At 39.0% G+C, this 131,196-nt stretch overlaps 13 protein-coding genes and 1 long non-coding RNA gene across 16 annotated transcripts; 6 read left to right on the top strand and 8 right to left on the bottom strand.

Moving 5' to 3' along the window:
* Window positions 1-6,332: 6,332 nt before the first annotated feature.
* On the top strand, window positions 6,333-8,417 carry LOC116245773 (WUSCHEL-related homeobox 8-like). The gene is made up of 4 exons (XM_031617326.1): window positions 6,333-6,564; window positions 7,038-7,739; window positions 7,831-8,033; window positions 8,227-8,417. The coding sequence occupies exons 1-4, from the start codon at window positions 6,447-6,449 to the stop codon at window positions 8,230-8,232; spliced, it is 1,029 nt and encodes a 342-aa protein (XP_031473186.1). The 5' UTR covers window positions 6,333-6,446; the 3' UTR covers window positions 8,233-8,417.
* Window positions 8,418-11,893: 3,476 nt separating this feature from the next.
* Window positions 11,894-15,549, top strand: LOC116245623 (glucosidase 2 subunit beta). Its single transcript, XM_031617082.2, has 5 exons — window positions 11,894-12,405; window positions 12,477-12,590; window positions 13,615-13,710; window positions 13,857-14,039; window positions 14,119-15,549. Exons 1-5 carry the CDS (start codon window positions 12,297-12,299, stop codon window positions 14,217-14,219), a joined length of 603 nt encoding a protein of 200 aa, XP_031472942.1. The 5' UTR covers window positions 11,894-12,296; the 3' UTR covers window positions 14,220-15,549.
* Window positions 15,550-17,310: 1,761 nt separating this feature from the next.
* LOC116254239 (GDSL esterase/lipase At5g45950) lies at window positions 17,311-22,563 on the bottom strand. The gene is made up of 5 exons (XM_031629477.2): window positions 22,213-22,563; window positions 18,951-19,081; window positions 18,252-18,485; window positions 17,841-18,093; window positions 17,311-17,665 (listed from the first exon to the last, which is right to left on the bottom strand). The coding sequence occupies exons 1-5, from the start codon at window positions 22,499-22,501 to the stop codon at window positions 17,478-17,480; spliced, it is 1,095 nt and encodes a 364-aa protein (XP_031485337.1). The 5' UTR covers window positions 22,502-22,563; the 3' UTR covers window positions 17,311-17,477.
* A 17,519-nt stretch (window positions 22,564-40,082) lies between these two features.
* On the bottom strand, window positions 40,083-45,516 carry LOC116254225 (GDSL esterase/lipase At5g45960-like). Its single transcript, XM_031629454.2, has 5 exons — window positions 45,080-45,516; window positions 44,868-44,998; window positions 41,927-42,160; window positions 41,190-41,454; window positions 40,083-40,615 (listed from the first exon to the last, which is right to left on the bottom strand). The coding sequence occupies exons 1-5, from the start codon at window positions 45,399-45,401 to the stop codon at window positions 40,425-40,427; spliced, it is 1,143 nt and encodes a 380-aa protein (XP_031485314.1). The 5' UTR covers window positions 45,402-45,516; the 3' UTR covers window positions 40,083-40,424.
* Window positions 45,517-46,951: 1,435 nt separating this feature from the next.
* Window positions 46,952-50,560, bottom strand: LOC116254233 (GDSL esterase/lipase At5g45960-like). The gene is made up of 5 exons (XM_031629465.2): window positions 50,083-50,560; window positions 49,817-49,947; window positions 48,352-48,585; window positions 47,803-48,067; window positions 46,952-47,504 (listed from the first exon to the last, which is right to left on the bottom strand). Exons 1-5 carry the CDS (start codon window positions 50,363-50,365, stop codon window positions 47,311-47,313), a joined length of 1,107 nt encoding a protein of 368 aa, XP_031485325.1. The 5' UTR covers window positions 50,366-50,560; the 3' UTR covers window positions 46,952-47,310.
* Window positions 50,561-55,899: 5,339 nt separating this feature from the next.
* On the bottom strand, window positions 55,900-64,476 carry LOC116246825 (uncharacterized). Its single transcript, XM_050075726.1, has 10 exons — window positions 64,149-64,476; window positions 63,910-64,040; window positions 62,317-62,550; window positions 61,058-61,322; window positions 60,339-60,525; window positions 59,030-59,307; window positions 58,803-58,933; window positions 57,380-57,613; window positions 56,937-57,201; window positions 55,900-56,103 (listed from the first exon to the last, which is right to left on the bottom strand). The coding sequence occupies exons 1-10, from the start codon at window positions 64,441-64,443 to the stop codon at window positions 55,910-55,912; spliced, it is 2,214 nt and encodes a 737-aa protein (XP_049931683.1). The 5' UTR covers window positions 64,444-64,476; the 3' UTR covers window positions 55,900-55,909.
* A 2,562-nt stretch (window positions 64,477-67,038) lies between these two features.
* LOC116246293 (uncharacterized) lies at window positions 67,039-72,317 on the bottom strand. Its single transcript, XM_031618095.2, has 9 exons — window positions 72,182-72,317; window positions 70,765-70,924; window positions 70,541-70,632; window positions 69,171-69,237; window positions 68,774-68,804; window positions 68,540-68,680; window positions 67,697-67,722; window positions 67,476-67,534; window positions 67,039-67,396 (listed from the first exon to the last, which is right to left on the bottom strand). The coding sequence occupies exons 2-9, from the start codon at window positions 70,804-70,806 to the stop codon at window positions 67,390-67,392; spliced, it is 465 nt and encodes a 154-aa protein (XP_031473955.1). The 5' UTR covers window positions 70,807-70,924; window positions 72,182-72,317; the 3' UTR covers window positions 67,039-67,389.
* LOC116246292 (peroxidase 19-like) lies at window positions 72,302-74,193 on the top strand. Its single transcript, XM_031618094.2, has 3 exons — window positions 72,302-72,564; window positions 72,680-72,865; window positions 73,458-74,193. The coding sequence occupies exons 1-3, from the start codon at window positions 72,340-72,342 to the stop codon at window positions 74,031-74,033; spliced, it is 987 nt and encodes a 328-aa protein (XP_031473954.1). The 5' UTR covers window positions 72,302-72,339; the 3' UTR covers window positions 74,034-74,193.
* A 1,147-nt stretch (window positions 74,194-75,340) lies between these two features.
* Window positions 75,341-76,975, bottom strand: LOC116265883 (ervatamin-B). Its single transcript, XM_031646860.2, has 2 exons — window positions 76,518-76,975; window positions 75,341-76,144 (listed from the first exon to the last, which is right to left on the bottom strand). Exons 1-2 carry the CDS (start codon window positions 76,966-76,968, stop codon window positions 75,546-75,548), a joined length of 1,050 nt encoding a protein of 349 aa, XP_031502720.1. The 5' UTR covers window positions 76,969-76,975; the 3' UTR covers window positions 75,341-75,545.
* Window positions 76,976-84,381: 7,406 nt separating this feature from the next.
* LOC116261983 (apoptosis inhibitor 5-like protein API5) lies at window positions 84,382-97,693 on the top strand. 2 transcript variants are annotated; one of them, XM_031640965.2, is made up of 17 exons: window positions 84,383-84,550; window positions 84,647-84,736; window positions 84,847-85,008; window positions 86,175-86,274; window positions 86,368-86,433; window positions 88,238-88,320; window positions 88,400-88,474; window positions 89,033-89,182; window positions 89,441-89,506; window positions 89,608-89,673; window positions 92,112-92,222; window positions 92,379-92,468; window positions 92,573-92,679; window positions 96,562-96,676; window positions 96,775-96,840; window positions 96,922-97,040; window positions 97,149-97,693. In XM_031640965.2, the coding sequence occupies exons 2-17, from the start codon at window positions 84,653-84,655 to the stop codon at window positions 97,327-97,329; spliced, it is 1,641 nt and encodes a 546-aa protein (XP_031496825.1). In that variant the 5' UTR covers window positions 84,383-84,550; window positions 84,647-84,652; the 3' UTR covers window positions 97,330-97,693. The 2 variants fall into 2 exon arrangements, with proteins under 2 accessions (XP_031496834.1, XP_031496825.1); XM_031640974.2 differs by having other exon boundaries at window positions 84,382-84,736; window positions 92,382-92,468.
* A 1,196-nt stretch (window positions 97,694-98,889) lies between these two features.
* LOC116246219 (uncharacterized) lies at window positions 98,890-101,391 on the top strand. The gene has a single exon (XM_031617977.2). The coding sequence runs from the start codon at window positions 98,955-98,957 to the stop codon at window positions 100,953-100,955; it is 2,001 nt and encodes a 666-aa protein (XP_031473837.1). The 5' UTR covers window positions 98,890-98,954; the 3' UTR covers window positions 100,956-101,391.
* A 4,732-nt stretch (window positions 101,392-106,123) lies between these two features.
* LOC116246143 (uncharacterized) lies at window positions 106,124-107,106 on the top strand. The gene is made up of 3 exons (XR_004170658.2): window positions 106,124-106,179; window positions 106,333-106,385; window positions 106,664-107,106. It is a non-coding gene; the product is annotated as an uncharacterized LOC116246143 (long non-coding RNA).
* A 5,920-nt stretch (window positions 107,107-113,026) lies between these two features.
* On the bottom strand, window positions 113,027-116,025 carry LOC116247960 (basic leucine zipper 61-like). Its single transcript, XM_031620453.2, has 4 exons — window positions 115,161-116,025; window positions 114,999-115,089; window positions 114,223-114,349; window positions 113,027-113,717 (listed from the first exon to the last, which is right to left on the bottom strand). Exons 1-4 carry the CDS (start codon window positions 115,619-115,621, stop codon window positions 113,596-113,598), a joined length of 801 nt encoding a protein of 266 aa, XP_031476313.1. The 5' UTR covers window positions 115,622-116,025; the 3' UTR covers window positions 113,027-113,595.
* A 9,414-nt stretch (window positions 116,026-125,439) lies between these two features.
* Window positions 125,440-128,363, bottom strand: LOC116248191 (uncharacterized). Of its 2 annotated transcripts, none has more exons than XM_031620879.2 (6): window positions 128,039-128,363; window positions 127,016-127,942; window positions 126,796-126,900; window positions 126,495-126,595; window positions 126,192-126,405; window positions 125,440-126,101 (listed from the first exon to the last, which is right to left on the bottom strand). In XM_031620879.2, exons 2-6 carry the CDS (start codon window positions 127,502-127,504, stop codon window positions 125,820-125,822), a joined length of 1,191 nt encoding a protein of 396 aa, XP_031476739.1. In that variant the 5' UTR covers window positions 127,505-127,942; window positions 128,039-128,363; the 3' UTR covers window positions 125,440-125,819. The 2 variants fall into 2 exon arrangements, with proteins under 2 accessions (XP_031476739.1, XP_031476821.1); XM_031620961.2 differs by having other exon boundaries at window positions 127,016-127,569.
* Between the last annotated feature and the right edge of the window lie 2,833 nt (window positions 128,364-131,196).

The following is a 131,196-nucleotide window of genomic DNA, read 5'->3' as shown; positions in this document are numbered from 1 at the left end:
AGGTTGGTCAATTTTTTTTTTTTTTTTTTTTGCCGTCCCCGATTAGGGACAGGTAACTAAAACTGAAGACATATACGCACGTTACGTACTCATCCTTATCTACCTCCCCATTCCCTATCAATGGCAGAAATCGGTCCATAACACGTATCGAGAAATTCAACGCGTATCGGCGTTGTCAATGTTGTAAATACGTACGTGCCAATACGTATCGACCGACACAACGCATCGTCCCTTGTTCTCGATACGAGATGAAAACCGATATTTACAACGAGACCAACTGGTTATCTTCGTATCCTCACGATTCACTGCAGTACCATAGAGGACTGGAGACCATTAATGTTCAAGGGGTCCGATCGATCGGCTTCTCTGGTGAAAGCGAAGAAGAAACTCCTTAACACGCAAACCGGCGCTCTCTGCATTGAGGAAGACGAGCGTGCCCCTGCATCATGTACATCCATGGCGGACAGGGAAGGGAGGGACGGAGGAAAGGAAACAGAGGGCCGTATAAAATAGAAAAACGGGGAAGCATGGATACATATTGCACCAGAAAGGCAAAAAAAGCTGGAAGCTCCTTTTTAACTCATCTGCTGCCACCGCCTGCACTGCACATCTCCTCCTCTTCTCGTGCCATGAATTCCGCACTTTTGCGACTCAGTTTGCAACCGGCAAAACAGCCGCCAAGTACAGGAATGGCCATTCTCTGCATTAAATAGTTCCAATTTGTATAAGATCGAATTTCAAACGCTTGTCATGTGTGTGGAATATTCTTCATGCTTCTTGGTCTTGGGGTTGAAGCAAACGATTTTTATGTTGAAGTAAAGCTTGTTGGTGTAAATTGCATTGCTCCCAACATAAGGACGGAATTTTGAAGCGCCATTTAGACTGAAAAAAAAAAAGAAATCTTTCAATCAAGGTCCCAAACTTACACACTATATTTTGAGGAGTACTATTTTATTTTTATTCAACCACCTAAGAAAAAGTTAAAGTCTCCATGCCTTTTCCTCCCACCTACTTTCGGTGCCTCACAAAAAATGACAATTAGTTTATCCAGGACCTGGGATGATTTTAGATGCAAATAAAATTAAAGCAGAGATGGTTTTAGAAATTAAACTATAAAAAGAGTTACTTATGTGTGTTTTTTCTTTTGTAAAGCCCAACTTCATAATTGTGACTCTATGTTGGAAAACTTAACGATCAATTTTGTTTCCTCAGTGCACATATAAATTTTGATCGTGATGAACGGTTCCACAAGTTTTTCATTTCATAAATCTTAACTGCACATGAAGAAAAAAGATTTCAATGTCATTTCTTGGATTTTTTAGTATGAAAATCGCTTCTATTTCGAAAATGCCTTTAAATACTAAAAAGTTACCTTTTACGCATTAGAGTGTGCCCAAAGGTAAATTAGTTTCTTTCTTGCTCCCCTAGCGAGCTGAGGAAATCAATCACGAACAACTATTCAAAAACAAGTGCATGCATTTGAAAAGCTGAAAACGGAAAGGACAAACTTAAAAAAATACTTAATAACATGGGAACTATATATTAAGGGAAAATTTTCATTAAAAAATGGCTTCCTTAGTCTGGGATCTCTAAATAGAAAGAAGGTCGCCTTGGAATTTGGATGCAGTAGTGACAACACCATCGTGTCAAATCGGATCCATTTGCAACCCAGTACGAGTAGTAGATATAATTGAATGCAGGTGATTTTTTTTTTTTTTTTTTTTGAGTTCAAATCTTAAATCTGCTAAAGTCAGCTTTATAAGCCATAAACTTGCTGAATCGATATATATGTATGATATGGTTAGCTATTTATGCTACATGTATATAAAGGAATTAATAGCAGAAAATGCCAAAAGCGTTTGCATGTATCAGCATTCACATCATATAAATGAGCATATCTCACGATTTAGAACTCCGTTTCAGAAACAATACATCTAATTAATGATTTTCTTATCCAATTTAAAGCGATAGATGTGTTTTAAGTATTAATTATTTTTAAAAAATAATCAAATATATAGTTTTGTAGCACCAAGTACGTACTCTGAGTTGTGAATCAGAAACACGCACAGAATATGACAATTAATCTAATGAACGTGTATGCTGCTGTGCTGTGAAATTTTTTCATTCTTCTCTGTATTCTTTTCTTCAGTAAGCAGAAGGGGAATCAATCCGATGACCGTGTAGTCATTAAATCGAACACAATAAGCAATTTTATCAGAATGACTGAAGCAAAAAAACACGTATTGATAAATTTGTAGTGACATTAATGATGGGGTCTCGGAGAGAATTTCCAAAACAGCTCATATTTACAACGGTTGTGAATCGTGTTCAATATGATGTGATAAATTACAGTTACCTACATCGAAAGAGACAACGTTTCTCATGGGTATACGCATTTCATTTTTTAGGTTCTGCAGTAGGGAGAGAGAGAGAGAGAGAGAGAGAGATTTGAAAGTGAAAGTAAAACCAATTCTATGAGTTTCTATGTACCAAGTTACAATATTTCGCAGCTACGGCAATTGGGTAGGGAATGGTGGAACTTGTGGTTCGGCAGTAACCGATTCTGAAATGAAAGTAAGCCACCGGCAGAGGTGGCCATGCCGGAATAAGCAATATTATCCTCATAACACTCTTCTGCACTTTCAACCCACTATTTCATTGCTTCTTGATACTAAAGCATATCTATGCATGTGAAAAAGGACTATCCTAAAAAATGAGAGAGAGAGAGAGAGAGAGAGAGAGAGAGACTATTTACATGGAAATCGATGTAGCCACAAACTAACTGACATGCCCCCAGTAATTTAGCGGCACATTTGCCGGTTACTAGGCCGCTAGATCGTCGCTCATTAAGAGAGAGGGGGAGAGAGAGATAAGCCAGTATCCTTATCCTCTCCCTCTTCTTCTCTCTCCCTCTTTTGTATATAAATATATGTATATATATATAAAAGAGCAAGAGAGGGAGAGGGATTGGAAAGGAAGAAGTGGAAGGCAGGTAAGTAGTCGCGTTCGTGGATCAAGCAACATAACCAATGCTTGTCAGAGTCAAAGGATAAAAAAATGTGTTCATGTAAGGCATTCTTTACTAAGCTCCGCATGATTACCATGCGACGTAACTCCCTTTTAGTTTCACAGTGTCATGTGAGCTTATTTAATTGTAGATGCTCGCCAAGATCTACTGGGCCATTTCGGCCTTCCACTTTTTTTAAATATATATACTCCTGCCTTTAATTACATTGGTGCTGTAACCTAAAGTTTTCAGCTTTGGAAATTTAAATGAGTTCTTGGATGGTACACTGGGAGCATTCATGAAGAGAAAGCACGAGGACCCATGTGGCAGGAGAGAGATCACTGAGAGAGAGGGAGAGAGAGAGAAGGGGAGCATTTCTGTCATGGGAGTCAAGGGGAAGGAATGCCATTAGTAACTTATGTCTCCAATTAAGGATTCCTTTACTTTCTTTGCACCCTGCTTTTGAGGTAGCTTCTTTGCTGCGTCTTTCAGAAGAATGCTTGCTTTCACAAGTTTTTATGTCTCCACTCTTAATTGCTAGCGTTTACTTAGCCCACACAGGCCCGTTGTATATGCTTGCATGGTTTTGCCTTTGAAAGCGTACAAGTTGCATGGCGTCAAGAGTTCAATGCTGCAGAATTCATTTGCAATGAGACGAGTTTCACCAGATCTGTAGTGATTGAGAAGTTATTTATAAACTTAGGGCATCCAGGATAATTTCTCCAGATCACCAAGGGCTCACTTAGGGTTACTGCTGAGAACTACAACACATTATGGTACATCAACATGATCCTGAGCATCATTTGGCATTACTATCGGTTTACTCGACCCAAGTGGTTGAACTGATCAATCCAAGTGACGCACAGTAGTATACATATGGTGATCGGCCATTGCGCTTATAAATTAGTCTTTCACCATTGTGAGAGACTGTTCTTTAATTGAAGTGCTTGCATGGGATGGATCACAGGATGCAGTCAATCTTCCAGTTACTCCTTGCCGATTATAGATGCTCACAAGATATTATTCTCTAATTGGTGCCCCGGAAGGTAGTCACATGAATCAAATGGCTCCTCTTTTGTTCTTTGTCTGATCACTGTATTGATCATCGTCGAGGGTATCTACCAATTTCATCGCTTATCATTTGTAGAAAAGTAGAAGCAACAAAATTTATGACAAATCAAATGTTCATCCCTGCCCTGAAGCCCAGGGGAAATCGAAATTTGAAGATCTAATTGATGGAATTAACAGGAAAAGAGGAAGCTGTAGCGCACTTCATATTGCAGTTCTTGAACCGGCCATGGAGAGAGATCTAGTGTCTCCCAGAAGTCACAGGTGAACCAGGCCATGTCTATCCAATAAGAAGTCGAATACATGCGCAGTAATTGAGGACAGAGAGAGATTGGAATGGTACGAGAGGATGCATGCATGCATGGCGTGTCGGGATCGCACCGACACAACTTAGACGCCCCAACCACCATCCATCAAGCTCTTCCTTTTTTTTAAAAAACTTGGCATGGGGAATTGCACCTCTTTCTTTATCTTCGATCTCTCTGAACGAGCTGCAGGCACTTGCTTGCAATGTTGCAAAGGCTAACCAGCATCAACACCAAACTACGTGCTCTCTCTCTCTCTCTCTCTCGAATGAGAAAAGCAGGGCCATACCCTCGTTGGTTTTAGACGTCCAAAGAGCAAATCTAAGTGAAACCAATGAATTCATAACTGGTAGCTGGTGGGGAATTAGTTTCCTGAAATTGGAAGACTTAATAATCTATGTTTTTCCCCTCTACCGATTCAAAACAAAAGATAGATGAACGAACTACCATGAACATGTGCATGTGTGCGTGTGCATACGTTAAGATCCAGATATAGACAGCAAACATGTATATGTGTATAAAACCTAGCAACCTGGCCCGACGGATGCCGTATAGTTACCTCAGCCATCACCACCCGTTCATGCTCGTACAAGTGGAGCAACCTTTGTCTCTCTGGATTCCTAAAGTGATGGCTGCAAATCTAACCTACGCATTTTTTCTTCCTTCCTCCGCAATCTGGGGTCTGGCACCAGGACTGGTTTGCCAATCTTCTTGACCTGGAAAGTTAGTAGGAGAAATCGGGTCAGAGAGAAAAAGATTATCACAGTACCAAAATGACGGAAAAAAATCTAATATGAAACGTACACTTTCCAAGGTAATATCGTTTAGATGTTAAAAAACTGAACGATAATATTTAATTTGCTTATTTTCAGTAAAAAATCTTCTTTTCATATGAGATTGAATTTCCTCTGATCGGGCGAATTCCCTGTAAATCTCATTCTAAAGACAACGGTCATGAAAACCTTAATGCATAAGCATGCATATTGCACAACAGATTTTAGCAGGGCAGCAATGGTAGCTGTGTTGTGTTACTGATGGCCGTAGCAACTGGTCGCTGCTACAATCAAAATATTGTTTGTCTCCCAAATCAAACGATGCTGAGCCTCTATATATCATCATAAACCATGATCTAGCAGTCATAAGTTAGTTTGTGGATCAGAGTCTTTGATTTATTTGTATATCTGTTAGAATGCGTCTTAGACGTGGGTTATTTGCAATTGGGATAGAATTTTCACCGGGTTTATGATGTTGTAACGAAATTGGGAAGAACTGAGGGACACGATTACCTTTTTCTTTTGACGCTCAAGTCGGTCCCTTCGATTGCCCAAGATAGTCCAAGATCGCAATTACTGCCTCTCCAATCAAATGCCACCTCCGTTCACCTTTCTTGACTTTCAAACACCCTATATTTACTCCTGCAACAACTTCATCCATTAGAATAATCCTAGCAGTTATAGCTCCTCTTTCACTATTCATTAATGACACCCCTCCAACTTCAGTCCATAAAAAGCAAAACGAGAGAGAGAGAGAGAGAGATTCTTTACTTTCTGCCATGTTCAGAGTACAATATAAAAGAGAGAAGTCCTCATCTTCCCCCTGTTCATCAAAAAGAAAATTCAAAACCTGTTCTATATAAGCACAATCATGTCGGGTTTTCACCAGAAACTCTGCTGATAGCACAAGGGAAAATTATTGTACTTTGAGTTGAGAGAAGTAAAGTTTGGGATTTAATGCACAGTAGAGTAAGGAGGGAAGAAAGGATGGGAGGCCTCAAAGGGGATAGTCTGTTCTCATATCCTTTTTTTCTAATTCTGTTTGATTTTTATTACTGAGCATTCGCCTTTGTCACATTTAAATTAATGGATGTTCTTTGAAAGATGAGAAAGGGCATGACTTATTTATTAGAATGGAATTGGTTCTCTGTTCACAGGGTAGGTGAGAGCTATAAGAGGAGGTTTTATGGTGGTTGCCGCTGGAGTGCACAAGAAGCAGAAGCTAAAAGAAAACTGTGATTTCTGGGAGGATTCAGCCTCTCTTTCAGCTTCCTCTCACAGTTGGTCATCATCATGGCTTCTTCGAACAGGCACTGGCCCAGCATGTTCAAGTCTAAGCCCTGCAACTCGCATCATCACCAGTGGCAGCATGACATAATTTCGGCTTGCCAGAAGCAACCCTATTCATCAGGTACTCATCATTTCTTTCTTCTGTCTCTCCTGCTATTCTCTCCTTTCTTACCTTTTGGGTCATCAGATATGTCCACAATCATTCATGAATCCTCAGACCCACTGATTGATGTAGAGAGAGAGAGAGAGAGAGTGATATAGAGAGAGACAGATGGGGGGGTTCTTGAAATGACCTTTGAGAATGAATATAAAGGTTGTCTAATCTTGGTGCATATGGTTACAAATTTTTGAGAAATTCATGCCCTCGCTCTCTCTCTGCTCTCTCTTCCTCTCGCTCTCTGGCAAGATGAAGACGGTGGCGAAATGCCTAGATTCGTTCCCGTAAAATGAAAGTGTAATCGTAAAAATATTGCATGAAACCCATACTTCTGTCACAGTGGACATTTCATCAGTACCATTTCCATCCTAGTGTTATGGAACATTGACATGACAAAAGAACAAGTAATCTTACATGTCTTGAAATATTTCACTCAGTGGGAGGTGAAGAAAGAAGCCCAGAGCCAAAACCCAGATGGAACCCGAAGCCAGAGCAGATAAGGATACTGGAGGCCATCTTCAACTCTGGAATGGTAAATCCACCAAGGGATGAGATAAGGAAGATCAGAGCTCAGCTGCAAGAGTATGGTCAAGTAGGTGACGCCAATGTTTTCTACTGGTTCCAAAATCGCAAGTCCAGAAGCAAACACAAACAGCGCCATCTTTCAGGAAAAACTCATCTCTCAACCCCCACCAGCACTTCTATGGCTGCAACACCACCACCTCAAATGAACACCATCACTGCAACTGCTACTGCAGCCGCTACAGCGGCCACCACTACCAACACCGCCACCGTCACCACCACCACCACCACCACCACCAATTCATCCTCTTCCTCTGAAAGGACGTCATCAAGTGCATACCTTAACGCCATGGAGTCTGTTAATTCTCCATCCACTCCTACTGCTTCCGTTAATCAAGCCGGATTTTACCAACCAGCACTGCACCAATTCCCTCTTCACGACCCACGATCCTTCTTTTTTCAGAACAGTGCTCCATTTCCCTCCCTCTCTGCGCCCTCTTCTCTTTCTGAATTATCAAGCATGGTGCAACTCCATGAGCAGCTGAAACAGGACGAAAGGCTGAATGTTGTTGTAGGAAGCCCTCACCAGAATTACGCCATTGCTCCATTACTGCAAGGTAAAAGAGAGACAGAGCTGAGAAAAATAAGCAACTTGATTTCATGGTTTTCAGGATTGATGCATGCCTTTGATGTTTGTGGGTATTCCAGATTTGGGCGGTTCTGCCTCCAGCTCTGCAAGACTGACGGTGTTTATTAATGATCTTGCATTCGAAGTGGCGCCGATGCCTGTAAATGTAAGGGAAGCTTTTGGGGAGGAAGCTGTGCTGCTTCATTCCTCCGGACAGCCGGTGATGACTGATGAATTTGGTGTCACATTGCAGCCGTTGCAAAATGGCGCTTTCTACTACCTGGTATGTATTTCTCTTAATCTTACAGAGGGCACAGAGAGAGAGTGATAGAGAGACAGACAGTTCTGGTTCTTGAAGAAGATAACTCGTGTTTAGATCCATTTTTTTCTCTTCAGAAAAAAAAGAAGAAGTTTCAATCATTATGATTTCTTTCGCCGTTCCTTTCCTAGTTATTGACTTCCCCTCATTAATGCAGGTATAAGTATATATAGATGCTGACTTAACGTGAACTGTGGAGCTCATCAGTTAGTGGTAGTGCAGCGCTTTGATCTCCTTTCTGTTTCTCATTTTGCTTCTATTTCCTCATTTGGTGTCACTTTTGTAAGGTGAAATTTTAGATCCCCTTTCGTGTGTTGGGCAGTCCTGGCACTTGAATTACATCGTTGGATTGCATGAATACTAGTTTTTATCTTAATGGTTCTCTTTCTTGATCATATGATGATTCCTCAAATATGCAATTTCTGGTAAACACCATGCAGGAAATTGCAAATTTCGTTAGTTAGCTAGTTACGTATCCCTGAAATTAAGCGTTCGAAAAACTCTCAAATTGGATGCAGTTGTTTGGTTGAGTGCACAGAGAGAGAGAGAGAGAGAGAGAGAGAGAGAGAGAGAGAGAGAGAAAGAAAGAGATCTCGTTGTTCGGACTCCTGTGAAATAGAAGAGGCCATGAACTTGGTTGAAATATTTGGTTTCTCCTTAGACAGTAGACGCGGCTGAGAGAGAGAATTTTTTTATGCACACAGAGACTTGACATGCAGGTATTCAAATAGCTAGCTGCACTCGTCTTGTCCTGAAATTTGAACTTATGAATTGTCTCCCGTTGTGCTACAGTGGTATAAACTTCCATTGACCTGGGCATGGAGATGGACTTCAGACCTTAAAAATTGATCAAGAATGTAATCTGTCTTTGTTGCCATAAGAATATCAAATGTTTTTGCTCCAAGCTTAGACTGATTTGTTGCAAATTTGCAACAAGAATATCTAATGTTTTTGCTCCAAGACATGTATTACCAAATTACGCAAATTTTATCATAATAACATTGCTCAGAATAACTGGTAACGAGTACTTATAATTTTCAAATTATTGCGTAGTTCCGTAATACCAAATTTATCTTCGCTTTTGTTCTCCCAGTACTTTTTTTTTTTTGGCGGAACTCCTCTGTTACGTTAGTTCTATTTACCTGATGACCGTTGTGCATTGTTTATATTGTTATATAAGTAAAATCTTGACTCCTTTAAAAGAATATCAGGAGGTTTAATTTTCCTGGCAAATAGTTTATCCCACCTACAAACAAGTGTTCCATACATTTTACCATGAAATGTATACATTTAAAAATTAATTTATTCAAACTATAAATTATATTCTCAACGACTAATTACATTTATTCATATTGCAAAGCTAAAAACGATTGTTAAACGGGCTCATCTTTTACTGATCTGCTAAGAGTGCCCATGCAGCGTACGTTTACAGTTATATATAAATGGCAGATGGGTAGCTGTATCCATATCTTCATCCGTGTGTAAATATTTATGAAACACAGCTTTCAAGAACATGAACCATATCCCTAAGATAGGGTTTCAGGCAAGGATTTTACCTTGAAACTAAATTCATTCTTGGAAGAAAATTGAGTCTTAAACTGGCATGGATATATTTATATATATATATACACCTCATGAAATCCGATTCTATGACTCAACTGGCGTGGAGCTTCCCCCAGTTTTAAGTTGTGGATGGGTGTCCCAAATCAAATGCGTTGGAACTGCTTATTTTCTATATAACACAAGTCAATCAAGCAAAATACTAGCAACTGCGTCACAATCAAATGGTCTGGGGTGGCTGCAGTATGATTTATGAAGATGAGAATGTCAAAGGTTCCAAACTAGCTGGGGATTCAGTTTATGGTTATTCTATTATGTCGCTTGATCTCCACTATCCTCCAAAAATAGGAACATATGTAATTATAAGTTTGATCACATTTCAAAGAGATCTTATACCCTAAAACTGAGTTGTGTTGCAGTGTGGTAGTTCTTTTTATGCATGCTCCCTAATTTCCTAAGGAGTTGTTTGATCACCTCAGGTTTGAGATCCATGAATCTGATTCAGTATGCTTTTGTCAATGGCGCCAAAGATTCATATTAAATTTATGTTTGAATAAATTGTAGGTCTTAGGTCAGACTTAAATCCACACCTGAGTTCCTCATTTCACTTTGTTGCATTGGCAAAATAACTGATGAAAGATTAGAGGGGCGGTGTCTGGTGCATACTAACTTCACGGATCTCAAATTCTGAATAGCTAATTAGAACAAAGTAGATCAAAGACAATCAAGTGTCATTATGATATAAGGTGGAAAAGAGAGAGAGAGAGAGAGAGAGTATGTAACACCCCAGAAGTTTAGTTCTGTATCTAATATTTTAAGGGATCTTCAAAGACTTATAAAGGGAGGTCATTAATGTGATGATTATCTTGGTTCTTATCCTTTTGGGGTTGGAATGAAAACTGGTAGGGTGCAGGATGAGTTGTTACAGTAGTATTCAGAGTTAGAGCCGGTTCAATACTCGGAAAGATTGTGAGGGATCATCAATGACTTATAAAGGGAGGCTATTAACCAAAGAACTTCAAATAAAAAAAAAAATACAAGTTGAACTTTGCTTGAAGTTTAGGACCCTATAAGTCATTTACAATTGCGGTAACCTGAGGTGTAGTGCCAAATTTTTTTACAATCAATCTTACGCAAATTGGAATTTATGTATGGTCTCTGTTTGGGTTGGGTTGTAATTTTGGCTCGTTATAGATTCGGGCTGCTTCGTTTGGTTGACACCGTCTTTTTGATGTCTATCTTATGTACGAAGCTGTTGAAGGATTGGAATTATTGAATGTATCAAAAAATGAGGTGTGGTAAAGTTCGACAACAAAACTTAAAATTGTATGTATTTTAATTGATTTACAAAAATGAAAAAGAAAAAAGAAAATATTATACTCGCATCGGCTATGCATCGTATTGGCGAGGAGTAAGGCTCGATAATTATCAACGCTGCTCTCCTTGCTTCATATAATTTACATAAAAATGCAATATAACCATGCTTTTTACTGAAAGTTGGTTGAAGTACATGTCTGTTTCTCCTTAACTCAAACCGCACGTGAATCACCCATCTGTTCCTTTCTATCTCAGATAATTCGTTTATGCCTTTCTACCTCATTATTACGCCAAACATTAGGTTTTCTATATGCAAAACGATGTTAATACGAATATATATATATATATTCGTATTTTGATGGTGGAATGCCACGATGACAAATGGTTATAGCATATAACAAACAATATGAATTTGTATCATATATTTACTTATAAGAATTAAATAAAAGTCTTATAAAAAGTCTCATCTTTTTGGCCCGGGTTCGGCAAACGTCATGTCTTGCCATTTTCAAAGTCATATTTTTTGAAGAGGGTAAGATAAAAACAGCTAATACATAAAAAAAAGCATGTTCAAAATGATCACGCTCTATGTTTTCAACCATATATCTTGCTGAAACGTTTTCTACCACACTTTGTATGGTTAAAGTAGCTCCCAGATACTATTTGGCAATAATGATAATTTGTTACTGCTTCATAAATTTGTTTTAAATATCAGACTAAATTTATTTCATATTAGGTAGTATTTATGATTTTTTTTAAACTGTTCTTATTACCAAACAGACTCTTGATGATTTACTAAGCAAAAAGGTGACATTGACAAACCGTAGCCAATGATTCTGTTGGTTGAAATGAAACTTTAAGGCTTTCTACGATACCATGAAAAATTAGACATGTATTTTGCGAAGTTTCCGTTAAATATCATTAATAAAGCGGTTGAGAGTCGGCATTGTAGAGCTGCTGAAGATTGTCCTTCGAATAATCATGGTGTCTCGCTCCTCCCTCTTTGCAGGTTATAGGTACATAACTCGATGTGTATAAGGTGCGTCGGTTTCAGGGTTTAACTTTTCCCGTCAGTCTGATCTCAATTTGGAACTGTGAGTTGTTATCACGGTTGGGGAACTCTTGATGACAAGAATCCTGAAATCGTCCAAGGGATTCCGGGTTGGGCACTTGAGTCATGCTACAGAAGTGACGGAACCAGGCTACCAGCAACCGAGAAGCTCTCTCGGTCAATTTGACTTGTCATCGCTCAAGTCCTCCAATTTTCTCAGGAAAACTTGATCCCTTATCTGCTGTTTGTTAGGCTTTCACCGTTACAGAAAGGGAGGGCCGCCTCCCCTGAATCCCGGAATGAAGTCCTCGATCCAGAACTCACTGAGCTTAGTTTGTCTTCTATTCCTTCTCAAATCCGCATTCTCTCGGAGATCTACCTCCCCATTTCTTGGAATCTCTCCCGAAGGTGTTCCGATCTCTCTCTCTCCCTCTCTCTCTGACACATGAGTCTTTTTGACGTCTTTGCGTGTCTTTCAGATGAAGTGTATTTTTCATCTCCGGAGATCCGTTGCAGAGATGGGTCAAAGTTCTTCCCAAGGGAGAGACTGAATGATGGCTTCTGCGACTGTTCAGATGGCACAGATGAACCTGGTTCTATTTCTTAGTCCACAATATCTTGCTTTAGTCTTTCTTTTCATCATTTTGTTGGCTGGCAAGTGACTAACGAGCTTAGTTGATAAAATCTGGAGAATGGTTCTTCAAAATTTTCTAATTTATGGCACTCCCTGTAGTCACTAGTCAGTACTAGAAAAAACTCTGCCCGTTTGCCTTCTGCGGGATCATGTGTTCCTGCAATCATTTTTTTCCTTAATAATACTATTCATCTATGTAGTCTGGCCTTTCATCATAAGTAGATTGCTTACGTCAATACCATGCTAGGCCGGACCAAGAAACCTGATTTCATATCTTTATACATGAACAACCCGGATCAAGTCTCACCCGGTAAAAGATGCCGCTAAACTTTTGATATATGGTTTAATCCCTGACGAGTAGCAAGGAAGTCGATTGATCCTGCTTTGAGACATAACAAGGTTATAGGAGAAGAACAAAGAATCAACAGCAACAGGTTTCGAGACTTTTACTTGTTATACAATAATTCGCCTACTGCACTTCGAATTACAAGTTCCTCGTTCTTCCCAACTATCTCGATATGTCTTATCTATCCAAGAAGGGCATAGCATACAGCCCCCTGGGTACAGGACAGACAAATTAATGGAACAAAGTAACTGGATTGCTTCTGCTATTTGGATGCTAACAGACAAATATTCCGAAGGAAAAAGTAAAGTCAGTATTTGTCACCATAGCTATGTCTCTTGAAGCGTAGCATCCTTCTTGTATCTGGGGCTATAAATTATAAACTTAAGCGGTGTATCGTGTTTGAGCAAGTTTTGTTCGGTAATATTTCCATGGTAGATGAATGCATCTAGCTGGGACTTGAAAAATAGCACTAATGAGTGATCTTCAGTTCAAATGGCTTTGATGCTAAGCCTTACAGCGCCTGATAACAAATGATATATATACATGTGTTCACCATCCGATCATCTGGAAAACACCTCAAATCTCCCTATTGGAGATTCAGACGATTGCTTTATGACCTTGGTGCATTTCTTTGCAGGAACATCATCCTGCCCAGAGAGCAAATTTTATTGTAGAAACGTGGGAAGCACACCTATTCTGCTGTTCTCTTCCCGAGTGAATGATCATATCTGCGGTTGGTCAACAAAATCTTTTGCTTGGAAAGATTACTTATGTTAATATTAGCTTGTCCATCAACATGATCTGTGAGTTCTAGATTCTGTAAAATTTTTATGATAGGTAAAATTTCAGTTGTTATTAAAAGAAGTGAGGAATGAACAGATTGCTGTGATGGAACTGACGAGAATGATGGAAAAGTTATTTGTCCATACACATGCATAAACAATGGGGCCATTCAGATTGAAATATCACAAGACAAAGTACAACAAACGGAGTTGGTGAATTTGGATATTTTAGATGACAGACAGCAAGTGAACAAAGATGACATTGTTCACAAATTTGAAGGTGCTGCTCTTTGATAATACTCTTCCTTATTTGACATGGTGAATTGTTTACAATGCTCAAATCATTTTCATTGTTACAGGGCTGAAAGTGATGGTTTTACTGGAAGTGATGCTTCTAGGGTGTATCATATTTTTCCGAATTTGCTATCGACAAATCAGATATAGAAGAAGTCACCAATAAACAAGGATGTATTTCCGAGCTTACATTGTCATGATTTTTCATTTTGGTGTCTTGGCCAATTCCATTGGTGCTCAGCTTTATTAGATTGAAATGTTTATACTGGTATATAGATACTTTTGGTCAGGTCCTTTTTCAACTTCTGCAATTTTCTTGATATAAAGGATGTATCCTTTGTTTGATAAGCATTAGCATCTATCAACAGCTGTTGGTGACATAAACCAGATCAATTGGCCTCCTTTATGAAACCGTCCATTTTGTGGGTAACTTTGGTTTGTAGTGCATATCGGACATTTGGGATCCCTTTCAGCAAGAACCATTTAGTTTCTCCAAATAAAGCTGATGACTGGACCTACCTTTCCTGCTGTATTCTGAATTATTTTGAGTTGCAGTGATTCCTAGGGCAGTTATTGTAGCAAGTTGGCTAGTTGATCTTTGATTACCAAAATGCTCCTTTTAGATAAATGGCAGACACTAACTGATTCTAGTTTTTTCCTCATTTTTCTTTTTTGAGAATTTTTTGTCATTTAAAATTAGTCACTGAACTCAATTATGCAATCTATTTCTTTCCTTTTTTCATGCAACTGGGTTTTTGGACATCAAAAATTGGGCTCTTTCCACCTTTCACATTGTTACTGTGTGGGAGTCATCTGTCTTTTTAGATGCATGATGCAGGGATGAGTTTACAATTTCATTTTTATACAGTCCATTGACCTTTAATACTAATGCTGCAGGTCATTCACTTTATATGTTCTTAGAAGAGCTAGCAATATTTTGGGATCAGTAGTTGATAGGGATGACCTCATGTTTGTGAACTACCTAGGAAAAAGTTTATGGTTATGGTTGTTTGCGACACTCTGGTGGTGAGAAAGAGAGTGAAGTAAGTTAATCCACTGAAAGGGTGGTGCATTGAGGACTTGACTGTGGCAAAGCGGTTCCAACTGAAATATCTACCTTCATATGTTTGAGAAGCCTAATTAAGGTGAAAGAGGTTGCCATGGAAATGCTACCTGTTTCCTGGAAAGTATGGTTTGTGTGGCAGGAAGTTGATGGAGATGCCTCCAAATTTTTTGTTTTCTACTGTGGAACATCAGTTCGGGTGTTATTTTTTACCGTGTGCAAGCCCATTATTTTGAAAATCCTCAGAACTAGCAGTCTGGATGTCTGTGTTCTATATAGTTGATCTCTAGTTCAATGGAATTGTGTTACTATTCATGAGGTTAATCATCTAACTTCTGTTTGTCTGCAGCCAGACATTATTGCTCCTATTCCAGCATAGGCATAATCAGAGATGATTTAATGGGATTATGGAACTTTGAATTCTTTTGCCTTATATTTCTCTTTTATTGGCTGAGAACTTGCTAAGTCTTGAACTATGTGTTTTTATCTGTAAATGATATGTGACGAAGATTAAAAAAAAAAAGGTTATGATGATATACTACCACGGGCAAATGTATGTTACTCGGTGCAAGTCAAGTTGTGGAATGTTGTTGGTTCTTAAGCAGTATTTTCTTGTTTTGATGATGCCATAACATGTTCTGGCTCATCCTTCAAGAGCTACATTTGGAATAATGAAACAGAGAAAGCATAGCTTTTCAGTTTTTATTACTCAGATAACCTATTAATGTGTAGTCATCATTATCAAATATTTATCTCCCTGTTTTCACAAGTACAATATAGTTACGGACATAAATATAAAGATTATGAATGAAGAAAATATCTAATTCCTACCGTATAGGAACTTGGGCTAGTTAATTATGTAATCCCTATCCATTTTTTCTGTTGCATGGTCATTGCTAGAGAATGTAACCCAGCACTACTATAGCAAACAGGAAAGGCTCTTCACATCTTTGGGGTATTCACAAGGTGCACATGTCTCATCCATGATTAATTTGTAATGGTGATGGCCAGAAAGTGTTGAAAGTCTACCTGCTCATGTGCAATCACAAGAAAGTTTTTTTTACTACTTTCAAATAGCATGGGGCTTGATGGAGAAACTGAAGGCTTCTTGGATGTTATCATTTCGTTTGATGAACTGAAATGAGAGGGACCAATATTTATAACTCTGTTTCTCTCCGGAATGTTTATAAGATTGTGAAGTTTTACACAGCAATGATACAATTGCTCAGGTCAATTTAACGCTTGTAATCTACTTTGATGTCTGAAGACATGTTTTCTCATTTAGTAAAGGAAACCATTTGTATGAAGAGAAACTGACAGATCCCTAAGACAATATGGGATAGGCTAAATGCTGCTGTCTCTTTGAGTTTCAGATTTGAAATGTTATACCTCAGTTTTTATGATTGTACCTACTTGATCATACACTTTTGTTAATGGCATTCTGATTTTCAGTTTATTTTTGGAAAATTTTCTGCCTGATAACTATCTTCATAGGCTTCCTAAGAGCTTTTCTTACCATGGCTTCCAACTAGAAGCAACAATATGTGCAATGTTCACATATGTTTCTTCACTTATATGAATTAGCATTTCTTTTTGAAGGGTTCAGTTCTATTTCCGAGAGTGGACAAAAGAGGGTGAGATTTAGTAGTCTTAATATGGGAAAGCATGGGTTGGCATGGGACTTCACTTTTCCAAATCCCTTCTTTTTGCTTCTTCTGTCTTTCTCTGATAATTATACCTTCTCCATTTACATTTCACCAAAATGTGCCACATGCTGCTCCAAGGTCCATATCAGGAGGTCAGTACTGCTTAAACGCAGCCATAGTTGCTTCAGTAACTCCTTGGATGATGATGCGAAGTTCATTTCCATCTGCCTTGTTCATTAATGATGGTAATCTTTTTCTTGTAATCGCAGTTTTACTGATGAACTTTCATCTAACATGTGCATAATTTTCCATTAGGATGATTTTCTGATTCAATGTTTGGAGGCTATTTTGCAGTTTGAACAGCACAAGATCGATTCATGTGCACTAACTTTCAATCGTGCCTGTCCCGCTCTCATGGTTATAGTCTGCTTCAGTTATTTTTCCCCTTAAACATACATCAACTCAATAATCTGACTTGAATCATCCAACGTTTCCGTTGAAAATCACAAATAGAAAGATAATACCTCCATGGAAAAGAAAATCCCACCATTTCCTTAGTATTCATGTGATTCTTGTTACCGATCTTGACTTGACCTCCAGACAAGCAATGTTACAAATTGGCAAAACCGCATTGCCATTTGCCAATATTATTGCATATTTCAGTGGAAACTTGTGAATCAAACCAGAACAATAACATATATGCAGGTAAAAATTTCTAGATCATTTGTTTGTTGACCTGTTTTATGGCCTCTATTGCTATAATTTGATACATTCTCTCACTTGGATGCACGGCATCCCAGAAAACGTACTTCGAAGGATCACTGCATGTACTCTGTCCCTTGCATGTGTCACCAAACTCTATCACACCTGATCCACAGCAACCCTTTGTTGACACTGAGAAACCTGCAAGAGGCAACGCCTCATTTAGTAAATCTGCTAATCGCTCATAAAGAATAGCCAAGTATGCTTTGAAAAATAAAAACGATTTCAATCTAACGTCATGGATATCGATGGAGACTGTAAAGAATGATCACTGGATTTTGCGCCATTAATAGTTGAAAGTGTGAAATTCGCTCACCATATTTGGCAGGCTGTGCAATAGCGTTTAGAAGGACGGAATAGGCGTCAACATATGTAGTTGTGGCCTGCGCACCCAACCATAGATTCGCCGTGTCCAATTTTTGCCTGATCTTGTTGTTGAATTTCACAACCACCTGATTGATTTCCGCAACGCATTCATTCTTTCCATGCAACGCCTGAACCAGGGGCATGCAACCCAGCGGCGGCACCCCGACGACCACAAACCTTGTTGCTCCCAAGGCATGCATCTCCTGTTACATGATGTATGGACGAATTCATATGTAAGAATTACTCAAGCATGCAGCCAAACAGATATCTTCTATGAGCACTATTGTTGGCAGGTGTAATGGAGATTTGGCCGATGAATCTTTCTAAGGCAAAGGGGAAGAGGTGAGGGAATGGAAACTACCTGGATATCCCTCGCCAAGCACTTGATCAAGAAGTCGATGTACTGGTCGATTGTGAATTCTTTGGAGCGTCCTGGAGTAATGAAGTAGTTTTGAATGAAATCGTTAGTCCCTGCACTTATCACGATTATGGCATTCTTTATCGTCTCCCTCTCCTTTTGCTCTCCTACAAATTGTCTCAGTTGAACCATGTAATGCATTAGGTATTGAATCTGCTTCCTTATCGGCAGGACATTCTGCATACCACCATGAACATGTTACTAAACCACTAAATGCATGTCATGCTTAAGTTTAGGTCTGTGTTTGTGAATTAAGTAAACATGAGGATTAAGTAAACTAATCATAAGCCATTCTATTAACTTTGATTGATAGTTCACAATATAATATATGTAAACTTACTTTCCCCGAAAAGATGAACAGTAACTTGTTATTAATTTTGAAAGAGCGATGGTGCACAAGCACCTTGTGCACCATCGGTTACCTTGATGGAAAAACAGTTTTCATACACTCAGTTTATATATATATATATATATATATATAAACTGAGTGTAGCACCTTGTGCACCATCGGTTACCTTGATGGAAAAACAGTTTTCATACACTCAGTTTTTATATATATATATATATATATATAAACAGTTTTCGTACACTCAGTTTATATATATATATATATATATAAGAGAGAGAGAGAGAGGTGCATACGGTAAGGTTCGCGGTGAGGTCGTCGTATCCAGACGCAGCAGATGCAAAACTGACGCCATGTATAAGTTCTTCCCTGCGAAGTCCAGGTTTTAGAAAAGGTGGTATTGCATACTTGATGCCGAGGGCCTCAGCTGCAAATGAAACAAACTCGGTTACTTGGTATGAAGCTCAAGAGTTAATTATGGAGAGCATGTTCTATCCACACACTGATATCGCAAACATGCCTAGCACGCAGGTCTGTTTAACTTCATAAAAACTTCACAACACTTTGACATAGATGCAACTTCTTTGCCACGATGAAGAAGCTCCTTATGCTGGCATTTTGAATTTGCAGTTAACTCCCGGTACAGGGACTGGGAACTCAAAAACAAAGAAAAACAGCAAACAAGGAACACGCGGACAGCCATGTCGTTCCAATTATGCATTTCGAATTCACTAGATCCACTGAACAGTGATGGAGAAATAATACTCAGGGAGACAGCCCCTGCATCCTGGCCGTAGGGTCGCCATGGCTGACAAGGGCGAACATCCGCAGTAGTGAGCCACGTGAAAACTGTCATGTTCTTATCGTGACTCGTACTGCGCAAGCAAGGTGCCATTTGTGGAGCTGATCACTACGCTCCTTCCATTTGACACGGGGCTTGTACCATTTATGAGCACTTCACCATTTTTTTAATAGATGCACACAAACACTACTACTAACATGACAAGTAAAAAGGAATGCATCTTCGCCGTTCGTTGTGGCGGCCATTAATGCGAGATGCGTGCTAAAAAGAAAAACCTTTGACCAGTTAACGGCCAGGGCCCAAACGAGTGGTTAGTGTGCCATTCAAGCCAGAAGACTTTATCGCTCGCCTGGTGTGTAAAAACATCAAAGTTATCGTGGGAATGTAACACTGATTTTAACTAATGTAAATCATAAATTTGATGCGATCCCTCAAAAGTTATCTGCCTGTCATGAGAAACGATAAGTCACAACTCTGTCAGAGTCTGCTCCCCACTTGAAGCTGACTAACCGTAACAGCCACACAAACAACAGAATAAGCACTACAATCTACAATCTGAAACAGAAGGATTAGTTCACACACACAGAGAGACACAGGCAGTGCATTTGCTTAAAAGGGAGACGAACACTTGGATGGCAGGCCATGTCAGAGCCACGCGGGCCTACATAATTCCGGCACAACATCCCAAATCTGCCTTTCGCTTACTTACAGCAGCTGCAGTAAATGGGATCATCCTTTTTAAACTAAACACGGCATCTTTCAAATCCACCAGACTTCATAAATATGATGAGTAATATGTCTCGCCAGAACCCACAGGGGTTTACAGTCGTAGAAATTAAGGGCAAAGACCAATCTATTCGGGCAAACAAGTGTTGAGTCTTCGTCTCCTACTGGCATGACATATATCTCCTGCTGAGGGGCGGGATTAAGTATCGACCTGATCGAAGGCCCTTGATTCACAACAAATATGCACTAAAAGGGAGATGGGAGCGTTTTTAACATTTTGTATAATAAAACTGGGCATTTTAGATTTTTTTTTTACTTTTTTACAATTTTTATCCTTTTAAGATGTTTTTTACTAGTTTAATAAAAGTATTTTAGACATTACTACACACATGTGCACCAAATTTTGGTGCACAGTAATCAATTTCGATAGAGGAATCCTTCAAACAAACAACATCAATCACTTGCAACCCAACTAGTTGAGTTGGGTGCACAGCTCTGGTCTCTGACCAACCTCATGACCTATTGAATGGTAACTCCAAGGCTTTTATATTCGTGTGTTCATCACCTGCAATAAAGAGGGCCTTTCTCGGACTCACATAGGGCTTGTGATTGTCGCGTTGAAAGTGAAAGTTGCCCCTGACGGTGACGGGTCATTAATTATCTGAGTCTTCCCTTCTTTCTTTTTTGCAATTTATCTGGCTTCATGGAGGGTTGAAATTTGAAGAACTTTCATTAAGAGCTAATTAAATGTGCTTCAAGACGTGATCTTAGTTGTTCCTCCTCCTCGGGAACAGTGTGGAACATCACGGTCTATGTCGACTGTTTGGCCAAAACGGGGTCATTTTGTCGCGTGATATTTAAATACCCGATGCAAGCACGATATTTTAGAAAAAACAATTGTGTGGAAGTAGAATCAGTTTTTTAGGTTTTCTTATATTGTTTATGGGGTGTTTGGAAGACAACTTAAAACTAAGACAAAACCTGGTTTTACCTTAAAACACAATTTCAAAAATGTTTAATTGACATTTAAAATTGGGTTTTGTTAAGACTTAGTTTTGGCAAAACACAGTTTTCGTAAAAGATCTGAAAAACCTACTTTACCTCACGTATGAAACTAATTTTTGCTTCAAAACCAAGCTTTTCCCTTGTCATCCAAACATCCAAATCAAGTTTACAAAACTGGCCTTTCACGTGAAAACCAAATTTTTACATGTCATCCAAACAGTCCCTCCCTTTATGTTTTTTTTTTTGTATTTTTTAATTATCTTATGAGTTCTTTTCCTTTTCTTTTCTGAGAAAAACTCAACTTTGAAAAATTTTCCCTTGGTACGAGATTGTGAGTATGCAGTGACGACTTTGGACCACTGGGCATGGTATCACATGAAACGTGCTTCCAACCGCTTTTGTTGTGAAAGAAATTAAATAACTTTGACAGAGTTCTAATGCAAAGATTGAAGCAGGAAAACAAACTTAAACTAACCTTGAGTTGCTAACATCTAAATTTAAAGAGATGTAGTAACCAAATCAAGACATACTTAAGGATCTGCTGAGACTGAAGAAAGTACTGGAACAACTTAAATTACAGATACCAAGTTCAGTACTTAGAAACACAAGGGGCTGGACAGGACCAATTACTCAGTCCTGGATAAAAGTGATGGTGATAACGATGGTGGTGATGGCGATGGCGGACGCCACGCAATCAAGATGAGCATGCATCATAAACCTGCAGAAATACCTACCATCTTCATCCTTAAGGCTCTTCAGGCCCAGGATTCGTATGATGTCAACAAATTCACCCAAAGGAAGAAAGAAAAGGAAACTGAAAAGCAGCCCGAAAGAAGCACGATTCAAAGACTTCCACGAGTTTAAGAAGCTAAAACATATCAAAGATCCAGTTATATGTTCTCGTAAACGAATCATTTTCTCAGAAAAGAAAGTGACAATAAAGAGAGCAAGAAGATGAGCCAAGTGGGGAGTAAGTAATGGAAAGAACAAAGGGACCATTTTGCCGGAGAAGAGACAGTACGTACCTATGAAGTCGGTGGTGAGTCTGCCATTGCAGAACCTTCCGGTGGGCTGGTGGTGGAGGAAGTCGATGCCGTAGGGCAAGAAGTTGCCCTTGAAGGTGGTGTTGAGGACATTGTTGTTTCCTGGGTCTACGCTGGAGTCCCCAAAGACGAGGAGGCAGCTGATATTGTTTCGCCTTGCCCTCTCCCTGAGCTTGGGGTCATGCAGTATCTCAGCGTCTTGCACCCCCACCACACACTCGATCGTCACCAGCAGAAGCACCACCACCACCATGGCAGACTGTCTCCCCATTTTCTCTCTGTGATTCTTTTCTCTCGTGGTCTCCCCAACAGTGGAGGTCCACAGTGCTCGTTTGCTGCAAACTGTAACTAGAGGATAGGTGTACTTATAGACAGAGACAGCGAGGGAGAGAGTGTGTGACAATAATGTACAGGCAAGCGTGAAACATACAATAATTTTTTTTGTTCTCTTAGATGTTAAACACTGAGAGGAAAATGCCTCGATGTAGCTGGACAGTTAGGTAGACGTATAAAAGACTTATTTAATTCTTATGGGTATGACTATCTTATACAGTGAAAAGTAGAAGCTGACACTTAAGAGGAATGAGTTAAGAGAAAAGTTAGATGGGATCTTATAAGAATATAAAAAATCAAATTACCTTGCTTTTTAACTTGTACAACATAAATTATATATAAAATATTAGGAGTTTGTTTAGTCTGATATTGTGGGCATTGGTAACAGTTAACTTACTCATAAGTACTTGAAACTACTGGATCCCACGTAAGGTGGTTTTTTATGTGCTCTCATTACTTCTTAAATTCATGTAATACAAAATAAGGAAAATTTGAATATGCATGAAAAAAATTAACTTAGGATACAAAGTCAAAGTAAAATCGAGAAATTACTTGATGCCATGCAGTGCAATTTCAACTCCAAGATCCAACTTTCTGTTGCGTTTGAATTTTTTAGTTAGCCACATGGATGTGTGATCTCGTTGGCATAAAGATTTAGAGATCTAATATTAGGTCAACTTCTTCATATGCACAAGTAATATTTTATAAATATTAATTAATGAGAAAGGACCACTAGAATTTATTTAAACCGCGTGCTACTAAGAATTGAACAAAAATGATGTTGGAATGATGAACAAATATTATCGTGATTCGTTTGCATCAGTTACCTTTTTGAAAAAGTTAATATACACGTAACAAACTGCAAGTAATTACATGTTTCAATCTTATTGAGCTGAACAACTCACTGTAGTGATCTTTAGGAGGTTTTCATATTTTTGATAAATCTGACTTGGTAACTGCTTTTTTTCACGTCAAAAAAATGCAACAATCAAATCATGAATTTTGATATGTACAGTGCACACTTCAAAAAACATTAGAAATTTTATGTATACAATTAAAATCGCGTATCCATCTTTTGATTCTTATATGTGTTTTGGAACATACAAAATCTAATTTTACATTCGGATTTGTAAAGAACAGCCTTGATAGTGGTGACATGCTGGACGTAATTTTTTTAGTGGAGCATGACGCGCCCGCAAATGTAATTTTTTTTTTCTCTTGTTGACTGCAAGTTTCTTATTGTTCAAAATCACTTTCCACATGTCGAAGGACATCTATTGGCCAATAAATTACCGATGGCGACCTTAGGCATTGAGTTTATTTATCAATCCCATCTAATTATTTGATAATTACACAAATCTACACATACCTCATAAAACTTTGCTCCCCAATGTCTACTAATATATATATATATATATATATATATATATATATATATATATATATATATATATATATATATATATATATATATATTCCAGGCCCAGCTACCTATAATCCAAGAAAGAAACCATATTATTTTGTAGTTTTTGAACCACATTTTCATCAAAACTGTCAAACAGCACCTTAAGGAAATGATATTTTTTTCAGAAGAGTTTGGAGTAAACATAGTTATATATGTTTCAATATTTTCACAAAAGAAGGACTAACGTCGCGCAATATACACAAATCAAGAAAGGCAAAATGTATGGTTGGTTGGTCGATCTCAGCCTTGAAATAATAAGATGGGATGCATATAATTAGGGTTGTTGGCATATATGAGAACATAAAGTTCCAAGCCACCTGCATAACTGCATTTAATTACTATGTTTGCTCCAAAGTAGTTTCACTGCATTAGCGTTTACTTACATTCTCGTCCCTCTTTCAAGCTTTTCCATTTTCATCTTTCCATTTTTCCTCAAGCAATCAGTCCATCACTGAGGTTTGTATTCTGTTAAATTTAGTTTACAGATATGTAATTTGACCTTCATTTCTAAGAGGTTTGACAGCCTTACAGTAGACAAGTTCTCTAGAAAGATGTTACTATATCCTTTGCAAGTCGCAACAAGTTGCCATGTTATATATGTTTAAGCTCAGAGAGAGAGAGAGAGAGAGAGAGAGAGGTGCATGGGTTAAAAAAAGAAGAAGAAGAAGAATCTGAGAAAGAGAATTGGGTGGTTGTTCCAATGACTATTCTTCCATTCAAACGTGAGGGAAGTGGGAACAATGGGAAATGGGATCTGAGATCAGTTGATTACCTTATTTTAAATATCAAAAGAAAAAAAATTTTTACTGATGGTGACTTTAGAGTAGCATTAATTTTTCATTGGGATACTTATTTTATGTGCTACTTAGATTACATTAAACACATGTGTACATTGAGCGAATGAAACTAAGAGAGATGATAAAAAGTATGCGCTGCCACGTACTAGCCAATAATTCAAATCTGTAAGAAGAGTCCGGATTTAATAGTTGTCGGGTCAGCCCCTTGTGATTTTTCTTTCCTTCATTGGCGCTTCGGATTCTGCTCAAATCACATTCTAGCATGGAGGAATGCAAATCCAGTTCTGACCCAACTTTGGGCGCGTTTCATTACTTCACATTTCAGATCTTAAATCCAAGGATCTTAGATTCATCATGATTTCTAACGAGGATTTGAAATCCTACCGATGAATTGATATCAAATCCATAGTATGGTAGAACCATGGATTCAATGTTGAATCAGACCCTTCAATCAATGTAGCTACTGTGCTTCGAATCTTATCTGTTCCGATCCCTTTTCAGCACCAACCAGATCCTGATATAGAAACGTAGCTGCCCATAATTAAAGGGGGTATATATAATAGCCACTCATTATTGTGCATTATGATTCAGAAAATAAACTAAAATCGAATCCAAATCTTTCGAATTTCTTCCATAGATTAAAAAACAGGTAGCTGTGACGAAATTGAGTTCTTATTCTATCAATTTTCCCACCAATCTGCACTAAAATATTTCTCATTATGGTTGGGAGTTGGTTGGTGTTGGAAGGAACCGTTCACTCATTAATGCAGAAGGATCACAGATCTGATGTGATGCAATTTCACCATCAAGATCCATCACTAAGTGGGGTTTTTTTTCTATTCAAAGTTCCAAATGGCGCAGAAGCAATCTGCATAGTTTGAGAATTGAGATTTTGTGCTTCTATTCCTGGATGGGTTTATTTCAATGTATAATTAGGATTCTAAAAGATTGGAAAGTTTGACTGTGTCTAAAATTATTTTAATTTCTAAGCATTAAACTTATCTTATTTAAGAGTGGGTTCAGAAATATTTTGACAGTGATCGACGTTGGTATAGCGGTATTCAGCCAGACTGGCTAGAGCTTTTGAATAAAAAAGAGACCGTGGGGTTGAGTAGTCGGCAGTAGCAGTATTCTATTTTTTTTTTAATTCTTAATCAAGGTTTTTACCCTTTAAATAATGAGTTTGTCTGAGATCGGTTCAGGAGAAGATACATAAGAAAAAAAAGTACCAATTTTTAATAGAAGCACCATTAAATGCTATACAGTTTCTTAATTATAAGGCCATGATTGTATACTTTCTATTGCAAACCATTCTACTTTTTTAGCATGTACATTACTTTTGACAATGAGCAAGCAAATAAAGACCCAGTCGTCGTTCATACAATTATTGTTATTGTCCTTTTTATGAAAATTAATTTTCAATAGGCAGACAACCAGTTGGTTATAGTTGCAAATATATACAGATCTCATTTTTCTCATTTTCCTTGTTGGATGGGTTTCGGGGGCATGTTATGGCGTAGGTTAATCAGAGACCATGTGTTGTAGGTTGAAAATAATCAAAATGCCTATATTAGTTAAATAGATAATCCTTTCCCTTGTAAGGGCTCAGTTAAATATATCAAATTAAGACTGGGCATCAAGCCCAGGTAGTGGACGGGTACTCGGTACTTGGCCTGATCGAGCCCAGGCTTTCGCCCCAGCAAGCCCGATGGGGCTCAATTTAATTTTTATATTATTTTTGTTTTATATTTATTGGGCCAAGTCTGGCCAAGCTCAAGTTCGGGTTTTTTATATTGCCAAGAGCTTGAGTCAGTTTTTTGGGGCCGAGCCTAGACCCGATCGAACCAAGTACTGGGTACCCAAGATGGCCACGTCTAACCTTCATTGCCTAATTAGACATATTTAGTTTTGGTTGAAGGGCACTGACACATTTTATATATAAACATGTAAAAGTTTAAGGTCAACCAATAAGTAAATAAATGAATGTTATTGAACAGTGTAAGTAATTGCCCACACAGGCCCACATGCGCCCCCCACTTCCGAGCTTGACAGTTGAAATATATCTATAACTAGAGAGATCAGAAGATCAAAGTCATCACTTTCACATGAAAGGAATTGGACAGCTGGTGAACGTGGAAGAACTTTCATCACATTTATTACAACCGGTGCAAAATTTAGATTTCTCTGTCTAACTTCGGTCAACCGCCTTTTTTTTAGTTTTTCCCTCAAAGCCAGCAAATTTATCACAAGGAAATGTAAAAATGTATATAATTCACTGAATGCAGACAGTTGGGTTTATGAAAGATCGGATTATGATATTGTTTCGACGACCGGATTAGTTTATGGAACCCACTCGCTTGCCTCAAGTGGCGTAGTTGCACAAGGGATTGAACAGTTTGATGGGCAACTTGTTTCTTACTGTTCCCTCCAAAATGGCCATTTCATTTCATCAGAAGAGGACAGATCATGTGAGGGGGAAACATATTTAAAGGTGCAAAGCCTACCGACCGATCGATCATTGAGTGACAACCGGCGTTTCACTGGTCTAAAGGTGGTGCGTTAGTGCTTGCGTGAGAATGTATAATATTATTGCAACAGAGTGATGAGCAGGAATGCATTGATTAGAGGCGTAGCACGATAATAATTGAAAAATAATGAGTGAAGGCCGAGCTATTTTCTCTCTGTTGCCCGCTCTCTCCGATGTAGATGTAGGTGATAGATGTAGGATTGTAGGTGAGTGAGTTCCATCACCTTTCGATCGAAAGGTGTAAACCTCATTAATTAAGAAGTCCTGTTGCCTTGCCTGTAGATATCTATAGAGGGACGGATGGAGGGGGGCGCCCCTTAGGCCATGGCTTCACTTCAATCGAATGAAAAAAATATATAATGTAAAATTTGAAATTTTTTTTTTGTCTTCATGTATTTTTTGAATGTGAGTTCAGTTTGGCCCAATTCAAATTCAACCTACAAAACTCGGCTCCCATTTGACTCGTTCCTGAAAAAAATTCTAGCTCTTGATAGGCTACACCTTATGCCCTCAACTATGAGGGGCATTGCTTAGTTAATCTAGTTGCCCGGCTAATCAAAACCTGGTCACCATATCAATTTTTATGGGTGTTATTCAACTTAACTGTAAATTGTAGACCCAAGGGACAGAAAAAAGATGGAGGAAGGCAGGCAGGGGCTGCTTCGATGGTGTCTCCATCTCATATGCATGTATTTTAAAGTCGGTCGGAAATTTGGATTTTGACTTTAAAAGTAGGATTTAGATATGACATAGATTTTTTTTTAAAAAAAACAAGTCCAAATTCAATCCAAATATTTGAACATCTCATAAATTGGATATGGTAAAGGCTACATCCTCGATTCAAACAAATCCATTAACATTCCTTTGTGAATGTACTAATTTTGAGATTTTTATGCCAGTTAGGGTATGTACAACTGATTTGAAATTCCTTTTATGTCAGATCCACATAGTAAACGAACACAAATTTCATCATTGCGTTAAAAAGAGAGCGAGAGAGAATTTGAGATCCGCAATATATGCCCAAAACCTCATATTTGAGGTCCGATATATGAAGGGGTCTGACTTCAAATCCTCACATCTGAGATCTCCAGTAATCCGAGAACTAAGGTAAACGAATGCCCATGTCATAGTACTCAAAAACCTTTTAAAATATTTGATCTACCTTGCCAAAAGCTTCTTGAATGCTTCTCATTTTATGGTTATACAAAATTAACATGTTAATTTTGAGCTACACGTATATTCAAAATTTAGGTTAAAAAAAAATCTTGTTCATTCAAATTTAAATTCGTGGATTCTAATCAATTTTCAAAATTTCATAATGAATGTCGATGTAAAGACATGTGCCATCTGTATACAGTTTAGAACTATCCTCTGTATCTTAGACAACCATATCTGGCCTGTTTTGGAATCCAGCTGCCCATGCAGCGGACTAAGCTGTCAAGGGACTGCTTTCGTCAGTTGCTGCGTTACAAAATGTATAACGCGACTTTGAGCAACCACATCAACTTGCGAACCTGGGGAAATTCTCTGATATCTCCTTGAACATGTCATGTGTAAAGAAAATATTAGTCAATTGGGGCCCTACGTTTAGTCGTTGTGCTGATCTAGACATGATTTAAGTAGTTACATGAATTATTTTTATACAAATTACCCCTTTCTGTTCCATCATCTTGTTTAGGTGGAGGCGGATCCAACTAAAATATCTTCAGAAAAAGACAATGTTCTTACATTACCTTTGTAGTAAAATTTTATTTCTGGGTGAGCTAGATGAATATTCATCTTAATTAAGAGACCAAGTTCTCATCCAACTCCTTATCCCCCTATGGTATATGACTTGCTTTAATGTCTCGAGGTTGCGCCCCCCTTACCACTTCAACTTGCATGCGAATGGCTTCCTTTTATAGCAACTCGGACAGTAACGCCAACCCACTTGAGGACCATAGATTCTTAATTTGTTGAAAAGGAAAAAAAAATAAAATCATTATCAAGTAAGAGATCGTATCACACTTTTCACAGTATAGAATTTGATATGTAAGTCCCCTTGCAAGCACTTAGGCAAGAACGGAGGCTTTGCACCTGATCTCAAGTTCCCTGACTAATATCTAGCGAATAGCTAGATTTCATTAAAAAGAAAAAGGAAAACTATGAAAGTGAATGACAAGTTAGGTTTAATATGTAAATTTTTAGTTGAGAAGGGATGCTTATTATATTTTTCCATACATGGAGTTTCTTTACTTTTTATTAGAGGGGGCTAGTGCCCTCCTCTCATATATCGATCTTCAAATGGACATATGAGTGTGCATGCACACACACACAACTAGGAATGCTCCAGCCATCCAGATGTTTCAAATATGTAGCCTAATGCATTGGGTGCGCTGTGTGTGTGAGACATCCGGATGGCTGGATGACCAAAAGATTCCAACAACCCTCTATTCTAATATATTGTGTGGGCAAACTTCATTGTTACTTGCATGCATTCTTTGAAAAACTGAATTTTACTATTACATTTCGTAGCGATGGAAGACCCATTTGGAAAGTGACACATTTTTTGTGTTCGCCTAAGTTGTGAAAGCATAAGATGTTATTAATCACGGAATGGGTGACCTTGAAATCAACAAGCTAACTGTTGACTTGACACTGGAGACTCGAGAATACCTAGAGGGAACTGGTAGTTTGTTTGGCGTCACAACCATGCTTGCTCAAGATCCCAAGGTCTAATTTGAAGAATTCCTTGAAGCTTTTGAATGGCAATAATATCACCATCACCATTCAGCTGTAACTGAGGACTTTTATTCAATTGCAGTTGGGAAGAACATACATGCATATTTCTTTCACCATTCAGCACTTTTCCATGAACTTCTCTCTCATTGGGAAAGCATAACTACAATTGAGGTTAGATGATTCAATACTCATGAGAATATGGCCTCTCAAGTCCCATTGTCGAACACGAGTGTGGCGAAAGCTGAAGGATTCTGACTTCTCTTTCACATTTTGTATGTCAATGGCATCAAACTGGCATACTGTACAACTAAGGGCAGAGCCAAAAAATTTTCATGAGGAGAGCTGAGTTGGAGCTTCTAAATTTTGACAAGGGCCAAAATATCATTTTTTAAAATTTTTATATATAGGACAAGTAAACATGTAATTTTTTTTTTTAAATTGAGGGGGATAAAGCCCCCTGCACGCCCCCCCCCCCCCCCCCTTTGGTTCCACCCTTGTGTACAACTGTAACTTGTCCCGACATGCCTATGGAACTTTTTTTCTTTAATATTTACTTGACAAAAGCCACCTTCTGCATAAAACCCTTAATGACGTATTCTTGTACATCTAAAGTTCTAACTTGCTTCAAAGCTTGGGTAAACCTACGGTACATTCTTCAACCAAACTGTTTGGTCATCGTTTGTAACTCAAAAAAATAGTGCACCAAAGCGTAACAACGACCAAGGGCGAAGCCAAGATTTTTTTCAGGGGGGACAAATGGAGGGTGAGTTTTGTGGGTTGGATTTGGGTAGGGCCAAACTGAATTCATATTAAAAAAATACATGAAGGCAAAAAAAAATCAATTTTTACACTATGTATATATATATATATATTCATTTGGTTGGATGGGGCCATGGCCAGCGACCACATTATTCAAACCTTAAACCCCTTGACTGTGAGTCACCTTATGCCCCGCTGCTCTAAGTCCCTTGAGGCTAGACATGCCTTTGAAACTTGGATAAGTAATCACTAAACGGTAAATTCGATCTCTTCCTTATGATTGTCTATTTCTTGTCGTCCACGTTTTATTGCTTATTTTATGAGTCTTGAGGAGAGCCGTAAGTAGAGAGAAAAATGAACCTTTCTTTGGGTTCCACAGAACTGAGTAGTAGAGAGAAAAATGAACCTTTCCACAGAACCGAGTAATTACCATGACACAAGAAGGTGGGAATTAGCATTTCATGCCTCATATGAAGGATCATCGGTATTGGCTCGGTTTTTTTATTATTATTATTATTATTATTAATGTAATGGGTTTTGATTTTCCTAAGATATATTTGGACCATGCCACATAGTTGGTTGAATCCGTTTAAAACAACATTCGTAGTCTAAGATATATTTGGACCGAGTAATTACAATGACATAATGATGTGGTTATTAGCTTGCTATTCCTGGTATGAAGGATCATCAGTACTGGCCTTGGATTTCCTTTCCCATTAACATAGTCGCCTGGCTATGAAGGATCGTCAATATTGGGCTTGGATTATTTTCCATTTTTCCTTTTGTATAGCAGCAGCCTGGTGTGGTCTATGCTTAAGAGATGACGATGCAATTTTATCAAGTGACAAGTCTTAAAGAAAAAAAATTTTTGGTCCTTTTGTGCATTTCATCTGCAATAGTGTCCTCAATGCCTGTCAGGAGGAGAACAGTCAGAGTTTGCCTTTGATATTATTATGATATGTCGAAACCTGCCAGCATTATTGGCAATAATGGTAAGAAATACTAATATACTTGTGAAATAATGGCCTAGGGAGAGAGAGAGAAAAGGCGTGAAGACTAATTCTTAGCCCACATAGGCATTATTACTATGCACATTTTCAGGTCAATCATTTAAGCAACGATAACGATCGGCTTCATTGGCTGCCAACAACTCACATCCCCACAAGAATGCCTATCATCCCAACATTTGCAATGCTTCGGCTGCAAGGCCCATAAGGAATCGGGTTTGAGCTGGTTTGATACCCGAAATTCAAGTCCCGGGCCTAGACCAACACCCGGCTGATAAAATACTATAATATATATATATAAATCAATAGGATATGTATTAAAAAAATGTTACCCAATAAGTTATCGAGACAGTCGGATGCCTTGGTCTGAGCCTTGGGCCCGAGTCGAGCCCAATATCCGGTACCCATTTATCGGACGAGATGCCCAGCCTTAATGGCCCGATCAAGAAAAATTATTTAAGAGAAAACAAGAAAAGTTATTTACTACTAGCCGACAATAGAAGAGAGAAAACAAGAAAAATTATTTACTACTAGACGATAATCGGAGAGAGAGATCATGGCCGGCCCATTGGTTCGACCAGTGAGATGCTGCAAAATGAGCCAATTACCTCCTGGCTATGCAAAATGAGGGGCATAAACTTCATTGACAGAAAACGCAATGGAGACATTTGAGAAATAATTTTGGTTACTTCACATGACCCATAGAAATTGCGAGCTCCTACATATGTTTTTCATTCTCTGACTAAAGACATGTTTGTGTTTTACTTTTCTTTTTCTTTTTCTGTTTTTTTTTTTTACAATTAAAATCCTTAAACCTGAAACGCTCCTCTCTCTCTCTCTCTCTCTCTCTCGTATTCTCAGAAAGTTGGTTGGCATCAGGAGGCCACAAAGATCAATCTTTCTCTCTCTTGCAAAGGAGCTCGTGCGTTGTTCAGTAATCATAATCAAGAACTGAGAGGTTTTGTATGCTACTGAGTTCGCAAAAACTTTCTTGGTGGCATTCTTCGTTTCATGTGCTTGGTTTTTGAGTAAGTATATTAGTATTCGTGCTTTTGGGTTGGTTCTAGCTTAGTTTGACTGGCGAAATAATGGGTACCAGTCAGATGTTTTACGCATTCCAACTGTTTGCTTATCTGCTTAAGCTCCTTGACTAACTTGAAATGCAAAGCAAAGCCAAACATGGCGATTGCAAGGAACAATGTTGGATCAGCTGTTCCAGCAGCTGAAAAAGTTTCTAAAGCAGGGTCTGCAAACTCAAAGTCTTTGATATATGACCATTATGCATTGTCCAAGGTTAGCATACATTTGTAATTCTAGTTCATCAATCACCATTCATATGACAACCTTTCATGTACTTAAAAAAAAAATCATGGAAATAAGTAGTCTTGGTTTTGCTTTATTGTCTCAAGCTTCTGTTCACATTTAACGGGGGGAGACAAGCCATTTGATGTAATAAGGGTGTGGTGGCTCCAAATTGCAACGAGAAAACAGTGTATAGGAAAAGATGGTCCCCGAGATACAGGTGGTGGGAAGCACTTCTTATTATTCCCCAAAAATCTGGAAATTAATATTCTTTTCATCAGAAGATACCTTCCAAGGAGTTCTAGGTATTTCCTGTTTGCTGCAATCTGAAGTAGTGTCTGAAACTTTTAGGTGGAGCCCTCGAAATTCTCCCTCCTGGTCAACAGGGTGGTGTTTGTCTTAAATTTTAATCCTGTAGCTGTTGAAGGTGGCATTCCTCTCCACAAAATGAAGGGCTCCATGGCAACAGTTGGGATTTATAAAATGTCAGTCACTAATTTTTTTCTGAAGTTGTTTATTTGAGATCAAAATGTTATATCTTACACTACTTTTGTTTTACATCGATAATTAGACAATAAGTTTTTGTCCATTTATTTCGTGTTTTAATAGACATTCTACCACTCTTTAATTCAGTTCTTCTCTCTGTGCATATTTATGATTGAAATATAACTGTTCGTAAGCCTACCAAACTTGTTACTTAGAGAATCACTAACAACTCGTCTAAGTTGGACCTGTCTTATTGTTGCTCATGGACTTCGGGAGTTTTATTTGTGTTGTTGGCAGGCAGGTATCAACTACTTGGTAAAAACATGTACTAGAAATTTTTGTTGTTTATGCTGCTGATGATTATGGGTCCTTGATCATGATTATGAAATTATTTCATGTTTTGTTTATGTACAGAGGCATTTGTTTTATGTTTTTCTTATTCCATGTTTATGATATATTACTGTTTACTGATATGTTTCTCACTTGAGCTGTTTTTCTTTAATTTTTGATTTAGATTTCATTATTTTGATCCTGAAGCTTATGCTTCAATGCCTTTAGGCTTATGCCCCGCATCATGATACGCTTGTTGCTTTGCTTCACGTCATCACCTTTAACAACATTGTTAATGAAGACTTTCAGTTGAAAAAGGCCAAGCCATGCAACTTTGCTGGCTTAATCGGGCGGTGGCCTGGTTAGCCTCAGCCAAATGAAAAAAGAAAAAAGAAAATGGGTCGCACCACTAATATTTTATTCAGAGCTTGATCCAACCAGGTCAAGTATGTTGTAGTCCATTGATATTCATTTGACATCCAAAATCTTGTGGGAAAATGACTGTCATTTTTTGTATCAAGGGAAACCAACAACAGTTGCAGTCGGCAAGACTGCTCTTTTTGTGTTCGCTTGGGAAATTAATGCCCATTTGCTCCCTGTGAAGCAGGTGTTGCTTTTGGTACCGTGACACCTTAGGATGCAAGCTGGTCACCATCAGGGCTGAACCACTTATGTGTTGTATCTCTTCATCTGTAACACTCTAAAAATTTAGGGTTGAACCCCTCATGTGTTGTATCTTTTTATCTGTAACACTCTAAAAATTTAGTCTTGTATTGAAGATTGTGAGGGGTCTTCAAGGGCTTATAAAGGGAGGTCATTAATTAGATGATTGTCCTGGTTGTGAACCTTTTTTGGGTTGGAGCCAAAACTGCTAAGGGGTGGGTTGGAATCCGCCAAACTATGGGCCCGAGCCCAAGAATTGGTCGGGTTACTATAGTGGTATGACTTGAGTCCACGAATAGGTTGGGTTGTTATACCATTTTTTTTCCTTGTTTATTTTTGCTTTCTTTTGATCCTTTTGCAGTCTGCTGGTCTCCTCTTCAATCCACATGGTTGTTCATCATTTCAATCAAATTGATGTTTATAAACATCATCGGTATGGTCACAGTAAACATTCTGTTAAGGAAGGTTTTAGATGAAGATTGACGAACCTATAATTGTGGATCGAATCGGCAAGAGATTGACGAGCCTGTAATTGTGGATCTGATTAGCGAGAGATAAAAAAACATTAATCCCCTATAATTGTGGATCTGATAAGTTTTTATATCTTGCCTTATTTTGTTGTAACCTCTCATCAATTGTACTCTATATATTTGCTATATTCTCAATCATATACAATAGAGAAGAGATTTCAGTATAACTCATGTCCTCTCTTTCTCTCTTTCACGATATTCTTGAGGCTTTTCATCATATCAGAGCGCTCCATCTTGATCTTCCTAACATCCTGGTCGACTACAAAGTTTTCTTTGCAGCAAAACACTGTAGAGATCCTTGTTGCTCTGTTCAGCAGCATTCCTACATCCATGTTCATCTCAACATCACCACCGGAGTCGACAACTGTTGGCCTCCATAGTACTCAATCAACACCCCCCATTCGTTCTAGTTCCAACCAGCCCAAGCTCAACTGGATCTGATGCTTGAGCCGACTGGAATCTCCAGATTTTCGGCTGCCTTCCTAGCAGTGTCTTCTTCCTCACTGAACACTGCCTTCCAACTTCAAAAATTCGTCGTTATCTATACTGACCATCATTCGCCGTGAGACTGAATAGGAACCACCGTCCAGAAGTTGCGCTTCCAATCGTTGTCAGCTCCAGCCGCCTGCTGTGACCAGAAATCTTGCTGAAAATCAGATTGTCAGTGTTGTTAGCTCCGGCCACCGTTTGGGTCGAGCTAGGACCTATTGGAATCATCTTCCTCTTGGCTATCTCACCAAATTTCAGATTTTTTGGAGTTGACACCAGGGCGCTATGAATTTTTTAGTACAGGCTGGTCTAAAGAGCTCCTTGCGACTGTATTGAAGCTGAAACTCAACAAGTGATCCAGACTGAGGCATCACTTCAACCTAGGCTCGATTTTGCTGTGGATCGGATCTAAAAACGAACTTGGTGGTGTTAGATTCCATTGGGAGTCTATTATTTTTTGTCCGAATCTCAAAATTTATGGACAATCTAGCGAGAAGTTGCTGATTTTTCAAGAGACAGAGGTCCCTGGAGCTACTGACAGTGTAACGTCCTCTGTTTTGTTGTAACCATCATCTTCTTCCTCTAGGAGTATTATGGCAACCTCATCGTCAACTCAATGAAATGTTATCACTGCACTTGTTTCTGTTAAACTTAACCAAGACAACTATCTACTATGGAGCTCTCAGCTGGAATCAATCATGGAGTCCCAAGAACTTATACAGTTCATAGATTAGACGTTCCTCGCTCCTTTAGGAACCATTGTGAAGGATGGCAAGATTGAAGTAAATTCGGAGTTCGCTGTTTGGAAGAGGTCTGATCAACTAGCACTAAGTTGGATCAACGGCACCATCTCTAAACCAATTCTCAGACAAATCGTGACTAGTAAATCAGTGTTTGAGTGATGGAATACGCTGAAAAGGTCTTTTAGTTCTCAAACACCTTTGAGAATAATGCTGCTATGAAAGGAGTTACATTTCATTCAAAAGGGCAATGTGGATATGCAAACCTACTTGGACCGAATCAAACTTCTTGTAGATACGCTAACCGCGGTAGGATTAGACATAATGGATGATGATCTTGTACAAATCAGAATGAATTGTTTGCTTATTGAATACGAAATTTGTGTGACTCTCATTAGTGCCAATTCTTCAAATGCCTTTATTATGTTCTCTGAGTTGCTTAAGCTTCATTTGAACTATGGCAATGGCGTCTTGGTCATGCCAACAAGAAGATCATCGGTTTTTTATATTCTAGTAGGTTCATATCAATAAATTATCCTATTCCAAAAGGAGTACGTCAGTCTTGTCTTTTAGGAAAGTCACATAAGCAACCCTTTCCAACTTCTGATTTTCAAGCCTACAACCTCTTGAAATGTTTCACATGGATGTATGGGGACATGCCCCGACCACCTCTCGAGAGAGATTCAGGTTCTTTCTACTCATCGTTGACGATTATTCTATATTTTTATGGTTGTTTTCTCTCAAAGCTAAGTCTGAAGTTGTTATATGTTTCAAGAATTTTAAGACCTTGATTGAAAAGCAGTTAAATGCACATATATGCTCGGCAAAGAATTTGTGAACTCTGACTTAGCTTTATTCTGTGATGAACATGGGATTCTGCATCAATTTTCTTGCCCTTACACTCCGGAACAAAATGGAATTGTTGAACAGAAAAATCGTCATATGGTCGAGAGAGGATTAAGTATGCTTTATGATGCTGGATTATCCTATAATTTCTGGGTTGATGTTTTTCACACTGCCATTTATGTTATCAATCATTTACCATCGTTGAAATTACAGCTCAAATCACCCTTTTATATGTTAAATCACAAGGATCCAGAATGTGCACACTTGAGGGTTTTTGGAACCACATGCTATCCACTATTGATGCTTATGATTCCAAATTTCAGCCCAAGACTATTCCATGTATTTTCTTGGGTTATACTAGTCATCATAAAGGATATTTATGCTATGACAAGAGACATCATCGCATTCTTATATCTCGGCATGTTGTCTTTGATGAAACTCATACCGATGGGTCCGATTGTCCTGAGGATTTCTCAGATGAACTACTCTCTCATTGGCTGCCAAATACGACCTACGGCTCTCCTTCTAGTCTAGTTGATTCAATGTGTGATCCAACACAGTCCACGCCAGCCTCCACATATACTGTGTTACCCCTTCCAATGGCTAAAACCTCTGCCACGATTTCACCTCGGTCTATCGCTCAATAAGGCTACAAATCCTACATCAGTGACACCCATCAGTTCTGGATGCACCAACTACGTCCAATTTGGCTATTGATGTTGTCACCACTAGTCTTGATCATCCCACTTGATTTCATCCAATGTTGACCCGTTCCATGACTGGTTCATCAAAACCAAAAGTTTTTTCATCTATCACAACACAAGAGGAAGCAGAGAATTTTAAAGAAGTCATTCAATCAGCGTGTTGGCTTAATACTATGCAAAATGAGTTCTCAGCATTGCAGAAAAACAGAACATCTTGTATCCCCACACCCAAATCTCCATGTCATCAGTTCCAAATGGGTTTATAAAATCAAACGTCACCTTGATGGTTCCATTACATGGCATAAAGCTCGACTTGTCGGTCGGGGTTTTCTTCAAACGGCTGGCAATGACTATTAAGAAACTTTTAGTCCCACTATAAAACCCACCACTATCAGAGTGTTACTCTCTCTAACTGCCCACTTTGGTTGGTCTTTACGGCAACTTGATTTTGACAATGCATTTCTTAATGGGTATCTTTCCAAAGATGTCTATATGGCTCAACCCGAGGGATTTCAAGATACCACATTTCCTCATTATGTTTGCGAATTAGATAAAACACTCTATGGACTCAAGCAGGCTCCACATGCATGGTATCATCGCCTGAGCTGCTTTCTTATTGATCTTGGTTTTGTGGTGTCTCAATCTGATGCATCCTTGTTTATTTACTCTCGTGATGGGCATCAACTTTATCTTCTGGTTTACGTTGATGATTTGATCATCACCGGGTCTGCACCAGCTCCCATTTCTCATATCATTTCATAGCTTGGTTCCATTTTTTCGGTTAAAGATCTTGGCCCTCTCACCTATTTTATAGGCATTGAAGTCAAGCGACATCCCGAGGAGATATACCTATGCCAACAAAATTACATTAATAGCATTCTTCACAAAGCTAAAACGGACCACGATGTCTCCCATGGTGACTATCAAAAATGTCACAGCCATTGAAGAATCCTCCTTTTCGGATCCCACGCTATATCGGAGTGTGATAGGTGCGTTACAGTATGTTACACTGACCATGCCCTGATATTACATTTGCAGTAAATCGTGTCTGTCAGTTCATGCACTCTCCCAAAGTGGCTCATTGGACAATGGTTAAAAGAATACTTTGGTATTTAAAAGGCACAAATCATTATGTTCTTCGCTTGACTCAATCACCTTCATTGCAATTAAGCATCTATGCCGATGCAGACTAGGCTGGAAGTCTGGAAGACCGAAAGTCGACTAATGGTTTTGTTGCTCTTTTAGGAAATAATGTTATCTCATGGGCCTCCAGAAAATAAAGGACAGTAACTCGATCCAGCACTGAAGCTAAGTACAAATACCTAGCCTGTGTTGTTGCTAAAATACTATGGTTAAAATCGCTTCTCAAAGAATTGAAGATCTCCTCACAAGATACACTGGTCCTATGGTGCGATAATATAGGTGCTTTATACCCAACAGCAAATCCAGTCTTTCTGCTCGTACCAAACATGATGAAATTGATTTTCACTTCATTAGAGATCATGTCAACAAGGGAGAGATACAAGTAAACTTTATTCAAACCAAAGAGCAACTAGCAGATGGGATGACAAAGGCTCTTGGAGGAATGAAGTTCACGACTTTCAGAAACAATCTCAACATAGAACCGCCGTTCAGATTGCGGGAGACTGTTAAGGAAGGTTTTGGATGAAGATTGACGAGCCTACAATTGTGGATCTAATTGGCAAGAGATTTAGGAGCCTGTAATTGTGGATCTGATTAGCGAGAGATAAAAAACGTCAATCCCCTATAATTGTGGATCTGATACGTTTTTATATCTTGCCTTATTTTGTTGTAGCCTCTCATCAATTGTACTCCATATATTTGTTGTATTCTCAATCATATACAATAGAGAAGAGATTTCAGTATAAACTCGTGTCCTCTCTTTCTCTCTTTCATGATATTCTTGAGGTTTTTCACATTCAACATTTATGACCTGCATGTATTAAGAATTTGTAAGGCCACTTTACCTCTCTGTTTTCATAAAGATTCTTGTATATTGTTCAACTCAACTATTTTGTGTATGTGAATTCTCCAATGTCAGATTCAAGCTTCAAACCAACATGCTGAATTGAGTGATCCTCCATACTGCTTCAATCTTCTGACTATTGAAGTTTACCTTGTTAAAAAAGTACATTTGGTGATGCCAACAACTTTGTGATTAAGTACTTTGAAATTCATAAGGAAAGCGTAATTGAGCCTTCACGTTATTTTGAAATGTCAAGTTTGCAATTGTGCTGATGAAATAACATCTTAATTCATTGCAGCTAGTACAAATTTCCTGTGTCAGTATCAATATGCTAAGTGGCTGGCTGTTGATCATCTCTTTCTTCGGCTGCAACATGAAAATTGTAGTGATGACTCCTGAAAAGCAGTCTCCTACCCCAATGATTTTTCTTGTCTTTTTCATGAAATATTCCTATTCTGCTGCTAGCGACAGTGAACTTTAGACAATTAAGATGAAATGCAGATCTATATCATAAGATCAGATGAAGGACTCGCTGGATGAGTGCATCAGCAATCAAAGAGTAGGTCCTCTGTGTGGGGTGAATTGCATCCCAGAATACATATGTTGATGGATCAGCACAGACAAGTGTATTGGGGTTACATAAAAGGCCAAATTCCAACAGGCCTGTTCCGCAGCAACCTACGTTGGTCTGCTTAAAACCTGCAGAAAGATTAGCAAATGCAGAGAATAGTGGTAAGATATACACAGATGAAATTAAATGATAGGCTTATTTGATTTCATCAACAAAGTTTATTTTGAACTGTTCGAAACACAGTTACGGGATGACAATTGAAGGCTTGAAGGCATGAGAATATGTAAGAACCAGAATCATGAAATAATCACTTTGCATCTTTATTAACTGAAGAAGCAGGGAGTGATTAGACTGTGAACTAGTGTACGCCATCATTTTTAGGCAGTAATAGCTCCAATCATGTGAAAACGGACAATTTAGTGCATGCACGAAGAAAGCTCTTAAGATGTAAAGAGCAAAACTAAGAAACAATATCTACAGCCAATGACTCTCAGGTGGGAGAAACAGGAAAGTAAAGTAAAAGATATCTAGATCCAGTAAGGGGTAATTGGCTTTTTCTTTCTATGGAATCAGCCCCACTGTTTAGTTTGAGGTTTATACTCATCGATGCGTTGCTGATAACTATCACAAAGTTACAAATTGATCTGTGATAGGGTGGCTGATAATCTAAGCACGAAGCTGCTTGCATCTGTATTAGCTTACCGTATTTATTTGGGTTCTTTATGGCATCTAGCAAAGGCTCATAGATGTCTGCATAGACAATATTTGCATCCTTTAACTCGCTTTCCTTCACCTTGTTTAGCATATGCTGGAGCTTCGAGTTGTAACTGACAGCCACCAAATTTAGACTGTCAATGCATTGTCTGAGTACTGCATTTGCAAAATTGATGGTCATCTCTATGGGCAAACAGCCGAGTGGAGGAAGCCCTGCAAATAAAATTCTTCTCGCTCCCAGATCATATAGCCCCTGGAAAGCACATATCTTTCTGTTATTGTTGAATTGGAAAAGTGAGGGATGTCGAAGAGACTTGGTAGTTTGTTTATTCTTAAAAGTACATAGGGAGTATATATTTGACTAACAAACTTAATAGTGAAAAGCACTAGGTTCCTAGACCAAACTAAAGGATGGTAGGTCGCTCCTCTGTTTTGTCCTAACAACAGAGCGAAGAAAATGAAATAGTAGCATCTTAAAACAAATGAACGCAAACTACTTGGCTTATTGGTCCTTGACTTGAATCAGGCACTCTACAACACACTGACAAGAAAGTAGAAACACATAACGATGATATTTTAATTGTTCTACAAATTATCTCAGTTACGGTGTTACCAAAGTTAAAATCCCCTGATCCTTGGGTTACGAATGTGTGAAGTAGGATGGCAAAATGATCTTTAACTTATTTTTCTAACAGTGAAACCAATCAGGAAATCATTGCACGCACCTTAATGAAGACTTGGAGTTGATCTATTATGAACAGTTGGTATTGTTCTAGGTTGAACGTACGCCTCCTTAAGGGAAAAAGGAAGTAGCTGATGACGAAATCATTTGTTCCTGCACTTACTAAGAAAATGGATTCTTCCATGATCTTGGCAGCTCTTGCCTTCCCAACCGCACTCTCCATTCTAGCCAAGCAGTCTTTCATATAGTTCAGCTGCTGATTTACTGGAAGCACACTCTAATTCATACAGAAATCTCCAAAATATCAGAGTTTAGACATATTGCAGATCAAACCATGACATGGTAACATATTTTATATTCATATTAGTAGGAAAAAGGGCAGGTCACCAGATCAAATCTCATGTAGGTAAAGTTCTTGCTATGTACGTCTCCGTGAACAGTACTGAATAATAACGTCTACTACACATGGAAATACTGACGAGACTTCACGGGGTTGCAGGTTGTGATGAATAATTTGACAGCAGAAACACATGCAGTTGGCCATTTGCTTTACGCTCCTAAGGCCTTGTCAGAGACACAAGGGTCCTGGTTCGCACTAGGTTCATTAAATCACAGAGGCAATGCTTCTAGAACGTGAGACTAGAAATTGATGTCCTGTACGAAGAGAAAACAATAGTTCCGAGTGGGTGTTGATTTCTTCTTCTACTTCATCTTCCACTATCTCTCTCTCTCTTTGTATATGCACACACATATCCACATACACACATAAAAGAGCTAAAAAGGAAGGTCTAGTGGTATCACGGGTTCTCTTCTTCTAGGACCCATCAAGAACAGAGTGCAGCTGGCTTGTCTGGGAAAGGTACAAAGGCGCCGCATCGAGGACCCCATTTACGTCACAGATGCCAGGTCTCATGGCGTTTGCTCAATTTTTTTTCTTCTGGGGAAATTCAGTGTCTGTGGGCCAAGAAATTTGACCATAATTATAAAAATAGACCATATGTTTTCCAATTTCTGGTGTGTTGTAATTTTCCTGATACATGGTCCGCCTATTTCACTTCAATTTTATGTTGGTGATCACGATACAGTATTCAAAGTGAAAATTTCTTTCACGTATTTTTATCTCCAACATCCACACCATGTGGACGCGCTTGATTTATCACCTCTGACATCGCTAGATGTGCCTAAAGGCCTGAGACCCTCCTCTCTCCTTTCTCTGGCTTCTATAGAATTACATTGGGGCGTAGTGAGCTATAATATAGCTTCAACTCGGTATCACAATTTACACCATGATACTCAAGGTTATAGCATCCATGGATTAGCTCTCACACCTATCAGTACCAGCTCCTCTATACCCCTTCAAGCTCACAAATTATAGTGAGCGACTTAATTATGTAAAAGTGATTTTAGCTTTTTTTTTTTTGGGCTGTATGAGAACAGCCGAATCAAATTTTAGACACATTTAACTGATCCAACCCAAACAGCCTCCATTCTTATCAAATAGCAATGAACTATGAAGTTGGTACCCACCTGATCAACATCCAACCTAAAATCCAAACTAATTATGAAAATTGATTAAGTACATCCTTCTGATGTGAATAGTTTGATTAGTACAAAATTGTTGTTCATCCGTTTGGTATAGTTCCTCAGTCGAGTACCGTACCATATTGATTGTTATTTTGATTTCTGCAAGCGCTTTTTTTTTTTTACTGTAAATGGTGGCAATGTAATACTCTAGTTAACGAGTGTATTATGAGAACCAAAGTCTCTAAACAAATCAGGATCCCATAAAGGCAGGGCTTTGACCTTTTTTAGGGCAGCTTCTACTCATCCCAAAGATTAATGCTTGTATAATGATGTAGGACCCATGAGAAAAGTTCGGATCGTCAGTTTTGAACCATCAAAAACCTGGTTTTTGTGTCATAGATCGCATCGTTATGATCACATTTACAAGGGACTGCTGGAACAGGAGGAGCTGTTCAAAATCAAAGTATTTGACATCCTGGTCGTGGTTCAATGAAAATTTTGATCGAACCGCAACTCGTGCGACACGCTACGGAGAAAAGGCATGACTTCCATCGAGGGAAACCGCATCCCAAGATAATATAAAAGCCGCTCTCTCGCCATAACAAGGGCCGTTTGCTAGGAATCTTCCTCAGAAGCTCTGGGAGTGGGAAAAATGACAGACCGCAAAATTCCAATGTAGTTCACGTGGGCAACGAAGAGAGAAAGTTTCCAGGATTCCAATCTACAGTAGGGAAAAAGCAACTGCAGACCTCTCTGCTGCACCACTGCCACCGGCCGGCCGGCCGGAGATCAACACAGCAAGATGGCGACCGATCGATCTGGAAAATCAACCAGAAACTGCTGCCTAACAGGATTCTTTTATACTTATTACCAAAAAATTCAAGTCGACTCTTCCTTTTTCATTTCTCCTAGCACAATCCCTCAAACTTCAAAGTAAGCCCCTCTAATGCACCATCAACCCTTCTCCTTTCTCATTTTTTAGTCTAAAAATCATTGTTTTCCGTAACCTTATTAAGAACCCATTTGTCAAAACTTCAAAGAAAAAAAGAGAAAGAATCATAAGTTAGAGATCGCCATGACGTCAGGTTCATTTTTGTACCATCCTAACAAAATAATGATGGGTCACAGTAAGATAAGTATAATATCCGTGATAACGGCGCTTGATTTGTCTGAAATCATGGAATAGTACTCATTTTGAAAGTGACGAACCCATATGGCGTGTAGCGTAACTTGCATGGAATGGACAGAGCACCTAATTCGTGCCTATCCTTTAGCGCAGCCGAAGATTTACTCTTGGAGACATATAGAAATGATAAAAAGGAAAATAAAGCGTAAAGAACTACATTGCTTCATCGGTCTCCTTTTGTTGTGTTCTGGCGCGTGTCTTTTACGTAAAATGAAGACGAACTCGTGACATTCACTCAATCTAAAGAGAGACAGAGGGAGAGGGACGGACTTACAGTGCTTTGGGCTGTCAATGGGTCGTAGCCAGAACCAGCAGATGCGAAGCTAACTCCAGTCAGCAAATCATGCACACCAAGTGTGAAATCCAAGTAAGGGGGCACAAGTTCTTTGATCCCCAAGTAGGAAACTGTTCCATTTTTTCCAAACACAGGCAAAAAATTAAAACCAGAGAGACAGAAAGAGTGAGAGAGACAGAGAAAGTGAATACCAAGAAAATCGGTGGCAAGTTTTCCATCAGTAAACCTCCCACTTGGGATGTGATTGCTGAAACTCAACCCGTAAGGTGGGAAGTTGCCCTTGAATGCCGTCGGCAGGTAGTTGTTGTTGCCTGGATCCACTGTCGAGTCACCGAAGACGAAGAGCGCAGGGATGGAAATGTTCAGCTGATCTATAAGGCTGTGATTCAATTGTGTCGCCCCGGCGGAGCTCCAGAGAAGCTGCTGCTGCCAGAGAAACAACAAGAGAAGGAAGACGCCATGGGAGTGACGGCGATAGCCATGAGGAAGAACAGAGAGCGAACTGGTCGCCATCAGTACTTTCCTTTTGCTCAACCACGGAGTCTCTCTCTCTCTCTCTCTCTCTCTCTCTCTCGATAGGATAAGAGTAGTGAAATGCCATAATATAAAGCTCGGCCAATGTTTCTCTTTTTTTATTCTCTGCCAATTTATAATTTTAAGGAACATTTTTTCTTTTAGAGTGGGACCCTGTTGCAATTATAAATAATTACATCAGAGGTTCAGAGCTGCTTGAATAGTTGCTTCTGCCTACTGAACTTCAATGGCGCGACTGCAATCATATGAGGCCATGACTGGATTTGTTATAGCCGAATCTGAATCTGAAACACTAACAACCGATACTAATTTGATTTAGTTGGTGTTCTGAACAAGATCTGACAATTAAGTAGGGATGTAACTGGTTCACGATGGAATTGGATATTCGACGTAGACAGATCTTCCTTGCTTGGATTAGGAGTTGGACGCCTTTTCAAACTTGAATTATTTTTTTGAAATGAATGTAGTTCCCGACAGATATGATCATATTTTTATAGTTGAATCCTTATTGGATGTCAGATCATGTACTTAAACTTGGTAAATCCGAGAACGATTAGCAAGCAATCCCTTTCTTTTTTTACTTAATCTAGCTAAACAGATCTAGTTTTGCTTTGGCAGTTATGCCTTTGGTCGTCTTGCAGAAGGGGTATTGCAGAGGATGATATGAAACTAACAATAAGGGATAACATTCAAACTACTTATGACGTAGAGGTAAGGAACGAATTTGGGCCTGGTTCAATAAATTGTTCTCATGACTTAAACTAGGTTCATATCTAGCTTGCCACAATATTAACCGGCCCATTAAGTTGCAAGAATGTACCAAGTTCAGGTTTGGCTTGGCGCAGTGTTTGTCAAAGATGATGTGCCAGGTCGAAGCTCAAATAGATCTCAAACTCATTAGGTTGCAATTTTCCGTGAACCTATCCCAATTCATGTCTACTGTTCAAAGAACGGTAAGATACCAGCGATTTTCTTTTTGTGTAGGCAATCTAAGGTTCTGCAGGTGCCAGCCAGATTATGCCAAGAGATCAAGCACCAGCGATTTTCTTTTTTGTTAAACCACTTCTATATTGCCGATTGAGAAACCACTTCTATGTTGATCAAACGAAATCTTTCAACTAAAAGGTAGCAATTTCACTGTATCTTCTTCAAAAGGAAGCAATTTAAGAAAAAACTTGCAGTGGTTTTCTTTCCAACGATGATCAAGCATATGAATTCCTTTAGAGGCTTGTCACCAATTTCGGCCAACTTTTTATGAGCTTAGAGGTACGTCATCTACTTTCTGTGACTCATATTTCCTCTTCTTTGATAGAATGGCAGAGGTTGGATAGAGACTGAGATCCCTTCTGCTCGGCGACATATAATTGGTCCTCCTGCTGGGACGTCCCCTGTTTTCTCTTTCTCTACGTACCTCATTTTTTGGTTAATAAAGACTACACAGCTGTTTCTTGAATTATGAATATGTGCACAATGTTAAAAAGTGTTTTCATGAAAGGATATGCATCACCAATTTTTTAAGTTCGTTGCAGTTAACTTGAAACATATCACCATTTATTAGAAACTTTGCTCTGAGAATCTTTACAACCATTTCAATGTGGTTCCAGGTACCACAGTACTTGAAATCTTTACCAACTCCAGTTTCTGGCAACTATGTACTAATTCAACAGATGCCATAGCTACACACTGCAATTGATGCTCCATGAAGTAGATGCTTTTGTGGTAATTGGCGACGCCTTAATAATCATTTAGCTGCAATGCAGAAAATGGTAATGATGACTGAAACACTAGCCCCTACCTACAGCTTTTTTTTTTTTTCTCCATCTGCATTCCCCAATTGTGAAGGAAAGAATATATATGAGATCGAAGAAGAGAAACAAAGGGTAGATTTTTATTGTAAAAGCAGATGAAGAACCCGTTGGATGACTGTGTTGGCGACTAAAGAGTAAATCTTCTGCGTGGGATGTATCGCATCCCAGAACACGTATGATGATACATCTGGGCAGGTTAGTGTGCCGGGATTGCACAAGAAGCTCATTTCCAGCAAGCCTGTTCCACAGCAGCCTCTTTTCGTCTCCTCGAAACCTGTAGAAACAATTGACACAAGCAGAAGGATCACAAAATCATCCTAGTTTGGCTCAATTTTTGTAACAAGACTAATTGTTTAATTTCCTGCTTTTACACGACTGTGTAGTTGCCAGGATTGAAAACAGAGGACAGTAAACTAAGGAGATCGAATCTTCAGACGATCCCAGGTCAAAAATGCTCCCTTTCTGCTTCAGTTGAAAAGCGGTTCACGCAATTCAAAACCAACTAATAATCTTAAAGACTTTTTTATAATTTAAGCTTAAAATAGAAGCATTTTTAAGCTGCAGTAACTCACTATATTTGCTTGGGTTCTTTATGGCGTCCAGAAGGGTAAAATAAATGTCTGCATAAGCAAGCCTTGCATCCTTTAGCTCATTGGCTTTTATCTCATTCAACATATTCTGCAGCTTTGAGTTGTAGATGAGTGCCTCCATGTTTAGACTGTCGATGCACTGTCTGATCAATGCGTCCACAATGCTGGTGGTCATCACAACCGGCAGGCAACCGAGTGGAGGCAGCCCTGCAAATACAATTCTTCGTGCTCCAAGTTCATACAGCCCCTGGAAGGTGGACATCTTTAGAAATTAACCTCTAGAAACCAACATCAAAATGTCAAATAAATAGAAAAGCAGTCAGCAATGCATTGATAATATAAATATCAGAGTTACGAGTACATGGAAACAGTTGATTACATTGAGATTCTGATAAAAAGTTTGAATTAGCAGGAGTTGGAAGAACTCATATCATTATGCCAACTACTGAATCATACTCCTGGTATTGGACTATTGACCTTCTTCTTTGAAGTCCTAGTTATGAAACCAAGCAATGAATCGCTGTAACGTACCTTGAGGAAGACTCGAAGTTGATCAAGAATAAATTGTTGGTACTCCTGTGGGGTGAAGGTTTGCTTCCTGAAGGGAAGGAGGTGGTAGCTAATAACGAAGTCGTTCGTTCCTGCGCTTACTATGAAGATGGAGTCTTCCATGATCTTGGCAGCTGCTGCCTTTCCAACTGCATTCTCCATCTTCGTCACGCACTCCTTCATGTAGTCCAGCTGCTGGGGTACAGAAACCACACCCTGTTGCAAACATAGATGTCAAATATATATATGAGTCTATATGTATACATAAATTAATAAACACCAAATTAGGGAGGCAGGGAGCAGCAGCGGTGAGGTTATATGTTTGGGATGTAAATGACGAAAATACCCCCACCCCCTTTGATGACAAAAAATGGAAGGAGAGATTTTTTTTTTTTGACGTTCACTTGAAGGAAACTGCTTTTAACATAACCCACCAAAGCGCACATACTGGATATTTTAAATCTATTTTATTATATACAGATCTTGCCTTACCTAATTGCTTTCGAACTTATCATGTTAGAAATTATATAATAGTAAACGTGATTGGTGGATAGCCAAACTTTGTTTTCTAACTATAACAAGTATACATGGATGTGGTGGTTGGGGCAAAGTCAAGATGCGCCTGTTAAGTCTCGAGCCACTCGTTCCACCTTATTAAGTGAGGCGATCAGGACCGCTCCTTAGCCAAAACTCCTAAATGTATCGTTTAAGTTGCTTGATAGTAACACTAAGACCGGGGCTCACTAAGTCCAAGTGAGTCAAGTCGGTCGGTCAGGTCTTGAAGAGTGAGAGCACTTGTCATTAAATGTGCATCACCCTCGGTCAACCTGGGGCTCACTCGCACGCACGACCCTTCAAAGTACATTGCTATTACCCTTTTTTGGGGTACTTTAGTATTCATAATCTTTGTTGGTCGTCAAAAAAAATATTTTTTTTGTAAAATTAATCTAAATTAAATATAACAATTGCTGCAAGATTATCTTAGCATAGTTTGAACGTATTGGTTGCCGTTTGCAAGCCCCAAGGATGCAAATCTTTTGATTCTTTCAAACTGCAACCTCTACGTTAATGAAAGGAACATGATTCAAGGGCAACATCTAGCTCCGCCCTTCTAGCCAGAGAACATCAAATTGATGTAAAGAAGGAATTGTCGGTTTATATATATATATATATTTATATATCCAACCATTTAATGTCAACATGATGGAGGAAAACTATATATATATATATATAATTGAATCACTGTAGAATCATCATCTTGTCATCTAATCTGCACTATCCAAATATAATAGAATGGACGGTTAAGAAAAAAAACAAAAATTTATATATAATTTATTTTTATTTTTCTCTCAACCATTGGTTTGCTTTTTAGATCGATGGTTGGGTGACTTTAATAACCAGATTAATGGTTCACTTAGTCTATATATAGGTAACAGAGAGAGATTACGCTGGTATGAGCGGTCATTGGGTCGTAGCCGGAGCCGGCGAATGCGAAGCTGACGCCGGTCATCATCTCGTGCTGTTCAAGCGAAGGATTCATGTAGGGAGGAACCAGCTCTTTGATCCCCAAGTACGACGCTGTTCAATCAATTTTTCATTCATAATCGTCAGGAAACATCAATGTTAAACAAAACTAACGTTCAAAAAGATGACTTGAAGACAACGAATTCGAGACTTGCTTAGAACTCTTTTAGAGAGACAGAGACCATATACCAATAAAGTCGGTGGTGAGTTTTCCGTCGGAGAACCTGCCGGTGGCGGCCTGGTTGAGGAAGCTGGCGCCATAGGGCGGGAAGTTGCCCTTGAAGGGCGTGGGCCAGTTGTTGTTGTTGCCCGGATCGACGGTCGAGTCGCCGAAGACGAAGAGCGCGGGGACGGAATGGTTGAACTGTTTGCCCGCGCCGGAACTCAAGACCAGCGCCGGCAGCTCACACACAATCAACAGGAGGAGGAGGAGGAAGAGGGCGTGGGGAAAAGAAAAGGAACGTCTCTCCATTTCTTGACGCAATGGAAGATAACTGACGAGAGGAGGAGGAAGAGAAACTGGCAGCTGTGGATGACGGAGAAAGGTGGTGAAGGGGGCTGTTGGCTTGTCGCCTTTATATAAGAAAACGCGACCACCTTCTTCCCCGTTCCGTCTCTGCCATGGAAGGAGTTGGAAGACTCGATCGAGACTCCTCGTTTCTACTGCGACGACCCAATTAAATTTGCGAGGTAAACAGGAAAAGCGAGTGCTTCCGACAAACAAACACGGTCTTTTTGTTGGCACACCAAACCCAACCAAAATCTTATATTTCACACCAACATGTAAGGAGCCATGGAGCGCCGTTTCTTTTCGTGTCAGATCCCCTCTTCACACACTTCACACTTAATCTCTACTTCCTTGCAATATAAGTCAGATTAGACTGGAAACTAATTATAAAAGTGAATTCCTATTCGATTTGCACAAGCAAAAGAATTATATCATTACATGTGACCTGTGCTTGGATCTTAGACTTCATAATTGTGAATTCAATTACGAAATATGAATTGTTTTACCGGTAATTGGTTCCAATCAGATTGGATCCATTAAAATCCATACCAACCTATAACAATACTTATGATATACATATATTGACCTACACTTATTTATTTTTGACTTCTATACCATGAGAGATCGTTTGGCAACAGTAACTTATTGTTATTGTCTCATGATTCTACTTAAAAAAAGTAGAACAGATTCGTAAAATACTTATTATAGTGTTTTATGAATCTGCTCTACTTTTTGAGACGAGATAGAAATGAAATGTTAATCCAGCCAAACAACCCATGAAGGAACCATATAGCACAAATAGATCCCGACGTACTAAATGTAGAAGCAATTAAATAAGATTCGAGAGTGAAAGGAAGTTCAAAGTTTCAATTTGTATATCTCCTTAAGGTTTAATTTATAGATCAAAAGGTACAATTCTCGTGCCCAGTTTAGTTTGGCATTTCGATCGGCCGTGGACACTGCATTTGAAGATCTTCCTTTTGTATATATATATATTTATATCCGTGGTCCATAACCATGAGAATAGGTTAGATAGATTTATTGGGGCTAAGGGCACACGGCCCACCACTTGTTTGCTGCTAAAATAAAAATGATATGTGGTAATTAGCGTGGCCTCTGTTCATCGGGCGGCAGATGGAAGACTTCTGCTTTGTCTCTGGCGGTTCCGGCCGTCAAGAAAGCGCCAAACTAAATTTCTATGCATGAAGAATTTAGTAGCGTCCGTTTCCGGCCGTCAGAGAAGTGCGAGGAGAAGGATGTGAACGTTCCTCTGCTGCAGGTTTTGGAATGCCTGGGATGGCGGCAGGACCTCCGGGCTTTCCTACAAACGATGACTTTTTTGGGAAATACCAAGTAGGGGAATATTGTCTTTTACAACATGTACAGACAATTAAGTTCATTTCATTACTTTCGAGATATCAAACACGTTACGCGACGACGGCAAAGTGGGGTTTCTAAGGTGAAATATGGGTCAAAGTTCCAAGTTTGACCCATATTTGCAAACTACTCAACGGATTGGGAGAATATTTTTGTGGATTTTTGTTAGAACCCTAGTTGCTTACAATCAGCTTAAATGGGTCATTAAAAATTTTGCTGAGAAAGTGAATCCGATCAATGTCTTGCTAAGGGCAGTGGGGTCACTGTGGGGCCGTGCATCTTTAATTTATAATTGGATTTAAGCCAACTTGGGTCCAATTAAATGGGTAGGACTATATATATATATATATATATAGTCCTACCCATTCTAGAGAGATGAACAGGTATCCCCATAGCTCCAACTTCCTTGCGCTTTAGGTTTTTCCAACCCAAGAGCCACTGAGGTGAAAGAATCCACCAAACCTAGCTACGTAAAAAGGAGAGACCTACAATGTTAGAATAATTGATGCAACAAAGTTTTCTTGTTGTTCTTAAGGAGACTTGGGAATCTCCGTTTGCTAGGAAAAAAAATAGAAATGAAGTTTACGTTTAGTCAATTGAAAACTATTTGTTTAGCTTAAACTTTTCCTATTAACCCAAGAGAATTTTGTTGGTGCAAGTCATTTATTCATTTGGTTAAACAAGTGTTAATTTGTCTCCTTATGTTATACATGGCTACACGCATTAATTAATTTTTCCAAACAATAACCAAAACATGAACTTGCTTTCAGCGTGGACTCTCTCTCTCTCTCTCTCTCTCTCTCTCTCTCTCTCTCTCTCTCTCTCTCTCTTCATTGAATGAGCTTTCTTTTCTCTCATTCTCATGGGAGTAGAGAATTTTGTTTTCCCTTCCAAGTTCCAACATTTTCCTAGAAAGTGGTTTCGCCAGATAAGATTCTCTTATATATATAAATATATATGTACTCATCAAAAGCATTCGCAATACGGGCCATACTACCACAATGAAAAATGAATCCATGTAACTTTATGGAGAAGTACCGATTATGCATGATGGTTGAAGCAGTTATGCAATCATATAATGACATACCCTAAATATAAGAGTGATATTTCTCACTGTCTTCCTCAACAAGCAAAAGAAAGAAAGATCATTTCTCTTACGTAATCAAACTTTCCGCTGCTTCGTAACCAAGCGTCGATTAATTATAGGTGCAGTTATAACTGTCCTTTATTCAAAGGAATTTCAGGTAAGGATACGCTCCATGTCGATTCCATAAACTCATACACAAATTTTCATGAAGACTTAAAAAAGCAATGTTGTAAAAACCAATTGGATAAACATTACCGCGTCAAAGAATTGTATTTCTCTTCAAAACACAAATATAGTTAATTCAAGCATATACAATTCCCGGTAAACTGATTTTATATATTATAAATGTGTCTGTAATGATAACCTTTATAAAAAAAAAAAATCACATATTTTAATATATTTATATATGTATATTTATGTAGCTTACAACTACTCCTCATTCATAATTGTCCATATTGGCAGATTAGGGGTTACAATGTAAAATTGAATATACAATATGCTGCACAAAATTCTCTTGCGGAGCGGGGTTTCTCAACACATCCCTGCATGATAGAGAGAGAATTGTCTGTCATATCATCTGCTATTTGATTCTTTGCAATAATAAAATGATCAAATGTAATTTATTCTTCTGTGAATTTCCAACACACTCACCGGTTGTTTCCTATTAAAAGTGGGAAGCCGTGTGGACGATTCGGTTTCTTGAATTTTTTTTTCTTTCTTTTTTTTGACCTTCTTTCAGGAATTTGAATACACGGGCGCGATGATCTGCAGGATTCGCTGTGTAGAGATACATTATTAAATAAGTTGACCATGTATATAGCTACCCAATTCGCAAAAACCATTTGCTCACAACTCTTTATGACTTTTAAAAGCTTATAAATTCATGTACAATTAAATGATTCAGGAGTTTATTCATATTAAATATAGATCAAATAAATATTAAATTATAGAAACTCACATCCGGTAAGAGAATAATGTTGTAGGTGATCATGATAAGGGGAACCAAGCAGCGAGCGATAAACAGGAATCATATGGTCGCCATTAATCATGTGAATATATGCTTGATAAATGTAGAGAGGGAGTGCTACGTCCTTTCAGCTTATTACTGCCTACACTGTTCGGGCTTAAGCTTCAATCAGTGGCTCGCCGTTTCATTAATTGTTGGATTACCAGCTACCACTGTGGGCCTCAATAAACGGAATTCTATATAGATATATATTCATGAAAGGTGCTTTTGTGAGATGTTTGCAGAAGCTTCTTCATCTCTACTCAACCTTGTCGCCCACAATAAGGAATTGAATATGTGGTCCAATCAAGGAAGACCAAACAGGATCATTCAATTCATCACCCAATTGCAAGCTGCCATTAGTTTGCACTGTTATTTTCTTTCTTTCTTTCTTTCACGAGGAGAGTGATCGTCGACGAACAAGGTTGATCGCGATTCGCGACCTGCATGGGAAGAAAGATTCGACAATTGTTCATTAAAGATGGGTTTAAAATCACCATCGACCGAGTTCTCCCAGCCATTTATGTTGAGAGGCACGTCATGAATGTTGAATTTAATTTCAAAGCCTTTCAATTTGAAGGTCGCTTCTTAGTCAAGTAAATGTTGCTTTTGCTCAAGCGAAAGAAAAGGGAAAGTAAAGGATCTTAGTTTCCTTGCACAGGTGAACTACCTGCAGGTAGACTCTGTGGAGAAAAGATTCAGAGACTTTCGAGGTCGTTCGGAATTTCGTCACCGGTCTGACGGTAATTAGACGATGATCTGCCGCAAAAGTTTGATTGATAAATTACCTGTGAATTGTGACCAAGTTATAAGTTCTACAGCATTTTTTTCAGATGGGCAGTTTTAGAACTTTCGTATATCAGTGACAGAGGTCTGCAGCATTTAGGAAATACAGTTATATATACTGACAAACTATATGAGCTAGAGAGAGAGAGAGAGTTTATGAGGATTGACCCAAGTTGCAAAGGGAATGATGAGCTAGAAGTTTAATGGAGGACTGTTCAAATATATTATAGATGATAAAGAACGCAAAGAAACTCCTTACATAAATGATATACACAATGGCGAAACTTTATAGCTTCATCAAAAATTTAATGGAGGCTGGCAGGAAACATTTAGAAGGTCTTGGACACGATCTGACTACAAATTTCATTTCTTTAGCGTTTTTTTGGTTCGGTGGGCAGGCGGCAGCGGTAGGCCGATCAGTACAAGATCAGTCTAGAATAATTATTGGCCGAATTGGTAGAATCATGAGCATATCATATTATCCGATTCGGTGGAGCTGATGGGCTCATCGTGCATATGTCTTCAATATTAATGACAGGAAGGGGACGCGGAACTCACTCCTACCGACGCTTCATTTCTTTTTTTATTTGCGCACAATTCCCAAATTTGATCTTTTTTACAATCAAAATTTTGATGTTATAAGAGCTAGCGGTTCACTTTTCGATTATTAAAAAAGAATAATGATTAACTTAGTATATGTTTCTCGTCAAATCAAATCATTCTTAAGATCATATCTATAAGCTTATAGTATACTCTTCAATTTGAGTGTGACTAAAGCGTGAACTTCACGTAAGATTCAATTGATTGACCCCTTTGAAGTGAATCACCTTGCTGCTCACTATGTTAACGACATATGGCTAAGAAGATCAACATTTTCAACGAAAATCGCCAACAAGGAATGAGTACGTGGATAGATATAGAAAGGCCAAGCAGGATTACAATAATTCAATAGCTAAGTAGAACAGAACCTTGAGGAAGCTCAATCAGAATAATTGTACGCTGTCGAGCCATTTACCTTTTAAAATTGGAAAGTCTTGAATCAAGGCTATTCAAATTGCGCAAGTTAAAAGAAAATTTTGCCCATAAACTGTTATTAATGCTTTTATATATAGCTGCTGTTTTGTTTCTTAACTATTATCTTCAATTTTTAGCTTGTGTGACCCTTTCATCAAAATTTTTATCTGCCTGTTATAAAGAGCAAATAATAATACATCCGATCACTTAGCTCAGGAGTAAATTAATGCCAATCCATTTAAATCACACTACCGATAAGATTCAGATCCATTATGAACATCATTCGTATATATAACCTAAGCCAAAATCCAAGTCCGATATTCGCGTGGGCAGTGGGCTCCTTCTGCCGGTTCTCCACAATTCGAAAAGGCGGATTCGTTTTCTTGCATTTCGGAAAATGAGGCTCCATTAATTCTGAGAGAGTGAATACATCTGAGATTGAAGAACAGCGGATTTATGTTAAAGGAGAAGAGGAGAAGCTCCCTGGATGATTGAGTTGGCAACTAAGGAGTAGGTTCTCTGCGTGGGGTGAACGGAGTCCCAAAACACGTAGGAGAACACATCTGGGCAGATGGGTGTTTTGTGATTGCACAAGATTCCCATTTCCAGCAACCCTGTTCCGCAGCACCCTCTGTTGGTCACCTCAAACCCTGCGCAGACAACCATTGCCATTTCCTATTTTTCGAAACTGTAGTTGTTGGATTTCAAATTATGTCACATAGGTGCCGAGTGTGTGGTAAGTTTTAAAAAGAACTGGGTATATATATATATATATATATATATACATAATGATTTTATTTGTTTACATTTTTGAATTTTTTAAATCAATGTTACTTTGATTTCATAAAAAAAAAATCAAAGTTTTATTCAATAAACTTAGATTTGAAAGCAGTAGGCAGCATCAGGAGAGTGAAGTAGTCATGTTCGTCTAGATCCTGCAGCTTTGAAAGTTGAGACAAAGTGTATCGATCACTAATAAAAAGACTGGTTATGTGCACTAAAAATTGTGCACACGATGTACAATGACAAAAATGTATTTATTTAAGTAAAAAAGCTTTTTAAAAGGACAAAAAAAGTATAAAAAAAAAGTTCAAAATGTACATTACTTTATAAAAAATTTCAAAATATCCTAAACCCCCTTCTTTTTCCCTTTGACAGGAAACTCGATCTTTAAGGAAACATTTTACAAGATAATTTACCTATTTTGAGAATTAATTTAAGCAGGCACACATAATAAACCATTTCAAACTAGTTTATTGACTCACCGTATTTGTTCGGATTCTCTACGATGTCGAGCGTGGGAGTATAAATGTCCAAATACGCGATCTTTGCATCTTTTAGTTCTTCTTCCTTCATCTCATTCAACATGTCTCGTAGCTTGGAGTTGTAGCTGGCTGCCGCCATGTTCATACTGTCAATGCATCGTCGGATGAATGCATCTCCAAAGTCGGTGGTCATCACGACTGGCAAGCACCCCAAAGGAGGCAGCCCTGCAAATGCAATTCTTCGTGCTCCAAGTTGGTATAGCTCCTGGAAAGGTGCACTGTTGTTATGTTATTACTCAAGAAATTAACATCTAGAAGCTGAGATACAGTTATTAATTTGATGAAACAAATACGAGATCTTATTTCTCCTTTAATCCGAAAATGATTCTTGTAAGCCAAATTGCATTTGCAGTGAAACCAATCAGCGAATCGCTCTAACGTACCTTGAGGAAGAATTGAAGTTGATGAAGAATGAACTGTTGATACTCCTCTAAGGTGAAGGTTTTCTTCCTGAAGGGAAGGAGGTGGTAAGTGATAACGAAGTCATTTGTTCCTGCACTTACTGTGAATATGGAGTCTTCCATGATCTTGGCAGCTCCTGCCTTTCCAACTAGCTTCTCCATTCTGGCCAAGCACTCTTTCATGTAGTCCAGCTGCTCAAGTACTGAAACCACACCCTAATGCAAACATAAATATTGTCCATACATATATCAGAGTTCATACGTGCATTTTATGCAATATCTGAAACACAATATGCTTCGTTCTCTTAAATTTACAAACGTTCGGTACCATTTTACAATTTTTTTCAATAGATTAGGTTAAATCAAACATAAGCTTTCTCGTCTGCCTGGAACTCTCGATGAACTTCAAGGGTTGCTCGGCTCTCTTTCTAAAACGTGTTCCTCTCTTTGAACTGCGGAACAATCCTACAGATCAGCCAAAATATTGGTAAATGTTGGCACCCCCAGGCCCCATCTCATAAACAAGTCTGTTCCACCACCATCAAATTTTCCGGTTAACTATGAGAAAAAGACAGGCACCGATAGAATTCAAGCACTTTAAATTTGCACCGCCACAAACATTCCTATCGATTATGAAAAAATCTGTTCCACCACCAATGTGGAAAAAGACAGGCACCAACAAATTTGAAGGGCTTTAAATTTGAAACTACTACCTTCATAAATTATTGCTAGTATCCATGGTAGACGCGATAAGGGGCAGAGCCGAGGATTCGAATTAAAGTTTTCAAATTGACATAGGTAAAAAAAATCATTTTTAAAAATTTTTATATAGTACAAGTGAACATTTTTAAATGTTATACGTAATTTTTTTTTTTTTTTTCAAGTGGGCTATAACTCTTGTGAGCCCTACCCAACTCCGCCCCTTAACTTAACATGGTGGCAAGTAAAAACTCAAGATGTCAAGTATCAGTCTACATGACCAGTCGGGCCCGTAATTCAACGTCTAGTGGAGTCAAGTCTACCATATTGCCACGCGTTCTTACTGTTTCTTGTGTTTAAAATATGTCTCATGCTATGAGTATGGTTTCTTATAAATTCAATCCATACAGATGGACACAATTAACAATGCTCAACTTTATAAATCAAAACTTATCATGTTTTAAACCCTCTGATAGCTTATTTGCCCTGAAGGGAACTATGGTGGAGCTAGAAATTTTTTAGTAAATGACAATTTAAGTTTAAATTTGAAACTTTAATGAGCATTTATATGAAAAAAAAACTAAAAATTAATAAAAATTATATATATAAATAAAGTAAATTTTGTGGGCTAATGTATTAGCTACGCCACTGGTTGTACGATGCATTTGCGAGAATGCATGGAAAGAGAGAGGGCGAGAGAGATTACTATGTTGTCAGCGGTCAGTGGGTCGTAGCCGGAGCCGGCGAAGGCGAAGCTAACACCGGTCAGCAACTCACGCTCGTCCAGCGTAGGATCCAGGTAGGGAGGTACCAGTTCTTTGATCCCCAAATACGACGCTGCTCAACAATGTTTCCATTCACAATTGTCAAGAAAGATCAGTGCCAAACAATTGAATGATCTATTAAAGACATGGAGAACCAGGCAGACGATACCTATAAAATCGGTGGCAAGTTTTCCGTCGGACAATCTTCCGGTGGCGATATGATCGGGGAAGCTGAACCCGTAGGGCGGGAAGTTGCCCTTGACCGGAGTGGGCAAGTAGTTGTTGTTGCCCGGATCGACGGTCGAGTCGCCGAAGACAAAGATCGCGGGCACGGGGCGATGGTTGCCCACGGCGAAGCTTGAGACGAGCTTGTGATGTTGGCATAGAGTCAAGAGGAAGAGAAGAGGGACGTTAGCGAGGGAGAAAGGAGAGCAACTTCTCTCCATTTTTTACTGGATTGGCAAGAGTTGGAGGAGAGGAAGAGGGACTAGGAAGTTTAATCGTAGAGAACCAGAGGCCTCTCACGTCCATGTGCATGACATTTACACACCCGCTAACGACGTCCCTGAAGGATGTTATACAAACTACATATTTACCGACATTTTTATGTCCCAGCGTTTCACCTTCGCCAGTAAAAAATAAAGACTTAATAATGTACCTTAAGTTTTTTTTTTTTTTTTTGAAGGGTCAAACCATATTTTCAACAGTAAATAGTTTTTTTTTTCTTCCTTTTGTTGAGCACGACAGCGATGAAACGAAATATTAAATTGCAAATTAAATGAGGGTGAATGATCGCCATATTTTTCCTGTTAATTAATTTATTACAATTGATTTTATTTAACTAAAAATAGAAATTAGCAAAATTCAATTCGGTGTGTCACATTTCAGTGAGGGAGTGGATATAAACGCACATTGACAAATATGAGCCGATACTTATATGGTGACATTGATGACAACTAGTTATCGATTGATCATGGTTTGGGATGTAAATAAATCGGATGTATCTGATTATAACCAAATCATTTTTTGAGGACAAAGATGGTCAGGTTGCGATTCAGATTCATTACATATGCAATTTCATGGTCAGATCTATTCCCAAATTCATTATTCATATGGAATCTGGTCAATTTCATCCAATTTGATTTCATATAAATGTCTAATCCTATGCTAGTCGGATCTCATAGATTCATTTCAAAAAATATGGTCCGAGTTTGGCTCTGAATCAGAATCTGATTAGTCAAATAAACTGTTGGTTTGACAAGACCGAAAGCAAAACCTTGTTTCCATGGATCATAAAATTTCATGAAAGGTCTTTTCATACGAAAGCTTCACAAAAAGTTGTCCCAAAGATTGGCGACATAACTCCATGCAGCTCTTAGCTTCACCTGTTTTTTCCACATCTACATTCATCGATGGTGAAGAGGGAGAACATTTCTGAGAGTGAAGAAGAGCAGCTAGCACGGCCGGGTTTATGTTACAGAAGAGGAGGAAGAGCTAGCTCAAGGGATGTGTTGAAAATGAAGGAGTAGGTCCTCTGCGTGGGGTGAATCGAATCCCAGAACACGTATGATGATACGTCATGGCAGAGTGGTGAAGCGTGATTGCAGAAGAAACTCAATTCCAGAAAGCCTGTTCCGCAGCAGCCTCTGTTCGTCACCTCAAAGCCTGCAGAAACAATTGGCACACGCAGAAGAATCGCAAGTTCATTCAAATTTGATTCAGCTAATCGTTTGGTTTCATAATTATTCTAAACTACTTGTGAATCAGAGATCTCTCAAAGAGGCAACAAGCTTATTCACCCTTCTCCCTGCCTAGGTCATCTGTTTTTTATCTAAGAGAGTAGCATCCATAAGAATAGAAATTTATTATAGAAACTCATGATTAGGTTTTAACTGGACATTCAATCTGACCAACTATACTATGCCTCTGAAGACCAAACTCCTCGAGAATTTGAGTTGTAGGATCTGAGTTAGGTTCCCCTTAACACTTATGTGAAAGCAATAAAAATATTAACAAGTTTATTCAAGTATAGATAAAATATCATGAGATTCAAGAACAACATTCCTGTTATTATGAATCGCAACTATGTTCGCAAATATAATATTCCTGTGATTCATGCAAGCAGCTAGAAGACGATTTAACTGTTTGATAATTGAAGCAAGTACAGACTAAACCATTTGAAATTGTATTAACTCACCGTATTTGTTTGGATGCTTTATGATGTCAAGCGTGGCAGTGTAAATGTCCGCATAGGCGATCTTTGCGTCCTTCAGTTCTTTTTCTTTCATCTCATTCAACATGTTTTGTAACTTGGAGTTGTAGCTGACTGCCACCATGTTTAGATTGTCAATGCACCGTCTGATGAATGCATCTCCAAGGTCGGTAGTCATCACTAGCGGCAAGCACCCCATTGGAGGCAACCCTGCAAATGCAAATCTTCGTGCTCCAAGTGCATAGAGCCCCTGCAAGTAAGAGTAGAGCCATGAATTTTTTTATGAGCGGGGCCAAATTAAAACTTTCAAAATTTTAATAGGTGCCGAAACATGAATTTTTCAAAATTTTTATATAAGATAAATAAAATTTTGTGAACTTTACATGTAAGCTTTTATTAAAAAAAAAAAAAAAAGAGGCCAGGGCCCTACTGGCTCCCTTTGGCTCCGCCCTTGCCTGCAAGGTGCATTCTTATTAGGCTATTGTTTAAGAAATTATCGTTTAGAAGCTAGCTTACCTGAAATCTCGTAAATTTGATTAATTAAATACCGGAAATTCTTTTCCTTTAATTTTGTTTGGAGCTAAAATTCTGATGATATGCATGCCACTTGCAATTTCAAAATCCATATATTGCAATGGTTTCAGTTTAAAAACATATTTACTGTGAGAAAGTTTAGTACGGCATTAAAGATTTAAAGATCACTCGACGTAAGCTTTACGAGAGAATCGCCTAGTTGTATTGAGATGACTCTACAAAGAGATACGGCTCCCCTCCTTTATTTAAAATGAATAAAATAATGAATATTTGTCTTTATTCATAGCCTTTTTGGGGCATTAAAGTGGCGAGGTAATTGTTAGAATTGATATTAGCAAGAGCAAGAAGGCCCGCATGTGTAAATAAAATATTCGAAGACAACTCAATACTTGGAACGCTCAAATATAAGAAAAGATGGTTACGTGCAGCCGATTACACTATCCACAGCCCCCCGGTGCAAGACATATACACATGCCTGTATATATAACCACTCTCACAAATATAGAATCCTTTTTTTTTTTTCTTTTTTTTTAGACAAGCTGAGGTTTAAATTGGGCAACCTACCATATTCATGTATATATTGAACTCTTTATATAACTTTCTTATTTTAAGGTTTTTTAAACTGAAATTCTCTCATGATCAAATTGTTCTGGAAGAAGCTTTTGCTATTACAGTGAAAATAATCCAAACAAAGAATCACTGTCACGTACCTTGAGGAAGGTTCGAAGTTGATCAAGAATAAACTGTTGGTACTCCTCTGGGGTGAAGGTTTGCTTCCTGAAGGGAAGGAGGTAGTAGGTGATAACGAAGTCATTTGTTCCTGCACTTACCGTGAATATGGAGTCTTCCATGATCTTGGCAGCTCTTGCCTTTCCAACTAGCTTCTCCATTCTGACTAAGTACTCCCTCATGTAGTCCAGCTGCTGGAGTACTGAAACCACACCCTATGGGACGCATCAATGTCACATCAGATCAGTGTATACTGTATATAACAATTTATGTAATGCATGTGATAGCAGATGCCAACTAAATGAGAAAATATTTCTCATCATTCAAGCATCAGGCACATCTTCAAACAAGCTAACCTGAATCGTTGGACCTCCAATGACGTTCAATGGAGTTCACTCTTCTACGCCATTTTTGTGTACTCCTTGAGAACAAATGCTTAGCGTTGGCATGGAAGACTTTTATTAGAGCTAGCCCTACATATCTAATTTACTTTTTGCCAGAAAAAAGAGAGAGAGAGAGAAAGAATTTGCATCATGTTTTTTTTTTTTAATCTGCTTTAAAGTTTGAAATAACTTACAGTATTTTATGAATTTGCCTCATTTTTTGGAAGCTGAGTTCATTACTATTTCCATTACAAAATAAACCCGTTGTCTTTTTTTCCTCGAATACTATAAATATCGTTTTTCATGAATTTGACCATATAAATGTATAAAAAATGCTTAAAATTTGAAAACTGAAATCTAATAGCTTTATAACTCCACAGTCATAGCACTTTTATGATATTTTCATTCATGTTTTCGTATGTTATCCATTTATTTTTGTGATTAATTTTATGAGAAACAGCCCAAGACAGTGGAATGCGCGTAGGCTTATATATGAAGCATGCTTAGGTAGGTGTGATTTGAGGACGCGCTGTCCCTCTTGTTCATACACACTTCACTACGAATTATTTACTGTGTACAAGGTCTGTCACACGTAAACTCAACCGCGGTAAATATTTTTAACTTTGAATAGGTGATTTGACCTCTCCTTTATAGTAAAATTTCATGTAACAGCAAAATCTGCTATTTAACTTGTTCTCGGGAGTAAAAAATGTCTATTTGCTGATATTCAAAAAAGAATAAGATACATATGAGGGAACGAATAAGGAATGTCGTGCAAGGGCGTATGAGGCCGAGGCTATAAACGTAGGGAACAAACCGTACAACTATGCCTTTTACCGATAGCTGATAATTTACCTGGTTGCAAGTTAAACGAGCAATCGGCCATGGGAGGAGCTACGTTGGCAGGGCTAAGACTTGATTCAAGCCAACCCATGCACCCATGTGGGCACATGCAAACCGGCGACGGTCGGTCGGTTCACTTGGTTTCGGCGACTCATTCACTTGTATTTGTGAGGATGCAAGATACCTTGAAGAAGTTGAAGCTTTTTTTTTTTTTTTTTTCGATCTAATCATTTGCAGTTCAGAAGAATAACATTTATGAGAATACTGACGATCAAACTTTTATCGATCCACTAGCTACACTATATCTGTCACGAATGCAAAAGAAGGAGAAAGAGAAAGAAAGGTTACTATGTTGTGGGCGGTCATGGGGTCGTAGCCGGAGCCGGCGAACGCAAAGCTAACCCCACTGAGCAGCTCTTGTTCATCAAGCTTGGGATCCAGGTAGGGAGGCACCAGCTCTTTGATCCCCAAGTACGACGCTGCTCGATCATGTTTTCATTCACAATTGTCAAGAAAGATTAGTGGCGACAAAGCGAGTTACATTGATGTATCCAAGACAAGACATGGAGAAGAGAGGCAGGCGATACCCATGAAGTCGGTGGCAAGTCTTCCGTCGCAGAACCTCCCGGTGGCGATATGGCCGGGAAAGCTCAGCCCGTAGGGCGGGAAGTTGCCCTTCAACGGTGTCAGCCAGTAGTTGTTGTTGCCCGGATCGACGGTCGAGTCGCCGAAGACAAAGAGCGCGGGCACGCGGCGGTGCACCCCGTGGCTAGGATGCTCGCCCACGGCAAACCCCGGAACGAAATTCTGCAGCTGGCACGCAGTCAAGATGAGGAAAAGAGGGAGGCCGGCGAGGGAGAATGGAAAGCAACGTCTCTCCATTTCTTCTGCAATGGCAAGAGGAGGGAAGGCGCCTATGCTGAAGTGATAGAGGGCTCATGGAGAGCCCGGAGCATGTCTCTTTTATGTCCATCTGTTTCTCCTTATAGTCATACGATACTTCGGTCAGTTAGTAAAAGAGATAGTAGGAGATTGCTAACTCACTAAAGATCTTTCATTCTTCTTGCCTTCAGGGTTTTAGGCTGCGTTGATATTTGTGTTTGTACGATATATTCTTCAACATGATTCTACTTTTTACCATCAAAGAAAGTAGCACCCTCATGAATCAAACAGGTTAATTGTTTTCCTTACACCTGCACGCCAACCGACTATCCTAATCCCCACTAGACTTGAATAGAAAAAAAAAAGAAGCAATGAATTTGGTTATAAAAGTCGGAATAATGTATATAAAAAGTGTTTCCAGTCTGCCTGTACAACTCAGATCGGATTCTTTTCGTGTTGTCTTCTATAGAGATTGGTTGCCTGAAAGTTGTTCAATTTAAGTAGGTGCATAGTTTAATATTCAACAGTGTAATTTGATCGTTGATGTCAATGCTACAGATTTAAATGTATTTTTGAAAGAGAAACCCTACAAATAACTGCCCAGCTTTTGTCATATTTTCAGAGAAAAAAAAGCTAAGGCTTAAAAAATTACAATATCGCTGCTTAAGTTCATACAAGGTCTATTATAACTTTAATTAAAAGAAAAATAAACTTTCCAAACCACAGTTTTTTAAGTTTCAATGTTTTTCGTCATTAGTGGTGCTCAACAAGGCCAGCCAACTTGGTTTGAACTTGAACTAACTCAGTTAAGCTCAACTCACAGCTCGTTTCCTTGGTTAAACGAGTATTTGAGCTTGAACTTTAATTAAAACTCGAGTTAGTGAATAAGTCAAGTTCGAGCTAGGTAAACTCGACTCAATTAAACTTGAAGGCTGTCGGACATAGATATTAGATCCATATACCATGATCACAAGTTCAAGTTACAAGTAAAGATACAAGTTAATTGTCACCATCAATACCTTGGTCTATCAAGTCGAATTAGAGCTGCCATATAGAGCTTGTCTCAAGCTCAAGCCAAATAATGTATGAGTTGAGTTGAGCTGAAGCTGCCTATCCAGCAGATATGACAGTCATGGAGGGAACTCCCTCTTCATGATTCATAATCTCTCTCTCTCTCTCATGAAGCTTAAACTAAAGGTGGATGGTAAGGGGACTGTCGCACAAAAATATGAATTGTTAAACACTCTTTATTTAGAAAATCCTTTTGAGTATATGTGGGTTCCTCGTAAAAGTTGAGCACCTCTCTCACTCTCTGTAAAAGTTTCACTTGTTTAATTTGTCTCCATAACTAGCACGGGGCTGCCCAGACAAAATCTAGGCCTACCGTGCGCTTTCTGGCTTTCCGGCCGATCAAAAGATTCAAAACCCCAAGACCCAAAGCCTCCGGCACCATCGCCGGAGTCCGTCGCCGCTCTCGGCGTCTTCATCAGGCCCTGTGAAACCCGACCCCCGAAACCCTCACTCTCTCTCTCTCTCTCTCTCTCTCTCTCTCTCTCTCTCTCGAAACTTCCATCCGGCCTCAGAAACTCCACATCCAATTCATCCCTACTTGCCCTCCTTAACTTTTAATTGCTTGATAGAAACGTTGGGAGTTTTGAATCTTTTTCATAGACGTCTGATGTCCACCTTGATTCAGAAACTTTCCCTTGTGGTGGTCACTCAAAAGAGAGAGAGAGAGAAAGAAGTGAGAAGAAGTCCCTGAAATTTACAATATCCACACCAGCAACAGGAAGTTTTATCTTTCCAAACTTCGAAATTTTACATGATCGACAGTAAGTCCCTGAAATTTACGACTTCCAAAATTTACATGATAGACACATTCATCTTATCATTGTAACCTGTAAAAGGTACATTCCATTTTGTTAATATGTTTTTTTATATGTGTGGGTTCCCACCACAGTTCAGATTTCCGGTTTCGCCATTGATCCCTCGTGAACATTTAGATATTCATGTAAAGACGTACGGGAAACAGCAGACACGATGGAAGTTTATGCAGTAGGTGTAATATTGGTCAGATTGCCTTGGTGATGATTGTTTGGGAGTGGCAGATAGAACGGGTGTTTATGCCTTTCCAGAAGGAAGTCAGATCCACCTGTTTGTATTTATACTAAAATGTGAATTTGCTAGTTACCACCTCAGAATTGATAGCTCACGAATTAAGAATTTGGTAGCTCCTAATTTTAGGTAGCCATGGCAGCTCCTACATTTTAAAATTCATTTCTCCAAGTAACAGCTTCCAAATAGATTCTCGCTGTCGCAGAGATGCACGGTCCAGGATCATAAGGAACAAGGACGTCGCTGCCTGTCAGATTAGAGGAGAAATTCTCGTTGAAATGCCAAGAGCAGGACTGACTGGACACTAGTCATTCAACCAAGCAGACACGAGCTACAGTGCACCCGAGAGGATTATCTTCGGAAACAAGATTAATTATCAAAACCTATATAAGAAACTATATGCTAATATATAAGCATTATAGTGCCCGATCTTGTATATTTCTTAGTAAGTAGCAATGTTACGGTAGATACTAAGAGTCGTAAACGAAAAAATTTCTTGATAATTTTATATCCCACCTGTTCAAAAATGAAGGAAAAAAGAGCAAAAGAAGCTACCTTGTATCCCGGAAGAAAATAATTAAGGCCCAAGCATATCCCCAACAACAATGACTTGTACAAACTAGTAATTGCAGGAAGGAAGAACCTGTACAACAGAAGCTAATGGGAGAACTGCCAAATATAATGATGCTAAAAATCCTGCAACACCTTTTCTTTTGGGAATAAATTGGACAAGTTTATCAATACACTAATCTGTATGTCCTAAATCTGAACTTGCGGGCCTTCCTTAAATTCTGTATCTGCACTGTAAACTCTCCAGTTTTTGGTATCATTTTAGTCCCTGCGGTTATTCAAAAGATTACGAATGATCCTGCAGGAACTCGGACAGCATTTCGTGGAAATAGATGGTGCATACTTACTTTTCAGGCTTTGCAGAATCAAGTTGCAGTGTAACAGGACCATCATTTACCAAATCAACCTATGGAAAGGTACGAGAACATGAATGCTAAATCATGACACGATACCTATGCATGAGAGACAATATGACTAACGCACAGAGACTGTATGACTAATAAATGCAGACAAAATACGTTAGTTACTTCAGAATTTAAATTTAATGACGATGGTAGCGGAAAATTACCTTCATCTTTGCTCCAAATACACCATCTGTGCCAGAAAAACAAACATAATATGAAATAAGACCACATTAATATGAAAATTAAATGAAGAGCTAGCTTAAAAATTATAAAGTCACACCATGAAGACAAGTTTCATTTGTTAAGTCAGTAGACAATCCCTTCGGAAGCACAAATGTCATATATGACTTCCATTTGGAAGTGGTTTACTGCTATGGGTCCATCGCCATGCTGGAGTACGAAGTCAGATGGCTTGACCATATTCATTTTTAGTGCTTTGATCCATGGTCTCTCTCTCTCTCTCTCTCTCTCTCTCTCTCATGTTCATCTACGAAATATATGTCACCCTTTCCGAAAGGAAACTCTGTAGATGCAGTGCACTGTGCACCATGTATCTATCCGAAGTCTAGCCTAAGTGTCCCTGTGCATCACAGACATCAGGAAAATCCAAAATTCTGTGACCTATAACAGGGCCAAAAGGCGCTTTATCTCTGCATAAATAAGAAACCTATAGAAACACCACTCCCTTTAGACACCCGCAGATAGAGGCCATAACAAAATCATATTAGGCTTATTAACCTGTTTTTATCCTACTACGGTCCTTCTTCTAGAGAGAAATATAAATTAATTTGTATTATTAGATAAAACAGAAGCAGTTGCAAGGCTAGTGAAGGATCAAACAAGTAAGCAGAGAAAAAATACAATTATTCCAGAAAAGAGGTTAGAGTCAGGTGATGGTGGAGAAGCCCCATAAAATGATGGGTATCTGAAGAACATCCTTACAGAAGTATGTGTCAATGCATCAGTATGGATGAAAAAAGAAAATTGCCAAACAAATAATCATTTACCTTTAACACAATCAGGAGAATAAGACCTACGAAATCTATCCACTAGAGACGCATAGAAAGTTTCAGCTTTCTGCGGTGGCATAGCCACATGAAAGTCGGGCTTGTTTCCCTTGAGAACACCATACAAAGTAAACTGGCTCACTGAAAAATAATAATAATATAAAATATAAGAAAGAATTAGATGACAAAAAATAGTGCTTCAGCCATAAACAACAGTGTATGGTGTTCAACTACCCAAGAGGACGCCACTGTTCCTCTGCATAACCTGCACAAGGAAAGATATCGTTACCTCAAAAGTAATACTGCAACTTCCTAAGCTAAGAAATGTTGCAGGACTTCCTTCCCGATCCCCATAAACCCATAAACACAGACAAACAAATTTCTTACTGGAATAGTTACATAAGGAAACAAACATGGGATACCAACAAAAATCTTGCACTTTGACCCCATGCTTGCAGGACTTCCAGACCTGATCATCATAAACCCACACTCATGGCCAACCAAATTTTTTACTGGAATCATTACATGGAAATCATGACTACTTGCACAGTACCAAAACCGTATACATGGTAAAGTTTCTAGATTATAAGCTTGATATGGAAGCAACATGGGCAACCAACGAAAATCTCACACTTTGATCCCATGCTTTGCCAGTCTTCTCATTTGGAAAAATCCTCATATTCAACACCTTTCTGCAGCTGCAAGTGTAAATCCTTCAGAGGCTATGCACTAAGAAAAGTTACACCAATTCATCATTCATAATATGAAAAAAATGCGATAGAGAAAGGATAGATCCATAATTTATATGTACGCAAAAAATTAATAACATTCCTGACATGAAATATTTTCTGAAACAAAGAACCATGCAGTTAAAAACATGTGTACATGTATCGGATGTTGCAAGTATGTAGCTGTCCACAGACTTTTGTGGTACAAAGGCCAAATGGCACGTCTTTTGCATATTTATACAAGCAGTTTCCACAATGTATATCACACGCCACAAGGGATCAAACACTTGTAAGGATTCACACTGTAGAAGATGTGATAGACAAAAAGCATTGCAAGCTGCGTTAATCAAGTATTTTTGGTGCTTAAAATTGGGATGAGAAAGCGGGTATTCTAGCAGTTAAGTTCATAAGAGAGTTTATTCATACCCTGTCGACAACGCCTGCATGCTATATTTTCAGATGAGTATACTATATATTCAGATCAGCTCCATCATTGATCATTTTGATGCATCTACATCAATGAAGGGAAACCCTACACAGTCAACGAGCCATTACTTCTAGCAAGTAGCAAAGCAAGACGGCGTCAGAGTTCATATTTCATGGCTTGGCATGACCAATTGTTGGATGTTAATGTCTTGGCAAATGAGCAGCTGAAAACTTCGCGTATCATGCTAACCATTAACCACTAATACTTCTGAATAAACCCCCAAACGAACATATCCAAGGATCAAGGTCGTAGTACGAGTACTACGAAAGCAATTAATTCATTAGAAGAAAGAATGTGGTAAAGGATCACGATAAAAACAGACAAAATTGAGCTTCATAAGCAATGACCTTAGCAGAACGGGAGCTACCAACATCTAAACATGACATCAAACCGGGATCGTGGTTAGGTTTTATAGCTTCCAGTAGCTTTTGAGTTTATAAGAGGAGTTCTTTTGACGGCACAAGGTCCGTAATATCGAAGGCTCTAGCATTTAACTCGTCTTTCCTTTACATTTTTCATTTGAAATGCCAGTAGTTGTTAAACGACATATAGGCCTTCAAAGATATGTCCTAATCGCCTAAAAGAGACGACGAACAACCGATGAAGAAACTGAATACGAATGCTCCTAGAATGAACTTCAGAGTTCATCATTGACGGATGAGAAACTAAGAAAAGGGTACAATAAGTAGAAAGAAAGATGCATCGCGAAAATGAAACTGTTTGGAAGCCAGAAGTGGGTAAAGCAGAAAGCGTTGAATTGTGAAAGAACAGAAGGGTTTCTCATACATGTATTCAGCATCCCCCTCGCCATCGTTTTCGTGAATACCCACCAAAACCAAAAGGCCTGGACCGATCTCTGACACCGTTCGACCCTCTACCTGAATCCAAACAATCACAAATTTTTGGTGAAACTCCATTCTCCTCGTTCATGACTGATAATGGTCAGTTAGAAAGGGAAATGAAAAATGAAGAAGAAGAAGAAATGGGGAGAGAGAGAGAGAGACTGTGACCTCCACCCTGGCAGAAGCAACTCTTTGCACAATGGCTCTCATAGCTGCAGCCTTCCCCCAACTGCAAATGGACGCCCCAATCAGCTTACCCTCTCATTGACGGAGGGACGGTCCGCACTCGGGTCGGGTCACTGTTTAGGTTCTTATCTTGGACTCGGACCTGTTGTTCAAAATTAAACCTGAATCCAAATAGTAGGAGGTCCAAAATTTCCATGCAAGGTTCTTCATCAGAACTGCATGTTGAATCCAAATGTAAATAACCAGGCTTTATTCCATGCATAAATCTGACTAAGCAGATTCATTTGTCCGAAATCCAACTTGCCCCACCTCATTAATTAGCCGTTCTAGCTTTCATCAATCTCATATTCATAACATTATTTTTATCATCTTCAAAGCACTAACATATAATCTATAATTTCACTCAACTTTTGAAAAAAAAAAAATTGACATGTCGAGTCTCAAAAATTCTTCATTTAATTGTATACGTCTCTACATCTCTTAATTTAAAGGATGAATCAATAAAATTAGATAGCATGGCTGGTCAGCCAATTGGATTCACATGAATCTTATTCTTATATACTTCATGGAGGTAGAGCACAATGCTGATTTAAAGGTACACTGACTCTATTTTAGAGATTTTATAACACTTTTATATTGAAAAAGATCAAAGAACAAAAATTAGTGTGTGTTGCATGTTATTAATTGTTTGGGGACTTATGTTTTAACAACATCTCTTTCTCTTTTCTTTTTTGTAATAAGAGAGATTTAGAATCGCGGAGCTGCATGATGGCTGGTGTTTCACAAACTTCACTTGTTTTTATGTTATTTATTTTATATATTTAGTGGTTTATATGTATAAGTGTTCCTTAAAACATTAAAGTTATTAAACTAATTTCTGGTTCGGCAATGAACCACCGGTGCAGCGCGTCATTAGACCAACAACCCACTTGAACAAAGGAACAACCAGAAGAGCACCAAATTTTTTAACCAAACGAAAAAGGAAAAGGAGGCTACGGTTGGCACTTGTTTTAATATTTATTTATTCCTTTATAATTTTTTTAAACTTTTTTTTTTTCCTCTTGAACTCACTCAAATTGCATTTCTTTTGTAATTTTTATTGTTGATGGCTTTTGTATGCTCGGTCCTGGTCGGTCGGCTCAATAATTGAGAGGATGCTCAAATAAAGATCGGACCTAAGTCGGCGGCAAAAAGTTAAACTGGATCGGCGTTTTCTGGGGCCCCGAAGAAATTTATATGGAAATAAAGAAAGGGCAGCCCCATAATTGCGTAGCTAAGACAACCAAAGATTTCCAGGAAATCAAAGGCCAATCTAGCCAGCTAATCGAGTTTAAACAAATCCACAACAGGTCCGAGAGTTATTCCAGATTGACTTAATTAATAGGCATGGGAATTGGACCTTTTTTTGTAATGACCTTGCTTCTTCATCGCATGAGAATCTGCAGATCACTTCTTGCTTCTTTCCTTCACGTATATAGTTCTTGCTGCTCCATCTCCTTGATCTCTTTCTTCTCTCTCTGATACAGCTAGTACAAGTGCAGGAAGAAAACAAGGACGATGGATTTCTGCAACAACTTTTCCACTGTCTCGGCCGTTTGCATCGCGCTAATGTCCTTTGGCTTCTTCACACGAGTTTCCCACCAACTCTCCGTCGATTTCTACTCCATGTCCTGTCCACAACTGGAGCAGCTAGTCTTCTCGGTCACCTCGCAACGGTTCAAAGAAGCTCCGGTCTCCGCGCCTTCAACCATTCGGCTCTTCTTCCACGACTGCTTCGTAGAGGTGAAGATGGTCTCCGTAACCAACATTTCTTTAAATACTTTTACGAATTTCGCAGGCCATTCTCTGTCGCTCCCTTTCCAATTCCTCCATGTGGCGGTTGATCCCTTCGCTGCAGGGCTGCGATGCGTCGATTCTGATAAGTGGCCCTGGCTCGGAGAGAGAGGCTGTCGACAACGAGGATCTGGCGCCGGAGGCGTTCGAGAGCGTCGGCACGGCGAAGGCGGTGGTGGAGTCCAAGTGCCCGGGAGTCGTCTCCTGTGCTGACATTCTCGCCATTGCTGCCAGAGACTTCGTTTTTCTGGTACCGAAATCTCAACCCCTGTCCCTTGCTTTCCATTTTATATTCCATGTCCTGCTTTTGAGACGCCCTTGCAGTTGCAGGGACTGAAAAACGATTCCAGAAGTAAAGTATGAACAGGAAATGAATGCCACAATAGAAAAAATGTCAGAACAACATAAATTATTGGGTTTATAGGAGATAGGGAAAAGAAAATAGAGAAGGGAAAGCGGGTTGCTTGGTGGGTATGTTGCTCTTTCGACTTACAACAATCAAAGGGGATGAAATTTTTGTTCTGATATGTTCTTCTGGATTCTACTTATCCTATAAATGCATTAAAAAGAGAAAACTTTTGACGGCCTGGTGAATTCGTCTCTCTGCCTCCTGAATATGGGATAAGGTCTTTCTGAACCAGATGTGGTAACTGCAAGATAAAGTACGTACGACTATGGAGAATATTGTACCAAAAACAGTAGCTTAAAAGGCCACGGTTGAAGCAGGTAAAAAGTGAAAATATTCTCTACGTATGAGTGTGTGTGTGTTTACGTAAGGATTCTGATTCTCTATGCCCGTGTATCATGCATGCGTGCAAGCTGAATGTGTATGTTCAATGTAGGCTGGTGGTCCAAAATATCCAGTGAAGAAAGGAAGAAGAGACGGGAGAGCCTCCCTCGCATCCGAGGTGAAGAACAACCTACCTCGTTCTAATTCAACAGTGGATGACCTCCTCAAGTTGTTCGCTAGCAAAGGGCTCAACAAGACGGACCTAGTTGCACTCTCCGGGGCTCACACGATTGGATTCGCACACTGTAGACAGTTTGTACCAAGGCTCTACAACTACAACCATACCAACCGGCCGGACCCACTGATCGAACCCAGGCTCCTCAAGGCTCTACAGATGTTGTGCCCTCGGACCGGCGGCAACACCGACGTGGTCGCGCCCTGTGACGTTACGACACCTTTCAATTTCGACAACGTGTACTACAAGAATTTAGAGGCAAACATGAGCTTATTGGCAAGCGACCAAGCACTCTTCCTGGACCCAAGGACTAGAGGGCTCGTCCGGATGCTGGGGAAGCATATGGTTACGTTCTTTGATGCTTTCACACAAGCCATGGATAAGATGGGAAGCATAGGAATTAAATTGGGAAACGAAGGAGAGATTAGGAGGAACTGCAGTAGACATAACTAATCATAAAAGGATTCGAATTTGTACTCATTTGACTTTATTTTTGTTTTTGTGGTGACTTTGAGTCTTTTGTATGTCATATGCTATTTTTCTTGTCCTATTTCAGCTTTTAAGGGCAGTCATGGATATTTCATAAAATAAATAAATAGTTTTCACCTCAGAAGCTTGTTTACAATGGTCGAGCAAAAGAAAGGACGGATTTGCTCAATGCATACATATATTGCCTACATGTATGTACTGATTGAATGAATATAGAAAGAACACTTGGAGTCTTTTAGTGCTTTTAAACTTGTGGCCTGGTTATATGTATTTATAATGTTTTGTTAGCTGTAGTACTTAGTCGATCGGTAGGCATATCTTAGGTCGAGGGCCTGATTGGCAGCCTTGTGTCCATTCTTTCGGGCACAAAGTTTTAGGAAGTAGTAGTTGTTTAAAGAAGGTGAGTTGTGTTCACACAACAAACATATGCCACAAGGAAGAAGGTGACATTTTTTTGAAATTATTAAAAATTGTTTTTTTTTATTTTCTTTTTTGTCTTTAAAAAAAGTTTTTTTTATTAAACATGAACATTTTTGTCATTAACCATACTAGTGCATGAATTTTTTAATGTGTGCATCAGTATGACGTATATAATCAGCTTCATTGCTTAAATAGTCGGTGGTCATGATTGGATGAAAATCCTAATGACAGGGCACACATATATATATAGGCAAATCCTTATGTTGTAGATTTTGATAAAAATCATCTATTTGATGATTGATTCCAAAGAGACCATGTGATGGATATTAAGTTGTAAATATTTAAGTCAAGTTTTTTTTTTTTTTTTTTTGCAAAAACTTGAAAAACCCTTCAAAGGAGAAAAAGAGAGGGAAAAAACCAAATGAGTTTCTTGAAATAAAACTCATTTACTCTTTTGAAGGGTTTTTCTGATTGTTGAAAAAACATTTTGACTTATCTGATACTCTTGAGGATCATAGCATAGCTGGTGTTAGTTCAATTTTCGTGGGTGTTGGTTCAAGTCTGAGTTCAATTTTGATGTTATTCCTTTGGATCAAATAATGAATGCACAAAACTTTAGTTGATGAGTGTATGATCTTCCACCTTAGTTCAGAAGCAGCCTTAGATAACATGGGAAAAGAATGAGAAGTTTCGGCCTCATCGGGTGCCCCTTCTCAACGAAACTATTAAATCTCCTTTTACAATGGGTTAGATGATTCTCACCAAGCTGGCATGGAAGGATATGCATATATATTTTTTGTTTATAAGCTGTAATAATGCTAAAATACCGTATAAAATCGAACTTGTAATTGTGATACACTGATTTAGAAGTCTACCAAGCCATTGAATTGCATTATTAACCATGCCTCATAGAGCAGTTCTTAAGGGCTTCTTCATATCTTCTTTAGTCCTTACAACACGCTGCTCTCCTTCACCACAACAGTATATTAGCAGCAAAATCAGAATGGTTCAATTGGAAACAGAAGACGTACATGATGGAAAGCAATATATAAGAGTTCAACGTGAATTCTTGAGAGGGTAGGATGCATCCATGGCGATGCCGCACAATCCTTTCCTGTCGGCAGCATCACGTTTCATCCTGATATAACCATTCTCCCCCCACCCCTTCCCCCACGAGTTCTTCACCGTCCAGTACTTCCTCCCTCCCTTCTCTCCGTACCCCACGACCGTGACGCCATGGTTAAGATCGTCTCCACAGGGCCCAGCGAACACGCCCGCAGAGTAGAACTGGAAGAAGATTCCGCTGGCATCGATGGCTACCGACACGGGCTGGTTCGCCACGGCGCTCTGCAATGCGGTCTGGTTGCCGGACGGGACGGTCGCGTAGCCGGTTATGGTTGCCGCGACGTCGGAGGCTTTGTCCAGGTTGCACGTTCCGCCGGCGCCGTGGTAAGGGTAGTCGGCTTCCTCGGCGAGCCCCCCGGAGTTCTGGACGTAGCGGAAGGCCGCTTCCATGTACCCTCCCTTGCAACCCTTGTTGTCGCCCTCGACGTCGCAGTCCACGAGTTGCTGCTCGGAGAGGGAGAGGAGCTCCCCCGTCCTGATCTTGGTGATGCCCTCTATTGCTGCCACCGCCGAGAAGGCCCAGCAGCTTCCTGCACAGAAACAACAGTTAAAGTTTCCCTCTGTGTTTGCCTTAATTGGTGATCACACTTAACAGAAAATCAAAGGCCAATTTAGATTTTCAATATACAACATCAGAAATAGTTTCTCATCATTGTTTTGTTCGCTCATAGAAAGTTAGGAATATACAATTCCTTACCAGATCATTCCATGGGAGATGCAATTCAAGAATTGACAGGTTCACCAATTCTAAGTACTCTAAGCTGGTGAGTAAATTTCTTGTTGGTATTTTAATATAGATGAGTTTCTAGTCTCTCTTTTCTCGACGCCAAAGAGATTTTATAGTTTGTTAAATCATATTTCAACGTCTGTAAAGATTTGTTCGAGTAAGAGAGAGAGAGAAACCGCATCGGCCTTGATTCTTGACTGGCGTGACGGCGCCTCCATCCCTCCAATCAACACTGTCAGGCAGCGGTGCGTTTGCATTACTAAAACCGGTTCCCTCTCGCCGGTGATAATGGCACCTCTTAGCGGCTGGCCGCCGGTAACCCAAATGGGTCGACTTGAACTCCAGGTCGGTCATGTCTGCAAACTGGTTTTCCCTCAAACTGTATGAAAGGTTCCGCCCATTGACGGAATCGATCAACCTGACGTTGTCCCTGAAGATTCTAAAGCGCTTCTCCTTCTCATGGGCATCCTTGTATGTCCGATTGTACCTCTCAATCCAGCCCTCGAACCTCCCCAGCAGGTGGACGCCGCTGCTCGTGGCTCGAGGGACCAAGCCGGAGCTCGTCAGGACGACGACCAAGGCTGCGAAGCAGAGCCTGCAGGCCATGGGAGGTAAGGTATTTGCCATGTCCAGCATGTCCTTGGATTCAAACAAGTTTGGCTTTTAAATATTGTGCACAGTATGATCAGAACACGGGATTGGGACTTGCAAAAGTTAGTTGCATTTAAATTGGCATGACCAATGTGCGTACACGTCTTCGTTTATATTAGAACAACTAATGGAATTGTATAACTGTTGAAAACCATTGTATCCAAGAGCAAAGAAAGCTAGATAAAAACACAAGAGAGAGAGAAGAGGGATTTACGTGGTTGGGCAGTTTTAAGCCTACATCCACGAGAAGGGAAAGGTCTGTTTTTCATTCATATTTCAGAACCACGGTACAACTCTATATATAGAAGATGGGAGCAAAGAAACATGAACGTGATAAGCTAGATCTTCACAGCAAGGAAAAAAAGGGATTAAGATAAACTCTTATTTCTTTCAAAGAATCTTAATCTGCTCTTGACTTTTGTTTGACTTGATCTTCTTTCCTGATCTTTTGCATGATCTGTGTTCTTCGTGATCTGCCTCCTATCTTGGCGCACTAGATTCCCTTCTAGAAATTTCCAACAATCTCCCCCTCAAGTTGGTGAGCAGATATCAATCTGCCCCAACTTGTTTGATATGTAAAGGTGTTTGTCCTTTGCAAGACTCTTAGTGAAGATATCAGCTAGTTGCCTTTCGCTTTTAACGTGCGGAGTAGTGATGGTACCATCTTGAACTTTCTCTCTAATAAAGTGGCAATCAACTTCAATATGTTTGGTGCGCTCATGAAAGACAGGATTAGCTCCAATATATATTGCAGCCATATTGTCGCACAATAAGCTCATAGCTTTCTTTATTTCAATGTTCATGTCTTTTAGTACTGCTTTGACCCACATAAGTTCACAAGTGCAAGCTGCCATTGCTCTGTATTCAGCTTCAGCACTTGATCTGGCCACAACGGTTTGTTTTTTGCTTTTCCATGTTACCAAATTTCCTCCAACAAATGTGCAGTAACCAGACGTAGATCTGCGATCATTTGGATCTCCTGCCCAATCAGCATCGGCGTATCCGATTACTTCTAGTTGTTGATCACGTTTCATGAGTATTCCTTTTCCTGGAGTCCCTTTTAGATACCTCAACACTCTATGGGCAGCTTCAACATGTGTGGATCTTGGTTTATGCATGAACTGACTTATTAAACTAACAGCATAAGCAATATCAGGTTTGGTCATAGTTAAATATATGAGTTTACCAACAAGTTGCTGAAAACCTTGAATATTCTCAACAATGTCTCCATCTTCTTTACGCAGTTTGCAGTTTAGTTCCAAAGGAGTGTCAGCAGCCTTAGCTCCAATGTATCATGTCTCTTTTAATAGGTCAAGAATATATTTCCGTTGGCAAATAAAAATACCTTTGTCAGAGTGAGCAACTTCAATACCCAAAAAATACCTTAAAACACCTAGATCTTTGATTTCGAACTGCTTATTAAGGAGTTGTTTGACTTGCGCCATGAATTCTGTGTCATCTCCTGTCAAAATAATGTCATCTACATAAACAAGTAAGATAACAATTTTCAATCCTCTAGTATAGGTGAACATGGTATAATCTGCTGAACTTCTTTTAAAACCAATTTGAGTAAGAACATCGCTTAAGCGAGAGAACCAAGCACGAGGAGACTGTTTTAACCCATATAAAGCCTCTTTAACTTACAGACATACCCACTTGGGTTTGGAACACCCTGCGGAACTTCCATATAAACTTCTTCATGAAGTTCTCCATGCAAGAAAGCGTTTTTCACATCAAGCTGCATTAATTCCCACCTTTTATTAGCTGCAACAGAAAGTAAAATCCTGATGGTGTTCATTTTGGCAACTGGAGAGAATGTTTCATTGTAATCTATTCCTTCTGTTTGCATGAAACCCTTTCCAACTAGACGAGCCTTGAACCGTTCCACTGTCCCATCACTTTTAAACTTTAGTTTATACACCCACTTGCATCCAACCAATTTCTTTCCTTCAGGGAGAGGAACAAGATCCCAAGTTTGATTTTTGTGCAACGCAGTAAGTTCTTCTTTCATAGCTTCTCTCCACCTACTGTCCCTGTTTGCCTCATCAAAGGTTTTTGGTTCGGTTTGGGAGTAAGTGTTTAACACATAGGTTTGGTACGGAAGAGATAGGGTCTGAAATGTTACATATTTTTCTATTGAATGAACTTTGTCTGCAGTCAAGTAGGTGTAGTAGTCACTCAGTTTTATTGGTGGTCTAGTATTACGAGTGGAACGACGAATAGGTAGCTCAGGACCTTGGCTTTGGGTTGATTCAGATACATTGATCTCTGGGAATATTTGTTCAGGTTCTTCCATGATAGATCCCTCTCTATGATCTATGGGATTAGATTCTATAGACTGGTGATCAACAACAGAGGTGTTGTTAAAAACATCAACAAGAGGCTGAACCTGCTCACTGTGCTGCAAATCTTCATTACTTACTTGCTCCCCTTGAATTGAGACACCAAAGTATGGCTCCTACTCAAAAAACTTAACATCACGAGCAACAAGAAGTTTCCGAGAAATAGGATCATAACACTTGTATCCTCTTTTTCTACTAGAATAACCTAGAAAAATACATTTTGTAGCTCGTTTCTGAAACTTGTTCCTAAAATTTTCTTGAACATGCACATAACATTTGCACCCAAAAACTTTGAGATGTTGAATTGAAACTGTCCTTCCTAAAAGAAATTCAATAGGAATTTTATCATCTATACTCGAATTTGGAGTTCTATTGCTTAAATAGCAAGCTGTAGCAATAGCATCAGTCCAAAAACGTGAAGGAACATTCATATGCATCATAATAGATCGACCAATATTGAGTAACTGACGATTTTTTCGTTCTGCAACTCCATTTTGTTGAGGGGTTCCTGCACATGTATACTGAGGTTGGATGCCTTTTTCTTTCAAGAAATTTTTTAGAATGTCATTAACATATTCTCCTCCATTGTCTGATCGAAGCTTTTGGATCTTAGAACCATATTGAGTGAGAACCATGTTATAGAATTCCTCAAACAATGTGGGAACTTCACTTTTATTTTTGAGAAAATAGATCCATGTCATTCTAGACTTATCATCAATAAATGAAACATAATACTTAAAACCAGCATAAGAATCCTCAGGGGCAGGCCCCCACACATCAGAATGTACTAAACTGAAAAAATTAGAAGATCTCTCACTGTTAGGTTGGAACGGCAACCTTGTTGATTTGGAAAACTCACAAGCATCGCATGCCCTGCTTTCAATGGTGAGATTAGAAACCAGCTGCTTTAAACTCATATCAGAGACATGTCCAAGGCGAGCATGCCACTTTTGGTACTCAGATTCTTTTTCTCTGTAAGTAAGGAAACTAGCATCACACGTATCTATCATATAGAGACCTCCATGCTCGCGTCCTCTACCAATCACTTTCTTCGAGTTTCGATCCTGAAAAATCACCTCCTTTGAAGAAAAAATAGCCAAACAATTATGAGTTTTTGTTAATTTGCTCACAGACATTAGACTGACAGATATCTTAGGAACATAGAGAACACTAGATTTAATATCTTTTTCAAGAAAAGTAGTTCTACCAACTCCTTCAACTGCTATAGGAGACTCATCTGCAGTAAAGACGTGTTGTTTTTGTTCTTTGTCTAAACTAGTAATCTTAAAAGAATTTCCAGTCATGTGATTGGTGGCCCTAGAGTCAACAATCCAAGTTGAAGCAGCAGAAACAGAAATAAGAGCATGATTCTTACCTTCAGATTCAACTGGTTGAGATGAAACCAGATTCGTCTTTGAAAACTTTTGAAAGAATTTTTCAAGATCTTCCTTGGTCACAAAGTTGGCTAGATCTGATTGTTTGGATGATGATTTCTCTTTCGTTGGACGACCAATTAACTCCCAACATCTATCACGTGTGTGTCCAATCTTCTTGCAGTGATTGCATTTGAATCTGCTTCAGATTCTCTGGCCATTGTTGCTATCATTGAGTAGTTTGGAGTCTCCCTTTTTATTGTTAACATAACATGCCATTTTCTCAAGACTTTCTTCACTACTAATTTTTGAGGACACGTTCATAACTTTTCGACGGGCTACCTCTCTTTGTATGGTCTGACAAACATTGTTAAATGTTGGAAGAGGAGACGTCATCAAAATCTGACTTCGAACTGCTTCATAATCATCAGGTAGACCAGCAAGAACTTTGAAGATCTTATCTTCTTCAAATCTATGTTTATAAACATCAGGATCAAAGGTGGCTGGTCGGTATTGTAAGAGTTCATCATAGAGACTTCGTAGCTGACCAAGATAAAGTTGAATTGGCTTATCTCCCATAGTAAGCTTAGAAATTTCCATTTGAATTTCATAAATACGAGCCAGATTGTTTTGTTCTCCATACAACTCTTTCAAGGTATCCCAGACCTCTTTAGCTGTTTCTTGGTAAAGAAACAAATTAGCAATTGGCTGCTCCATAGAATTGATTAACCACGACATAATCATGTCGTTTTCTGACTCCCACTCTTGGTATTTTGGATCATCTTTATCAGGTTGTTTTATAGAACCATTGATGAATCCAAGTTTTGATCGTCCACTAAGAAACAGACGAGCAGCTTTTGCCCAGCTTAAGTAATTTTTGCCATTGAGAAGAGTAGATGTAATCTTCAACGTGTTGACGTTATGATCGTTGTTTCTTGGATTTTCTTTGACATTGCTGCTTTGATTAGATTCTTCCATGAAGACAGAGAAAAAAGCACACCGACTCCTCAAATAGCAGGGCAAAAAATTAAATACACAAGAGATCAAGCTGAACAAGATCCAAAAAAACACCGAGCGCAAACAACTTTGGGCATGGGTGATAAATTTCAGTCGTTAGTCACAGATGACTACCAAAGGAGCTGCCGGAAATTGGAACGTCTATCACTTTCTCCAGAGTACCAAAAAACTGGAATATTGTAGGAGTGATAAAAAAATACCTGGGAGGATTCAAGAGGACTTTGCTCGACAACTGAAAATCCCAAAAAATACCGACGTCGCCAGAGAATGATTAAACGAACTTCCTCGCGTGGTCTCTGTTTTTCTTTTTAAACAGAAATTCTCTTCCTCCAACGAGAATCAATGAATGGTGAAGTTAATCCAGATGATGATGAGAATACATCACCGAAGCATAGAAAATCCCCAATTAACATAAAATCCCCAATTCTGAGTTTTAGGAAAAAAACTGTTACCGTAAAGGCAGAACCTTGCCAGAAGGATTGCTGTTCTCAGGCGAAGCTCTGGTTTCTTCTGTAATTTGTCTTCAATCAGACTTAGAAGACTAACGAACAATCCTCTGATCAGAGTGATACTTCTGGTGACTAGCGTTCTTTAGGAACAATAAACACTATGAAGCACTCTCTCTTAAGAACCTGCTCTGATACCATGTTGAAAACCATTGTATCCAAGAGCAAAGAAAGCTAGATAAAAACAGAAGAGAGAGAGAAGAGGGATTTACGTGGTTCGGCAGTTTTAAGCCTACATCCACGAGAAGGGAAAGGTTTGTTTTTCATTCATATTTCAGAACCACGGTACAACTCTATATATAGAAGATGGGAGCAAAGAAACAGGAACGTGATAAGCTAGATCTTCACAGAAAGGAAAAAAAGGGATTAAGATAAACTCTTATTTCTTTCAAAGAATCTTAATCTGTTCTTGACTTTTGTTTGACTTGATCTTCTTTCCTGATCTTTTGCATGATCTGTGTTCTTCGTGATCTGCCTCCTATCTTGGCGCACTAGATTCCCTTCTAGAAATTTCCAACAATAACTTGTGGAAGAGAAGGACATGGCGAGGAGAAGCCCGTTGTGGAGAAGGAAGAACTATCTCACTTCTTATGTATGAAAGGGACTCTAAGGGAGCGTTTGATATATCGAGAATTATGAAATTTCAGAACCAAAATGCTCATTTGTTAATAAACCGAAATTATTAAGCGAACATTGAATTTTGTTTTCAAAATTAGAAAAATGAAACCTGAAATTTTGATCCTATCCTAAGAATTATGATCTTCGAATTTTCATCATTGAATCAAAATTCCAAACTATCAAAAGCTTCCTAAATGTGAGCTGAACTTCTTCAGAAGAGGCTTAATCGAGAGATCAATCAGTGAAAAGGTTATATGATCGCCTCTTGTTTTGACCTATGGATAAAAAATGGAAACGTTGCTTAGAAATTTCCAAAGGTTTTTTGGGTCTTCCTTAAAAAATAATAAGGGGATTCTACTGATGCCGACACATTTCTTAATATATGTAAGGCTTTGGAACAAGGGTTTTGATTTTGTTTGCAACAATATAAAAAATTCAACAGCACCAATGGAGTACTTGTGAAATAATTCAGTTCATTTGAAATTTAGCAACATGTTATTCTAAAGACCTCCAAGTGCCTTCATAAGTTCCTAATACCAAATCCACACTTTTAAGATTAAAGTATGGATTTGAAATGTACGTTGGGGGTAGATGCTAAAATCCATAGTTTGATATCATAACTTTGTTTCTTTAATTTATGTCTCTCATGAGCATATGTGAACTTTGCAAGAAAGAAGAAAATAAGTGGCATCTTCTTGCGGACTACTAATTGGAAGAAGAATTTGGACATTCTCCTTCCTTTCTTTGGTTGTTAAACAAGCACAAGATCTGATCTTACTGCTGAATTCAAGATTAGACTACTTGCAATTTAAGATAAGCAAGCCAATGAAATCTGGTTGGTTGTGTTTTAAACTTCATAACTTAATTTATCAGGAATAAACCCAAGCAAGAATATGATGCAACTAGTTGAGCCAATAGTTGATAGGTGGCTAGTCATTGGTTCAAATCTCATTGGTGTCCACTGTTTGCAAACACGAACATATGTTAGGATTATAAGGGCGAGAGAATGACTTTGGTGGTTCAAATCTCGTTCCCACGAGATTTTGTTGATACGCTGAACGCAAGCAGTAGAATAGACATGGGAACAATGTGACACAAAGAGGAAAGGCAAAAAGAAAAAAAGCCCAAGCCTCTTGATTGGTGCTACACATATATATCATATTGAAATTAAGTTTTTTTTTTTCAAATGGAAGTAATCTTGGACCAGGGCAGGGAGTCTTACAAGGACAATATTGTGAAAAGGTAAGAACAAAACAAATAGTAAGTTTGGACCTTGATGAGTGCCTTTTTTACATTTTTCCTTATTACAAAATGTTCAGTCTCTATTAAGTTAGATTAGTTAAATAGATAATAATCAAATTACGCCTATAAAATGGTTGAAGTTTATGAAAAGTTCAGTTGACAAACAAATAATTGGCGGATTGTCATGCACCCGATAGAAGGTTAGAGCAAGCCAAAACTTGGCGCATCACTTAAAGGAAAGCCAGAAATTTGTTCAACAACGTAGCTTTAGAAGACTAGAACATTCTTCCCGTCTCCCCATTGTTAAGGACTAAAGGGTCGTCGACTCATCGTCATACAACCCACTGGTTACATTTGTTCGGCTACCTCGTTCTCCCTCCCTCTCGCTCTCGCTCTCGCTCTCGAAACCCACGACTAAAACCCTTTTCCCCTTTCTTCCTCCAAATCTGTCCTCCGCAAGGTCCTCCTCTGCCTCCTCCTCAAGCAGCAGCATACCATCTATCGTCTTCTCTTCTCTCATTAGCGGGCGTTCATTCCTTTCAATCTGCATTTTTAGGGCTTCATGGGGTCAAACGACGAGCAGAGCGATATCGACAGGCTCTACGAATTCGGTGAACGGCTCAACGAAGCCAAGGACAAATCCACCGTAAGAACAGACCCTCTCTCTCTCTCTCTCTATAGGGGTTCGGAATCTAGTTAGGGTTTTTGGTAGGTGGTGGTGATTAGTAAATGGTAAACGTTATGATTTTGTTGCAGCATGTTAGTGATTACAAAGGGATAATTGAGGCGGCAAAGGGCAGCCAGAAGGCGAAGCAGCTGGCAGCTCAGCTTATTCCAAGGTTCTACAAGTACTTCCCGAGCCTTGCGACGGAAGCAATGAATGCCCATTTCGATCTGTGCGAGGAAGAGGAGTTGGGGGTGAGTTCTTCTCTTTTGCCTGTTTCTTCTTCTCCCTTTTGATAAGAACGTCCCAGGAGGTTTTAGGGAGTGGATGGTGGGAGGAATTGATGGCCTGGTACCAACATGGAAACCGTCAGAGGGGGGGGGGGCTCCCGCCAATGCTTCATCTGCTTGGAGGAGCGGTTCCTTTTATGGGTTCTCTGCGTTTCCGGTTAGGGCGCGACAATGTAGCGTTGGACAAGTGCTAGAGGAGTGGCCTTTTTCAAGGATTGAAGAAGAGAGGCTCGTTATGTGAAATGGGAACGAGTTGGCAGGGAGATTAGATCGACACTATAAACAGTTGTGGCTTCTTGGGTACATGGAGAAACGGGTGCAGGGTAATCATGACTAAAGCATTCTCAGCTCTTATGATTAGGCGTCCTCTCAAGTTCAGCAAGAGCACTACCTTCGAATTTTAGTTTCACCGCTTTGCACAGGACCCTGCCGGTGATAAACCGGAGGAAAGGGAAGGTTTCCTTCAATGGGTTAGATCCCAGGAACATGGAAGAGAGATTGGAGAATAGGCTTTTATGACTGATAAAGAATCAAACTTATTAAAAAAGTTCCACAAAACTAGACGAGAACTGCTCCTTTTTAGTCAGATGGCTGCTGTAGTTCTGGATTAATGATTTTTTACATCATTGTGCATTCACGGGCAGCATGGAAGCAAGCTGTTCACAACATACTTTCTTCATCTCCGCATAGGGTTGAGAAGCATGCCAGTTTCTCCAGACCAACGGAGTTTTGATGGTTTCCGTTCTCTAGCCAGGGGAAGAAGTGCGCTTTTTTGCTACCCATGAACGCCGTGAATCCTATTTTCTTATTGGTCAGATTCCAGTTTTTGCTCGGAAGGAATTAGTTTTGTTGAATCTGCAGTTGCGCCGCATCTGATATGTATGTTAAATGTTGCCAACTGGTTCAAAGTTGTTTCTACTCTCTATGAGTTTGAGGAGAATAGTGTATGTCTATTATAATTTAGCTACCAGGAAAAGGTTTTGTGTCATTTTCCTTCTCTATGTTTGCTTTGCCACGAACTGGGCAAAAAGCTGTCTATTCGCATATCTGAATATGTTCTGATGCTACCAATGTGAATGCAGTGTTTACTCTTGATAGTAAACTGTTTTTAAGTTTTCCCATGGATGCAGATAAGAGTACAGGCAATTCGTGCTCTTCCTCTTTTTGGTAAGGATTCGTCAGAGAATGTCGCTAAAATTGTGGATGTCCTCGGGCAACTCCTCGTAGCTGGTAACTGCCTTCATACGTTAAACAAATTTCCAACTAAGAATAGTTTATTGCTTTTTAGCTTTGATGATTAATTTGCTATTTTGATGCATCTAGAGGAAAATCTGGAGCGAGATGCCGTGCAAAAATCTATTTTGTCATTGTTAAGGCAGGACACTAAGGGTAAGCTATTTATTTCAGAAAATATATTGCACATACTATTGCTGTTTGCAACCTCATTTTTTCATTCCAATAATTGAATCAAAATAATTGTATTTAATATATTTTTGATGTATAATGTATAAATTTTTTCTTCTACGAAGGTTACTGTTTAGTTGATTTAGACCCCATAGGAAAAGTTATATCACCTCCTGTTATCATCATGGAGGCAGAAGTCAATGTTCACTTTCTTCAGGAGAGGAACTCAGTGGGCTTTCCAGAACCACTCCTACTACCTGAACGTGGTTTTGTTAAGTTTGTTTTTCCTTTTCTTAAGCCTGGTCTTCTGTGGTGCCTATTCACTCTCTTCTCCTACAAACAGCCCCTTTCGAACCATCTCTCTAGTATCTTGAGAGTTGAGACTACTTGTTGGGGACCTTGTTGAAGTTGTATTCACTCTTATACTAAGATTCGGTGGCCCTTACCAAGAGGAAAGTTATATGATATGCTTATGGAATGAGGACAGTATTGGTTTTAAGTAATATTCTCCAACATACTCAGGTGATGCTGTTTCTGTTCAGAAACAATTTTGAATGCAAGTGAAAGCTAAACAGAAAAAGAAATTCTTAGATATCTACAGAACCTTTTTTGATGTAACCTGATCTCCAAATCAACAACCATCATGAAGAATATTATGAGAAATGATATGTAGCATCCAAGCTATATGATCAGCCAAGAAGGGGCTGAGTCATGTCTAGTATCCTACAAAGGCAGCAACTAGTAAGTAATAAATATTGGATGGGTCAATGCCATGTGAGCTATAAGGCATATATTGTTTGGGCTTGCTTGAAAATGGCAAAATGGATTTTTGAAGGTCATGGTTACAATGATATTTGGACTGTTTGGTAAATAACACTATTCAATTTGGTAATATGTAACTTGGCTTTGAGGGAAGTAGTTTCCAAACTTTAGCATCTATTTGTTTTTTCTTTTTTTCTTCTCCATGAAATATTTGTAGGTTGACAAATAGCTTCCCCCGCTTTGTTATTTTTTAAATGGATCATGGTTCTTATATAACATTTAGTTATAGAAAACTAGTCAAAAACTGCAAAAATTTAATTTATATAGGGATAGTGGGAAATGAACACTGCCTTTCTAGTTTCCTTGAAGAAACTTGTCTCAGTTATTTCTGTTTTGTTCTCTGTTTGGCATTAAGTATTGCTCAAGAAAGGATGAGGCTTCATATTATATCTCGATGAAAGGTTCAAGTTTAAAATATTGCTGCTGGCTGTTTGATGAATGTCTTGAACTTATATCATGTATACAAACATACTTTTGCTTTGTTAATGTTGTGCAGCTTCAAGATGGTTCTTTCCTTTTCTCATGGCCAAATTCTGATGGCAACATCAGTATTATCTATCATAGTGGATGTTTTTTTAGATTAGGGACTACATGAGTTGGGTTTGTTCGGGTATGAACTGTGGTGCTACTTGACATTACACAGGAAGTGTGGTTATGACAACTTTTTAGCTCTGCATTTTTTTTTAATGGATTTGCTTCTGAGCTACATTGATGATCATGAAACTAGGATTATCTTTTTATGGCTTTTAATATTTTCATTATCTTGTTCTTCCCATTTTTGATATTTTTTGGGATTAATTCTCAGTTCTTAGCTTTCATTATACAACATTCTCGTTTGATGGAATGGTTCATAATTGAAGGGTATAGTGTTGATTTTCAACCTTTTTTTTGCATGTGATATCCATGGTTACCTTTGTTTACGGTGCTTCTGCTGTGCAATGTGCTGAAAAATTGGTTGGGACTGCAGAAACTTTGACAGCTCTGTTTAAACATATTGAAGGAAGTGATGAGAATGTCCGTGAAAAGGTTCTGGGTTTTGTAAGAGATAAGGTGGGAAAGTGAAAAGTTGTTTGGGTCATATCATTCTCTTTGTTATTTGGCTCCCATTATCTGATGTTGGTGTTTCTAGGTATTCCCTCTTAAATCTGAGCTCTTGAAGCCTCAGGAGCAAATGGAGAGACATGTTACTGACTTGGTGAAGAAGGTAATTCATTGACCATGTTGCTGAGAACTGAGAAGATGAAAGTGGGATTTAAGTCTTTAACTAACGCTTCATTTCAGTTTATGGTCCATCTTCTTTGCATAGGCATGAATAAATCACATCTTTGGCAATTTCCTTCGTGGATGGTTGCAGTTGGAATAAAATATTTTGATTTTTTCTCTTTGTTTGTCTTATCATAATTAGTTTGTGGTCACTTTACGAACTCATTTATTGTGCTCTACATTTGCTCAGAATGGCTGATTCTTTTACTTAGGGTCCAGGGTTGACGGGTTTTATAACTTTATCAGCCAATCTAGTATTTTAGACCCATGAGATGCATTGTTTGCCACAATGACGATGCAGTTCGTACTCCATAGTAGGTGGAGAGGACATCAAAAGGTTTCAGCAATGGATACAATCACTGTCCTCCTATTCTGTTTTTCTCTATTTATAGAACAAGATAAAGTTCAGTATCATTGGGGAGTCAAAAGGAAAATTTTGTTGACCTATACTTCCTGTTGTTCTTCTCTCTCTGACAAAATGTCATTTTTCTTGTTGAAGTGCTTGCAAGATGTGACAGGTGCAGAGTTCAAAATGTTTATGGATTTCCTGAAGAGTTTAAGTATATTTGGAGAGAAGGCCCCTTCTGAGCGTGTCCAGGAACTTATTGAAATTATTGAAGGGCAAGCCGATTTGGATGCCCAATTTAATGTAAGCTTTTGTGTCTGTGCTTCTTGTAATTTTGTGTTTATCTTTATTATTATTATTATTATTTTATTGTTGTGTTCATGTGGTCTTCTTCAGTATGCTGTGTAATTTGAGATATGAACCAATCTTCTCAAGCAGAGTCAGAAAAGGAACCCACAGCACAACATACACACACACACACATGCACAGAAACCAATAGTTTCTTTTGATTGTTTTCAATATTAGTTATGATAATTTATGTTTCAAGTTTGTTGGTTTCAGGTTTCAGATAATGATCATATTGATAGGCTAATGTCATGCCTGTACATGGCTCTTCCATTCTACATGGTATGCTCTTCTTATGCCAGTACGGAATCTTTTTTACTTGGAACTTGGAAGTATAGATGTTTTAAGGGATACAAATATACTTGTAACTTTTTTTTCTTCAGAGAGGTGCATCAAACAGCAAGTTTTTGATTTATCTAAACAAACACATTCTCCCCGTCTTCGATAAGGTAAATTCATTAATTTTCCATCAATAGTATTAGCTTTTAGTTCAAAGCTCCCACTTTCTGTTGACTTCATTATTTCATCAGGAGGGTATATGTGACATAGTCAAACTGTCACAAGATAAGTTGCCATTCTGAAACATGAATGTTTAATCATGCATTTTGATCTTCTTTAGCCTGTTATTATTTTCGCCTCTTTTGTAACTACTTCCTCTTACTTGTACCTCTTGTCTATGGCTTGGTGTATGATTAGTCTAAGCATTTGGTGCAATATGGATAAGATGGTTCCATAAAGGGCACCATGAACATGAAAATGATTAAGAAAGGAAAGTTGAAACTTGGCCACCAAACAACAACCATAAAGATTTCACATATTTGGCGCCACTAAATTTTTATTCTATCGAAAGTTCCTTGTTTTGGGCTCTGCTTTTTGCTTATCTGTCTATGAATGATAGAAGAACCAATGTTATCCGTATCGTAAGATACGCACACGTATCGTATAGGTCGAAGAAACCTATACGATACACGTTCGATACGCGATATGCATGCGTATCGTACACGTATCACCCGTATCGCATGATACGGGCGATACACGATATGGGAGAAAAATTAAAAAGGGGCCCGACGGCCCCTTTTTTGTGTGTTCTTTTAAAACTACGCTCCTCTCTCTCTTTTCTTGTTTCTAAACATTGCAAGAGACGTGAGAGAGAGAGATTTTCTCCATTTGCATCAAGCTTTGCCAGTAAAGAAGCTTTCTTTCTCGTTGTGGGGACTATTGACGAGGATTATTGTTGAATCATGAAAGATGATATCTTTTGACTTTTGAACTTATGAATTGTGATGTAATCGAATTCTCTTCGACTGCTTATTATGTTATTTTGAATGTCTCATTTCTTATTTTGGAATGTGTTGTTCATACTTCATACTTCATATACATGAATGTTCCTTTAAATACATTTTTCTTGATTTTTTCCGATTTTTGCTTATTTTTTGGATTTTTTTTTTGGATTTTTATGATTTTTTTATATTTTTTATGATTTTTTAATATTTTTTAATTTTTACGATACGTTACGATGCGGCGTATAGGTCGGCCGACCGATACGCGATACGCTACGCCTTTGATAACATTGAGAAGAACTATTAACTGGTTTGCATTTAACAAGTCATAATCTATTCTGCCAATACATTTTATATTAATGTGTCTCTTCTCTATGTTTTTGTTTGGAATCTCTTGTTGGTTTATTGATGTCCCAAGTTGCCTCTTTATGTATATGTTTGCACCATAGTCACAAATATCGTTTTCGCATTTTAAGCAGCGAGGTTTTTCTTGAATATAATATGGCGAGCTTGAATATCAACGGGAAAAATACAGTAAATTTTTGAAAAAATTTAAAAATTCTTAAAAATTAGAGAAAAAATTAAATGAGAAACTAATAAGACGACATAAAAAATAAGTAGATAAGCAATAAATAAAAGTTAGAAAATGGAAACAAGCAGTCTGACATTACAAAAACATGAACAAAACACCTAAAATGAAAGGAAAAAAAACACACCGAAAAACACGTTTTTTTTTGTTTGGCATTTTTTTAAAAAATGTTTTTTTGTCGTTTTATTCGGCGAACTTGTTTTTCGTGCTTTTAATGCGTTAATTTTGAAAAAAAAACGTGTTTTTTGTGACTATGGGAAGAAGATTTGCATACATATTCTGCCTTGTCAAGCCATACCCCGATTGATAAACCAGCCCGATCGGATATGGTTTCTGGATCCTGGGAACCCCTCGCCTTTTCTATTGCATGACCGAAGTGTTTATATGTGAAGACGGAACAGCACAAAAATATTTAGATGATTTGTGTTCAGATTAGTTTAAACTTGGTTCTAGTTGTTTCCATACTTTGTGTCGTGTCATGATCTATATGATGTGTCACATTGTGTGCTCTACTTTGCTCTTCCTCTATTGTGAATGTATTTTGTAATAAAACAGTTTTTGTTGCAATTTCACTCCATTGGAGCATGTTTTGATCTCTGAATTATTTGGGTACTATTTTATGTGTTGTTCAATTCTGTCACTTAAGCCTTTGAGGATGTTTGGTTCCTGTTCCTGGCAAGCATGGAACGGGGAGGCCTACTTCTCCTGCTTGTGCATCCCGTACGGACCAGAAGTTGTTGAAAAATCCTGCAATGTTGTTTATGTTGAGCAGGGCGAAATGGCACTCGTAATAAATGTGGCAGAATGCTGGAATTGTTTCAACTGAACATTCCATCTGTGCTTTCTGCCGCCTGTGTTTGTATGCAAAATTGCAAATGCTGGCTCAACCTTATTGTTACTACAGAACGCTGTGTTCTGTGGCATCAATGTACTTTTTACTCTTGTCTAAGTTCTCTTGACCCAAATTGTTGGCCTTGCGGTCCTTTTTCTCATTTATGGTGTTCTATTTCCTTTTCAGCTTCCAGAAGAAAGAAAACAGGATTTGCTAAAGAGTGTTGCTGAAGCCTCACCCTATACAACACCACAGGATGCACGCCAACTTCTTCCATCTGTACTCAACCTATTAAAGGTGTTCACAGATTGCCTTATCTGATTTTATTTAATTTTGATGGAACTTAGGCTTCCCTTTCTCTGAACTTGAGGTTTCCTGTGAGTCATGTATTCAGAGTTCAACATGCTCACAGTTGCCAGCCTTTGTCTAACTGATGTATTCATTTCTTTTCAGAAGTATATGCCTCGCAGAAAAACTGGTGAAGAAATGAACTTTACATATGTTGAATGTCTACTTTATACATTTCATCATCTTGCTCATAAGGTGTGGACTATTTAGATCATGGTGATGATGTTATTTCCAATATCTTGTCTAATTGTTGCCTTTGTTTTTCCTAATTGGATGGGTTTTTAATCATTATCATGCAGACACCTAATTCAACAAATAGTCTTTGTGGCTATAAGATAGTGACTGGCCAGCCATCAGACAGGCTTGGTGAGGATTTTTCAGATATTAACAAGGACTTCATGGAAAGGTGAGGAATCTGAAGTTACAAACTTGCTTTGTTTTTCATCATTTGCAACGTTTGTATGAAACTCTAGTTATTTTGATTAGTAGTTTTTGAGTCTTTTGACATTTCACTTTGTTGAAGAAATATTCTGCCAAATGAATACATAGAGATTGTGGCATGTCAGGCAAGGTTGCTTAGTTGTAATTTGTTGAATGGCTATCGACTGTAGTCAGGTGGCCTGATCTTGTTCAATTTCAAATTTCCACCTTAGGGTGGTTGATGAGAAAGTTCTTGGAATTCATTCTTGAGTCCTTGACATTCTTGGTGGTAATTCAGCTTCTTGTTCTTGATCTTTGGTCTGGTGATATTTAAACTCTGTTTCTGATCTTTCCTCTGGGAGCTTTCATCTTTATCAGTTTATGTTTCTAAAAGTTGTTATCCAACTCCTGATACATTCCTGTTGAAAATTGAAATGAACTTACATGCTCTTTACTGAAGAGATGGTGATGTTAGTCTAACTGATGAAGCTTGAAGGACTTCTGGACTAAAAGTAATCATTTAGAGTTGAAGCAGCCCATCTGTGACAATTTTTTGTACAAATATTATTGATTGAATAGTGAATAATATTGAATATATCACGCAAAGCATCATGAATCGGCTCTCAGGTTGTCTAGTAGCTTCTATTAACAAACTCTTGTGGGGAAAACTTTTTGATATAAAATCTCCTCTTTATTTTCCAAAACTTGAAGAGCTATCAATTGCCTAGTTAATTTATTTAGAGAAGTCCTAGTTTGCATCAAGTTTTAAACTTTAGTGGTCTGTCCTTGAATGTGGAGCCTTTAGTGTTTATGTCAATGTCATTCCAACTCCAACCAGAAGGTGCTTGACTGGTAATTCAACCATAAAGCACTTGCCATACAAACTTTTATAAGTTAGTATGCAATCAAAACCGTGAAGTTGCGGTGTCTCTCTCTACCTACACACACACACACAGACACATCATGTACATATATATTATATATATAGAGAAAGTAAAAAATGTCGCTGATTTTTTTTTTGAAGGAGAAAATCAGGGAAAAAACAGAAGGGAAAGATCATGATATTTTGAAAAGTTGAAGAAAATGAAAATATCACGTCTTCTTGCATTTTTTTCCTTTCTCCATAAACATTTTTTAATATATTTGAATTTTTTTGTGTTTCTTTTGATATTTTCATAGCTCTTGTGGATTTGATCCACGTTTTGTTAGAAAATTGTAGAAAACCTAAAAATTCCACATTCTTTCTATCACTTTTTTGTATTTTAAATTTTTTGGGTTCCTAAAATTTTCCCTAGAAAAAAACTTATCGCTTAATGCTCGAAAAAAAAATTTTGCCAATAAGAACTTGAAGACTATGCTTATGACCATGGTTAAAGTAAAGTTAATGGAAAAACCGAGTCTGGGAATAGGTTAAAGGAAAGCTATTAAAAAGCAAATAAAACTTTGTAAAACTTTATTGATGATGTGAAACATACTTTTTCATAAAGGCCCACTTTGGGGACTAGTCATTGGACTAATTCCTATGGTGGGCCCGACAACCTAATGCCTGTGGGATAGTCAGTTGACTAGTGCCTAAGATGACTAGGCTACTAGTTGGATCGGCTAGTTCCTAGGTTGACAACTAAGGCACATATGAAAAATGCATACAAGACTCAATTAATTCAATAGATCAATTGATCTAACTGCTTAGAAATGAACTAAGAACTTAATACATTCTACGTTAACCTAAAAAGGTAAAATAGGTTAGGCACTAATATGTATGTTTATATACATATTCCATAATTAAAACTTCATAACATACAATGACAACACTAAAAGACAACATGAAACTAACAGAAAATTATGTAAACTATCCCCAGAAACATTACTAAGGACATAACCAGTGTACTATGTGAAGGAATAAACCATAAATTGACTAACATTATCTAATGACTAGACAGACTTCATTTTACAGCAACTGAAAAAGAAATGCAGGAAAAACCACAAACAAATTCTGTTCATAGGTTCGTAGTAAGAAAGAAAGACAGAGAGTGGAAGAAGGATGAAAAAGGCAAAGAGGAATGGGATGCCCCAACAAACAAGAAGAAGAAAAATAATAAATGTTAGGAAAAGGAAAATGGAAGAGCAAGTAATCGGTGGGAAAAAAGGGGAATATAGAAGAAAAGTGGGTTACAACTCATTTTTGTTATCTTGCCAAAAAATGGAATTTTTTCATCATTAATGCTTGGCATGACTATCCTAGGCATTGTATGTTTCAGTGCATTAAGTGTGCTTGTAGGCATGCTAGTTATTTTGGTCACCGAAACCACTAAGGATCCAAGCTAGCCTAAGCAAACTTTTGGCTGCATGGATAAATTATCATAAACATCTGGGAAACTAATGAGATTTCAAATGTTGCCTAAGTGAATCAATTGTCTTTTGTTGTTTATGATTTCAAAAGTGGAGCCTTTCTTTTTCATTTAACTCGTGATTTGTGGACTGATGTGGTCCATTGGGCAGCCAAAGAGATGGCACGTTTAACTGGGAGCCAAGATTCTACAAAATCATCCTATGTACTCTATCATGAATTATTGATGTGTATTTTCGGCCGTTCCTCTAAATTCTACTAGTGAAATTCTGTCGTGGCTGGATTCTCGTTTTTTCCTCCTGATTCTATATCCGTGGGAGTAAGATGGGCTTGTACAGGCATGTTGCATGTTTGTTTTCTTTATAAAGGGAAAAAAAGTGAAAACAGAAAAATGAAAAAAAGAAAAATTCATGATATTCTAAGAAAATCCCAAAAATGAAAATATCATGTTTTAGATATATATTGTAAATTTTGTATCTTTCTTTTAATGTTTAAACTACTTTTGGATCTTGATCAATGTTTTTGTAAGAAAATTAGTAGAAAAAAACTCAATTTTTCATAATTATTTCTGTTATTTTTTCACAAAATATAGCTTTTGAAATTTCTCAAATTTTCACAAAAAGAAAAACTTTCCATTTAATAGCTAAAGAAAAGATCCCCAGTAAAACCTGAGAATAATATTTATGATAGTGGTTACAAGTTAGAATCTTACTTTTTTGATCTATTAAGCGCAAAATGGTTCTAAAGGGCAATATGGATGAGCGGCCAATGAGAGGAACTCATGTCCTTATCGACCTTCTTGTGTAAAGGTGCATATGGTAGTTCTTCAAATAAGGCTTTATATTTAAAGTTTAACCCCTTTATATTTAAAGTTTAATCCATAATTACCTGAGGTTTCTTTCTAAAGAGGAATATTGCTTCAATGAAGCACATTTCTGAAACTCAGAAGCTTGACACTTTCCACTTTTTGGCAATATGTTAGGCTTGTTTTCCTTCTTGACGTTACTGTATTCCTTTTTTGTCCTGATAACTATGATTTAACTAAATATGGTTTCTTGGTTGCGCTTTCACATGCTTGAGGATTCATGCCGTCCATTTCTTAATTCTCTTTCATGTTTGATTTTAGTTCCTTTATCTACAGCTTAGCCTCAAACGACTGTCCTAAATGCTTGAAGGACTGCTTACCTGAATGGTGGTGGACAATGATTATTATTATTATTTTTCAAGAATGTGAAAAGCATATTGTCATTGCCAGTTGCCCTTGCCTTCGGTCCACAAACTTCTTTCATTGCAGAGCTTTTTATTTTGTCCTTACTTATACCTAGGAGCTGCTGCTCTAGTGCAGTTAACTATGGATGTGGGTCTGCCGTTGGCTTAATGCCATTCTCCAATTTATTTGGCTAAAATTCATGTATAGTCCTGCTGCTTATTTTTAATGCAAAAAAAAGAAGATGTGATGCAACCATTTCCAGGAGTATGATTTTCTTCCTTTCTAACATGTGGCCATTCATGCTGTTTCAGATTGTCAAACATTGAGGATCTGGCAAAAGCTACCATTAAAAAGCTTACCCAAGGAATGGCAGAACACAATAAGGCTGTGGCCTCTGCCAAGACTGAGGAGGCAAAAGCTGCTATTGTGAGTTGTCCCCTTTCTCCGATTAGACCAGCACCCTCTCTCTCTCTCACACACACTCTTGCTCTCTATCCCCCTTAACGAATATGGATCTGGTGCAGAAATTAAAGAAACAAAACACGACAGTGGGTTTGAGAACATGCAATAACATATTGGCAATGACACAGGTGAAGCAATTATTTGCTTATAATTTTTGAGACCAGTTGATAGGAAGACTGCAGATCCTTACTAATGCTGTTCATGTACAGCCATTGCATTCAAAAGCACCAACTTTCATTGGGGACAAGAAAATCAATCTCTCCTGGAAAGAAGCAGTGAAAGCTCAGCCAGCAGCACCAGCTGGTGGTGGGGTATCAGGAGGTGCAGGGTATGAAATGGTTCCGGACACACATGCACATAGATCCATTTGTTAGCTTTGCTTGTTATTCATCTGCTAGTTTGGTATTCTTTTTAAGAGTTAGTCCATGGTTTGCAGGATTAAGCGAAGTGCCACAGCTATTGCGACTAATGGTGCAACAGGGAAAAAGGGCCGTGGCGGTGGTGGTGCTCCAAACCAGCTTGTCAATGTTGCATTGGCAGGTATTTCTCGCGGTGGAAGAGGAGGGAGGGGAGGAGGATATTGGGGTGGTCGTGGCAGGGGGAGGGGGTTCCGTTGAACATTCCGCAGTTGTCTTCAAAACGTAGTAGTAATTGTAGTTCGGCTCTTTGTATTGGTGGGGCGCTTCCATATTGAAGTACAGGGACGACTTTGGAGATGATGAGAGCATTGGTTAGGGCAACTTCTCTTTTGGTAGATCCTAAAAATAGAGCAGCGTTGAAGTTTTTGCGTTGATGTACCATATCTCTGTGTCTGATCATATAATTTCCGTTGTTTTTTTTTCGTTTTTTAGTTTCTAGCCTGTTAGCCTGCTGGGATTATGCTCAGGAAGATGTCGCATGGTTTGAGTTTCCACTAGATCATTTTACATAAAAATTGTCGCACCTGATATCTTTACACAAAAGATTTAAGTTGGTTCTTAATTGATGGATGTTGTAATGCTTCATTGTCTAACTTGAAAAAATTTGTCGCTTTTTATTACCGTGGCCTGGTCCCTGCGGCGTATCAGTGTGACGGAAGAGTGCTTATTCCTAATCAATCTTCTTATGGACATCATCAAATAGTTTCGGTGTACGTAAAATGAACTTAGCCTGGAAATTTCGGGCCAGGTTTCGTATAAAAGTCAAAACATGTATATGTCCTGAAGGCATGCAAGTTATCAGTCTCAGATCCAAAGTAAGCTCATTGATACAGGAGTTGGAAACAGTACTTTTTGTTATGTTAAATATTTTGGAACATTTATTGGTTGATTTAAGAGAGAGATAAGTTGGTAGCAGGTGATTTATGTACGGCATGAAGAGAGATACTGACAACATAGAGCCACCGGCCACGGGGTATTATGGCCCTGGTTCTTTCTCTCAATGTAGTTTCTTCATTATAAAAAAAGCCTCATAAGTTTGGTTCCTTTTTTTTATTTCTTTATCTCTTAATCTATGGTTATAATGTATACACTTGCATATTTGTCGTTTCTCGCGGTATAAACATATACAATTCCTTAGTGTTTGTTTACCGCAAGTTTGAGATCCTTGGTGATCTGATCTGAGTTCCATAGACGTGAGGTCGAACCACTCCAGATCTGACCTCAAATCCATGCTCTTGTTCGTAAGGCGTGGGTTTAAGATCCAAGCTATTGAAATCCTCCTCTTGTTTTACCAAGGGATAATACACGGCATAACTTTAAACCATCTTGAATTCGTTATGGTCTGGCCATGGCAACTACCCACTTATAAAGGAGAAGGCGAATCTCTGTTCTCAAGCTTGTTTTTGTGCCTATAATTTAGGAAAAAATATTTTACAATTTTTTAATAAAACTACTTTTCTCTTTTGTCAAACAGAAGCTTGAGGTAAATTTTACTGAAAGTAAAAAAGTTCTAATTTAGCTGTAACAATATTAATGTTACTTTGTTACTGAATTATCCTTTTAATGGTTTAGCTAACAATTTGTCTTGTTCGGATTAGCCGAAACTTACTTTTTGTTTTTTATTTGGCAGTTATTATGAAAACACTGGGATTGTTATTAAACAATTAAAAAAATGAACTTGTTTTTGAAATTATGAACAAAATGAAGACCAGAAAACGATATTTCTCAAATAGAAGCGTTCCCTTATTCGTTTCTTGAAGTAGCAGGTAACGGGAATCTTTGTCTCTCTCTTCCCCCTTTACAAATTTGCCGACTCTTCCCCTATGCGGACCAGAAATTCCACCTTAAACCCTAACCCTAACCCCAACTCCAGCGCCATGGATCCACTGCAGATTGAGGATCCAGACGAAAAGGAACCAGCGGCGACGACGAGCCCTTCTCGCGCGGACGCCGTCGATCTCTCCGACGACATCGTAACTCCGGCCGTTCACCTGCCGGAGGCCGGGGGTAAGAGGCCGGGGACCAATCGGAAGAAGAAGACAGCGAGGAAACTCGCGGCTGAACAGAAGAAGATGGAGGCGCTGAGGCAGTGCCTGCGGCCGGTGCCCTTCTCCCCTGGCAAGCCCTTTTCCCACTTCGCCAAGCACGAGCGTCTCTTTCGGCGACTTGGCCTCTGGGGTTTCGCCACCCTCGAATTCGACCGCGACCTCCGGCTGGATTTCCTCGCGTCTCTTGTCGCCTGCTATGACCCGAACTCCCGATCGAGTACCGTCGCTGACGTCCGCATCAAGGTGAGCCGGGCAGACCTCGCTCGAGCCCTGAGGCTTCCACTCAAGAAGGACCGCAACCCGACCGAAGCCATTGAGCCCGAGGCCTCTGCCGACGCTGGAGTTCCGGATGATCTCTCGGCCGTCAAGGATTTCATTATGAACTGCATCTTCGTCAATGCGGAGGATGCACTGGTGATTCCCGACGAGATCACGGGCGCAATCCGCTTCCTGGACGCTGGCGAGCCCGAGAAGATCGACTGGGCGGGACTTATATGGTCCATGGCCGAGAAGGAGCTATCCAGAGGTCCTGCTCTCTCCCACTGCTACTACGCTTCGCATTTCCAGATACTGATCCGCTCACAGCGGCCTGAGCTATTTGAGAGGGAAGAAGAACCCGTTTCCCATGCTCCTGCTCCTGATCCTGTTCCGGCTACGGTTCCCACCGTTACCGAGGCCACAACTGTTGAGGAGGTTGAAGACGAGGTGGCTAAAGTTGACGATGCAGATGAGAACGAGGGAGGGGAAGGGGAGGCGAAGACGGGTAGTCAAGAAAGCGAGCTGAATGAGGTGCTCAATGAGGAAAATGAGATGGTGGCTGAAGCTGGTGATGAACAACGCGAACAAGGGTCAGTCCGTCCATGTAGCTCGAACGAGGCAGGTGGAACGAGCATGGCTCCAGAAAAATTGGAGGAAGACTTTCGGAATTTCGAACAGCTGTCCTTACCGGAAAATATGCTGTCCATGGAGGGGAACGTGGGTTTGGCGGTCATGCCCGTCCCACAGAACATCGACATGGAACCGAGCGAACCAGATGTTATTTCAATGGGGCTGGATAAAAATTTCCTTCATTTGAATTCTTCGGTATCTGAGTTTGGTAACGGATGTAAAAGGGAATTGGAGGATGCGCACATTCTTCAGAATGAGAGCCAGAAGAAGATGAGGCATGATCCTCAGTGGGACAACGATTTCAATGTCTGCATGGAACAGATTGGCATGTGGATCAACAGAGCGAGGGAAATTCATATGGAGAAGCACGAGTCTTTCGTGAATGCCCACTTGAACATGCAGGAATTTACAGCAGAATTGAGGAATCGAGATCAGATTATCAGTTCCTTGCAGGCCGCCCAGTACAAGATGAGCACGGAGCTCACCAGGTTGAGGTTCGAGCTGTATGCCACGGCCAACTTAGCCCAAGGTTATAAACAGTTGCTTGAGTCCACTCGGAAGGCGTTTGATGAATATAGGAAGCGATGCCCGCAGATGGATGAACCTCTCTTCAAGGATGTACCGGCTGGTGGTGGCCTTGTTCTTACCTCTGATGAACTGACAAAGCGCTTGCTTGAACGCGAGGAAGAAGATAGAGCTTCTTTTATGCAATGGGTTGTGGAGAAAATAGACAGCTTTGGTGATGAGTGGAATGCAAAATTCAGCATTTTGCAGAGAGACGTCTACAGGATGGATGATAGGCTAGCAATCCTTGAAAGCGAGTTCCAGCTTCTTAAGAGCCGGTCTGCAAAAGCTGATGTTGGAAGTGCCGATCCTACAAGTAATTAATTCAAGTTATTTTTTTGCTTGTACAGACTTGTGTAGCAATCAACAAGAAATATATTTAAGCAAGCTATGCGTAACTTTCAAGGTCTCTTATCCTCTATAATCTAACTATCTAACTTGGGAAGGATGCAGTGGAAGAAACAAAATAGTTGGTTAACGTTTCGTGGCTTTCTGAGTATCAGACTCCCGCGAAGGAAACATTTGCTCTGTGTGACAACTTATTTCCCCAAATTCTTAGCCTTCTGCGGAACAGGCGCCTTTTGTTTCTATTTAGGATTTTTCAATGCGTCTTGTAGATTTACAATGAATTGTTGGTCAGACAAGTTTGCATTGCAAACTCCCGTATAATATTATGTGCGTCAGAAACATCCTTTTGTATGTGAACGAAGAACTTGCTATATATCTTCAAATTTCAGTGGTGGTTTCTTTGTCTCTTGTACGCAAGCTGCAAGTTGAATTGTTCCGGTGTCCAGGTTCTCCTTACCATGTAGACACTTTTTTCTCATGTTTTTGTCTTGAGACACAAAATGTGTAGTATACGCTTTTTGCCTTGGCAGATGGGAAAAGGATCAAAGCGTTGGACAATCACATTTTTGTTTTTCCATTGATATGCACGTTGATGATTCAGAAATTTCTTATGGCATTTCCTTTGTTCCTTTATGTCACTGAATTAAGCTAGATGATTGTCAGTTTCTGCGGTTTAACAAAACCTAATTTAATGTACGCGAATTTGTATTTGGTGATGCACAAAATTTTGTTTCGGCTCCACACCTATGTTCACCTTGCTGATCTCATTGCACGTGCATGCACGTCCACTCGCACACACATATTTTGCATGTAAACACATGATGTGCTTGTTTTTTATCTACAGAATAGATGGTTCTGCCCCTATTGTAGGTGACGAGGGGAATTTTGATGGCCTGTAAGCTACTAAGGTGAAATTCGGCTGTTGGCAGAATGTTAGAGTGCAGCAATCTCAAAATGTTCGTGAAGTTGCTTCTTTTCTGCTAACGCAGAATTCAGACAGTTTGCTTTGAACTTCAAGACTATCAGAATTTACTTTTGAGAACTCCACAAATTGGTGAAAAGTTCCGGTTTCAAATCGTGCAACTGCATACAGGCAATTGAAGAAATCAGATGATGTATACGTTGGCAGGGGCAGTCTGATCGAGATTATGAAGAATGCAGCAATTTGCCCTTTTAATCCTTGAAATGCTTGAGCATAATTGGTTTTACATTTTAACCGACTATGGCTTGTTAGTAAAGGTTAATCTCCTCGATATTATGTGACACTGGACATACCAGCGATAGATGATTGCGACGACGATGCACATACCTGCCTCATAGCTGAATGATGATCTATCAAGCTGGCCATGACTGGCATCAGGGACGATTTGTTTCTCTATTGTAGTTATTAATCCTTGCAAAATTCTTGAATGAATCATCCTCTCCTCCTTTAGAATTAGAACATTAATTGCACTAATCCCGTTTCGAATTATATCAGTTGTGATAAAACTCCTTTGTTCCTTTCATCTTTCTATCCTTCACTCTCTGTCGTTGGTTAGGGCTTCCATCAACCATTGATTAAGGCATAATGTTCCACTAGAGTTGGTTTGTGCAAGTGCGTGCAATGTAACCTCGCTAGGCGATTGTTTCATTTAAAGACTTTGCTTAGAATCACTGTTTTTTCACGCCAAAATTTCTTTTCTCTGGTGGTTATTCTTTCCTCATCCTTTTTTTGTGGTTATCGTTTTAAGGCTTTGGGTTGCGCAGACCCAAGATCATTAAGGACATGTTAGCTTGTCTGCTTTTTTATTTTTTTTTTTCATATTTTTGGATGTTTGTAGTAATCTCACCCTCCAAAATTAGTGTTGCTATAACTGCACTCTCGTTTGCGTGCTGCTTGAACTTATGGCTCTGACTATATCCTTGTGTTTACTTAATTCTCACTCTCGGAAGCATCTAACACATATATAACATGTATAATTTCTTTTGTTTCTACTTTATGACTGCGCTGGGATTCTGTCCATGTTGCTTGCAAGAGAAATGATCTCAATATCAACGTGGCCACCTCATTCTTTTCCCTTATCCTTTTGTTCCTGTCTCTTTTCTGGTTTGAAGTTTTTATCGAGGCTCACCCATCTATGTAAGAGTTCCAATATGCTGAAACGCAAGTGACATATATACGGCAGGTTGTACAAGCCTACACGCAGTTACTCTGGTGATACTGGGAAACTAACACTCCTATACGTACTTAGGCACAACATGTTTTAATCCTGTTTTAGTATGATATTAGCAGCAAAAGGATGCGGACCTTAAGCTGGGAACTGTGAATTCCTGCCGCTTACAATCTTTCTTGTTTATGCTGTCACTGAAAATTCTCTTCTTAAACGAGGCTTCTGCTTTTTATGTGGTCAAGCGCAGGATACCTTCTTTTTTTTCTTTTCTTTTTTCTTTTTTTTTTCAATCTAATGTCGGTCACTTTTCTTCAGCTTGGTGCTCTATACTCTAGATGAATCTGTTTATTTTGGTAGACAGGATCCTCTTGCTCGTACAACATAAGTATCCAATTTTTTGGCAACCCACCGCACTTTCACTTGTAACCCAGAATCTATTTATGAGGTCTGTTGCTTTTCCAAGAACAAATGTGGAGTTTCTCTATCAGCAAGGCATATATGCACAAGGTATTAATATTTCCTTTGAATTGGTAAGGATGACGACAAAAAAAATGTGTTGATGTTCTACATGACTTGCATGACCAACGAGAAACATGCAAATGGTGAAATTCAGATTCAGTTTCCTGAGGCAGAGAGATGAAAAAAGCAAAGAGGAAGCATCCATCGCTTGGTCTGGCCATTTTTGATATGTGTATGCCTTTTCAGGTTGTTCAACTATAGGGAGTTAAGGAGCTATTCTCTTTTTTTAAAAATCAACACCAAGACACCGATTGGTGTTGGTAAGCGATTGGTCTTTGTTTCGAGCTGTTGTGGTGTCAACCATATGTGTCGCAAATGGGGTACAGATATGCATAGACAGAAGGAGAAGGGAGAGGGTGGTGGTTTCACTCCAAGACACCGAAAGCAGCCCTAGACTTTAAGGGATGTAGAAAAAGAGGAAAAACTTCGGTATTCACTCGGGCGATAGAATTAACCTCCCGCTCACTCAAGAAAGCCTAGTGGAACTTGGGAATCTTTTAACTGCTAGTAATTTCAATAGAATTTAAAGATGAATTGGTCCTTTATGTAGGTGATTTAGCTTTAACTAATTAATTTATATGGCAGCAAATCTAATTGTATACACTACTATGACCTTCTAATTGCAATGTCTGTATCCTCCAGAAAAATAATGGCCATCTGTTCATTAGTTTTCTACTTGCTGGAGAATGCAGAAGGCCATAGTAATCTACTTTATAATTTTTGTTTCTCAGCGAACTTCTATGACTATCTTATCCTCAAATCGCTGTTAGTTAGTTCAGATCAGCTTCGACTGAAAGTGAAGGAAACTGCTAGGGCTGTTCAACGAGTCGAGCTACTCGAGCTCGACTCGTTTAACTCGACTCGTATGTTTAAACGAGCCGCTTATTTAGTTAAACGAGTCGAGCTCGAGTTGATGAGCCGACTCGTTTAATTAATCGAGTCGAGTTCGAGTTCATGTAAGTGAACTCGTTAAAGCTCGAATCGGCTCGATTATTTAGTGAACCGGTTTTTTTAAAACCGGTTCAGATGAAAAAGCGTCAAAGCGGGACGAGGTTTAGGGTTTCCTCATTTCATTTTCGTTCTCGAATCTCACTTCTCCCTCTCTTTTGAAGTTTTCGCTCTCTCCGACTCTCCCTCTCTCGCCAGTCGCCTCTCGATCTCTCCGACTTCATCAACTCTTCTCTTCTCTAGTTCTCCCGTCCGGGATTCTCCGACGTCTGCAGGAGGAACCACCGAACCAGTCGTCCGCGGGCCGCGTCCGTGGACCACTTCAGCCTTCAAGGTCAGCCGGCTGCTCCGCCTTCGATTTCATCTGTTTCATCTGTTTTTTACCCCATTTCTTGTTGGATTCCTAACACAGTTGTGATCTAAGTGTATAACAACTGATTTGAATGTTAACACATCGTCTCTAGTGATAGAGGGCGTCCCTCGATCTTCCTCTCCGGTTCTCTTCGATGGATCCGACAGTCCGGCAGCGAGCGGGTCTTTGCTCCTCCGGTTGATTCCGTGAATCGGTAGGGCTCTCTCTCTCTCTCCGGTTGCTACCTCAATATGCTAGTCCTCTGCTCTTGTTTTTGGGTTTTCTGTTTCGTCACTAAAGTTATGCTTCCCATTTTTTCCGTTGTAAGAATGAGAAACTATCGACTGTTTGACTGTTTCTGTGCTTTTTTCTTTCTTTCTTTTTGCTTGTCTTATATGATGTTTAGTTTGAGGTTTCTGTCATGTGCTGCCAACATTAGGCTTATGGGGAGGGGGCTTGTTTGCATAGTTCATCTGTGCTGGTTTTTTTATGTTTCATCCATGCTAAGTGGCTGGTCCCAAACAACGACAGTTAATTTCTTCGTTGCTAACTGCCAATTTGTTCATTTCCTTTTAACAATGACTTCTCCATTTTTCATTTCCTTTTCGAGTTCCAGTAGTGGTTTGATGTATCATTCCTTTGTCTTTAAGTACATATAAAACAGAGATATACGCGTTCTTTTAAGTAGTGGTTTGATGTATCATTCCTTTGACTTCGATTTGAGCTCGACCCTATTCGATAGAACTTGAGTTTTTTGAGTTGAGTCGATCTTAAGTTGACCTCGGCTGGTGTATAGCCCTATCCTGAACACGTTAAACTCATAGTTAAAAATGTTCATGCATTTTGATGCTGACATTTTTCTGAGTTTTTTTTCCAGAAAATGAAATTCTAAAATATATATTTATACATAATTTTGGATTGAGCAAACATGACGTTCACATGTTTTAAGGGACTCGGGCCAATCTTTTGAGGGCACATTTCGTTGCAGTGGGCACATAAATGGCTATCTTTTTATATCATAAACTCAATATTTATGAGCCTATGATATTTTTCATTCTTTGCAGAAACTAGTCAAGGGCTTTCAGGTTGTAACACAAGTAAATATATTTTGAATGAATTGTATTCATTAAATATACTGTGAATCATTTGTTAATTGACTATATGTATTTCTTTCAGGTTGAGGATGAATCAAGTGAATATATATCATTAGAATGATTCAAGCTGCCTCTTGGTAATGCTTTTTTTTTTTCTTGTTTTGTTTTCTTTTTTTTCTTGATCTAATGTGATTCTAGTGTCTGTTTCAGTTGCCTCTTGTAGTTTTTCTTGATCTTTTTCTGTATACTGGTTTTATTCATTTTGCTTATTTATCTACTGTCTGTTTCAGATGGAAAACTTCTTGATGGTGGAGTTAAGCTATTAAAGAAAGTTCGCAGTGGGGTGAGTTATTATTGTTGCATTCTTTCTTGTTGAAAGCTTAGAAAGCTTTAACTCTTGAACCATCTTTCATATCCTGCTAGATGAGAATCTCTAATTCTGCAAATCATTCCTGCTATTATTAGGTTTCCAGCAATTCCAGTATTAGATTTCTACTGTAAGACGACAACTTGTCAACATGTTGGTCGGATTTAGTGTTTTAAGTACCTCTTGGATTGGCTTCTAATGCAAAATTCATCAGCCAAAACAATCAGTAAGCAATTTTTCTTTTTCTCCTGTAGGTACGGAGTTTCTCTCGTTTCTTAAGGGCTGAACAAACATGTTAATAGCAGGAAGATTATGTCATGGAAGATTTTGTGCTGCCTTTGTATCAGCCGACTAGCCATTGGCTAGTTCCAACAACGAGATGCTTTCATCTTACTTAATGTTTGTAAGTTCTATGGCATGGGTGCCTTTGCTCGTGCCCTTCTTCAATGTAATTCTGTTTCCTTGAAGTGTGAGAATTCTAGTTTTGGATTGGTTGTCCAAAATTACTGTTTTGCACTTGTTAAGGCAGTCGGCCTGTTGATTTTATGATCTGTTGGGCCTGATTTACAGGGTTTGTAATGTACCCCAACTAGCATTTATCACGATGCTCCATGAAATGAATGTTTCAGCTATGTAGTAACTGGTAACAGCACTTGGATGTTTTAGGCGTTTCATGTTATTGTTCCATTTTTGTCTCATACTCCTTGTGCTTTTTTTGAATCTCATTGCATGATTTGGTAAGTTGGCATAATTGCTGATTTCATGTTTTGAATACAAGTTAAGCAATTACAGCCCAGGATGTGGAGTCACCTGATGTGATTGTTCAATCTTGCAATCTGTTGCTTGAATGCAATCTTGGTGTTGGTGGGCTTTTAAAAGTGCACCTTTTTATTAGTTTATGCAATAATTTGAATGCTTTCATCTATCTTGCTATGAGCTTTGTATTCACTGCAATTACAGTGAGATATCTGTGTTCTACTTCCGACATTTTTCTATCTTGGTCTCTGTCATTATTTTCTTCGTCCATTCGCCGTGGCTGCCTACCATTAAAAAGAAACTATTCTTGAAAAACTACAGAAATGAGTAATATTAATCGAGTAGTTAATGAGTTCGAGCCTTATCAAGCCTTATCGAGCTTCACGTAGTCGAGCCGTAGTCGAGCTCGAGCTCAACAAGTTAGGATGCAAGTAAACGAGCTTAATTAAGCTTAATCGAGCCGAGCTCGAGCTCGACCATTGACTATCGAGTCGAGTTCGAGCCAGGATAGTCGAGCTATAATCGAGTTCGAGTCGAGTCGAGCTCGTGTGTTATTTAGACGAGCCGAGTTCGAGTTGACCGAGCTCGGGCTCGACTCGGCTCGTGTTCAGCCCTAGAAACTGCATGTACAAATCTCCTGATAAAAATTACCCTGAATTCTTTGCGTGCATGTCAATAGCAAATTTGTACTGGGTGAAAACGGGTTGCAGCCAAAGTAGAAAACCCAAAAAATTTTCACCTAGCATCTAGCAATCAAAAGCCCCTTAGAGCAAAGTTGTTGCCGATACTTTTCCACCGTTTCACGGTTCGAAGATGTCTTACAGTTAATAAGAGATACTTGGAACACAGGAATACTCATGAATCCCATGTAATGATGTAAAGTTTTGTATTTGTTTGCTATGGATATATTACATCAACTTTCTTTGTTCTATTTTTTGCTTTCTTCTTCTTGGTACATATACGCCAGCAATTAAATGATGCAGTATAGTGAATTTCGTACATAACACCCATTTTAATCTCATTAAGTGCCATTACATTGCATTAAATTTCTTGAGACATCATTTTAGGGTCAGAATTTAATATCAGATATGTATATTGACGACTACTGATACACATGAGAGAATGGTTTGTACATCTTTCCCAGCTTTCACCGTTGCAGAATTCTTGCAATGATAAACAATGACATGGCTGGTGGCCTTGTTGATCAGTCATTGCAATCACACTGATGTACGTTTTTTTTCCAGTCTCAGACTATTCTCTTTAATTTATGTTTTCTCCTTTTCGATGATGCTCGAAAGAAATTATTATACTTTATGTTTTCGTTGTTCAGAGCGATAGCAGTTGGAATTAGGCAAATCCTCTTAACAGAGACATTGCTCCCCAAATACATAGTAAAATGATTGAAGGGCACCATATACATATATAAGAAAATGTTTGAGGAGCACCAATATATGAGTAAGCAAATAAATGGGGCGAACCTGCAATATGAAAATAAATAAGATTTTGTGGGACTTTGTGGGCAACTGCCCACACAAGCACACATGTGGTTCCCCCCTAATTGTATACAGAACCAGATCAAGCACAAACACCATGGAAGTAAGCACTTGTAATTCATGGAGGCCCACGTTATGCTTGTGTCTGCAACACATTGTTCAACAATGCTATGTTCTTTTCCAAGAAACATGTTCTGATCACGTGTACTGTTTGTTTATTAGATATTTAATAATTAAGCCATGTCTTCTGGAATAAGAATATACGCATGACATTTTGAAATATACTTTTCAAAATCATTTGTTCTAAGAACGCAGTATTTTTTTATCAAATGCACTTCGAGTCTTCGACTAAAAGCAAATCTTATTTCTCATAGCCCAAAAAGTAGGCATCAAGAGGGTGCAGGCATGTTCCTGCGAGGCCCCCAAGAACATTCCCAAGCATCCTGTTACCGCACATTTCTGAAACCCGTATCAAACATCCTCCACAGGTACACTGTGAAGGTAAAAAATGCGCATCACCACGAGAAATTTTTACAGATCAGAATGATGATGATGTTCATGTGCAGTTAACGCATCTTGGCACAAGTGCATTTCGTCTGCTGGCCTTTTTGGGGTTTCTTTCCTTCATCAGTTTCCTGCATGTGCACATCATTGGCGTTGCAGTATCGTGCTTCAATGGCCGATCGATTCCTCTTTGGACCATTAACCAACTGAGTTTGTAGGTATATAATTAAATGTCAGCGTTGTGGGATCCATCATGCTGACCATGTGAGGGTCGCATATATGTTGAGCTGTATCTACATACTTGTGTGGCTTTTTCAGGCAAAGCAAATAATTTCCAAAAGCTTTGCCTGGGCCGCCCACGTTCACTCTACATCATTGGACCAGAGGGTGGGAAACTGGATGAGCTGCTCCCGACTCCGCTCGCTTTCGCCTCTTAGAAGTCCCACCAACACTCGATCAATAGATTCTCGCATCCACGATGAATGCTTAGGATGCAAAACTGTTGCAAGAAGTCAGGCCGAGATAAAATATAGTTGAGTAACATGTCAGAATTTGAATCAAATCTTGTACATGTAAACAAGTTAGAAGCTAACGATGAAAGGAAAAATCAAAGAAGTTAACACCTTTCAATTTTATGATAAGGGAAAATGTCATAACATCTCATCTGTTGCCAATTGAGCAGAACTTATCGATCAGTTTTAGAAACACACGCACAGATATGTAAGATATGAATTACTTGGTCATGGAAATCGGGGATCCAATTATTGGGAGAGTGGATCCCATGGTGGCAGTTTTTGGAATGGATACATGTGGCTTTACAAGTTAAGATTGCAACGCATGCATTGAAACGAACTGTGTCTGTCCTGCCCAACAATGAATTCAACGCAAATAAACGAAACAGGGTGGACCAAGACCCAGCGGCGCTGCCCTTGCGCCCCATGTTCTACACAGCCTCCCAATTTGATGACTGCCACTCCCCTCGTGCATCTGCCAAAACCACTTGCCTCCCTTCAATGATCAATCCACACACAATATATATATCCATATATTGTCAATATTAATTGGTCTTGTATTTTTTTTCCTCTGTTTCTCTGTCCCGATGATCATACGATGGCTTCACTGTTCTTCTTCCAACTTCCTGTTGAGAGGGAGTTTTGATTGGTAATGTTGAAATGACCGTCTCTCTCTCTTTGGTGGCAAGAGTCTCCGTCCGGCCTTGACAATGAAAGGTCAGTATTTCCTTCCGTGTGTTAAGGTGTAAAGGTCATGGAAAGACATATGGCTAAATATCACGAGCAATTGCATTCCTTTATCATTGGTCTTTGTTATCGTTGATGGCGATAGATGCAGAAGATGTGTGTACTGTTAAAAAAAAAAAAGCAAAAAAGTTGTAATGAAAAATCTCGTTGGTGGCTGTCCGTGGAGGTAGGCTACAAGTCGAACCACACAAAAGCCTTACGAACTCCAAAATGAAATATCTAATTTCACATGCGAAAATAGACCTTCTAATTTGTATGTGGGAACTCTTCGTGACATGTTCGACGATTTACTTATGCATGGAGGAATGGAGGAAGAGGACAAAATATTTAAACTTCTGGCTGGTCGAGTACCTTTTGTAGCCAATACTTATGATGGTGCATCTTCTATTTTAATGTTGTTTATGTGCCATGATTTGAATGAGAGGAGACGCATCGGAAAGTTATGAATCCGACCACTAAATCTTGGGCTTCTCAACCTGTAACCACTCCGACACTGTTGGAATTCAAGCCAAAATCCAAGCGTCCCGTAAGGCTACTACTTATCAAGAGAGGTCATAGACTCACAAATAGGTGTGGTATCGGGCCGGGCCGATGAGATGCCTAAAAACCCGAGCTTAGGCTCGGCCCAGTTAAAATAATATTTTTAATATAAAATAAAAAAGTTTTGAATATAAAATATATATCATTATTACATATAAATAATATAAAAAATAAATCGGGCCGAATCAGGCCCCGTCGAGCCAACTAGGTCTGGCCCAATATATTATCGAGCCAGCCTGAGTTGGTTTTTTCGAGCTCGAGTCTGGGTCCGATCAGGTCGGGTATCAGGTAACCGTCGAGTATCCAAGCCTGATGTTCAGGCTTAATCACAACCTTGTTGCCCCAGCATGACAAAGTCATCAAGCTCAAGGTTACCTTATTCTACTCGTATACGTTGATGATATAATTATCATAGGAAATGATATGGACAAAATGAAGAAAGTCAAGGTTACCTTGTATACGTTGATGATATAATTATCATAAGAAAGAAATGATATGGACAAAATGAAGAAAGTCAAAATTTTATTGCATGACTAATTTGAGATCAAGGATCTAAGAAATTTGTAGTATTTTTTGGGATTTGAGGTTGCTCAGAAGGATCATGGTATATTCTATGTCAAATCAAATATACTCTTGATTTACTCAGGATACGAGTTTCTTGGGAAATAAGCCTATTTCTGCACCACTTGATCCTAACTATAAGCTTAAAAAAGATGATGGGGAACCACTCTAAAATGTTCAAAGTTTTCAGCGTCTATTTGAAATTTATTTAACAGTCACTAAGATATCACATTTTATGTCAACATGATTTGTCAGTTTATACAAGATCCTCAAGCATCTCACTTGGAAGCAACATATCATATATTAAGATATCCGAAAGCAAGTCCAAGTAAAGGAATACTTATAAAAAGAAATGATATGTTTGATGTGACTGGTTGCACAGATGCATATTGAGCCGGTGAGCAAAAGGATTGAATGTTAATTACTGGTTATTGTGCATTTGTTGAAGGGATTCCTATTACATGGAATAACAAAGTGGTGGCTAGATGCGAAGGTAGAGTATAAAGTGACGACGGCCTCTGCAAGTGAACTTCTCTGGATTCATGCTCTTATTCAAAAGAGGGCATTAAAGTTGAAAAACCAATGAACTTCATGTATGACAACGTGGCAGTCATTTATATTGGAGCCAAGACTGTATTAGAGTATTTCATGAACGAACAAAATATATTGAGGTGAATCGTCATTTCGTTGGTAAGAAAATTCAGGACAAAATCATATGCACTCCTCATGTCCGCTCTCAAGCACAGCTGGCTGATATATTTACAAAGGCAATGAGAAAAGATCGTATCACTGGATTGCTAACAAGTTGAGGCTGATAGGTATCACCTCGCCGCCAACTTGATCGTTGGCAAGAGTCTCTACCCCTTGACAACGTCAAGGAAAGGTCAATATTTCCTTCCGTGTGTTAAAAGATGTAAAGGTGGAAAGATGTATCGCTCAATATCACGAGCGATAACACTCCTTTATCATTGGTCTTTGTTACCATTGAAGGCCTTGGACCAAAAAAATGTCTACCGGCAAAAAAAATTCTAATGAAAAATCTCATTGATGGCTGTTCTGTTTAGATGATGAAGCCGAACCACGGGAAAACTTGTCTCTCCTTGTGAACCCCGTGGGTGTGAGCTTGCGGTTTCCTTGACATCTCCTTCTCAGCAATTTGGAATGACAGTAGCCGGTTTCACTTGACCCAGGAAAGAAGAGTGTTGATGAGTGGAAAAGCGAGATAAAGAACCATGTCTGTTCTTGTCACATGTTGAGGTGAAAGGTTTCACAGGCTGAAGAATCACTGCTGTTACTTCCTCACTTTTGATTGCAGGTTACGGGACCACACTACCTATGATATCAACAATCACTCGTTCATATGTGGTGCCTGAGATGGCAGATTTCACTTCCTTTTCTGTCTTGGACTGTAGACTTTCACAGGAATCTGCGGAAAGTTTATCGTGAATAGATGACAAATAAGACTGAGTCATCTACCAAGAGAGGAGAGAGTGAAAGAGAGAGAGAGAGAGAGAGAGCAGTCCCGTTGCATTATTATTTGACCCATTGATAAGTACAACCATACACAGGAACCCAGCAGCCCTATGGACATTCCACACCACACATGACACGTTCTTACTGGACCCTTCTCCTACGCCGGCAATCCACTTCACTCAACAGAACAGATCAAGTCACCACATGTAGTTGACAATGAAAAACACCACCAACATCCCTCATCTCTGGTGCAAAAACATAAGATGACCTGATCCTGTGTCTACTTTTACCCCATGTGTCTTCCCAACCCACTGGACCATGCATGAAAAAAGAAAAGCTAAATACATTTTAAGAATTAACCATCCTCCTCCTCTTATTTCCCTTCCCAAAATCCAATCCAATCCATACAAAAAGAAACAGAATTCGACCCTGCTAACCTTACGCAGAAGCCTTCCTTCTCCTACGTTTCTTTGTCACTAGACACCCTACCATTACCTCCGCTCTCCCATGGTTTTATTTTGAAAAGTCAGAACCCTGATGTGTCCTTGAGCAAAGGGCCAACCTTTTCTTTTTTCCTTGTGATGATGGCTGGGGCATCAGTTACAGCAATTCAATATCCTGAGTAGGGTTATTATCAGAATGCGTGTTGCTCTTCTTCAAGTTTTGCTGATGATACACCATCCTTAATCTCTCTATCTCCTTCTTTAGCGCCTCTTGGTGTGCTGCATAAATCATGGTGCGAGAGGTTAGAGTCAGAGGCGTGTGTGTGTATAATATATATATTGTAATAGACAATGTGGCAATTTTATGAATCAAACACCATCAAAACGGGATCACCGGAGAGAACTCATGAAAATTAACCACATGTATTACTAACAAAAAATTTTGAAAATTCGTGAAGTTGGTCGTTCATCGCGTGTTGCCTTGTGACCTGTGGTCACAGCTTTCATGACCGAAAGGCACAGCTGCAAAGATTTTTCTTACCCTCTGCTGTTCTGCAACGTGAACCCAATTTTCTATCCGAAAGTTACGTCGTATTAAACGTGACCAACATGACTTCGCCATATAGCAGAATAATATTTCGTATTCTAAGTACGCCTAGAAACGTTCAATCCAGCATTTTGGTGTACATTTTATTTCTCAACTTCTGAATTCTCGAGTTCATAGCGATCTAGACTTGATGATTAAGGAAAAGTAGGTAGAAAGTTGATCGAAAGAGTTAATTACCATCCTTAAAGAGCTTGTCTTGAGCGAGAACAGCTATCCGTTGCTTGAGGGCGCTGTTGTCCACGTTGAGAACAAGCCGCTGGTGGTCTAAAAACGCCACCCTGGGGGACAATGCCGATACCTCCGACTGAAAAAAAAAAAAGGTAGAATAAATAAATGAAGGAATGAAAGTATTAGAAATGATAAAGTGAGAAAAGAAATAACCACTAGATAACTAACTACCCTATGGATCCATAGCTTTACAGTTGGTAATTTTCTAGACTTTTGAAGTAAGGCAGGAATTTATTTACATGGGACCCAATGGAAAAGAAAAAGAAGAGAAAGGTGTACATATATACGAAGAAAAAGAATGGACCACCGTCTCCATTTGGGCCGTGGAGACAGTGGGAAACAGTTTAACGTGATTTACTGATCTGCCTTTTCTTTGGGCCTTTTCTCTCTTTCAGTCTTGCGAAAAGGATCAAGAGTTCGAAGGATGAAAACGCGTAAAAACACAAGCGTTGGATGAATCGGAGGACAATGTCGACGTAGTCGGTTCTTTTGCGATATTTTTCTATTTTTAACGGCGTTTTGTTAACCGGATAAATTGCCGAACGGGTGACGGTCGGGATATAAGGTAGCATTTCGATCTCAGGATCAACTGCCATCGTCATCACCGATTCCCGAGGACGATCCCGTCATTTGGATTTCCGCCATGGGCGTTTACGTCCATTGGCGGGTGTCCATGGAATCTCTGTGCCTGAATCGTGAGTGAAATGCCAAAAAAACCCTCTCACCTGTAGAGATGTAACGCTTCTCTCCAGCTCCGAGATGTACTGCAGCTTCCTCACTCGCGACCGCTGAGCCGACTGCCGGTTCGCCAATATCCTGCAAGTGCATTCTCGTCATTTCACGGAAAATCGGAATCGTTTAGCCGGCTTCGGGCCACCGAGACGTACCGTTTGACTCGCTTCGGGTCGATGCTGGGGCCGTTGGACGCAGCCCCGGCAGCCTCCGGCGTCGGACCGCTCTCCCCCTCGCCCTGCCTGCACGCACTCTGCACCTCCGGCTTCTCGTCGGCGTCGCGGGCCGCGCCATTGCTCCCTCCGCCGCTGCCTCCGTTCTCGTTCGCGCTATTGTGGTCGGACGGCGATGAGGGGTTGGAGGCGCCGGCGGCGTCGTCGGAGAACATGGACAGGAGCTGGTGGTCGTCGAGGCGATCGAAGCTCTCGGTCGCGATCGGGGGCGGGTCCTCGTAGAAGGCGACGGAGTCGCTGAGGGTCCGGCGGTGGAGGCCTCGCCGGGCGGAGGAGAAGTCGAGGAACTCGTCGACCCAGCAGGCCGTCATCGCATTGGCGTGGGAAGGACGGTGGTTGGGTTCCACCGGCAGGGGAGGGCACTTGGGCGGGAGTTGCGCCATTAAACGCCGGTGGCGTTGGCGAATGCGCTCTCCTCAGAGACGGACGGACAACTATGATACGATCCTCCTCCTTCTTCTTCTTCTTCTTTGCCCTTTCCTTTTTGGTGCTCTCCGGCTGGATGGTAGGTGACTGCCACTGCTAAAAATCGGATTTATGAGGAGGAGATGAGCATCTCATCTCATATCATATCATATGATCAGAGAGAGGTCACATGGAGAGGGAAGGGACAGCTAGCACCAGCTGTTGGGGAGGAAGAAGATTGAGCCCAACGGTATTTGCAGAGAAAGGTAGGGTTAGTTTAATAACTGGCAGAATCAGCAACCACGTGCAGACGTGACCGATGGTTTTGGGGGCAATGGAGGGCGAGAGAGAGAGAGAGGGCCATGGCATGGCGCCTTTGCCTTTGTGGGGAAGAGGAAATGAGTCTAAAATGACTGAAAACTACGTCCATTCTTAGTCAATGATCGAGAGGACCGCCTCTTCCTCGACCAGTCTTCCGTTTGGATAAGCCGGTGACTCGACGTGGCTCCTTCTGCGCCGTTAGATGCCACTATTCTTCCGAAATCGACGGCCGGTGAGAACCGCGTTAAGTACCGACCGACTTAGATGCGTGATTTATCCTCCGATGGGTTGGACAGCTTCCAATCTGACACGATATAAATGTTGGATTTAAGGAGCCTTTGCCTCTAAGTTTCAGAGATTCTCGAGATGAACCAACGAGATTAAATCGCTAACCCCATTATAATTACTCTCCATCTAAATTCAAATGTTGAATTGCAGTTGTTAATGGTGGAAGAGGAGATGTTTAATTAGGTTCGTGAAATGAAATGGCCGCGGACAATCGATGATACCTTACTTGGTCCAGCACATTGCTCAAAGCCGGTGTGTGTTTTTAATCACATCTACCCGATGCAATGCATTAGAATGGAAGTTGGGTTGGCTGCTTGGTTCGTTCAACTTGCGGACCGACCATAACCTGCATTCTCGTGGACGGACAAGTTGGTTTAAGGTCCATCGAGATAGCTGGATGCATGATTAAGTCAGGTTAATTAGCTCCGCTTCACATGCATATAATGGAGTTTAGCTCCCTATAGCACGGTTATCCTTATAAAAGGAATCATGGGCCTGGTCGGTCATAACAAATGGGGCCAGCTCAATACAACTTTATAAATGAACGTCTCCGATCCATCTCGCATCACCGATTCACATCTGCCTGTCTCGGCCCTTACCGGTGAATTCTTTGTTTTTCAATTTATAGATGAACTAATCGCAGACTCTAGATTTTTAATTGTTCTTTGAATCAATCCCTTGTGTCGGCTTGCATCGGATCAGCCATTACGACCGACGCGGCCGATTCTAAAAAAACTGAGACGGAGACTTGTGGCGGCTGATATATATGGTATTTTCATGAACTTAGAAATAAAAGCCTAAAGGATTCAATCTTTTCTAGTTTTGGTGCGGTCTCCTCACTTATCTGGAAAAGCTCGTTGCTAAATCTATTGGAATCTGACTTACTGAAGTCTCACATCTTCAATTTCCAGCTACGAGTTTGATTACGAACTTCCATTTAGAATCTGGATCTAATTGAAAACCAAATCCAAATAAACAATTCTGAATTTGGATTGACAGTTGCGTAATTTAGAGATAGAGAGAGAAAGGGGGGAGTCCTCTAGACAGGGGCAACGCGGTCATTTAACATGAAAAAATAATAGTATGATATTTGGGATGGAGGTATGAGCTGTGAAATTGGTTAGTTGAGTGCATCATGCTTTTGCCTCCCCTCCCCATGTGCCCCCTCTTTCCCTTTGTCTCTCCTTACATACACATGCACTCACAAACTAATATGCCAAAGAAAAGAAAAAAAAAGGGAGAAACCTTTCACTTAAAAAAATATTTTGGAAAATCCTAATAAAATGAAAAAGGAGAAGTTTGTGGGGGCTTCCCCTTCTGCTTCCAAGTCTGGGATCACGTGATTAGTTCCCTTTTTTTTATTTTTTTTTTAAAAATAATATTCTTGCTCGGCTTATTCTTCAAGTTTCGCCACATTCAGTATGCAGTAGAAGATTTAAACCCGTAATTTTCAATAAAATGTTGCTTGTATTTTTCCAAGAGTTAATTTATGCGAAGCTTAGTGAACGGAACGCTTCGGTTCGTTTGGTAAGGCAAAAATGCGCCTTGATTTACGCGTTCCGGGATGAAAGGAAGAAGAAGAGATGCGTTTTGAGATTGAGTTGGTGTTCGAGTTCGAGTTCGAGTTCGAGTTCGAGTTCGAGTTTGGTTGAAGACCGTGGTCATGGAACTGCGCAATATTCTCCTTAGAGGTGACGCTGTCAGATCTACATAATCTCTTCATGCATTGGGATCCAAAACATAATGATTTCAACTTCTTGGTGCGCTCAAGTTGTTTTACTTACTCACTCACATGCTCCCTCTCTCTCTATCAGCCACTTCTTTTTATATATATATATATAATATATATATAAAATAATAATAATAATAATGGTTACCTTTAGGTTGGGTATGATTATTGCGGATCTGCAATCATCATGGATCTTGGATTCATAGTTTTGAAGTCTAAACCCCTTTCTCCCAATCCAATCTCAAATTCATGATTTTTACATTACAACATGAACTTGGATGCTGAAATCACAGTTTGATAACACTGTAGATTTCAGTTATCGTGGGATTTAGATCTGATCGGGTTTGAAATTTGAAATCCATAGAGAATCAAATGCAACCTTATGGATTTGGCTTGAGAAGAAGGGTTGCTTTGTGGTTTTACATTGCTCGGCAAGTGACAAAATCTTTTGATCCAATTGCAGTTTCCGCAAGTTGCAAATGAAAAACGAGGAGAAAATGGTTGTGAAAAAAATGAAAAGATAAAAAGAAGTGAGAAAAAAAATGTATTAGTTGATACGGGGCCTATGGCCAAGAAATCTTTTTAATCAGCTTAGGTTTAGCCAATACGAGCCGTATGTGCTGATATACTAATAAAAATACAATTTTAAATAAATTCCTGTTTTTGGTCTTTAGATAATAATGATTGTTGTCTACAAACTAAGACCAAATAAAAAAATAATTGTGGACTAAGTCATCGGACTCTTCTATTTTACTGCCGCACTCGAGTCTCATCGAGTCCGATGTGCACCGGATGTGGCTGCAGCTCCAAGTCACACCCGAGCCTAATAAAAATGTCATATTATTAAATTACTTATATAATATATGTTGTTTTGATATTTTTCTATGCAATATAATTATTCAAGTATGTTATATACATTAATAACTAAATTGTAATAATAATATATACAAAACATCCGGCATCGCTGCACCTAAATTTTGTTATATATATAACATATTAATGATAATAATAATAATAAAATACCTTCACCGCATCGCCGCACCTAAATTTTTTGGGATGTGTTGTTCCGGCACCCACACCCGTACCAGCACTCGCACCCCGCATTCTGGTGACATAGATTGTCGGCAACGAAGAACGGGTTCTATAATTTATAATTGTGAGCAGTTAATTCACGTAGCTTAATTAATTTTTGTGCTGTTATAAAGATGTCTTCCAATTGAAACAACTCGAGACGCGTTAAACTAACTAAATTCATAATATGTCAATAAACTTAAACAAAAATTCTAATGGTTCATCTCCAACTCACATCCTTTAATGAAAAAAGCCCAAGATTAAGATCTGAAATTATAAATCGCCATGGCCATTACTGCTGTAAAACCTTTAAGCTTATATTTTCTAATTGAATAATTGAAAACCAAGTAATGATCTCACTAAAGACATCTATTGCATGATCTCACACACAATTTCGGCTACAATGAATTTGCTTTCTGCAACCTAACTGATTCCAGTCTTGCTAGCGATGAATGGAATAAGAATAAATTAAGATCAATTGTCAAATTTTATGGAAAAGAGAATTTGGCTAGAACCGCTACAAGAATCAGATGGAGCCTTCTTTTTCTAACTTGAAAGTAATACCTGCCATTGTTTGTAGTCGAGATGAGTAGTGCCCACAGAAATCGAATTGATGACAAGCGTTTCATTGGCCCTCTAGTTGACCCGCTAGGATTTCAATAATGAAGGTATAGAGTTGAAGACTTTGCATAAAGACTCGGCGTTATTATTTTTTTTGTTTTTTATGTTCTGAGCTTTTTCATAGAGTGGTCCTTGTAAGGCCAAACTGGGGCCAAGATGTGCCGATGAATCTTCAAAATCATTAAAACCATGTTGTTTTTCCTTTTCTTTTGAAAAAAAAAAAAGAAGAAAAAAATCTCATGCAGCTTTAGAATTTGGCAAAAGTATGAACATGCCCCACGATTAATCAAAGTCCCCAAAGAAATTATGAGCGCTCCTTCCTAGCTCCACTCATATCGAAAGTTCTCATGCAGCCTTTTTATGTATTAATGCTCTTATGATTCGGTGTGGGATCCATTTTTTGCTTGTATATATTAAAATATTTATTTTTGAAAATAAAGGTCCACAAATTATCTCTATCTACTCCAAAAAATTAAAGCACATTCAAAAAAACATAATAACTATAGCCAAACGCCCCCAACAATAAATATGCAACTAGAAATTTTTTATGAAAGATGCCCAATTAAAGTTTTTAAATTTTAAGATTGACTGAAAATGTTGTTTTTCAAAATTTTTATATAAGACAAATAACATTATTAAAATTTACATGTAAATTTTTTATTTTTTATTTTTAAAGCAAGGCCACGGCCCTTGCAGGCCCTACCCTGGTTTCGTCCCTGTGTATAGGCAATACACATTGTTTAATGTCGGCCCTCTTGCGTCTCTTAAAAATGCCAAAAGTTCAAATTACTTTTTAAATGGTTTTTGGTTACATGCAACGGCCTGTATCGGTTGATATGGTTCGAATCGGCATCGTACGTATCAGCAGATTTTTTGAAAGGCCTGAATCGGCCCAGCCTCATTGCAGAAATGAGCCAATATGCACTTATATTTATGAAATAAGAAAAAAGGATTGATTGGCCCTGTAACGCCCCAGAAAATTAGTTCTGTATTGAAAATTGTGAAAGATATTCAATGGCTTATAAAGGGGTTACTAATGAGATGATTGTCATGATTTCTAACCTCTTTTTGAAGGGCGGGTTGGGATCTGTCGAACCAGGGGCCCGAACCCAGGAGTAGGTCGGGTTGTTACATGCCCTTTTCTTTTCAATCAATTATATGAAAAAAAACACACACATACACATGTAGATGATAAATTATTGATGCATGTTTTTCATATCCCGGTTATATAAGTTTGTAGGAACGTGACAAAATTTTTCTCTCGATATCCCATGTGATATGTTCCTCGACAGATGAATGTGGAGGCAAAGACAGATGATATACGAACCAGACCTGATTTAGACCAATCTACGACGTTCACATGTAATTAGGAATGTTCAATGAGTGGGTTGAACCCGAGCTGAGCAAGTTTGAACTCGACTTGACTCGCATATTGCTCTGCTTGACCTGAGCTTTACGAGGTAAGGTGAAGTTAACAAAGTGTCAGCTCGAGCTCAACTCGTTTAAGCTCGTCAAAGAATAATAATACTCATCCTCTTTAGGTTGTGGGAAAAAAAAATTGGCTGCAACATTATTCTACTGTTATTTTCCAAAACATAAATTGTTGGCACGAAAACACTCTGTGAAGAGTACCAACCTAAATTTCATTCTTACATCAAAAATCAACTATATGCGTCAAACCCAAAACACTATTAACTGGTTTGGGACTTGCGGTTGCAGCCTGATAGAAAGAGGAGGTGGAAGGAAGAAAAACAAGTAGAATGAGAAAGAAAGAGAGAGAGAATGAAAAACAGGAGAAATGAAAAAAAAAAAAACGACCCGATTCATGTTTAAACAAGTCAAGGTCATGTAATTGAAACTCGACTTGTTTATAACTCGAGTTTTAACGCGATCTTGAACTCGACTGGTTTAGTAAACAAGTCGAACTCGAGTTATACTAGTGAGTTCAAGTCGAACCCGAGCTTGTTGAACGAGCTTGTTGAACTAGTTGTACATTGCTACATATTTTCCTGATTTTGCTGCCAAACTTTGCAAAAAAAAAAAAAAAAAAGACTGACTTTCAGTTTTTTCATTCTTAACTTTCTTCCTAGATCTTTTTGCAATTTACCAAGGACGGCTTTCTTTTCCTTTTTTGTTTTTTGTTTGAATGACTTGCGGGAATGTGTGTGGATAAATATCTTTCGAAATGGCCAGATGCAAAGTGTCGTTATTAAGAAAAACATTCTATTTGTTAATATATATCATTCATGTTCCAAGAAGACCACGTTCATCTGAGAAATATGGTGTAATTATGGACGTTGTTTGTAGCGATGTGAATCAAATTGTGTTTTTTAGAGCAAAAATGTGAAATGTTCTTTGAATATATATTTTAGGAATACGTCTTTTTTTTTAACATAATGTTCTTATTAAACACCTTCTAAACAATCGTAAATTTTAAATGAGCTTCTACATTCAAACTTTGGAAAAAAAAAATCTTGAGATCTTTTAAGAAAGAAGGGTTGTCTTCCCTTGAGAATCAAATCCGTTATTAGATTGCAGAGCTATGGTGCTCACCGAATTTGGCATATGATGCATTTCATGCCATGGGTGTTAGCTTGTTCCATAAAGATCCAAAGGGCTAAGATCTGGAAAATTGTCCGGACAATATGTAAACTACATTCTATTTTTAAATTTCGAAGCTATGAAGCCCTAAGTGGAAGCATACTTATAAAACAAGACCGTCCTACATAGGCGCTTGCTTGAGCGAGGTAGTTCAGGGGCGGAGGCAGGTGGGGTCTCAGGGGCGGAGGCAGGTGGGGTCTCTATGTCTCTATGGCGCGTATGTCTCATGAATCCCACTCTTTGAAACCTTGTTCAGTATTGAAATTTAGGTAAATATGAGTCCATTTATTATATGACATAATCTCATGAGATTCAGGTTAGTGTCTTTTAATCAATTGAAAATTTGTTAACCATATATATATTTAGTGCTTTATAAAAAAAAAAAAAAATCTGACTCCACCCTCGAACTAGTCACAAGGCAATTCCAAGAATGATCGTGCCGAACACCAGGAAAGGCATACTGCCATCAAGGTGAAACTAAGTTCACACTTTCTCTAGCATGTATAATATCGTAAGATCCTCTCTAAATGTATAGTTAGTGGTTTTATTATTCCTCATATTTGATGTCAACTGCGGTGACGCTGAATTCAAATTTATTGTGGACCGGTGCATGTATCTGCTAGCGGTTAGCACGTAAATGGGGATGCATTTTCGGCTTCATTGCCTCCAAAATTGGCCATATGTTGCTATCTATTGACAACATCACGTGTTGGTACTTGAGCTATTTAATACGTGGTCTAAGCCCTGTCTGTAGGGTTTCAAGGGTAAAAGACCACATGAATCGATTGTCGAACGGGTTGGCTAGATGAAAGTGCAATCTTATCTTAGAATGGATTGGCTATTGGATTCAATAATGTCACATCACATCGGATTCCGATCAAGAGAGATAAATATTTTTATCAATTTAGTATTAGTTCACACCTTCTTCTTGTTCAATTGCTTGCTACCAGCGCATTCAACGAATCATTAGGATTCGTTTTCAATTGAATCCTCCCCAATTTGCAGGGCTTCTCGTCCGCTAATGTCGATGTCACAATTATGCAACCAAGCTTTTCTAATTTCTTGTCTTTGACTCAATCTCCTCAGTTTGTTTCAACTCAACAGCCCTTATTTTCATGGACTCACTGCTCTTTACCTTTTCTTCTATGAAATATAAATAAATTATCAATTAATTGAATTATGCTAGGCCTTATCATATTGCCATTGTTGACATGATTCAGGGGGCATGCATACGTTTCTCCTGAATCAAAATAACTTTTTGTCATTTATCTCTAAGTTATTACTAGCTTAATTGAATTGGGTTTGTTTCATAAGACAACAAAATGCCACTAATATCAATGAATTCAAGTTCATTGGCTTGCCTTAGCCTATCTGATTATAGGCTAAGAGTTGACTCGCCATTATTGCAAAATTTTTAAGTTCTTTTTAGTTTCCAGGTGAAACTTGAATATTAACATTTTAAATGCCTTCAAGCATTAAAGAACAAACGAGCAATATCCAGGCTGTGTTGTTTGTACCATTTGAAACAAAGAACTCAGAGGCTGGTGAACAAGAACTTTCCCACTGTGAGCGTCAATACCAAGTCACGGATGGTTGCCTTGTATAAGTGAGCATATGAAAATCTACAGATATGGTTACCATCCGCCATCGTAAAATTCTGGTTTTTCTTTCGTCTTTTCATCAATTTAGCTATTTAAGCTTTCCCATGAACAATGAGATGAATGCCACAAATCCCCTCTCCATCTCTAACCCACTTTGCGATCAGATCGCCTTCATTTTCCTTCAGGGACTGCACTTCGTCTTCCTCTTTCAAGACATCAAGTACCCTTCAGTTTATCCGATGAATGCCAATCACAGAACTGTTCAAACTGGACTTAACCTTCTTATTAAATGGAAGCGAACGAGAACAGATGACAGGTTTCCTGGTGGATCTTAAGGACAGAAATCAGCAGGTGAAGTGTGAAAATTTTTCTTCCAATTGAACCAGAATTTTACAGGCTGATGGTTTTGAATCCTCAATTGCCATTACCTCTTACCCAAAGGAAAGAACAACTCGACACCGTCAGCGCAATCAAGTTGCATGCAAAGGATGAGCAACTGCACCTGCCCAGAAAATGGCTTTACTTTTTTAATGAGTCTTCTTGCAGAACAGGTCATGAGCTTTGACAAAAAAGAAAAGCTGACGTGAAAGGGGGTTGATGATGCTTGGGAAAAATAGTAGAAGTTTGAGTCAAGGAAATCACGAGTGATGCAAGGTTGTCAACGGAGCCCCTCAAAGCAGCAAATCTCTCGAGGTTCATCATCTTCATGTTGGATACCTGGGGTACAGACCAACACAGAAGCAGGAACACACACAAAGGAAAAAGGGGGTGTTCACCAGGTGATTGAAAGGCAACAACAGCCAGAGAGCCATGGCAGTCGAGACATCCCGTGTACTTCAAGTCACATGCATTCCCTGAACACAAAGTATTCTCTGTAGAATACAGACAATTAGAAAAGGGCTAAATTGGTTTCCTGGCTCAAATGCAAATTTTGGCAGACAGGCAAGAATTTGAAGGATAGAAACATGCTTTGCGTTGTCTTTTCAAGTTTGACAGTAGGTGATGTATCAGTTGACCCGTTGGCACTGCCGATTCACTAGTCTCTAGCATCATTTCCATGTCCAAGAAATCATAATAAGGAAACTGCACATGTTAAAGCCGTGAAATGGGTGAATATGTGATTTCTCTGTCCAGCTCAGTCTCTCTAGTTACATTGAGTGTATACCCACGTTGTCAGGATGCTTCTTCTGTAAAAAACTTTCATCTTAGTTTAGCTGGAGTCACTGAATTTTTTTCAATCACAAAAATCTTCCTAATCAGAGAAGATAATTTTGTGAATTTCATTCCTTCTGCACCAGAGGCCCAAACGATAGCATGGGGGCCGCCAATCAAATATTGGGCTCTCTGAATATGCAGTGTATGAGAAGTTTTATCCCTCCATCTCATAATCACAGACATAAAAAACTGAAAATATGAACGTGTGGGTAAATATGTCGGGAGCATGAAGATCTCAATTTCATTAACACAGCGTGTCAACCGTTGCTCACTTCTTCATTTTTGGACTGTTGAACATTCCATGTTATTATGTCAAACGACAGAAATCCATTTAATGGAGGGTAAAAACTCTTAGAACATGCATGATCTTCATATAAATTAGCTCCCAATCCCCTCTAGCAGTCCACTGACTTGCACAACTAAAACAAGCTGATCACTAGCTAAAGGCAATTCTCACTGTATCTTGGAAAACGTACAAACAGAAATAAATAAATGTCATCAAAATGGGAAGGTGCAGCTCAACTGCAGCCTTCATACAGGACTTAATCCAAAACCGTCTAACTCTTCTTCGTGTAAGAAGATTGATAATTCAGTGTTGCTTCAATTCTGCCGAACGTTATTAACTAAGCATCCAGCACCTGCTAAATTTCTCTGTATCTGAAATAGAAACATGTCAACAACAAAATAACAACAATATCGGCTAATATAGCGCATGAGTCATGCTTCTATCTAAAGCTTCAAACTGAGATCAATGCTAGCTTTTTCATCTGTCCCATCAGCATCTCTTTCATCTTCTGGCTGGGTTGCCCTCGCACTCGGTTCTGGACATAAAAAGCTGTAGAACTGATCTCCTGTTTGATATTGGTATTGCTGAGAAAGGTCACAACGATAGGAATGACGAAGGTGATGCTGATGATGAAATTGGTGACAAGCCAATCCGCTCCACCTTTCACCAGCGCTGAACCTCAAGCTTGGCATCAAATCTCCATTGGTGGAACCTCTAAGAGCATCCTGAGTAAGAAGAAAATCCACCTATAACAAGCAGAGAGATATTCCTGCCACTAAGCCATCAAGTTCTGGATCAACATCCTACTGCATTACCTGGGATGGCTTTGTTTGGTATTCATAGAGATCATGGCACTCAGCAGACAAAAGAGAGGATTGCTTGGATCTTGAATTCGAGGAAGATGATGAAGACGAAGGACCTAGAGTGAGAAATGCACCATCTAGACTACCATTATCTTTCACTCTAAAATCAAATTCAGGAGGCGTTTTCCAGTTTATCTCTTGAGAAGTTTTGAGCAAACACGCATCTCTGAAACGGAGAGCAGGAAGACTTTTTACAATGAGCAATCCAGAAACTGGAAAGGAAAGCAGAACGACATGTAGAACAAAGAACATTACCTGACAGTTGGCTTTCCATATTCGATTTTATTTGGATGCTCTGGAATGCAATTACTTGAGCTATCATTAAGAAAAGTCCAGGGCCGCTTGATGCCAACCACCTGCACTACACACTTGGAAAATTCACCATCACAAATTGCACTCGCGCAACTCTTCTGTTCACAAAATTTCCACCAGAAAAACCCAGAATTCTTTTCATCACGTGTAGATTGGTCCTAAACAAAACCTCACAATAGCAGGTTCAAGTGCCAACCAAAACATCAAGAAAGATGGAAGGCGTGGAAGGAAACAACACGCATACCCTGTCTTCCTGTGGCCATGGAGTGTCGCTACTGGTGTAGATTTGGTTTGAAGGGGGCTCCATCTGCAGATTAACTCCAGAAGATGACGTTGGTGAAAGATTCACCTGCACCAGATATCCAGAGAAAGAATTGGTGCATCTGCTTTCTGAGAGAACCCATAGAATTTAAAAATAAAAATAAAACAACAACAGCAAAGGAAGAGAGAGGATTGTTCTATACCAGAGTTGGCTGCTTCCTGAACGCGTTAGGTTCATGAAGGTGAGGAATGGGAATGCCAAAGTTCTCCACATTTCTGATATATTGTTCATTATTGGACCAAGAAAGAGGGATAAATGGCGGAGTCGGTGGAAAAGGAGGAGGTGATGGAGATGAAGAAGAGAGAGGATGGAGATTAGGAATTGAGAAAATAGGATCCTGGGAATGGTTGTACGCCAAAGAGCCAGAACTTGAAGGTGAAGGGAGACTGATTGGAGGAAAGGAGTGAGAGTTCGGAAAGGTCTTCTGTTGTTCTTCCAATCTTATCTTCTCCAGTTGAGCAACACCGAGCCCACGTTGAGGGATTTTCTTTTGCTTATGCTTTTTGACGGATCTATGATTGCCAATCCTGAAACTCTCTTCCTGCGCCATGGCCTCAGCTTTGATAGAACCACCAAAAGAAAATCTAGAGACGGCCACAGCTTGACCTCCAGTTTGAAGCAAAATTGCCATCAAAGAAGTCTAAAACCCGCATGGGAAAGATCCCAATTTTCTCTCTCAAATCCTAGATTTTATACCTTGAAAAAGAGAAAGCCAAGATAAACAAAATTTGCTTATCTTTTCTCTTTTTTCTCGAGGAACCAAGTCTATATGAAATAATGGAAAAGGGAATGACAAGAATAAGAAGACGAAAAGAAACAGTTTTCTCCTTTTACTTTCCTCTCTTCTGCCAATGGAGATTTCAGTCTGATGAAGATACAAAGGTTAAAAGCTCAAAATGGTTCTTCTTCTATACATTACCTAGACTTAAAACCCAAGCTATATTGAAAAAGATGAAGCATTCATAGAAGAAAAGAAAAACAAAAAAAAGGAAAAAAGTTCAGAATCTCATTGTCATCAGCAAAAGGATGGGTATGTGATTTATCTTCGGTCCTCACTTTACTCCCCAACCTCGAAAATGAAGAGAAAAAAAAAGACAGAAAAATCGAGTCGAGTAGAAAGATCGGCTAAAAATTCGACGAGAAAAAGATTGCAGTTGTAAAGTACCTTCAACCTCAATCTTTATCCCTTCAGACACCAACAACAACAAGATTTTTTCAAAAGGAGGGAACAACCGCATTGGAATTTCGTCTGGTAGATCTGGAGCTCATTTTTTCTCGCCAAAATCTTCGCATCCCAGATCTTTCTCACTCACAGACACACCAGAAAGTGTTGATCCATTCTCCCCTGCTCCCACTGATTCTTTTTTAAAACTATCGTCACCACCACCTCTCCTCACTCTCCTCCGCTGCCTTTTCTTTCTTTAGAGAACTTCATTCAGGAACTCACCTTAGTTACAAATTTGAATACGGGGCTCCAATTTTTCCTTTCTCTAACATAAATCTCCTTTTACTGGCAACTGACAAAAGGAAAAACCCCAAGATAAACGATATTATGTTGAAAACACATTAAAAAAAAAATGCTTCAAATACTATTACATTGTCAAGTTCATAAGTACTTTACACTTAAGGAGAACCAGGAAAGTACAGTCATGTCTTTTAATTGGAGTAACATTTTTATTAGAGTTGAGAAGCAGTTGTAGAAAAGAAGAGATCATTCTTAAGAAAACAACAATATCTGAGCTCCATTTAAGATTATGGCCAAACAGTAGCGCTTTAAAGGGAAATTTTCTTTTGTTTTTTATCCTCATCTCAGTATCTCGATTTTTTTATTAGAAAAGTGTGAGAGACAGCCAGTTACATCTATAGATTTCCAAAAACAGAATGGCATTTGTCCGTCTCTGGTACGTGGGGCTCTCTCTCTCTCTCTCTCTCTCTCTCTCTGGTACATTTATCTCATACGGTCATACCACCGCACTCTCATTGAAAATTTTATGGATGTAGTTGGTTTGAGGGTTTTCTCAATTTTATCTTTTAACAAATTAGTCTGATTTGAGGGTTTTATCATATTTATTTCGAATCTTGAGTCAAATATGAAAATGATTTAACCCACAAAAGTATAAAATAAAAAGACAAACCTCACTTTTTCTTCTCAGCCTTTTGAAATTATTTTGAAGAAAAATTGCTGGATTTGAGAAGTGCTTCCAAGTGAAATTTCATTAGTATCTATGATATCTTTTCAAGCATACCCAAACGCGTGGTTGGTAAAGTCATAAAGCACCCCCATTACTTTCTTACTGTCGTCTAAGTGAGCCTCTTTCTCGTGGCTCTCCTAACACATTTGTCTAGTCATTTCTATTTAGGGTGTGACATAGGATGGATGTAGTTGAAAAGTTCTGTCATTGTCTTTTTTATTATGCCAAGTTCAGTTTCGACCCAATTTCTAATGTACAATTTAGCTGCTTTGGATGAATCCAAAGCTGCAGCCACCATCCATATTAACATTTTAACTTGGATTTATTCAGAGTCAAATTTTGATCAATCTAACTGTGGATTTTTGGGTATGTAGGACTTGTTTTTGTTCTCACGGGATTGAGAAAACTGCATATATTTTGGATCTATCTGAAACTCTGCTTCCTGAACTTCTAACTTATGTTTTTAAAGCTAATGCAGGCTGATATGTGATAGAAATTGAAATCTGCAACATTGGTTCTTCTAGTTTGTGTTTGATTGCCTCAGATCTGATATGACTGCTGCCAACTTGGGGAGATCATATCGTTGAATTTGGCGTTAGATCTGATGGTGCAATCTTAAAATCCAAGGGGATGAGTGGAGGGCCGGCTGTTCTTACTCGCTTTATTCTGATACTGACTTCTGCGAACGGGGGAAGGCCACCAGCAGAGAGAACTTAAGGCTGGCTTGGCTGATTCTGATATTGCCATATTGGTCGATGCAGTAAGATACAAGCATGTAAATTTTCTACATATGCGCTGAGTTGTACATAGCATCTCGGCCGGGGAAAAGACCAGCCATGAAAAGTTAAACAGTATCAAGAAAGTAGATTGTCGAATCGAGTTGTATCAACGAAGCCTATTCCTGTTCAGCCAAACAGTATCTCTCACTCCCTCTGTCCCTCGCGTATGTGTTAAAGATTTATTCTGACTGCTTTAACGTTGATAGCTCCGATTTTTTAACAATTTTTTTTATCTGTCATTATTGAATGTTTACTATTAATCAAATGAGAACTAAAAAGAATTGTCTCAATTGCTTGTTTACAAGTTAGAATCAACTCTCTGTATATTCATATGCACAATGAAGATATTGGATCCTGACAGTTATGGTTTCTGGCAATCAAATTCTTTTAATGATTTACTATTGATTATCTAATGAGGAAAAAGGAAAAAATTGGATTATTTCTATTTTTTTGTTTGATTTTCTCTCAATATTCCCTATTAAAAAGATCAACAGTAAACATGATTCTTTACAGGTCATGCACCTAAAGGTCATCTATTTACCAATTTCTTTATATATATATATATATAGGTATCAATTGTACTAGCTGATTAATTAAACCCAAGTTTTTTGATAGAAAGAAAATGTGTTACTAAAATGTCCTTACCAAAAAAATTGGCATGTTCTATGTTTTTATGGAATGACGAAAGTATAATGATCATGCAAGATAAATTTAATTTTGTTTTTATCTCTCTCCTCCTCGTCTTATTAAATCATATAAAGCGAGAGAGAGGAGAGAAACAGAATTTGAATTTTTATAATTAGTGGTTATTAAGATTTATGTGTGTGAGTGTGTGTGCGCACGTACATATAGGGGATTGGTTTTTGCCTCATGTTTTCTATCTCACTATCTTACGGTTTTAATTACCTACTTTTTTCTCTCACGTTTTCATTCGTTTCTATCTTTATATATTGCCCGACTACGTAAAGTTGTTTTTGATTAATTCAGCTGTACTGATGTACGTAAAATCTTTAAAACTATATGACCGAAAAAAATTGTAAAGATCTTATGAGATAGGTTTTATAGATAAATGTATTTAATGGTCTTAGATTTGTCCCTCATATAAAATCTAATATACCTAACCGTGTCTTCTGTTTAATTTTCAGAAAACAAATTCTTGGCCTCATAAATGTCATATTCTAAATCATAATTTTGGGATATATATGTATATATATGTGTGTGTGTGTGTGCTTAGTAAGTGAAAATCACCATTATATATTATTAATTAATTATGCAGATTTGTCTCCCAGAACAAGCATTTCTGCTATTATGCTAATGACACGATATTATTATAAAATTCCACTATTTTCAAT

This window comes from Nymphaea colorata, chromosome 1 (genome assembly GCF_008831285.2).
Source record: "Nymphaea colorata isolate Beijing-Zhang1983 chromosome 1, ASM883128v2, whole genome shotgun sequence".
Lineage (NCBI taxonomy): Eukaryota > Viridiplantae > Streptophyta > Magnoliopsida > Nymphaeales > Nymphaeaceae > Nymphaea > Nymphaea colorata.
This window is presented reverse-complemented; position numbering and strand designations above follow the sequence as displayed.

Coding starts and splice junctions, on each gene's coding strand:
- LOC116245773 (XM_031617326.1), top strand. CDS start 6,447: ATGGCTTCTTCGAACAGGCACTGGCCCAGCATGTTCAAGTCTAAGCCC. Junction 6,565..7,037: donor GAAGCAACCCTATTCATCAG/GTACTCATCATT, acceptor TATTTCACTCAG/TGGGAGGTGAAGAAAGAAGC. Junction 7,740..7,830: donor CATTGCTCCATTACTGCAAG/GTAAAAGAGAGA, acceptor TGGGTATTCCAG/ATTTGGGCGGTTCTGCCTCC.
- LOC116245623 (XM_031617082.2), top strand. CDS start 12,297: ATGAAGTCCTCGATCCAGAACTCACTGAGCTTAGTTTGTCTTCTATTC. Junction 12,406..12,476: donor TCTTGGAATCTCTCCCGAAG/GTGTTCCGATCT, acceptor CGTGTCTTTCAG/ATGAAGTGTATTTTTCATCT. Junction 14,040..14,118: donor CATTGTTCACAAATTTGAAG/GTGCTGCTCTTT, acceptor TCATTGTTACAG/GGCTGAAAGTGATGGTTTTA.
- LOC116254239 (XM_031629477.2), bottom strand. CDS start 22,501: ATGGGGAGACAGTCTGCCATGGTGGTGGTGGTGCTTCTGCTGGTGACG. Junction 19,082..22,212: donor ACTCACCACCGACTTCATAG/GTACGTACTGTC, acceptor TTTCATTTGCAG/CTGAGGCCCTCGGCATCAAG. Junction 18,094..18,251: donor GCTTGGCGAGGGATATCCAG/GTAGTTTCCATT, acceptor ATCATGTAACAG/GAGATGCATGCCTTGGGAGC.
- LOC116254225 (XM_031629454.2), bottom strand. CDS start 45,401: ATGGCGACCAGTTCGCTCTCTGTTCTTCCTCATGGCTATCGCCGTCAC. Junction 42,161..44,867: donor CATTGACAGCCCAAAGCACT/GTAAGTCCGTCC, acceptor TGTATGAATTAG/AGTGTGCTTCCAGTAAATCA. Junction 40,616..41,189: donor AAAGAACCCAAATAAATACG/GTAAGCTAATAC, acceptor ATCTTTCTGCAG/GTTTTAAGCAGACCAACGTA.
- LOC116254233 (XM_031629465.2), bottom strand. CDS start 50,365: ATGGAGAGACGTTCCTTTTCTTTTCCCCACGCCCTCTTCCTCCTCCTC. Junction 48,586..49,816: donor CAATGACCGCTCATACCAGC/GTAATCTCTCTC, acceptor TGTTTGCAACAG/GGTGTGGTTTCTGTACCCCA. Junction 48,068..48,351: donor AACTTCGAGTCTTCCTCAAG/GTACGTTACAGC, acceptor TCCACCTTCCAG/GGGCTGTATGAACTTGGAGC.
- LOC116246825 (XM_050075726.1), bottom strand. CDS start 64,443: ATGGAGAGACGTTGCTTTCCATTCTCCCTCGCCGGCCTCCCTCTTTTC. Junction 57,202..57,379: donor AACTTCAATTCTTCCTCAAG/GTACGTTAGAGC, acceptor GCACCTTTCCAG/GAGCTATACCAACTTGGAGC. Junction 56,104..56,936: donor AGAGAATCCGAACAAATACG/GTGAGTCAATAA, acceptor CTTCAATCTCAG/ATGTATTCACTCTCTCAGAA.
- LOC116246293 (XM_031618095.2), bottom strand. CDS start 70,806: ATGAGAGCCATTGTGCAAAGAGTTGCTTCTGCCAGGGTGGAG. Junction 68,805..69,170: donor GCAAAGCATGGGATCAAAGT/GTGAGATTTTCG, acceptor TTCCTTGTGCAG/GTTATGCAGAGGAACAGTGG. Junction 67,723..68,539: donor TTCTCCTGATTGTGTTAAAG/GTAAATGATTAT, acceptor TTTCTGGCACAG/ATGGTGTATTTGGAGCAAAG.
- LOC116246292 (XM_031618094.2), top strand. CDS start 72,340: ATGGATTTCTGCAACAACTTTTCCACTGTCTCGGCCGTTTGCATCGCG. Junction 72,565..72,679: donor TCCACGACTGCTTCGTAGAG/GTGAAGATGGTC, acceptor CCTTCGCTGCAG/GGCTGCGATGCGTCGATTCT. Junction 72,866..73,457: donor CCAGAGACTTCGTTTTTCTG/GTACCGAAATCT, acceptor TGTTCAATGTAG/GCTGGTGGTCCAAAATATCC.
- LOC116265883 (XM_031646860.2), bottom strand. CDS start 76,968: ATGGCAAATACCTTACCTCCCATGGCCTGCAGGCTCTGCTTCGCAGCC. Junction 76,145..76,517: donor CAAGAATCAAGGCCGATGCG/GTTTCTCTCTCT, acceptor GTTTCTGTGCAG/GAAGCTGCTGGGCCTTCTCG.
- LOC116261983 (XM_031640965.2), top strand. CDS start 84,653: ATGGGGTCAAACGACGAGCAGAGCGATATCGACAGGCTCTACGAATTC. Junction 92,223..92,378: donor CTGTACTCAACCTATTAAAG/GTGTTCACAGAT, acceptor ATTTCTTTTCAG/AAGTATATGCCTCGCAGAAA. Junction 96,677..96,774: donor AGGAGGCAAAAGCTGCTATT/GTGAGTTGTCCC, acceptor GATCTGGTGCAG/AAATTAAAGAAACAAAACAC.
- LOC116246219 (XM_031617977.2), top strand. CDS start 98,955: ATGCGGACCAGAAATTCCACCTTAAACCCTAACCCTAACCCCAACTCC.
- LOC116247960 (XM_031620453.2), bottom strand. CDS start 115,621: ATGGCGCAACTCCCGCCCAAGTGCCCTCCCCTGCCGGTGGAACCCAAC. Junction 114,350..114,998: donor GAAGCGTTACATCTCTACAG/GTGAGAGGGTTT, acceptor TTTTTTTTTCAG/TCGGAGGTATCGGCATTGTC. Junction 113,718..114,222: donor AGACAAGCTCTTTAAGGATG/GTAATTAACTCT, acceptor TGATTTATGCAG/CACACCAAGAGGCGCTAAAG.
- LOC116248191 (XM_031620879.2), bottom strand. CDS start 127,504: ATGGCAATTTTGCTTCAAACTGGAGGTCAAGCTGTGGCCGTCTCTAGA. Junction 126,901..127,015: donor TCAGGAAGCAGCCAACTCTG/GTATAGAACAAT, acceptor TATCTGGTGCAG/GTGAATCTTTCACCAACGTC. Junction 126,102..126,191: donor ACCAAACAAAGCCATCCCAG/GTAATGCAGTAG, acceptor CTTCTTACTCAG/GATGCTCTTAGAGGTTCCAC.